The sequence below is a fragment of the Pangasianodon hypophthalmus genome, chromosome 18 (genome assembly GCF_027358585.1).
Source record: "Pangasianodon hypophthalmus isolate fPanHyp1 chromosome 18, fPanHyp1.pri, whole genome shotgun sequence".
NCBI classification, from domain to species: domain Eukaryota; kingdom Metazoa; phylum Chordata; class Actinopteri; order Siluriformes; family Pangasiidae; genus Pangasianodon; species Pangasianodon hypophthalmus.
In genome coordinates, this window is record NC_069727.1 from 18719274 (window position 1) to 18846735 (window position 127462).

At 38.8% G+C, this 127462-nt stretch overlaps 2 protein-coding genes across 5 annotated transcripts; one reads left to right on the plus strand and one right to left on the minus strand.

Annotated features, from left to right (window-relative positions):
* Positions 1-8757: 8757 nt before the first annotated feature.
* tmem178bb (transmembrane protein 178Bb) lies at positions 8758-112543 on the minus strand. 2 transcript variants are annotated; one of them, XM_026922583.3, is made up of 5 exons: positions 112240-112543; positions 111004-111655; positions 56688-56801; positions 15004-15141; positions 8758-13444 (listed from the first exon to the last, which is right to left on the minus strand). In XM_026922583.3, exons 2-5 carry the CDS (start codon positions 111383-111385, stop codon positions 13194-13196), a joined length of 885 nt encoding a protein of 294 aa, XP_026778384.1. In that variant the 5' UTR covers positions 111386-111655; positions 112240-112543; the 3' UTR covers positions 8758-13193. The 2 variants fall into 2 exon arrangements, with proteins under 2 accessions (XP_026778384.1, XP_053097659.1); XM_053241684.1 differs by lacking the exon at positions 112240-112543 and adding an exon at positions 111774-112216.
* Positions 112544-117600: 5057 nt separating this feature from the next.
* Positions 117601-121622, plus strand: mrps33 (mitochondrial ribosomal protein S33). Of its 3 annotated transcripts, XM_053241685.1 has the most exons (4): positions 117601-117781; positions 119475-119542; positions 121006-121226; positions 121306-121622. In XM_053241685.1, the coding sequence occupies exons 2-4, from the start codon at positions 119504-119506 to the stop codon at positions 121409-121411; spliced, it is 366 nt and encodes a 121-aa protein (XP_053097660.1). In that variant the 5' UTR covers positions 117601-117781; positions 119475-119503; the 3' UTR covers positions 121412-121622. The 3 variants fall into 3 exon arrangements, with proteins under 3 accessions (XP_053097660.1, XP_026778515.1, XP_026778514.1); XM_026922714.3 differs by lacking the exon at positions 119475-119542 and having other exon boundaries at positions 117602-117781; positions 121010-121226; XM_026922713.3 differs by lacking the exon at positions 119475-119542 and having other exon boundaries at positions 117605-117781.
* The last annotated feature ends 5840 nt before the right edge of the window (positions 121623-127462 follow it).

Here is a 127462-nt window from a genome sequence, read left to right on the forward strand (position 1 = left end):
ACTCTGAAATCGTCTACTTTTCCACAGGAATCCAGGATGATTCCCCTTTGACCTAATTTACATAAAATTTATATTTGTGAGATTAGAATTTTTAGGATTTGTATTTAGGGTTCTGATTTTTTAAAATCTGAAATCTTTCCCTTATCAAGTCTAAAACAAAGCAATAAATGGGTAAAAATGTATATTTATGAAATACACCACAGAATTTGTTTAAAATTTGATCTATTTTCACATCTCGTGCCTGATCCTACCTTAACCTGATCAGTGTGTATATTATATTTTATGTCTTTTTTTGTCTGATTTTCAGATTTATTAATCAGATTTTCTAAATTATTGTCCTTTTTTTAAATGGAAGTCACGTTTCCTGCTTTTCCTTTTGTGGGATAATGAACCAGAGTGCCTCAGATTTAATTGGAGTAAATTTAAGTATTTAACACTTCCCTAGGAAAGTCCCAGGGCAGAGCAGACTCACTGCAGGTGTACACTAGCAGCTATTAAATTACTGTAATCTCCGCTGCCCCTCATTTCCGCCGCACAACCCACTCCAACCAGTTACTGCCCACACAGACACACTACTGACTAGCTGAATTTCTCAGGTGGAAATAAAGAGAACATGTCATTACAACAGTAGCTCCAAAACTAGCAGTACAACAACAAGCGCCTTCTACAACACCAAAGATTTAACCTTCTATTTGCAACGAACATGTAATGGACTTCTTTAATACTTATAATTAATAAATAATTGATTAATAGAGAAATAGAAAAATGGTAATCAGACACAATTAATGTATACGAGTGACTGAGTAGTTGGAATTATAACCTAAACTGTCTGTTAATCCCCCGTCGAAAAAAATTGAATTGAATTGAAATTGTCATCATGGTGTTTTAGCAGCTACTGTTTTATGTTATTTTTAAATCCAGCAGTAGTAGATTTACGTCAAGGTGTACGTTAAGGGCCCAACCACCCCAAGTCCACTGCTCTACACCAACAGTGTGACTATATAAGATATAAAAACAATTAGGTTTCAAGTTAATAACCTAATTATAATATTTTCAAATGAATTACTAGTCAATGAGTAAAAGTATGTAAATCCAATATATCATACGTAGTATGTGATTTACATAATAATATATACTATGTATGATAAATTGTACGGAAAGCACACTTAGACTATAAAAATCTGTATCTGAGCTTGATGTTTTAACCCAGTAATTAGGTTATTCAATGCATGTACACATACTGTTAATATGGTATCTTTTGTTTTTCTGCATGTGCAAACATAAATGGAGAGTTGCTCCAGATGCAGTTCGATTTATTTATTTATTTATAAGGAAATTTAAAGGAAAAATTCCATCATGAATGATCTTCACATTAATCTTTATAATTTCTAACATCTTTAATGGCCTCCAAGATTTACCTTGTAATGCAATTCTGAGTTGACTTTCTTAGTTTAAACTTCTTTTATCGACATGTTGGTCTGTTTTCACTTTGGCTATTGGTTTCCTACATTACCCACAATGCATTTTGACTACTTTTGTCTAGCTCTCTCACCTCCTCACTCTGCTCAAACAGATCAGATTCCAAAGCACCATCATTGCCATTGTGCTCGTCATCTTGTAGATTGCTAACTGAGTCTCTGCTGTACCTCAGCACAACTGCGTCCTGTAGCTGCAGTGCATTCTGGGACTTTGAGTCCAATGTTTGCTGTCTCCAACGTTCTACCCTGAATTTCTCATTAATATGGCGTTGAACGCTGGAAATTGGTGAGTGAGGAAAGATTCAAGATTCAAAGCGTTTATTGTCATGTGCACAGTGAGGAAACCAAGTTTCCCTGTACAATGAAATTCTTTCTTTAGTAATATAGATTATGTATATAGAAATATAGACTATGTACATCTGTATGTGTGAGTGTGCAATATTGACTTGTGCAAAACAATATTACAGTACATGTAGTAACAGTAATGTGTTCACATGTAGCAGTAACATGAAGTATATCTCTATGTGCAATATTGACTTATGTACAAAACAATAACAATAACAAATACAAAAACAAAAACAGTAGTACAGTAGCCTGTAGCAAATTGAGTGCAACTACACAATAACAATAGCAGCTGTCACATTTAACAGTGTGCAAATCAAAATGAAGTTTCTTAATAAGAATAGCAGCAGTAACATTTACAAATGTGCAAATTGAGCTGTAGCAGTTCAGTCCACCTATTCTATGAGATATGTGAGACTAGTCTGTGTCTACTGGCTACCTATTTAAAAGTCTAATGGCTGAGGGGAAGAAGGAGTTCCTTAGTCTGGAGGTTCTGCATTTCACACTCCTGTACCTCCGTCCTGAGGGTAGGAGTGTGAACAGTCCGTATTGTGGGTGGTTTGGCTCCTTAAGGATGGAGGCAGCTCTCCTGTGGACTCTGCGGTGGTAAATAGTCTGCAGAGAGGGCAGTGGAGTCCTGATGATCTCCTCAGCAGTCCTCACCACTCTCTGCAGATGTTTGCGGTCCCTCACTGTAGTGCTGCCATACCACACAGTGATGCAGCTGGTCAAGACGCTCTCAACAACACAGCTGTAGAAGTTGTTGAGGATCTTAGGTGACATGCCAAACTTCCTCAGCCTCCTTAGGAAGTACAGCCACTGTTGTGCTTTCTTAACCAGCTGGGTGGTGTTGCGTGTCCAGGTGAGGTCCTGGCTGATGTGGACCCCCAAGTATTTAAAGCTGCTCACCCTCTCCACTTCAAGCTCTCGCATAAACAGTGGCTGGTGAGTTCTCCTCTCTTTCTTCATGTCCACTATCATCTCCTTTGTCTTGTCCGTGTTGAGGGTGAGGTTGTTGTCCTCACACCATGTCACAAGACTGGCCTCACACCATGTCACAAGACCTCCCTCCTGTAGGCCGCTTCATCTCCGCCAGTGATCCGTCCTATCACTGCGGTGTCGTCGGCGAACTTCATGATGATGTTGTCCTTGTGGGAGGCGACACAGTCATGTGTGAACAATGTGTAGAGGATGGGACTGAGAACACACCCCTGTGGGGTGCCAATGTTTGTTATGATAAAAATAGCTCTTGCTCTTTTTTTTAGAAACTAACAGCAAAAACTAACCGTTATAACTTAAGTTTCGGATTGCTAAAATTTTTTCTCCTGTTAAATGCCATTGTAACTGTGCCAGCAATGTCCAGCTGTGAAATCAGCGGGGCAAGGAATAATGAAAATACAGCACCAACCAGCAAATTAGCACCAGAATCACTAATATATCACAATATATATCAATAATATGGTTCAGGGTAGAGTTTTTCTTTAACAGTCCAAAGAAAGTCAACATCCCGTCAAATTTGCAACCATAGAACTCTCAAGTCCATTTGCCTGTAAAGTGACTCAAAGTAAACGAAAAATGTAGCAGGAAGTTTGAATTTTATGAAACATCCTTCTTCTTTGCTGGATTTATTAGCAAGTTGCAAAGCAACTGTAGAGATTTCATAATATATTTAGGAAGAAAACTGATTACTGACACTCATATAGACTCACAGTTTTTCCATTATCAGATTACTTAAGTGCACGCTGATCAAATCTTTGCAAAAATCAGATTTCTTTTGTTAGTTGTCAGCTTATTTGTACTCACAGCCCAGTCAGAGCCCTCTGGAGAACTTGATGGCGTGGTGAACTCGTTCATAATGCACAGACACCATGCTGAGAAGACACACACTCCTTCACTTACACGATTACAGGATGATGAAGCACAATTCCTGCCTCTGTGAGAGACATTTGTAGTGGCTACTGAAACTTAGAGTCCATTAAGTCCATTACTCTCAATAAATCTGTAATCCATTTGGTGGATATTGTACCTATAATAAAAAAAATGTTGCATACTGACAAAAACTGCTGAATCATAAAATTTCTCGACTCACGTTACACCTATTCGTGGGGTAGATTTTTTATAATTTGTAATAATATTTTTTTGGGTTTCAAATTAATACTATAATTTAAATATTTTTATATGATTTTTTACAGTCAGGTCCATAATTATTTGGACAGTGACACAGTTTTTGTAATTTTGCCTCTGTACACCACCACAATGGATTTGAATGAATGAAGCAATCAAGATGTGACTGAAGTGTAGATTTTCAGCTTTAATTCGAGGGGTTTAACAAAAATATTGCATTAACCGTTTAGGAATTACAGCCATTTTTTTACAGAGTCCCTCCATTTTCACAGGCTCAAAAGTAATTACATGGACACCAGTTTCCTCGTTATTTCATGATAAATTAAGGAGATAAAAGGTCTGGAGTTGATTCCAAGCGTTGAATTGGCATTTGTTAGCTGCTCATGGGAACTCTCAATATGCAGTCCAAAGAGGTGTTGATGCAGGTGAAGGAGGCCGTCATTAGGCTGAAAAAACAAAACAGACCAATGAGAGATAGCAGAAACTGTAGGAGTGGCCAAATCAACAATCTGGTACATTCTTAAAAAGAAGGAATGCACTGGCGAGCTCAGCAACACCAAAAGGCCTGGGAGACCACAGAAAACAACTAAAGTGGATGATTGCAGAATTCTTTCCTTGGTGAAGAAAAACCCCTTCACAACATCTTGCCAAGCCAGGAACACTCTGGAGGAGGTAGGTGTATCATTGTCAAAGTCCACAATCAAGAGCCACCTTCATGAATGTAAATACAGACGGTTTACCTCAAGATGCAAACTGCTGGTAACATTCAAGAACAGAAAGGCCAGGTTAGACTTTGCTACAAAAAAAAAAAAAAAAAAAAAAAAAGCCTGACCAGTTCTGATAGGACAGCGCTTCACAGTACAGATGGCTAAAGATCCAAAATGAACTGCAAAAGCAACCTAAGAGCTTCTTAAGGCAAAGAAATTAAATGTTCTTAAATATTCAATGACCTCAAACCAATTGAGCTGCTTTTCACTTACTGAAGAAAAAACTGAAGGCAGAAAGACCCACAAACAAGCAGCAACTGAAGGCGGCTGCAGTAAATAAAAATGGCTGTAATTCCTAAACGGTTAATGCAGTATTTTTATTAAACCCCTTGAATTAAAGCTGAAACTTCACACTCACATCTTGATTGCTTCATTTCAAATCCACTGTGGTGGCATACAGAGGTAAAATTACAAAAATTGTGTCACTGTCCAAATACTTATGGACCTGACTGTATTTAATGAAAATATGTGTGTCTATACTGAGACTTTCCTGCCAGGCTCCAATTCACAAATTAGTGTATTTTTTTTAAAGGACATTCTCTTTAGCCAATCAGATGTGAGTTTTCGGTTCAGCCAATCATAATATGCTTTGCTCGATGCTTTGACTCAAGAAACATGACTTTGCGTGTTTGCTGCACAATGTGGCACAGAGAGGACGGTGTTTCTTCATTCCAAGATGGCGGCTGATAACCAGACTTCACATGTAAGTGATGCAGTTTTTTGATAATGAAGCTGTCTATGATGAAATCAAATAAATGATTCTTATCTTCTTATTCTTGTATAGAACTTTGTTCTAAAAAGGCATTCAAAGTTAAATGTTCTTAAGATAGACATGTGAAGTTGAAACATTCCTTATGTATTTTTTTGTCTATTTATAGTAGCATCCAGTGATACACATTCCCACTGTGTTCTCTAATGTGCCATGCAGTATTTCTTTTATTCTTGTCTTAGCATTCGTTACGTTTTGAGTCATAGAGGGTGGGGAAACCAGACACTAGGTTATAAATTTTTCATCCATGTCAATCAGACAGGACTGCACCATCAACCATAACATTAAAACCACTGACAGGTGACGTGAATAACATTAAATATCTCGTTACAATGGCACCTGTCAAGGGGTGGGATACAGCAAGTGAACAGTCAGTTCTCGAAGTTGATGTGTTGGAAGCAGGAAAAATGGGCAAGTGTAAGGATCTGAGTGACTTTAACGAGGGCCAAATTGTGATGGCTAGACGACTGGGTCAGAGCATCTCCAAAACAGCAGGTCTTGTGGGGTGTTCCTGCATATGGGGCTGCGTAGCTGCAGACCGGTCAGAGTGCCCATGCTGACTCCTGTCCACCACTGAAAGCATCTACAATGGGCACGTGCGCATCAGAACTGGACCATGGAGCAATGGAAGAAGGTGGCCTGGTCTGATGAATCACGTTTTCTTTTACATCATGTGGAAGGCCGGGTGCGTGTGTGTCACTTACCTGGGGAAGAGATGGCACCAGGATGCACTATGGGAAGAAGGCAAGCCGGCGGAGGCAGTGTGATGCTCTGGGCAATGTTCTGCTGGGAAAACTTGGGTCCTGGCATTCATGTGGATGTTACATTAACACGTACCACCTACCTAAACATTGTTGTAGACCAGGTACACACCTTCGTGGCAACAGTATTCCCTAATGGCAGTGGCCTCTTTCAGCAGGATAATGTGCCCTGCCTCACTACAATTGTTCAGGAATGGTTTGAAGAACATGGCAAAGACTTCAAGATGTTGACTTGGCCTCCAAATTCCCCAGATCTCAATCTGATTGAGCATCTGTGGGACATGCTGGATAAACAAATCCGATCCATGGAGGCTCCACTTCACGACTTACAGGACTTAAAGGATCTGCTGCTAACGTCTTGGTGCCAGATACCACAGCACACCTTCAGAGGTCTTGTGGAGTCCATGCCTCAATGGGTCAGAGCTGTTTTGGTGGCACAAGGGGGACCTGAATAATATTAGTCAGCTGGTTTTAATGTTATGGCTGATCGATGATTGCAATAGCATACTGATGTCTTTTGTCTGGTTGGTCACTGCTACACTTGAAATTTGCATAAAGTTGAAATCCAGCTCAACTTTTCTACCATACCTCGACTGATGGTCTCACCGCTTGTTATCCCACAGTCCCTCACACATTTTTTCGCTAGTTCCTGTTTAAAATGAATGGGAGTGAAATTTCAGGTGAGGAATTTGCGTGCAGTGTAGCCTAATAAGTTGATGTTTAATTTATACAGTCATTTTTCTTATTTTCAGAAGTTGACATTATGAATCGAACTATTTGTAAACCATTTATTTCCAGACTGTTGGTCCAGACTGTTGTTTAATCTGAAATCCTCTGTGTATTTTGTTTTGTTCCTAATTCAGATGAAGAAGGTTTAGGCCTGACTTTTAAGGAATCAGGAATCACTTTATTTGCCGTATTTGTCTTGGTGGTCCCAGTACACCACATCAGATCAAACACAGTCAATGTACACATACACACACTCATCATACTCATATATCCAGTAGGATGAAAAACTAACAGCTGTATGGTAACTGCACTGTGCAATCTCCATTGACATGAATGCTCCTTAAAACATGATCACTTACTAATTTAAGGCTTCATAATCCAAAATACACCAACGAGTGGCTGATGTAGAAGGATTCTTCAGTTATTCATTCTTGCCGTGGTGGGTTGTCAATAGTATTAACTTAATGGCATGTTTCAAAGCCAAGGAAGCATGTCTGAGTGAAAGAAATAGGTAATGAAATGCAGGGCAATTGCTCAGAGTTGGAAGCTGGCCCTCCGTCACCTTGGCACTCTGGAGCACAAATCAAGAGCTGTCTCTTCATAATCAGCAGCAGCTATTCACAGTCATGCCCTTCTTCTAAAAGCTTTCATGAAGAATTCATTAGCCTACGTTTTTTTTTTCATCTCTTTAAATTAGTGTTTTAGTTATTTTATTCTACAGCTGTGTACTTTGCCATTGAATCAGTTTTCAAGATTCTCCATCCCTCTTCCCTCATTAAAGCACCATGTGATGTTATGTGCTATACGAATCACTCTGTCAAAATTGTATTTTAATGATATATTCTAAACACTACTTTGAACTTTAAAGCTGCTGAATGTAAGCTTTTGGAAGAACTCTCTGGTAGAAAATGTTGTTGCATATAAATTTCTGCTGCTGTTGTTGTATTACATATGTATTATGAGAATAAACTAACTTTACTATGCCCATCAATGTGACTGACTCAGTTAAGAAGTATTAGCTAATTAGCTAGTTCTTATTGTGATTGTTATCCTAAATTTAGCTAACTCGCTAAAATATAAGTTGACCACCACCACACCACTGCATGACCACCACACTTTGAATATAGAGGCTTTCACCAAGGCTTCATTCATCTCTGGAGCTAAAGGTAGGAATAGCTGGCTAAAAACAATGTAGAGAACAAAACGTTTACATCTGGTCTCTAAAAGACAGATCATTGGATGAAATACGCATGTCAGAGGCAATATAACTGAGTCTGAAGTACTAAAATACACAGAAACACACCAAACACAACTAGTTATCCACTTTCCAGGCATTGTTATCTCTTCAGCTAAAGCAATTTTGTGACTGGATAATGACATGAATTCCACAGTGAGGATAACCATCATTCATTATCTTCCCACCAAATTAGAGAGAAATCATTACCTTACCTGTTCAGTAAGACTAAAGCTAGAACTCCATCATGCCTGAGTGGACTATACTGACTCTCTCACTCTCACTCTGCTTCTCTCTTCTGATTGGCTGCCTGACACCATGAAGTTGGACTTCTTTCATGCCTTGCAGTTGGGGTCGACATGATGTGTGACGTATTTGACCTGGTATATAATATATGTATGTTGTTTACGAAATGTCACACCCTGACACAGTGCTAACTGTGAGCTGCTATTACAGGATTGTCAGGGTGACACACAGCAGTTCAGAAACATCGTATTATTATTATAATTACATTTTATATATTTTTCTCTCGACTTAACAAAAAACAAAATTATTAACACATTACATTCGTTGTGGTGTATTAATTTGACATATTATTTAGTTTACAAATAAATTCTATATTTTTTTTGTGCCATGTTTCTGTCTGTCTCCACCCATTCCCCTCAGGGTTCTGGGTTGTGCATTCTGAGATGCTTTTCTGCTCACCACGTTTGCAAAAAGTGTGAGTTTCCATAGCCTTCCTGTCAGCTGTAACCAGTCTGGGCATTCTGCATAATATGCAAAGCATTTACACATATTAAATATATTATTCTATTATTATTATTGTTGTTGTTGTAGTAATGTAGGAGTATAATACTGGGACAAGGCCTAAGCTGACTTCTGGTTCAATATGAACTTCATTTATTTTGAGCTTTTTTTTCTTTCTTTCGTTCTTTCTCCACAGCACATGAGCAATCAGTTTCCAAAAGCTGCCATTGTGCACTTTCCAGTGTGTAAAGGGAAAAGGCCATACAAATAAACACACCAATGACATTTTATTTTATGGTTTTACATTCCACAGTTTTAACATTTCCAGGATTTTTTTTTTCTTAATTTTTTTGTACATTTTTTGGATTTATGCAACAGACACATTACTGATGAAAAAGATTCGATAAGTCCTTAGATTGTAATTGTCTCATAAAAATGAAAGTTGCAGTTTCTGTTATCCTGCTAATATTTTACAACATATGGAGGAAAAATATATTCTCACTCACTCAGAACGTTATACCCACACATCCAAATGCTTGTTCTTTAAACAAAAAGACATAATACGCCCGTTTGGCTGCTTTCATGTAAACACAGACATTAGTTGGATGGAGTGATGACATGATATGTCTAGAAATTCTTTTCCAGTGTTGGATTGATGAACACAGCTTGGATCTGAATGTCCCATAAATGCTGAATGTACCATATGTCTCTTATTAATAAAATAGTTGCTTCAGTGTAGTAGAATCAGAAATATTACAATCTGGGACGTATGTACTGACTATGACTACAACTTTGGGTTGTTGAGATAATGGGTAAAATTGTGAACCATCTTGGCCTGATCTTTGATAAGTTTCTGAAATGTCTACATTTAATTCATTCATTAATTCATCTGAACCCTAAGTCAAGTGTGTCTATACTGGCCTCACGCTTTTTTTTTTTTTTAAAGATGGAAGTCAATGATGTGTGTGAAAAATGAGATTTGTCTGATGTATGATGTTGTAATGTTTGTTTCCTAGCTATGGGAAAGCAGATGTAGTGGTGCTGGCCTGCAGCCTCCGGATAAGAAATGATGGGAAAGAGCTCATCTGCTTTTCACCAGTGAGGAATGGATGCGACCCTGTTTATATCAATGCCTGGTTGCATAATCCTCGCAGACTGAAATAGCCTAAATATTTTTCCTTTTAAGTGTGTCCAGGAACACCATCTTATATAAGACCAGATGGGCTTATACAATTTTCCTTTGAGACCAGATTTCCATACACATCTTTGCAGTTGTGAGTATATAGTAATATAGCAATCAGGGACATGGTTTTCCATCTGGTCCTATAGGTTGAGCTAATGTAATTTCATAGCTAACTGCGTTATCATCTTGCATCCAAACTTCCTTACGCTCCAGACCACAGAGCGCAGATGGACGAAGACCCAAGCTGTTCTTCATATTGTGTTCACCCACATTAGCAGACCTGCCAACCCTTATGCATTTTGTTTAGGTATTTTCACATCAAAGTATACTAGAACAAGAAATCACTCAAAAATATGCCAAAAGACCAGTCTCCCCCCCTCCCCCCATTGATTGACAGTTGCGTAGGTGTATTAGACTCTGATATTAACCCACGCCTGCTGGAAGCCCCTCCTCCTTTCCCTCATCTCACATTAGTAATGTTTTGGCCGGTGTTTTGGTCTCGACTTGATTTTCCTGCTTGAAAGATGTGCTGATGCAGAGCCCCCGCTTTCTGTCAAACTAAACCGAGAATATTTTGAGTTCATTAATGTGAAATAAAATCTATCAATGTACGTTTGGCTTAGCTAACATGTGGATAACAACACGTAACTATATTTATTGGGGATGCACCGACACTTCAGCCACCAAAAACTTTCTGCTGACAAAATGGTCACTTTTTATTTCTAAAGCTAAAAAACTGAAATCATTAATGACCCTCAAACTGATGATCCTGTCAACACACTCAGTACTGTTTGATTTTATGGTCAATACTGGAAGAGTTATATTGGAAGAATAATGACTCATAATTGCACAATCCAGTGTGACCCAGAAGAGGATGGGCTCGTTAGTTCCTCTCAAGCTTTCTTCCCCATGTCATCTCAGGGAGTTTTTCCTTGCTCATTACGGATTCTAAATCTTAATCTACTGTATATCCAGATTTTAGGTTAAAAAAAAAAAGGCTAAATAAATAAAGAAAGAAAGAAAGAAAGAAAGACTGAATTGAGTTTTGGTTTTTGGCATAAATTTTTGACACAAAAAAAGAAGATTAATTAGGCCTACAACAAAATGTCAAATCTACCACTTTACAAATACTTCTAATAGTAATCTTGATTAGAAAGTGATTAAACATGCTGTTTGCTCTCCTGTCAGGCAAAATATTGAGCTGCAGATAAACAGTGACAAATGTTGGATGTGTGGAAATATTTCATGGTTTCTACAAAAGAGATTATACAAGAGATTTGTAAAAGTAATATATTGAAAATATAATTATAGTTTTGTAGTGTTTACATCATTTTTGCTCCCCCTTTCAGTGGGACTACACATTATTCTTCTTCAGGGTTGGCAGGTGTGCATTAGTCCTATACTTACTGACTGAGAGCACATGGCCTAGTGTTTCAGATTGACTGTAGACATGAGAGACTCCACAGCACAGCCTTCCACTATACAATTAAGCCATGCTGAGACTGAAGACACTTTCTCTGAGATGGGAGTGAGCTTTTTAGACACACTTCACCATTTTCTCAGGACATTAATAATTGATATCGAGGGAAATGAAATTGAATGCAAAGCAAGCAGATGAGGGTGAGCATCACAGCTTGATCTGGGATAGAAAGGGCCCAACAGTGTTCAGGCTTTATAGGTCGTGTTAAGCTTGTGCTTTATTTAATGGCTGCTCTCGTCCTCTATTCTGAAGCTCTTTTGGCAAAGGTGCCACAATTTCTCTGTCACTAATGTCTCTTGTAATTAAGAAGCATGCAAACACTGTGTCCTTTTAATGAGCCCATTAAAATGGAGCGTCACAATAACTGGAAGCTAGCTTTAAAGAGGGCTTCTTCCAGTCCAATGGAATAAGTGCCATCTCACAGACAGTTACTGTGATGCTGACTCGTCTTTGTCTCAACGAAATCTGTGCTTTCTTCTTTCCAAACGAGATATGGCATCTTTCCTTTTTAATTCTTTTTTTCTGTTTATCAAAGAACTAACCTACTGTGTTTAAAATTTCTGGCATTTTCATTTTTTTCTGACACTGTTGTTTCTCCCCTCCATTTCTCTACAGAAACTAAACACTCACCCTCCCACACAAACATTTATCAGTAAGAGCAAAATGGAGGACAGATACACACATATACAGTCCCACCCATTCATGGTACATGTCAATTAAAGAAAAAAAATCAAGCAGACAAAAAAAAAAAAAAAAAAGGTGGAGTACCGTGTTAAAAACGTTTAAATGATCCTGTTGGAGGATGGAAGAAATGAAACTCTCCCAAATCTCTCCTCATGGTAATGATTTGTTCTGGAATATTCTTTACAATTTGCAGTATAGCAGTAGAGAGATACTGGCACCAGCAGATGTGTCCCATTCCTCCAAATGTTCTCTTAAAGTACCGATTTCTTGTCTGCAGACTAAAGGGCTTGTGGTTGTGTCCAGTATCCAGTGCTGCTCCAGTTCACTATAACTATATTGGTCTATTTGTATCACAGAATCCATTGCTCCAAAATGTTTCTACTGTCATTTGCACTGTAACCCTCCTTAGATATAGATTGGCACTGTCTCCAGTTCAGTAGCTCTTCAAACACAAAACACATATACTATATTGGGATTTTTTTCAACCCCAAAGCACCAATTTAGCAATAAAGAGACAACTAAGAACAGCTAGAAACTCTTACACACCTTTCAAGTTTCATGCTGCTGTATTTTCACATACTGATGTACAAGTCTCCATTAGTCGCCGTTTCCTGCTGCCCTTCCCAGTGTTGTTACGGGAAAGAGAGATAATCCTGAAAGTTCCTGTGTAGTATCTCCATTTCAGTATCTCAGTAACATACTGGCTTTCATCTATTTTTTTTGTCATGGAACGATCAGGATACTTATTTGCAAGGTCACAAGAAAATGGCGTCTGATTGGTGAGATCAGAAATGACTCGGGAACAAATGTATGGTTTTGATAATCAGTCGTCTTATTGTTTATATGTTTTCCACTCAGCACGTGGCTGCACGGTGGCTTTGTCGGAAGCCTCCGCTTAACACACTGTGCCATTTTCTTGCCGGGATTTGGGGCAGGTGGAGCGTGGGATCGGCTGAACGGAGGGAGCCAGCGTGCAGAAGAAGCCGGCGATGAGCGACAGGCCCAGGCCACCCCAGGCACAGAACATGGACCAGCCGTAACCGTGGCTGATGTCGTCTGGGAGGCCGTACAGGTAGCGCGGATAGCGGGAAAGCTCAAAATTAATTCCCGCTACGCAGGTGCACAACGAGATGATGCAGAAGGTACCTGAAAAAAACGAAAAGAGCAAGTCAACATAAATGAAAATTGATGCCATTCACAATGCAAAGCTCTTGAAAATGCACTGAAATCACACACATTTTAATTTCTTTCATTTGAATGATTCAGGACACCAAAATGTGACACAGAGAGATTGGAAATGACTCAAAATGGATGCATGGTTTCGATAATCAAAATAGTCTCATTAATTATATGATACTTGCTCTCTATATGTACAAATCACTCTAACTATTTACTTGGAACACATTTTGTGTAGGCTGTGACCAAGCGAGTGCTCAGCCCCCTGTAATCTGACCCTCAGTGCAACCTTCTGTTTTTATGACTTAGCATCTTAATTGGCTTTTTAATTGCCTCCTTATTATTCAAGAGCAGGCCACTCCATTAATGCCACCCATTTTAATTGCTTCTTCACTTTGCTCCCCACAGCTCTGGAGCTGCACGTTGCATACAGAAGAGGCCGTGTGACGTGAGGGGAGGCCTCCGTCTTTACCAAAATCAACATCTACATTAAAGCCTTCAGCATGCTTCCTGCAGGGAAGACGTCTGGCTGGCTGTGCCAAACAATATGATGTAACAGGGTGAAAAAAAATCCCTGAAGACTTTGATATGCCAGGTACATTCTTTTATCAAACTGAACTGCACAAAAACAACTACACCGTGCAATGTATTGACAGCAAGTGGTCAGTGCAAATGAAGTGGGATGATTAGACATTTTTTTTTAATGATGGAAAGCTTTACGTTTTATGCTGATGTAAATATGTAACCATTTTTTAAAAACTACTATATTTTGTAAAGGCGGTGTCGCTTTGTTTTAAGCCCTGAGACCAACATCTTAACTTGCCAATCACTGAAAGGTCACTGTGTGCACTTTTACCTAATGAGGTCCACATGGAACAAGGCCTTTAAAAAGTCCTTAATCTGAAGCATGGGTGAAAAAATAGTCACACCATCTAAATTCAATATACAGACGTATGTTGTATAAGCTGCGGATTTTAATTATGTGACAGGCAAAACAACTGTCTTATCTTCAGTCGGTGCAACAAAATTGGTCCTACTATCAACCCTCTGTGTCCTTCAATCAAAACAGTGTTTCAGTGTCTAAATTACTAACACTGTATACCGCTACAGCAGTAATAACTAACTCTCTGCAGTACACTACTTCTGTACAAAAGTGTGAGCCATGCTTTAACACTGTGAACTTAAAAGAAAGTGAAATCGTATGAAATGAAACACGCCCACACCTGTCACCAGTCTCTAACCTGTAATTAAAGCTCTTCAATGGGCAGCAAGCGAAAAAGAATCTGAGGACGTTTAAGTGCTTTTAACAACTTTACTTAGGTGAGACTTTTACAGTGTTTTGTGCACAAAGGTTGTATTTTAATATGCTGAGATTTTTGCCACTATAAATGATTTTCATTGAAAAAAAATGTTTCTGTACATTTTATACATAACATGATTGTCTCATATATACAGTGACTCCTCACAGGTATCCTCTGTCAACTTCTGATGCTCATTGTGTGTGTGCGTGTGTGTGTTATTTGACTCACCGCCCATGAGGAAGAGCAGACCCGCCACATACTGCATGAGGCCTCGGTCCCAGCAGCAGCCGAGCATGCCAATGATCCAGCCGAAAAGGATGATGGCCACAGCCATGCCCATGAAGCCCGCTGTCATCCTGCGCAGGTCTATGTGAGCACACACACACACACACACACACATAACACCAGGTCAGGTCCACTGTAATTCCTAGCTCAAGAGCTCATAACACTGAAGTAAGGATGAGAGTCTGAAAGAAATTGCTTGTGCTGGATTACTGCTGGTCTTATAGTGTTTATTTATGGAGCAGTTGTCTTTCATCCTCAACACAATCATGTATTCGAATCATTTAGACTAAAAGCACTACATTTTGAAACCAAGAAAGCTTCAGTCCAAATAGTAAACTGTAAACACAGATAAGAATGAAAGCTGCAATTATACCTAAACTTGTCTTGTGTAGCTCAAAGAATATTTGTTTACTTTTCAGCAGGATGAATTCCATGCTGATTTTCCTATGCATATATATACATATATCCATATTTCCTGTCCATATATATATATATATATATATATATATATATATATATGTGTGTGTGTGTGTGTGTGTGTGTGTGTGTGTGTGTGTGTGTGTGTGTGTGTGTGTGTGCATGCTCGTACGAATCTGTGTATCTCTACTTTATGTGTGTGTGTGTATGCGTGTATGATAGTGCGCATGTATGTGTGTATCTATACTGTATGCATGTGTTCGTGCATGTGTGTGTGTATGTGCTTGTGTGTGTGTATATCTATACTTTATATGTGTGTATGTGTGTGTATGTGTGATGTGTGTATGTGTGATGTTTGTGCGATGCATGTGTGTGTGTGTGCTTGTGCGATGTGTGTGTGCATGTGTGATTTGCGTATGTGTGTGATGCGTGTGTGTGTGCGTGTTGCGTGTGTGTGTAATGTCTGTGTGTGTGTGATGTGTGTGTGCGTGCATGTGGGTGTGAGGGTGTGTGTGTGATGTGTGTGATGCGTGTGTGCATGTGCTTGTGTGTGTGATGCGTGTGTGTGTGCTTGTGCGTGTGTGTAAATTCTGTGTGTGTGTGATGTGTGTGTGTGCGTGTGATGCGTGTGTGCATGTGCTTGTGTGTGTGTGCTTGTGCGTGTGTAATGTCTGTGTGTGTGATGTGTGTGTGTGCATGCATGTGTGTGTGTGTGTGTGCGCGTGTGATGCGTGTGTGCGTGTGCTTGTGTGTGTGTGATGCGTGTGTGTGTGCTTGTGCGTGTGTGTAATTTCTGTGTGTGTGTGATGTGCGTGTGATGCGTGTGTGTGTGCGTGTTGCGCGTGTGTGTGTGTGTAATGTCTGTGTGTGTGTGATGTGTGTGTGTGTGCGTGCATGTGGGTGTGAGGGTGTGTGTGTGATGCGTGTGATGCGTGTGTGCGTGTGCTTGTGTGTGTGATGCGTGTGTGTGTGCTTGTGCGTGTGTGTAATTTCTGTGTGTGTGTGATGTGCGTGTGATGCGTGTGTGTGCGTGTTGCGCGTGTGTGTGTGTAATGTCTGTGTGTGTGTGATGTGTGTGTGTGTGCGTGCATGTGGGTGTGAGGGTGTGTGTGTGATGCGTGTGATGCGTGTGTGCATGTGCTTGTGTGTGTGTGATGCGTGTGTGTGTGTGCTTGTGCGTGTGTAATGTCTGTATGTGTGTGTGTGTGATGTGTGTGTGCGTGTGTGTGTGAGGGTGTGTAGAGGAGAATAAAAGCACATGCTGTGTATTTATTAGGATCTACTCTGTAAGCTCGAGGCCAGGTCACACAGCTTCAGCGTCTTTGTGCTGTTTTTAATCTCACAGTTGAGTTCTCTCAGTGTGCGTCTCTCAGTGTGCGTCTCTCAGTGTGCGTCTCTCAGTGTGAGTGGCCCAGAAGCCCTGACACAGCAGCCGGACGTGAAAAGGTTATAAGGTTCTCCTCAGAGAAGGACTCGAGATAGTGGACGAAACCAAGCTGGAGACAGAGAGCCATATCTGAACTTAGCAAGACGCCTGTGTTTTGAGATCACAACCAGATGGAAACAGAAATAGCTAAACTTGTTTATATTTCCATGTTATCAGTGTTGCTCCATCACCTCCTAAATGCCAATTTAACCTCTGCTATTATAACTCTACTAAATGTGTTGTGGATTTTCTGGGCTGGAGCCTCAAATACAAGAGTGAGCAATAGCTTTCAGATAACCCCCTATATACTGATAATGACACACAAGAAGCAAGGAATCCAGAGTTTTCTGACTAGAATGCCGTAAAGCAGTGTTCAGGGTGGACGTGATAAAAAATTCTTTCTTGGGGTGTCCCGAGTGGCACAACAGAAAAGCATTCATCCTCTCGATTGTAAGTTCGTACCCTGACGATGCCACAGCCCCTCACGGCCGGGAGTCATTCTCTCTGGGTGGGAGGAATGGCTTCCTCTTTCTGCCCTGTCAATCAGAGCAGCACTAGCAAATTGGGGGTGTGTGTGAGCTCATGTATGCAGACGAGGGGAGACAGCGTTTTCCTCAGAGTGTGTTACGCTGTCCTGTGATGAAGCGTTTTGAAAAGTTGACTTTGAAAAGGAAGCACATGTTAGCTTTCACCTTCCCCGGTTGGTAGCTGTCATATGATAGGGGAGTGTTAGCTAGTGGGTGGCAGTTGGCAAGTGACCAAATTGGAGAGGAAAATTGGGAAAAATCCAAGAAAGAAAGAAAAAACCCAGTAAGTTCTCTTCAGTTGTTGTGTTGCACATGAACAACAATTTCATTGACAGCCCCTGCTGCTTAGGGCACTTAACCTTAATAAAGAAATATTTCTCATGCGAAAGTAAAAAAAAGCCTTGTGTGACTGCTTGGTTTAGATTAAGTAATGGATTATTCCTGCCACTTTTGACCTGTTCAGGGAGATTTAATGTGTTCTCTGACTGGGCACAAACTGGACACCCAGTGCTCTCGAAGAAATTAAACATCAGCCAAGACCACACAGAGAAAGGTGAGCCTGTGTCGAGGTTAAGGATCGTTTCAGACAGATTTTAATGTAAGGTGCACTGGAAGGTTCTGGAACCAAAGCAAAGCATCGAGCAAAAGGAAGTGCCACAGTCAGTAACCAATTTAGACGCGAGTCAAACAGCGTTTAGCCAATCTTCTCCTCCACATCTCAGTGCTGCTAAAACCAGCAGGCACCTGTCTGTCTGTGTGTCTGCACAGCTTTTTTCTTGCCTTTCGTGAAAAGGTGAATTTGAGCACTGACAATAGGTACTCTCCAGGGCATGAATGTGCTGTGCTGCTCTCTTGTGCATGAAAGCAGAGGTGTGTAATTATGTATGCAGAAAGATCCGGCAATTAGGTCTCGTCTGAATATAGAGTGAGTGACAGTGAGGATGAGCTGTCATTACGTGATGCAGGAGCTTGTTTTATCACAGTTCTGATGTTGTTGACGGCGGTATTTAACATAAAAGTTGAAGTTAATGTGAAAATAGACCAATATGTAGATCAAAGAGATGAAAAAAGTCAACTCAAAATTATTACAAAATAAATCTTGGATGCCACTGAAGATTGCATGTAATTTATAAAGGTTAATACGCAGCGCGTTTGCATGGATTGATTAGTTCAGCTCTGGCAAGACTACAGCGACACACCGTGCTCAAGTTATTTTGAACTGTTTCTTTGTATTCACATTTATCTAATATTTTAATACTTATTAACTCTTTCTCTTGAGCTGTTTTTATTAGTTGTTTCTTTCTGTTGGTTTCCCATTGCAGCAGTTTTCCAGCACACTTAACTGCGCACACAGGAGTTCTCTGATTGGACAGGCATTTGGCAGATGGAGCTTCATTGGACACTGGTTCTCACAGAGGTTGCTGTACCTCTGTAGGTTATGCAAATATATTTTAATTGAGAAAATTACTATGATAATTGTAAATGAATGATCAGGAATATCCCAATATTTGTAAATTGTTAATAAGTTTAGGTTGGTTTATGATCATTTTTGTCCAAACTTACATCCAGCCCCACTGCAGTTTACAGCAGAGAGACTATCAGCAGTGCAGGTATATTTCACCAGCTAGAAGCAAAAAGTTATGATCACTGTAACAAAACACTGTATGTGGAAATCGATCATGCATTCATCTTCATTAACCACCGTCCTGCTCAGGGCTGCGGTGGATCTGAAGCCTGTCAGGGGAACACTGGGTGTGAGGCGATAATACCCTCCTGGGTGAGATGCCAAGTCCATACATATGTAACAGGTATGAAATGTAAAATTACACAAAATATTAAAGTTACACCTGATGTTTCTGTCTATTTGTGTTTCCCCTTCAATTCTGTGGTCAATATGCTTCCTGCTTAGCCCCGCCCCTTCCCTTCCTGATTTGTATCTGTATGGTATGTTCTTGCTGAGCTGTGATTAATCTAATTTCATCTTTGCTTTAAAAATCATTTTTATATGTTCATGTTTATATCATGTTATTATTCCCATATATTTGTTTATTCTCTTATTCTTAATTTAAATTGTATTGTGTTCTGTCTGTTGGATGAACTTGAATCACGTGTTTATCTCGTTCCTCTCTCATTATTATATCTCATTATTTTTACAGACATCATATAGTTTTAAAGACTGTTTTTCTTGTTTTCATTTCATCAGAACAAATGGCAAGTCGTCCCAACTACAGATGTTGAGAGTCTCACTATTTATCAAAAAAAAGAAAAAAGAGAAACAATGCAGAGATGAAAGCAGTTACACATTCACATTCACACACATATTCACACCTGGGGCAATTTATTTTAGGATCGAACAATTAACATAAACTAAGTTACAGCTGATTTTATGAAGGTAGAGCTGCAGCTGGTGTTATGAGTGAAACTCGCACTTCTTTAAAGTTGACATATCAGAGTAGTTAGCAACAGAAGCTAATGCAGCACCCAATACAGTAGGTTGGTAATATCAGTGGCTTCACCTCACAGTGAGACCAAATTGATAATGCTCCTGCATCCCGAGAATGCAGAGGCGGTATGAATAAGTAGAGCTTTACTCCTGATCTTAAATCTGCATGCCACTTTTCTGGAAGAGAAAAAAAACAATCTCTGTGGAAAAGCAAGCACTAGCAACTATGGCTAGATCTCCAGATCAACCAGCAGCTAACAGGGACTAAAATAAGAAATAAAATATACAATATGACAGCACAGCTAACGTGTGATGTGAAAATCCATTTGACTGAATCGTTTGTTTCTTTCCCTTTTCTCATGGCAGGAAGAACACTAACAGGTAATACACAGCCACAGAGACCCACGTTCCTGCTGTCAAAAGCCAATTCAGACAGCAGTGTACCTGTGTTTTTGCATGTATGTAGGTGTGTTTACACACAATAGAGGAAAAGTGAAAAAAAAAAAAAACAGCCTGTTTTCTTTTCTTTTTTTCACATTTCCAATGTGTACAGTATAGATTCCTGTCACTGGGGGTCTTTTTATAGCAATGTAATGTGCTATTGGGAGAAAATTGGGCTGCACAATGATATTTTGAGAACACCATTCAGACTGCTTCTGTAATATTATTTAGTTTTTTTCTGACGTAGTTTGACAGTTCTGCCTAGTTTTCCCGCATTAGACCAGTAACTTTTAGCTCCTTGTGGATAACAACCATGTTCGTTTATTTACGCATCAGCTCTTGACAGGCTGAAAGCTGTTGCTCGGTCCTATCTGGCTCGTTAGCCTGCATTGTTCAAGCTCGTGCCACTGTTTTCTTTTAATTATATGCTCTCGAATTTGGCTCTGTAAATGAAAGGCTCTTGGGGAGAAAATGAAAATTTCAGATGTTCAGATAAAATGGCTTAGCCTATATTTTTCTTTTGCTACTACACACAATAGATGCATAATGACATGCATATCAGTTCACATTTCCTAGCTAATTGGAGCCTGTATACACTGTATACTTATACTCTACTCCCCTCAACACAATGGAAGAACATATTTGTAATATCCAGCCCTGGAACGTTTTTCGACCTCGCTCTTTGCCTGAATAAACCTTTGCATAAGGATCCCTATAACTGTCCAAGAGTCCTGCATCACAATATTCACAAGAATAAAAATTACACAAAATTATTCAAATTTCCCACTTAAACAATAATAAAATCTACTCGTCTTTCCTCTAATAAAATCATTTTGTTGAACTTTTTCCTATAAATAACAGTATTTTCTCTCAAAAACAAAAAAGCCATCCTTGAAAATAAATTCTTTGCACATCTCTGTCTATCTTTTGTTTGTCACTTCATCATCCAACAGCATGGGGAAAAGAACTTTTATCACAGAAGTGACAGCTGACATACATAAGACAGTTAATGGATATAAACAACTATCATTCTTTCCAGGGAAGGCTTCACCGATTAATAAGCTGCAGAGGTGTCAATAATTTTTGAAATCAGTGTTTTGCAGACAATTATTAAGAAATCTAAGGAAACATTTTATGTTGGAAAATACTCATAAAGGAATCACTTGTTTGTTTTTGTGTTATTTATTTCACATATTCATGTTTGTTCAGTTTGGTTCATTAAAGGGCGTCAATAATTCTAGAGTTGACCGTATGTAAGGCATACATCAACTCCTTGCTGCTTGCTCTCCTGGTGTTGAGAACTGCTGACCATCTTTACGGTTGTGTTTGTTTCTCTTTGCTCCGGTTGCCAGCTCCACCTCCACTGGCTGGGAGGATAATAGAGGTTAATTTCATTACCACATGTCAATCGCCGCTAGTGAGAGAACAGTCACAGCTCCGAATCAAATTACACCCAGCAGGGGAGAAGGTAGTGAAGGGAGCAGTGTTCCTCATGCTGCATTTCCTGATGGAGCGTTGGAACTGTGTGACAGTTTAAAAGTGAAAGGCCATGACGTCGCCCTGAGTCAGGTCTTCTTACAAATTGAAAAAGCAGGATAGAAAAGCATTGCAAAACCCAGACACCTTCTTTAAGGCAAGACAGCAGTTGGGACTTTCAGTCCTGAGGGACGTATCACTCAGAGTACAGTGAGGTAGTATTCATTAGGGAGGAGACAGAGTTAACATTAGGTCTGACGGCTGGATGAGAAATGTGGCTGTCAATCAGAAGCCCAGCTCTTGAGTCCAACTCTTAAGGTTTCTTCCTCGAGTTTTTCTTGGCCACTGTCACCTTTGGCTTGTGCATTAGATAGCTTGATATAGATCTATATTTCTGTAAAGCTGTAGAGCTGTGTTCAGAGTTGGTGACTTACATCAATGACATAAGTTATGTCAATATTTACACACTGACATAACGTTTTTACTTCACACATATTTACTTGTATTCAGAGTCGAGTTATGCACGCGCTTACGCTGACTTTCTTGACCCCTCATTCAGAATACGCAAACCACCTGCATGTAGTTCACAAATCCAAGACTGCCAGATTTTTCGTAAGTAGACGTGTCCAAGATAGAGTTTTACAAAATCATCTAAACCAGCACCTTTTTGCCTTTAAGCCTGAAAAATCATGGGATAAAAAATGCAGACTGAAGAAGGAAGTTTTTTTTCTTTGGTGTCACATATATTATAAAGCAACATAAAAGCAAGAGACATTTCAAAAATGAAAAAATAAAAAAGAGGTATACAATGATATATGAATGAGAAGATGGCAAGCATTGAAAACCATCTCATGAATGAAAAGCTTGGTGACAAATGAACTGATTGGAGTGCTAGCTGGTGTTTTGACAGTTGCTATGGTGACATTCTGTCCATCACCAGCATCAGGATGGTGAGCAGGAGTGACAGGCTTACTCCTGAGGCAGGTGACTGGTGTGTGCTTTGTCAGATACTGAGGTCACTGAGGTTAACAATACAGCTGAGTGGAGTCTTGTCATGCTTTTGTCTCACAGTCAGATTGGAGGGAAGGCAATTAGCCAGCAACACAAATATTTCCGCCACCCATTTAATTAGTCTAAATTGTGATGATTGCAGCTGTGGAGTGCAGTGATTGCATTTGCTGCTAAGTGCTGTGAGTTATTGTTCACTCTTGTGGAGCCGGATACAGCTTTTTCTAAAGTGATAACACTCTCGCTAGGGAAGAGGTACCAGTATAACCACACTGATGACTGCTGATTCCATACCCTTCCTGCGTATCACATATCACACTCTTTATGAGAGACCCAGTGGATTGGAAGCACAGACAAATGAGCTGCTTTGTGCATCAGGCTTTGATGAATTTTACAAACCCAAAGGTCGTACTGACCTGCCAGAGAGGACCTGAGAAACAATCCATATCATCCTAATCCATATCTGTTTTTCACTTACAGTACCTCATCATATTCATCATCAATGTTCAAAAAAGTTCTCAAGACTCCTATTCACATTTCATACAGTTTTTATCTTTTAACTGCAACAAAACCTTATAATTATAAAGGTATATCCTGTCTTTTTAGCAAAATAAAATTAAATTAAATAAAATAAATGTACAATAATATATTGCTTAAAAGTATAAAAAGTATAGTTGAAAAGTTGTAGCTGCCTTGAGCTTATTTTGGGTCAAAATTTTGTGGCTCAATATCTTAAATTCACAAAAGTATCAAGGAGAACTTATTCACTTCCAAGGTCTTGATAAGATGCTTAATGAAATGATCAAAATCCCACTACTCAGTATTACCTAGAAGAGGATAGGTTTCCTTCTGAGTCTGGAAACTCTGAAGGTTTCTTCTTTCTTTTCTCTCAGAGAGTTTTTCCTTGGCACTTTCACCTCTGGCTTGCTCAGTATGGACTTAAATCTACATCTGTATTTCTGTAAAACTGCTTTGGAACAAATACAGCTAAAAGTGTTACATAATTAAAATCAAAATGAATTGAATATTGTGGAGAATATAGAAGTGTTCAAATAGACATAAGAACCACACCACTAAATGACTAAAAAATAATCTGCTATGGATGTTTCTATATATTTTCAGTACTCCTGCCCTCTGTGCACTATTCCATCATCTTCATTCTCCACATAATAGAGGAGAAATTGGATGGGGCGGATTAATAACCATTTTTAATCAAGTGTCATGGTTGAGCAGTTTAATGGAGTCGTGCATGGCTGGGTAAGTGCTGATAGGAATAGTATGAGTGGAGAAAGGTGCTGGTGCTGAGACTCTATCACTCAAACTGGCTGCAGCCTCTACACATTACATCATCAGCGTGTCAATTTGAATGACCTGGCAGCCAAACCGTTCGAAAAAGCAATCCACCTTTTTCAATCGGTCAAGAGAGTGGAGGTATTATTTCAGTAAGTGCTTTTTAACTTATATTCTGCAAATTAGTAATAAAACTTTGCAAATACCTAGCCAGTTTTTTTACTTTACTTTGCAATCTGGCCAGGCATACAACAAAAACTATAGCCCTGTTGCCCTGTTTCCATCTTATCTGGATGAGCCTCTCTGATAAATTTCTTGGCAGTGGACTGGCACTCAGCAGTGTCAAGTCACTGACTGAAACACGGCAATAGCTGCCAGAAGTTAATCACGTCATCTGCCATTCATCTGCCATCACAACAAGCACCATGGCAGGGGACAGATCGGCCGAGGTGGTCACTATTGGCCGTGACAGATCCATGACTTTGTTTATTCTGATCTCTTAGACTGGGTCTCAGAGTGAGGTAGTAGGCCACCCGGAGTAAAACCCTCGCAATGTGAGAACGATTTTCTGTCGCTGTGCTTTAAGGCAAGGCAATCGTGATCAACGCCAATCATTCTGTCATTCTGCAATAGCACTGGGCAGTTGAGGTTGCTGCCGTGGCATCCTGACACGTGTGGGATTACGGGAGCTGCGAGTTTATGCGCTGCTGTCAGCTAGCTTGGTGCTTGAGTGCTCAGGCACAGCAGTGGATTTGCATAGTGAGAGGCGGGCTAAGCTGAGAGAGATTTAGAGGGAGTGCGACGGAAAGCAAAGAAGAAAAAGCTGAGAAAAGTCATGAGAGGAGAAGAGAGCTTGCTAATAACTGCATGGAATCTGCCAATGAGGAAGTGGAGGCTTAAGAAGGAATAAGCCTAAACACATGGCAATGCATCAAGGGTCACGGTAGCCACAGAGAAACAACAGATAGTTTCAAATCTGCATCATGCTTTCTTTTCTCTCCGTATGGGCTCTCTGCATGAAGGATGCGATACACAGCCTTGTTTCTGCTTATTAGTAACATTGTTTATTTCACTAAAAGACTCCTGTATCCTGTATGGTGTATAATGACTCTACCTTTCATTACATTTATATAACACCTGAAGGTAAGGGGTGATTTTCCTTGGGAAATAGTGTGTATGAAGGATACAACAGAGTGGATTTATTAGAAGGTTGAGAAGAGGCACTTTCTATCACTGACTCAGTAAGTGACTGATTGTTGAAAAGCCTATAGACAGGAATCACTTGGTGGCACTAAAACATGGACGAGCAATTCATCAGTAAACTCAAAGGAGGATCTTTTCCCCCAAACTTATTCTGATAAATATTTTACCTGCCCATATTCTCTATTCTACTGGCTGATTTTATCAATAGTCAGCACCAACTGTTTCACATCAATCAATGTTTCAGCCATATACTATGGTGCCTCCCAAAACTCTATGTGATACCTCCTTGATTCCTTGATCCTGTCTCTTTCAGCCCATGACAATGAAAATCGCTTGAAGTCCACCATCTTTAAGGATGCACCAATCAGAGAAATCACGAAGAAAGGAGCTCAGAGGCTTTTAGAGTGAGGATGCACAGGTTTTTCCTTTGTGGAATACAATTATGTTTTATAATAATTAAGAATAATTTAGTGTGTGATCACTGTGGTGTATAGGCAGATCCATTAAACAGTTAATAAACCTGGGCAACACGTCATAATTTTAATAAGAGAATTTGCTTTAAAGTGACTCTTCAGTGAATAAGAACATCTCATTTGCTAAGTATATTTGTTCTTGAGTCCTTCTATCCTTGTTTCCTTTGCACCCTTTCTCCAGAGCTAAGAAGGAAAGCAAATGAGGAGCAATTTAAAGAAATGAAAAGCAGGGTACGTGCTATTTGGCACATCGGCTCTGCTTTTAAAGATGAACTGTATTTCCCAGGATCCTCCACCAAACAGCGAACTACCAAAGAATGACTCGTCACATGACCTGTTACTTTACACTTGTTCGCTGAACTTTACCAAGCTCGTACTATTGAATGCACTCTATTCTGATTTTAACCCTATTTGTTTGCATTGCATAGTCTAGCCTGTTCGATGATCACCCTAACCCTAACCATTCGATGATCACCCTAACCTGCTGTATGGACCTATTTTAGTGTAATCTGTTCAGTGGTGAGTTAATTTACCCTATACTAGGGCTGTCAGAATATGAATTCAAATGTGAAAAAAAATCACATTCAAATGTTTAGTTTCAGCAGACACTGGAGACACGAAGTGTGTTGCATGCAGAAAAAATATGACATAATGTCAAGCCTTATCTATTCCAGAAATGATGTGTCTGTATAAAAATCTCATTTCCTTAATCTGACCCAAAAATGTGTACAAACATCCTCGACGGATGACACTATCCGCCCATCCTAAATGAATATTGATTTTGCTTCATCAGCATGGCCTTCAGATACAATGATAAATCAAGTAAGTTGTCTTTCTAAATTGATCAGGTTGGAAACACACTTCTAAAGGAATAATATCACTATAGATTGTTTGCACAGATAACAGTTCCACCTAAGACACAAAAATGCAAGACTCTAGAGCTCCAGAATGGGACTTGACATGGACTAATTCATCAACTCATCAACAACCTGACGTAAACTCATAAATAACTCAAGTCTGCCGTAGCCTAAGACAGGGAAAATGTAACTAAATATCAGTGTCAAGAAAACATTACTGTATGATAAAATTGTGATATTTCCTTTTTGTTTTTTAATTTGCCTAAGACGCTACTCCTGATGTTTGCGTTTTCTCTGACTATAAAATTATAAGACTTGTTTATATTTAAATACATTATAAGTATATTTAAATACAAGTATAAGTAGAGTACCCTGTTTAAATGTCCACTATTTTGCTGTAAGCTCATACAACTGTAGCTGAAAGTGACTTCTAAATGAAATAATTAACTTCTTGTAGGCAATTTATTTACATATTAGCGCATTACTAGCTGCTGTAGATATGCAGATGACTTCTTGGACTACCAGAAAAAAGAACTAAGCTTGGTTAGTCTTGCTTTGTGCAAGGAGTTATGATATAAACCGATGATGAGTCTCATGAGAAAGAAAAGTTCCTTTATTACCCCACTGGAGACAAAAAAATTCCTAAAAGGCTGAGACTTTTCAACTTCACCACATCAGTTCAGTCTGACAGTGTGAACAAGTCTCTAAATGATGCTTAAGCACTGCCAAGATGCATCACTAGCAACTAGCAGTAATGTTAGTGCCATTCCCAGAACAGCAGATTTCTGTCATTAAGGCTTATGGCAGTGTGAGAACACACCCACGCTGTGTAACTGAAGTAATAGAGCAGTGGAGCCTCAGTCCTACAGTGTATTTGGTTGTGGTATTGAAGACTGACTCAACAGACAGGCCCTGTGGCTGCTTCAGGGCAAGCTGATGAAAGAGAAACACTTTGAAAGAGTGAGACAGTGGCTCTTTTACAGCCCGTCCCACATCCTTCACAGTTTAGCGTGGGCCTTGGCCTTTGTGTCTACACACTGGGCGTCTGGTTGAAAGCATTGAGTGTTTGGGTATTGCTGCCCATCTGTCAGGTGGCTCATGTCTTTACTAGGCTCCTTTCAGAACAGCTTAGTAAACACACCTGTGACATGTGAATGTAGTTTACTGATAATGCATGACATGGATGAATTCCTGCTTTAATTTGTCAAAGATCTCCATAGGTGCATTCCAAATCGCATACTTAAGCACTATTCTACACCATTTTGTAGTATAAATAGTGTGAGTAGTGTGTTCAAACTGAAATTCCAACAAGAAGAAGTGCACTTCAAGTACCTGGATGATGCACTTGTTCAACCATGCTGTGTGATTTATTTTTCAACATTTTAAAAATTCACTGTATGTGTGTTTCATTGTTTCAGTGTTCCATTTGAGACAATGCTACCCTTCTAAAATTCATACACTCCTGTAGATGGTAGAGTACATAGTGCATAGTGCGTAGTGTAAGTGCACAGTGTATAAGTACGTCATTTGTGACACAACTAATGTGACGTACAGTATATGAGGATATTTTTACAGCTTCTTACTGAGCACTTGTTTCACACTCAAAGGACTGTGTATGTACTCCTGCTGCCTGATGTGATGCCGCTGCCTGATCCTGACACACTTCTACTGCTGTGGCTCCTCTCACCTTCCCGCCTGATTCATCCTGATGCTCTACTTCTGCTTGGAGCTTTCTGCACTTGTGACTCATTTTCTGCTACTGTGGATGGTCCCACATGGATATCCTTAATATTTGCTCTTCTCAAAAACAGTTTATGCCCAAGACTCACTCTTGCTTCAGCGAGTAATGTCATCTGGATACTGTTGACATGTACCTAAAAACTGCTGCTATAGTTATAAAACTGTCTTGTGCTCAACCCAACATGCTTATTCACAATATTCTCATCCTTTCAACACACTTCATACTGTTTGACTTTATAGTGTACTGTTGTAGAGGAGTAATGACTTATGATCTCTGTGTCACTCTCTCACAGAAGAGGATGGGTTTACTTTTGGGCCTGGGTCCTTTCATGGTTTGTTCCTCATGTTTTCCTTACCTCTGGCTTGCTCATTTAGCAATCTAAATCTGCTTTGTGACAATATCTACTGTTAAACGCACTAGACAAATAAAATTGATTTGAACTGAATTGAAGCCTCTAGGTTCTGCCAGTGCTCTGCCACAGTCAATACATTTGATTAAACGGAGCTCCCACTTTCAGGAGGCTTCCCTCGCCATATTCAATTACTGTTTCCTTCCTCTTCCATTAATCCAGCTCACCCTGCCTTTGTAGAGATCTTCCACTCTCCTTTCTGCAGATGATCAGGCTTCAGATGACCAGCCATGCCTGCTGCCATCTCAGGGAAAGTAATTATGCCCTGTCCTTGTCCTCGTTTCCTAACTTAAGTTTTGACATGTCTTAAGTTCAGATAAACAGATACGGACAGATAAACAATGCTAGCCATTTGAACACAAAGTGCCTTGTGGTGTGCTGATAAATGCACAGTGAAGATCCCACAGCAGCTTTTGACAAAATGAATCATCACATTCTGCACTTGCACTGTGCCTCTATCACTATCTCATGCATGGCTCATTTTTAGTGTACATCTTATCTTTCTCATAGCTCCCACATTGGAAAACATAAATCTTCTTCTGTCCTTGTCCCTCAGGTCCCCTTCTTTTCACCATATTATATATATATATATATATATATATATGAACCAATCAGCCATAACATTAAAACCTCTGACAGGTGAAGTGAATAACATTGATTATCTTGTTACAGTGGCACCTGTCAAGGGGTGGGATATATTAGTCTGCAAGTGAACAATCAGTACTCAAATTTGATGTTTTGGAAGCAGGAAAAATGGGCAAGCGTAAGGATCTGAGCGACTTTGACAAGGGCCAAACTGTGATGGTTAGATGACTGGGTCACAGCATCTCCAAAATCTCACTGGTCTTGTGGGGTGTTCCCGGTATGCAGTGGTTAGTACCTACCAAAAGTGGTCCAAGGAAGGACAACCGGTGAACCGGCGACAGGGTTATGGGCTCCCAAGGCTCACTGATGCGTGTGGGGAGTGAAGGCTAGCCTGTCCGGTCCGATCCCACAGAAGAGCTACTGTAGCACAAACTGCTGATAAAGTTAATGCTGGCTCTGATAGAAAAGTGTCAGAACACACAGTGCATCTCAGCTTGCTGCATATGGGGCTGCGTAGCTGCAGACCGGTCAGAGAGCCCATGCTGACTCCTGTCCACTGCCGAAAGCTCCTACACTGGGCACGTGAGCATCAGAACTGGACCCTGGAGCAATGGAAGAAGGTGGCCTGGTCTGATGAATCAGGGGTGCATGTGTGTCATTTACAAGATTGAATCCAGCAAAAATTGAGAGAAAATGTCAAGTTCTTTCTGAAAAATTGACTGTATTGACTATTGACCAGGTTTCCTGTGTCCATATTTTCTGGTTTGTTCTTTTCTTTAAACTTTATAGTTTTCATGAATAAAAGTGCACACATAATTAGAGCCACTGGCTAACTGAGCCAAAGCAATGCTTCACTTGCTGGCCTAAACAATTCCATTAAGGCACAGGTTCCCAACCCTGGTCCTGGCCATTTTTTTCTTTGCTCTAAAACACCCACTTCAACTAATATGTGCAGGACAAGGGGTACTCCAAGATCAGGGTTGGGAATCTGTGCCTTAAGGCATTGGTTATTTAATGGTAGTTTAGGTTTGCTCAAGAGGTAACATATGGGAGTGAGGGGAGTGAAGAGAGACTTGCTATTTGCTGACACTATGCCTCGTATCTTCTCTCTCCCTCTCTCTCTCACTCTCTCTCTCTAATCCACCTGAAGCCAAGCAGTCACTCTAAGAAGATAAAGAAATTGCTCCTAGCAACAAAGCAAAGCCAAAGAAACACCAAAAGTGCTTATGCTTATACAGTCTTCAATACAGCAAAAAACAGTCTCTGGGTTTTTCAAAAGGCTGAACATCTTTTAAAAACTGTGATGGATGAATATGCTAAAATAATTATGCATGGTTTAAGTAACTATTAATGTTCATTACAGCAAAAAAAAAAAGCTAAATTATTTTAGAAATAACTAAACTTAAACTGATTTTTTAAAATATTTTTTTTTAACGAAGTTTATTTCCTGACAGTGGCTGCATTTTGCTCTTAAATAAGTAGCAGGACTAAAAGTATCAGGGTTGTTTTTTTTTTGGCATTAGTTATTAGCAAACACTCAAACTATTGTTAACTAGCATCCATGCTAATTGCATTTTTAATTGAATAATTTACTTTCAGGCTATAATTTGTGTAAATGGGTTGCACTTTGAAAGTGACCTTGTCAGTCAATATCACAATATCACAGAAAATAAAAAAAGAAAATGAGAGAAAATAATTTTATGCTTAACATGATCTTCAGGAAACATCTGATGATAGTGAACTAAATTGTACATTTTTCATAATCAATAATAGATGACTTATAGAAAAGGATGTTTTAAGCATGATATGTTAAACAGATTCACATAGTAATGCAAAATAATATGATTTTAAAGTATTTTAATGATTATATTTCAATGTAAACGTAGCTATACTGGACTAGGACAGGCAAAAATGCTGTTTTCTAAATGCTCTAGAGGTTTTATTAATGCTTTTAATTATTTATCTGAAATATGCACATAGGTATTGGTACCTGTGTTTAAAATATGTCTAGCTGTTACTACGAAGAGTGTCAGGGCCTTTCACAAAATGGCAGCGCTATTCACTGCTAAAGCAGAGAGACACTCTGGGGTACATTCAGAGGGCAGAAGAAATCTCCACTTGTCACATGTCACAACAGCGAGAACAGACATTAGCCGAGCTGGTGTGAACGCTGTACTGCTCGCAGCCATTCTGCAGTTCTCTCTTCTGTAACTCATCAACCCTGCTGCTTTATCCTTCCAGCAACAGACAGAGCATCTTTACTGAGACAATTTTACAGCTTTCTGTTGTAGTTAAGGATAATAACTGAGACAGGAATACTGATCCTAATTCAGCATATGAGGTCTCTTTCACTGGAGGCTCACAGTGTATATGATGCACAGCACAATCAGGTTAGGTAGTGCAGACATAAAAAGAGCCTGAAGGAAAAAGTTGGGGAAAGTTTTTGCATTACCCTAGCAGGTTCAGCACCATGGTTAATAGTGCATCAGCGTAAAAGAAAACAAGCTACGGTATGTTTCACAGTGTGTCTACGTTCTCTGAAGTGAGGGAGAGAAATGGAGATGACCTTGGGTGAAACAGACTGTCCTTCGGCCACATGTACTGAGGAGATAAGGATATACTGCTGATGCTCACCTCTTCTGCAAACAATGGCCACGAGCACTGACAGAGTGAGTCACAGATGCACAGGCCATTTACATCATGGAGAGGGAGGAGGATGATGAATCTGCAAGGATTTTGCAAGAGCGGCTGCACGTACACACCCTGAAGGTTCTCGCTGAATGACTTTGTTCAGTCTCTCGGCAGGAAGCTGGTTCTTATCTTAGACTCCCTGCTGTGGTTCTGTGCCTTTGACAGCATCTATCAGAACATTCCCCAATGTTTATGTTCCTTGTCATTTTGGTTATCATTTTGTGTGTGGGTTTTTTGCACTCTGCAAATGAGTGATTCTTCTAGAATTTATCTGTGTGAAGATACTCTGTAAGCCAATAGCTGAAAGCACAAACCGTAAAGCCGTCTGTGTCAGGAAACATAATGTTACAGCATTTTTACTGTTACAAAGCACTGACACTGGAGACTCCTTCCAAAAATGCTGAATAATTGTCTTCTCACAAAAAACTTTTTAAAATTTTGCTTCTGTTTCTTTGGTTTGTTCAAACCCGGAGGCTTCCCTTTAAGAGAAGCCTTTTAAGCTAATTCTCTATAGTGCTTTTCTAATTTGTTCTAGGGATTATCTCGACTAAACATAACTAAAACTAATCTGTTTTATATTTCAGCTATTTTATTTTGTGTAAAAGTAGTTAAAGTTAGTTTAGTCTAGCTGTAGAGTTTAATGTGATTTACTTTTTAAATCCAGTATCCTCTGTAATGACAACGCTGTATAGTCAATATTTTGCTTAGATAATATTCTTGTGTGATTGATAGATTTATAAGCAAAACCTGGCCAGAGTTAAACCATTTTTGAGGCACGTCATTTCCATTATCCTATTTATCTTACTAGGCTGATTCTTTAATCCTATAGATGACATGTTGATAGCCAGCTCCCCAGAGGTAATGTACCTGCTCTGTACTCAATGAGGTGAGCATACATCCTGGTTTTGGGTCCAGGTCATCTCTTTATTTTGTTCTGTTATGTGACTGAAATGATTAGATGAAAATCCTACACAGCTTTAGCAGCAAAAAAAAGAAAAAAAAATCAAGGGCACACAACCATTCACCTCAACCTTTAGTCTAATATAAAGGCTTATATTTAGAGGTCTAAATCAAGCAGCCATTAACTCTAATCCAAAGATGGCTTCCTATGCACTAGACTAGCAAAGCAATGATAGTGGTATAATATCCAGAGGAAAGGGCCAGTGGTATCTGTTTTGACAAAAGTGGTCAGTTCTGGCGTGTTGATCCTACTGATATGCTCAAAGGGCACGTAAGCCATGTGGATGGAAACACGCTTAGACAGACACCTGACCTTTACACGTCTACTGCCATCCACTGGATCACAATCTTCTCACAGCGGGATTCAGACGAAACAGACGAAAACACCACAGCTTGTGCTTGTATTTTATCCCCTGCAGTGTGACTGTACATACAGCAAATCAAGCTGTTTTCTTTATCAAGGCATAATAAGCTGTAGCTCTGTTTTAATTGGTCCTTTTTGAAAAGACATTTGCGGTGTCTTTTTGAGAACGAAGGGTAAACAATTTAATGAAAGTCGATTTGTTTCCATAAAAAATATGATGGGTCTTCTCTCCTCTTCAACTATTTGTTTAGGGCACTTGAGATATTACATTCTGGTCTTATGCTAATCAGGAAATTTGTGTTTTGGTAATGTGAACATCTATGCCTTCTAATCCTTCCGTATTGTAGCTCACACAACGCGTTTATTTATCAATCTGTTGATACTGAATCATGCCTGTAGCTCCACTATCTACACAATGATGTCAGGAGAGCTTAGTGACCCTTCAGTGTAAATTATGAGCACTTCATGAGCTTTGAGAGAAAGTGGATTTTTAATAAGGACCAGTAAAGATGGTCCACTTTTCTCCTGAATTACATACAGTAATCTGACAGATGCTATTTCTTGGGCTGAACTTTAACTTTACTATATTTACTTTATGCCTCCATATCAGTGTCTGTTGCCAGTCCTTCACTTGCAGCTCGTATTAAGTAGTAAATATGAGTTCCACAAAAGTGCAGTGCTCTGTATGACCTTTACCTGTCAGCATCAGACAAAACAGACATGACTTTCCACAAGGCTAAAGAGCCTTGCTATTTCCTATATAAAAGCTCTTTCATGATGAGTGTGGATAGGGCTATTTGATTAGCAAAATTATGACAGAATCTACTCTTTAAAGTCCCGATTACATTCTTAGTATTATTTACAACTTCTGTGTTGAATTTAATATTGAATAGATAAAGTGGCCAGTGCATGAGAAAGACCTTAGAAATGTAGAGAAAGGATGGAAGGTGGGAGGGAGGGAAGGAAGGAAGAAAGGAAGGAAGAAAGAGAAATAAAGACAGTGAAAAAGTGAATGCAAGAATAGCAGAAAGACATAGGAAATAAAGGAAAAAGGGTGAGGGAGGAAAAAACAGAATGATAAAGAGAAGGGAGAGCAAGACAGAGAATAAGAGAAAAACCCAATACACAAAGAAAATGAAAAAAAAAGGAAAAGACAAGAGATAATCGAGATCAGCAGAGAGAAAAGAAGAAATAAAAGAAAGAGGAAAAGAAAGAAAGTAAAAAGAGAAAGAGAGGAGAAAATAAGGAGTAAGAAGTAGTGAGTGAGATATGTGGGGTCCTACAGTGTGTTCCTGTTCTCTGCGTGTGTGTGTGTGTGTGTGTGTGTTTAAACAAGGCTCCTGAATGGATGTCTCTACATCACAAAAATGTTTTGGCAGTTAGAATACAAATTCATGAACATTTTTTATTGCAAACAGGAAGTGTCTCAAAATGTACACTTAAATCTTTGATCTTGGCATTATAGAAAAACATGACTCGATGAATTCCGGCCTCTGAAAGTCACGTCTGCTTGGTCAAGGCCACTTTTATAAGCACAAACTCCACACACATCAGTCACATAATTGTCAAATCAGTCAACAATCCTGTTCTCAATCACCAGCAAGCTTTAAATATAAACCACAAAGCTCGGTTCATTGCCAAGTCTCGCTCCTAGTTACTACTAGTGACATGTTTGATTGTGTCCATGCTGTTCTGGTTTAGACTCTTGTTTGTTTAGTTTGTTGGGTTTAGCCTAGTTTATCTGCCTGTTGTCCACCCAAACCATGTGGACCCTTTGGATTTGTCTGCTAATAAAACCCTGCACTTGCATCCAAAATCCAACACCAAATACTTCCTGAACAGGACAGCTTCTCCATGAATCAGAATTGGGTATATGCTTTTCTCAGTTACCTCTCGTACCCCAGTCACAAATTGAGGTGGCTTCTTTCCTGTTCACTAAGCCGGTTAGTGCCTGAGGGGCCATAATGGAAACTTGTAGCGTGTTTTAAGTATTTTATATGCAAAAGAATTTTTTTTAAATCCATGTTGGCAGGGCCTTTTAATGTCACTGTTTTCTGAGAGAAAATTCTCTGTACAATAGATTGGAAATAACCTCCTGGACCTCTCTTTGGGTGGACATCATGTATCACCAAGCTATAGAGACTACAGTTGTTCATGTGGAACATACACAGATTTTGAACAATGTGTAAGCCCTCCTTATTAATATTCATGGAGCATGTGTATGCCTTGATTATACAGAGTGCGTGTCACGATGTAGGTTTCCGAATTTTAATCAGCATTAATGTCAGATTAAGTGTAGTCTTGAGGAGGCTTCTCAGTGTACATGTTACACCAATGTCAGTAAACAGAAGAATATTACAGAACAGTATGATTTTGTGGTGTGAAATTCTATGTGGCAGCCAGGCCGCGTGCTGTAAAACTACTTTCTCCTCTTTAAAGTCCAAATTAGTTTGGGATTTTGTCAACAGTGGACAGGCTCTGCAATGTGACTAACTAGATTACTGCTGCACTTTTGGGAAGGGGAAGGGAGTAGCTCTGAAAATGGTGGCAGTGCAGCTGGAGGAAGTGTTTGGTTCACTGAGCTTTAGTTGATAATAGCACCACAAGGGAATCCACTCTGAGTGCTCTAAATATATATATATATATATATATATATATATATATATATATATATATATATATATATATATATATATATATATATATATATATATATATATGTACAACAGGAGTGGACAAATCAGTAGTCCAGGTACTCAGGACAAGCAGATTTTGTATCTAGGCTATTAGTTTTTTTATTCATAGTCACTCAGTAGACAAGTAGGATCCATCTATCCATTCTCTGTGCCGTTTATCCTACACATGGGGAGCCTGGAGTCTATCCCAGGGGACTTGGGGCACAAGGCAGGGGACACCCTGGACGGGGTGCCAACCCATCGCAGGGCAGAATCACACACTCATTCACACACTACTGACAATTTAGAGATGCCAATCAACCTACAACGCATGTCTTTGGACTGGGGGAGGAAACCGGAGTACCCGGAGGAAACCCCCTAAGCACACAGAGAACATGCAAACTCCATACACACAGGGCAGAGGTGGGAATCAAACCCTCAACCCTGGAGGTGCGAGGCAACAGTGCTAACCACTAAGCCTCTGTGCCAACAAGTAGGACCAACAACCCACTACATCCTACTCGCAAAACAAATTTTTCTTTTAGTATCTATGTTTAGCTGTTATGTGCATCATGGTGGTGTGGCAAACCTCAATGCTATAACTACTGTACAGCACTAGTTCCCAAATCCCTTCCTGCTGCATTACACACATACAGGCACAATCTGGCTGATGGAATGATTTATAAATATGGTAGTCATTACTTAGGAACCATCATACTGATCTCATTCATATCATTAGCGCTGTATGCTACCATATGCATGACATGTATTTGCGTTGACCTTCCTGTGTTAGTTACACAAGACCATAGTGCAAGACCATCTTAGGACACATACGGAAACTATGTGTTTTAATAAAAAGATTGTGTTTCTCTACATCTAACACCAAAATTCAACCCATTAACATGATTTGAAAGATGTTTAGAATTTCCTGAAGGTTACACAAGACTCAGTCAGCCACAAGAAAATGGAATAGTTTAACCACATACATTTTATACAACAGATCACATTCTGTACAGAAGTCATATTTTTCAGTGTGCCCACTTGTACATCTGGTCCTTAGACTAAGAGCATCTCATGTGCTGCGTCCCAGTTCACCTACTATCCGTCCTAATTAGTATTAGTGTGTCCCAAATCGTAGTATGTTGAAATGAGTACCCCAAAGGTACCCTGATGGTCTACTGTCTCCGGTAGATTTTCGAAGTGTGGATCCGTGGACACTTTTTCAACTAATATTGCCCACAATTCCTTGTGCAAGGAGTTGTCCTTTGTTTGCTTCACCAAATACAACCTGAAAACATGGCGGATGAGTGTAACATCAGTGATGCATCTTCAGTATTTAAATGTAAAAGAACTTAAATATTAAGCACTAAACCAACGTTCTCTTCCGTTACATGACGTGTTAGTATGTCCCAGTACTTGTATAATCTTTTGCTACACACTCAAAGGTATGTACTTTTTCTTTACAAAAACTGTACATATTTTTAATTCATAGTATAAGTAGGCGAATTGGGACACAGCAATGGTCCTGTGTACAGTAGCAGTACTGTTTGTATACCTTCAGAGCAGCACCAGTGTTTGGATGCTGAGCTAACACATGGCACACATCCAACCTTCATCTAATATTCATGCAGTTTCAAGCAGCAGCATACACTACATACTCACACACATACACAACAAAAATGTCCAGCCCTGTCCATCCCCGGGAGATAACATCTGTAGCTCTCTGAGCAGACAACAGGATGATGTTACTGCTGCCATGTTTGAGATTCCAAGTGACCATTGTGCAATAGCTGAATCTCAAATACATTAATGCATTCCTCTAGCTCTAAAACGTGGAGCTCTACTTCCCGATGTAAATCTAATCCAGTCCAAATAGGGCTATAGAGAACATCCTTGCTTTTAAATCCTCGGAAACACCTAGGAAGATGCATCATCAGATTCTCTTTTACAGCTTAAATTACAATCATCACTGCAATGGCTTCAGGCAGGGATAAGTGGGATCAGTCTGATCATGTGGCCTGTTTCCAGATCATCTGGCAAGAGATCAGTTATAATAGAGTTATCCTCAACATTACGTCTATGTGATTGCATGTATGCTTTCACCTGCTATCAGTCCCTGCCAAGCTGGAAGAGTTATTAATAGTAATTACTTATTTAGTTGTCATACCCATGAAGGAGTTACTTATTCATACTAATAACCAACATATGCATTTAGCTATGTATAAAGAATGTTACTCTAGGGTAGAGATTTGCTATTAAGCTGGACAAAAGAGGACACATTTACAGAAGATGACCTGGAGTTTCCAAGGCCCTGATCTCTAGAGGGCTTTGTATTGACTGGATGCTAGAACAAGTGAGTCACTGTCATAGATGTAGCTTGAGGTGGAACTGTAGCTGAGTTCATCATTGTCCACCCAAGACAGTCTAAGTGAAGGCGGGAATAGAGACAGAGAGAGAAGCTGTTTTTGTAAAGGAAAAAGCCTAAGTGCTGTAGAAAAGAGATTATCCATAAGGACAAATATAGCACTGCATCCGACGGATTAACAAAAGCCATTATGTTCAAAATGTCTCACAGTGCTAGCATGCTTATTCAGAGAGGCGTCCAACCTTCTTGCAAATGAATACTTTCTGTTATGTTTTGCCAGCACATTTTCAATACCCAATATTACTATGTTTGTATAATTAGTGTTTCCATTAAACAAGGACAATTTTGGTGAGATGATGTCTCATCAATGTATTTCTCAAGATCTGACTGTTAGAGCCTCAGCATAGAATCTGTATGGAACTCTTGCAAGGGTAAAGCAGGACATGGTGAGTGATTATGCATAGCTCTGATACGGTTCCAACAACATAATGAAGACTGCAAAGCTGTCACTGGCCTGGGCCAGGCATTGATTATGTCTACAGAACCATGTCCCTGAAAACATGAATCTGAAATGTCTCGCTGATTGTTTGGTGATGTCGTCCATAAAGAATGGGTCATGTCTACGCCTGGCAAAACACATCAGCACAAAGTCCCAGCTTATTATTTGAATTATATTATTCAACCTTAAGACGTATTACACCACAGCACTGTTGAATACTTGATTCTGCTTGTTCATCTCGAAGAGTAGCTCCAATTAATTAATGCACTCATTCTAATATGTGATCATTTCTATAATAAAGCCTCAGATAAACTGACTAAAACACTGCGATTGTTGATGTAGTGAAGTTTTATGTGAAGAGATGTTTATTTGGCATTTTTGGAAAATGTCTTTAGCAGCAGTGCTTTGTAACAGTCAGAGGTAAATCTGTTTCTTTACATTTTTAGACCCAGGAAAGTCTTTAGGACAGAGGGCTTTGTGCTTTTTTGGTTACTCTGTAACATGAAAAGCTACATTTTTGTCTTATTAACTACACAAGAAAGAAAAAAAGAGAGGGTAGTGAGTAAATGACAATTTATAGCTGCTACAACTTAAATAATAACACTAACAAACCTGTTCTGCAAACATTTCACAAAATTAAATGTAACTATAAACAAGGAAGAAACTATGACATGTACTATAATTGTAATCAATGGCAAACTGCTGTGGTATAAGAGGAATAAAACACTTTGGAATGTGGTAATATCGCAAAATAATCAACACTGTGGTGATAACAGATCATACCACCATGTTGCTGATTATCATTCTACAACAGCAACATCCCACCAGGTTTTATTCATTAATTATTCAGTAACTACTACGAATCATTCAGTAACTACAGTGAAACTAACTGGAAACTTGTGCAGTTACAAGAGTAAAGAATATAAGTATGGCCTCACCGACAGATCTCACGAGTTTAAGGGCTTAAATGAAATTGACTGATTCTTCTCCAACCTGCTAAGAAAAAAATTCAATTTTATAGACTTACTATATTATTCACTGTGACCTGTTGTGTCTAAAAGCCCAATTAAAGATTCTTCGTAAAAGGTATATTGGGAGGAAAGCCTACCATCAGATAAATAATTATCCTGGATTTACAAGCGCATCCTAAGTCCAATCCATTGATTTTTTTTTGTAATTGGCTGCTAACTTAGAGCTGTTTAATTTTAAGGTAGGGCATGCAGCTCGAGGAGTGGACTTACCCTTCACTGAAAAAATTAGTGGATGAGTCATTAGAACGTTTGTCATTAAGCTGCCCCCACTCAAGAGCTTAATGAACTCAGAAAGCCACGGGCCACAGTCGAGCAATTCAGCTAATCCACACGAGTCTCTGTGGATGTGACAAAGCCTCTGTCCTCACTGCTGTGGGAATGAAGGTGATAAAATCTGGCACACAATTAACACTCTCCCTTGCTGTTATGCACGTTTCTTGAAAGCCCATAAGAAATACATTTGCTCCTGTGAAATCCCTTATTTACAAATCACCACTTATGTTAGCTCTCTCTGTTACTACCAATTGCAAGGTGCACAGATATGTCTTAACACCACTCCACATTAGTTCTTATGAGGTACTTGAGAGTATGTTCATTTTTAAAGAACATTACATTAGTCTACATTAAGTTTCAATCACAAGAGGTGCTCATTACTCTTAAGTAAGCTGGCAGTAGACTTGCAGTGTGTCCTTGCTTTTTTCTATCATGCTTCCTACCACTGGTCTTCATGGTGACTTCCTGGCTTAAATCAATCTGAAGATACACTAGAGCGCAACAGAGTTCAGAGTTGGTGAGTCAGCACACATTTGGGAGGCTACTGAATAAAAACAGGCCAGTGCTTAAGCCCTGAGGCATGCTGCAAAAAGCTGCCCTTATGATATGTCTCAGAAATGCTGAAGGATTCCAAAAACGTAAGTTACAATCTAGGGGTGATGTAATTTGAAATTTTCATTGTATGAAAATTGCACAAAAATATCACTATCTTGGTATCAATTGTCCATTTAAAAGCACATAAGCTAGTGGTAAAAATGATTAACTTCAGTAGCTGTCAGGGTCACGGTGGATCTAAAGCCTATCCTTGGAACTCTGGGCACAAAGTGGGAGAATTGACCCTGGATGGACCACTAGTTCATCGCAGGGCACCATGCTCATTTTTAGACAGTGAGAGGAAACTGTAGAACTTATGCAAACACAGGGAGAACATGAGAAACTCCATGCTCAGGATCAAACTCAGGACCCTGGAGCTGTGAGGCCTATAGATATGAGCAGGACAAACAAAGGTATGAGAACCACCAACAGGTAATTTTTCTCTTGGTTCATAAATAATGGTGTAACTCACAAGATAGGTGTTAGTGTGCCATCCGGGTCATGGCACCAAGTTGTTAGAAATTCAGCAGTAATGAGTCAGGAACCAGGAGATTGGTGAGATCTTCAGACACTGATTTTTACTGTGTGCTTAAAGAATTTTCAGATCAGTTTTTAACAAGAGAATCATAAGTTCAGAAAGGTTTCACCAGCTCAGATCTACAGACTGAAAAGACCTCGTATAAGTGGGTGAAAAGGAGGCGGGAGAGAAGAGATAAAAAGGAGCGAGGCCTAATGCCGCCTCTGTCTAGAAGTGCTCTCACCTCTGACCTTGGTTTATTCACAATGTATCAAAACACAAGAAATGAAAAACACAGCATCTTCAGAAATAGCATAGGTATAACCATACATAATATGAACTATAATTTGTACAAAGGTTTAGATCCTAATAAACCTATACCATAAATGTGTTTGATAGAAGATAGGTGCAGAACCTAAGTCTCCTTTAACCTAGAGATCGAAAGTCAGAGAGAAAATCAATAGAAAGTCAGAGATAAACATAAACATAAATGAATGTAACCTTAACCAATAATCATAGAACAGAGCAAATAATCAAAAGCAAAATGATTTAATCAAATATTTCTTTCAAGGTTATACTGAGGTCAGCATGAGTCAAAAAGAAAACAAAATTCAGTGAACACACCATTTGTCATGAAAAGTCTGTTTTTAATGACTTTTTTCATGCTGGTGTATACAGCTGAGCCTTGGTGATGAGTCTCCAGGGTCACCAGTCACCACAACTAAAAAGGATTCTGGCTAAACTGAAATACTCCACATGTATGTGTGTAATGGGGCTTATTGATTCAGGACTATTAGCCTTGTCTGGCTGTTAATTTGGACTTTTTCCCTTCCTCTGGATAATTAGGCGTGATTTGTGATGTTCTGACTTCACTTGAATAGAAAGCTGGCGAAAAAGTATTTAAAAAGTAAATTAACTAACTCAAATTTAAACAGACATTTACATGCAACATACAGTATACTAGAACTGCTATTTCCAAAAACATTCACACAATTTAGTTAAGTCAGAAAATCTGAATAAGTGATTTTATTGTTCCATTTAGATGTTATACATAATTATATCACCACTGAAGAGTGAAATGAAACGTATGATAATTCTCCTTCAACGTTAGTGGAGGAAACATCTTCAAATGTGTATATAATAAATAAAACACAAATACTCAGAAATATTAATTCAATAGTGGAGCACTTGTATTACATTACTTTCAGATTTGTGTAGCATTCAACGATTTACAGTTTGAAGGTTTTGTCCTCAGCTACCATTGTGTATATTAAGTGTATTGTGGATGAGTGTGATTATCCTACAGCTGAAAAAAACGCCTGCAGCTGAAAGTGTATGAACAATCAGCAAATAATGTTTAGGAATTGAATTGAAGTGATTAGTATCTGTGCACTCAGCATATAAAACTTTGGTATGTTATAGTCTTTCTGAAAAGAGTTTTTTTTTTTTTTTTGCCAAGATTGCTTCATGGTTGCATAATGATGAAAACCCATTTTATAGACAATATTACCATTTATTTTCTTTCTGCAAAAAGATGATCTAGCAGATTGATAACTACTGCAAATGAGGAATATAAATTATAGTGTTACACCACAGCTCTGATAAATACTTTGGTTCTGACTGGTCTGAAGGTGTTGATTAATTTTTAATTACTTGTTAATTAAACAGCAGCTTTGACATTAGTTCCAGCTACAAGGATTACATCAATGTGCTAGTTCTAAAACATTAACGTTTCTATAGGAACGACTCATTAACAGGGACTTGTGTGATGGAATACTCTACATACATGGATTAAAAAGCATGTGTGTAATTGTTGATATGGTTTTCTTGTTGAAGAGACATTTATTTAGCACTTTGAGTCTCCAGTGTCTGCACTTTGTAATAGTCAGAAGTCAAGCTGTGTCTTTAAGTTTTCTGCCGTAGGAAAGTCTTCAGGACAGAGGACATTGTGCTTTGTGGTTTCTTGGTGTCTTGGTGACAAACTGAACTCTTTATTCTGCAGATGTTTCACAAAATTTAATGTTAAACTATAAATGGATTTTAAAAAATGACGTCATTTTTAATTACTAAAAAATTGTCATTGTTGGCAAAAAACACTTCAGGATGTGCTACTTATATGTGGGTATATTCTCCTATAACACCATGCTGTCATGCTTTATTCCTTACTTATTAAACTGCAGAATAAATCCACAGGCATTAAAGCATTTACCTATTTACTTTGTTTGGACTGCATTTTTATTTTAGGCATCGCTGCACCTTACAGTCACATGCAATAACTAGACTTCCAGCGTAATGACTGAAGCGTCAAGTGTTCAGTTACAAAAGGAAACTCCATATACTGACAATCAATACAGCATTTTCTCTAATGGCTCAAGGCTCTCCACTGAAACACAGTTAGAAATACTGGCATTTGTCGGTCTCAGGCTGTGTGCTAATGCGTATAATCAACTTCTTCTTCTTCTTTTTGAGGCTGAGAAACAGGAGTTGAAGAGCCTGGAGGCAGGAAATCTCAAGATTCCCCTCCTGGTTGTCATGACTCAGCCTTCAGAAAGGTTAAGGATATCACACAGAAGACATAGCACAACGATCTTGCAGCTGTTTCTTGGAAATATCATACAAAATAATTTTTCATCACCTCTCCCTTCCCTCATTCCCTCTATCCTGCAGCTGCAATTATGTTAGGCCCAGATGTCTTTTGAGACCACTTTCTATTTTCATTACTTACTAATGCATAACACTTGTGGAAAAGGCTTGTCTAAGGGAAATGAAATCAAGTCGAAGCAGGGAGCTATGGCTGAAATGTGGCATAGTACAAATGAATAGTTTCAGTGAGGATGAATTTGCACTTCTGCACTGATATAGAGATAGATATAGAGTGATACTAATACTATAATACTGAGATCTGTTTCAGTGTTGAATAAATTGCTTTATCATACCTTAACAGTAGCTGATTATACCAGTGACAGTTAATTACTCTCAACATGCTATTTCCTCTGAGTATCACAATCTGGGGTAAAGAGACTAAATTACAGCCTGGAATGTTGTCATTACAGATGGGCGTACTCCATTACAATGCTGAGTAATCAGCTAGTAATAGGGCACAAAGATAACAGCAATGAATGTGTCTGCGGCTTTTTATGGAAGATACAATTTTTTATGGAATATACAAGTGCACTCTCAAGTTTAGATACTGATATTCAGTTATATCACAGTGTAATCTGTTAAATCTGATCAGAAGGTTTTGATTAATTTTAATAATAGCAGTTCTGACAGTAGTTCTGGCTACAAGGCAAATCACAGTTTTGTATTAATGTTCTAATATGTTATCATTTCTATAGTAACAGTTGATTCACAGTGACTTGAATGGTGGATGCACGACGTAATCTAAGCCTAATAATAAACAGATGAAAAATGTGCTGTTATTTAAGAAAGAAAAATGTATAAGACTTCATATGGTGAAGTTTTTTGTACAGAGATGTTTATTAATCATTTATGGAAGGAGTCTCCAGTGTCAGTGCTTTGTAAAAGTCAGTAAGTTTTTTGACACAGGTAAGTCTTCAGGACAGAGGATTTTACGCTTTCAGGTGTCTCTTGTAACATGATGACATGATTATTAACTTCAAGAGAGAAAAAAGGAGAGAGGCTGATTAGGGGATGACTGTTTATAGCTGCTTTAACATAATAAGCTATTTTAACAGGAACTAACTCGTCTCATTAACTGTAATCATTTGCTGATAAAGTATGACATACAAAAATGTACTTGTTGGGGGTGGTATAGGCTTCACACCAAATTGTTGTCATGTCGTCAATGTTATTTCCTATAACAGCACGTACAATTATTCCTGATTTATGCTGGAGATCAGGTGGGGTCATACTGCACCTACATTTCAATGACTAAGCATCAGTTTGACCTTATGTGTGTTGGTCCCTCAGTGTGATTAATCGTCCCTTAATGTGGCTCCTGGTGTGCTACTGATGGTGGCTTTAACTCCTTCCTGGGAGACTGCTTACAGTCATAAAACAAAGTTTTATAGAATACAGGTTCTGTCACAACACTCCTCAGACCATCTGTCTATGACAGGTATATCACTGATTGACCAATTCCAAGAATAGCTCATTGAAATGAAAATGAATGAATTTTCATGCCAAGTTAAGAATTTTTGGCATCTGGGTAATATTGCTGCTTCACAGCACCAGGGTCCAGGTGGGTTCCCTGGCATATACGCACCCTGGAGTACTTAGAGGAAACACAAACGGGCACGGGGAAAACATGCAAAGCTCTGCACTGACAGTGACTAGAACACACGATCGAATCCTGGACCCTGGAGCTGTGAGGCAGCAATGCTACCTTCTGTGCTGATGATAGTCCTAATGAAGTTTATAGATCACTGCTCAATGACATGTAAAGGTCTATACGGTTGTCAGTCGTCCAGTTCAATAAACTGTCCTGGTCAGTAATCGATGTGAATAATAGTGGATACGGGTTGAACTCTTTTTACCAGAGGCCAAAAAATGGAATTTCTGCCTGTTTTTGCGTTGTCCGTGTTCAGCATTGAATTTATTTGTGCCTCCACAGTAGTGGTTAATGATCATATGACAGTAGAGACTCAGGGCTATAAGAATTTACAGTTTTTCATAAGTATTTCTTTTTTACCTAGCTTACTAGGTTTAAATGTTGGAATTTTATTGTGGCAGTTCTATACGGTGTTTAACTATCAAAAAAGCTTTAGTTGTCCTGTCAAACATTCAGGTTTGATATGCTTTTTGAGGTTGCTTTTTAACAGATTCAAATGCATTCAATCTAAAAAAAAAGTTCTACTTACTAAACAAAATATTCTACATTAGAAAAATACATTTTTTTATCTTAAAAGGCAATTCCTCATGCCAAATTAATCTCTAATTAAGCTGAAATAAAGTTTGCTTGGCATCTCATATTTTGGTTAAAGAACACAAATTTAATGTCTAAACTGCTGATAAGCAGTAGCAATAATTATAAGGCTATAAGCAATAATCTTATTCCATTTGTGACTCTTTGTGTTGCCTGTGAATGTATGCTAGCCTGTTCATTGTGTTGGTGGTTATATATGGAAAATATATGTTAAGCATTATAAGACACTGGGAAAGCAAAACTTTACTTTTTCACTGACTGGTCATGAAGAATTTATTCATTTGTACGAGGCCGTAGATTAACGATGTAGGAGACAGAAAATAATCCTGTTTGGGCTCAGTCTTATACCTGGGATTTTATTTCTAGCTCATATAATCTCTTACATGGTCTTTTTAAATGTACGCTGCATCAACCCTTAAATATAATAAGCTCTCAATCCTCAACTTTTAGAATTAATAAGCAAATTCCTCCACTCAGACTGCACTGGCATGATGCACACAGATGTCTAGTTTTCATAGACACCACATACTGAAATTGTTACACACTTTGTGGTACATTGAATACAGTTGCCTTCATGTACAATACCACTACTAAACAAGCCACAAAAACTGCTATATGGCTTACTGTCCTTTGAAGATCCATGTTTGGACGGTTTATATTTCCATTATTACTGTACTGCTGTGTGTTTGTTTAGCCCTGTATGGCCCATTCCTCTAACCCCCATCTCAGTTTTGGTATAGCTATGTGACTTTAGTTCTGCTCACATCTCTAAATCTTTTTAGTAGGTGAAAGTCATTACGTAACTAAAATAAAGTGGTCCTTCTTTCTTCTCTTTGGGTGCAATCATTTAACTTGGCACCTAATTTGGGAGCTGTAGATAAATTTTGTATAACCAGAAGTCAAATATGTCCTGTTTATAAACCACACTGAAGCACACAGTAGCAGGAAACTTGCTAATAGTATAAACACTTCGTTGCAAAACTGGTAGGCAGTAAGTGGAATGAAGACACTGGAGGCAGGCTTCAGAGAGAAGTTTTTAAATTTCTTTTTCTTGAGTGATTTTCAGGTCTTCTACTGACCCACTCAATCAGTACTGACCAAAAAAAAGCACATAAAATGATCAGAAGTCATTATCAGCTTTTCTATGGCATTGGCCATCTTTTGTGGGTCAAAAGATCCACACTGCAACACAAACAGGCCTATAAATACATGTAATTATTAACCACCCACAGGTGTGACCAGTCACTTATTACCCGCTCATTCTCCGCTACACTTCCTCCCACAACCGGGCTTGATGAAGCAAATATTTTTGCATTTTTAAGACAGCATCTGGTAAGTTTTAGGTCTTTTTTACAGACACGGGGCCATTTGTCCAAAGGAATTGGTACATTTGGTGAGGTATGAAAGCTGTTTTCAAGCCTCGGAGCGGTCCAGAGAACTGATACTTGGTCCTCTTGAAAACTGCGGTCTGACATTCACTTCAAGTGACCAGTGGTTCAGTTTGCATCAGATATGGAAGCTGTCCGCTGTCAGTGCTGCATGTAAGATGATTGGTCCAACTTGTCTCATTACTTCCTGTTACAAGTTTCATTATTACAGGGAAAGGGATGTTATGATCAGCAGAGGAGATGGAATTCCTTATTGATATAAAAAAACAGACTTTCAGAGGACTAGAGCACTGTAATTAGCTCACCGTTTTGGCGCAATTGTTTGCATTGAGAACATGAAATTTATATGGAACTGGCTCTTTGTTTGCATGAATTCCTGCATCCAAAAAGCGCTGCTCTTCACTACTTAAATGTTAGTACTAAAGGAAAATAATAACAAAGCAGCAAATCTAATGCCTGCCTTTTGCAAATCTGCATGCACAAAAGTGACGAATTGTGCAATCAATTCATGGTTGGGAAGGAATTCTATATGAATGCAAACCGGCAAATATGATCTCCCCAAAATGAGCCCAGAATTGGACACCAAAATGAATTCAAGTGGGAAAATGGCATATGTTTTAAGAGACTGGGCACTCATGCAAATATTCTCACTCTTGTTTTTGGAGTATGATGTGAGAATCCTAAATTGACATAGTAATGACCTTCATCAATTGTCTCTGGTGTATACTGCAAAATGGGAAATTTAGGCATTAGAATGTTAAATCCATTCAAATGTTCAAATCTATAAATCATAATTGACTAGTATACAAGTTGACAACTGACATTGTAATGTTCTTGTGATCAGGATGCTGAGATGTGAGGAATTTAACTTTCAGGGGAATAATTAGTTTACACTGACAGCTTTAAACATTATGCCTAGTTGTTCGCCGTCATATTATTGACAGCTTGTTTTGTGCACTTCCTTTGATTTTGGAAAATCCTTAAACAGCAATATTTAGGCCTCTTCCCTCAGAGACCAAGAGAAAAAGAGGAAAAAATCCCCAGCATTAATTGGGTTCCAATGAATTTATACCAGCTTTGTGCAAACAAAAGACATAGGCATGTGCATGCATAAAGATAGAATTTATTCTAACGTTTTGCTTTTATATTTGGCTGTAATAGAAAAAGCGGCTTTATTTGCGACTTTATCAGCACTGAACCTGCTTCTAGTAGTTTGACAGACAGCTACAAATGAGTTCTGTGTACATGTCGAAGACTTTGAAGTTTGCCTGATGCCACTCGAGAGTCTGTAGAAATGTATTGTGGGAATAGTTCAAATAAGCCATCGGGCAATTTCACGCTCTTCATGAAAGTCGAGTTTGAGCCTGTCACCCAAATAAGAACAAGAACAGTTCAGAAGTGACCAGACTTTGTGTAAGACAATGCCACATATTCTGGCTGAGGCTTCTGTGGGCCTTTTTGTAAACAATTGTATATGCTCTAATGCCGCTCTGTCAATCTTGAGTTCTCGGTCTCTCTCTTTTCTCTTCATCCTTGATTTCTAACTTAGAGAGCTTCTCAACCTTGTGTCTTTTTTACCTACACTTTTTGAACCCCTCACCCTCTGGGTCATTGATTTTGCACTCAGAAGTGTGGCACTCTCTAAAAAAGTGGTAACTTTTGTTTATTTGGTCTTTATTTTTTCCATTCAGGTTCTGCCGTCACATGACAGCTCATCCGTCATGGCAGTATCGTCTGTTTGGATGAAGAACGGCATGTCAGCATTGCTGGTAATAAGGACATTAAACATCTCAGCTTAATGCTAGCTTTACTCCGAGACTGACCTTCCACTGTGAGGGTCGAAGTATGCATCTCTATTCTCTAACTGAGGGTTCTATAAAACACATTTTAGACAATTGAACAATCTGATCACTCTCTCAGACTTCACAGGTTTTGTGATAGGAACCAGGGGTCAAAATATGACCAATGCAAAATAATAGTATTTTTTTATGTGTGCTAGCAGTGACTACATGTTTGATACATAATATACATGATTCATCAACTTTAGTTGTCTTCCATGGTCTTCCAGGCCTTTTGGTGTTTCTGAGCTTGCCACTGTATTCCTTCTTTTTAAGAATGTACCAGATTGTTGATTTGGCCTCTCCTACAGTTTCTGTTATCTCTCTGATAGGTCTGTTTTGTTTTTTCAGCCTAATGACGGCCTCCTTCACCTGCATCAACACCTCTTTGGACCGCATATTGAGAGTTCCCATGAACAGCTAACAAATGCCAATTCAACACTCAATCAACTCCAGACCTTTTATCTCCTTAATTTGTCATGAAATAAGGAGGAAACAGGCCACACCTGGGCAAGAAACTGCTTATCAGTCAATTGTCCCATTACTTTTGAGCCTGTGAAAATGGAGGGACACTGTAAAGAAAAATGGCTGTAATTCCTAAACGGTTAATGCAATATTTTTGTTAAACCTCTTGAATTAAAGCTGAAAGTCTACGCTTCAATCACATTGTGACTGCTTCATTTCAAATCCATTGTAGCAGTGTACAGAAGCAAAAACACCAAAATTGTGTCACCGTCCAAATACTTATGGACCTGACTGTATATACAGTATGACATCAAATCCTCTCACGTTCAGTGAATCAGTGTATGAGTCATGGCCATGATTCAATCCTCTCACATACAGCGGATCAGATGAATCAGTGAGTTCAATGAGTCCTGTTTGGCCTATTCAGTCAGAACAGAAGATTTCCAGTGTTTTCTAAACATGAACATACAAGCATATTAATAAAAACACAAATATCAACAATTTGCTATTTTTACATTACTCAAGCTGTATTTTCTGCATTAGATCGCTACATGATGAGGTTCGACATTTGGGCCAAAAATGCAACTGAACAAATAACTCAAGTTAAAAGACACAGACAATTCTTGTTATAATTTGTGTGAATGAATGTGCATGAAAAGCTTAAGGATAGGGCTTGGGGTGCGGTTAACATTTGGACCTTTTCTTACAGCTACATTTGAAATTGAACATAATCCAACATTGCATCTGTTTGCTCAAATTCAAAGATTTCCCATGAGATGAGGTTGAAGCTAATTGTGTTCATCAGAGGAGCAAAAAAGACTATGGTCTACAGGCTGAAAGAAATGAACAAATAAGGAATTATAAATCAAACACAAAATATCTCAATACATACAAACCTAAATTATCTAGCATTAATTCAGTTCACTTACTCGGCTGATATCAGGCTAAGAGGTCCCTGTGGGTCTTCCCTTCCAATTAATTTTAGGCAGATGGTAATAAGTTTCCAAAACTAAAACGTTAGTGTGGAAATGAAAATCTCTTTTGTTTGCTATACACAGTACAGTCAAGTAAAAGTAAGTTGCTGTATTGACACCACAGATTTTCACCTGGCATGATCTCTTATGCTCCTGATCTCACTCATTCTTTGTGCTGAAATTCTTTGACTGTATGTATGTTGGTTCAGCTATTCAGCTATATAATTCAGCTATGGGCCATTTTGGAAATAAACGACCTCCTCAAAGTCTTCCTACCTCAACATTTTTACAGTAGGTAGGTTAAATGTAAATGGATGCAAACTGTAAATGCATAGTAAGAGTAGGCTACTGCTCATTGACAGCAGTTGAAAAAACTCCAACGAATGGAGCTTCACTGCTAACAGTTTCTTCAGTCCGCATCTTCTATCCTGTAGTTGTTTTTGGAATTAAATTCCTGTATCTGACACCGTTATTCGAGAAAAATCTGGCAACCTGAGAAGGAGGGAACTGCACATAAGTAGTATGTATATTCTGAATAGGATGCCCAGAAAATTGGCTTAAGCCACTTGTGTACCCCGAGTTTGAATACCAGTAACTTTCCGTAACTGTTCCGCATAAATATTGACATAACTTTTGGACTTAAGTCACCAACTCTGAATATGGCCCACTTTATGTTAAAAAAAAAGTTATGTTAAAAAAAAGACTGCTCGTGCAGATTTTGATTCGTAAGATATGATCAAAAGAGACCTTGAAAATGATCTAAGAGGTTTTGTGATATCCAATTAACTTCTCTAATTCCCTTGTACTTACATGTATAAAAACTAATAATGCATCAACCTCTGTTCATTCATGTTTAGTAGTCACAACTGTGATAAATGCTTTTATTTATTAGAGATAAATGAAGTTAATCAGTTGAATTTAATTAACAGTTGGGTGAGGTGGCCTATTTCTATTGAAGTGGGGTGAAATAAATAGTACACATCCACAAAACTGGGTTGTATGAAATGGGACACACCAGAGGTTTGACATTAAAACAATTCTGGATCAACATGGATTTAAACTATTAATTTTGAATTTCACAACCTCTGTTCTGCTGCTTTATTCAATTCTGGCACTGGAGCATTCATTTCTGACCATGAAAATAGAACTGAGCTGCACTTGGCTGTTTTGTCTTGGTACAGGTTTAATCTGAAGAGAGACTAAAAAAAAAAATCCCTATTCCCTAATAGGTATGAGTGGCTGCACAAGTGCTGAGGTGACCAAAATCTATACTGCATGGAACGACCCTGAACATGATACACTCATTCAGTCAGACTCTGCCAAGCACGAAATGAGAACGAGAAGAGAAAATCATGCCAATTGAGGATGAGCGCTCCTGGCTCTACTTAGGTAAAAATTATACAATATGCTGGCGTAAGCAAAGACTTGTATAAAATTGCCTCCCTAGAAGGCATGATCTCTATTTAATTTGAAAAAGCATATTAATGTAAGTTTTGCAAATTTGCTAACATTAACTGGCTATATTTAACTACGCTAGCCTGTTTTCTTTGCTAATGACTAGCATCAACTCCAGTAGCAGCAAGGCAAATTCTAGCTAATGGTAAATATTGGTTATTTACATGATATTTCACTTCTGATTAATACATTAGAAGACTATATAGCATTAATCATGCATATGACCAGCAAATGTAGAGATTGCAGGATGTTTTGAGGCAAAAAAAGCATAACTGCTTTAAAACAAAAATAATCTAACAGTTAAACACATTTACTTTTTACTCTCAATAATTGAGTACATTTAAAAGTAGCATTTTTTTTAGACTGGATACCTTCACTTGTAAACGAGTAATTTTTTTTGACACATTATGTATTGTTTCACATAAGTATAATTTCTCAGTACTTTTACCGCCATACCACTCGAAAAATAGTGCAGTGAGTATGAAATGTTTTTTGAATGTGGGAACGGCAGCTTTAAGAGGGTTAGAGAAAGAGCTGCTACAGGCTCTGAGGTTAAAGGAGGCTACAGGCTCTGTCACCGGATAGAGGCTGATCTTCGTGGCTCACTGGAGTGTAACTGTCTGACAGTTTGAGGCCTTGCGTTATCGTGCCCATCCGCTGTCTCCGTTATTCCTGCCGCCAGGTTGCTCCCAACCACAAGTTTACTCTATAAGAGGATTTCTGACATACCAGTGGACTGGTTTCTCCAAGAAGACTTAAATGTACTTTTACTCCGTAATCATTTTTTAAGTGATGACCCAAGGTGGGGCTAAAAATGCTGACTTATTCAGAGGAGAACCTGGGTCCTGTTCTTTGTATGTGGATTATTAAGATTGCTGTATTGTATTGATAATGAATTAACATTATTCCGGATTTTTCCATTCTTCGATGCTGTAGTAGGACAAGTCTGTAAGCTCAACTTTGATTAGGTGACACATTTTTAAATTTATATATGTTTATTTAGTAATATATTGATTTGTTACACAGTGGACATGTATATTTTGATTCGTTTATGATCTTATTTAAGAAAATGGGATGTAATTTAAGGGATAAACTGAGCAAGCAGGTTAAGTGGGCGGTATTCATAAGTCTCTGCTTTGGATAGAGATAATATCTGAGATTTATATGATATATGTGCCTTCTGCCCTTCCCAGGTAAACTACAGTCAGGTCCATAAATATTGGGACAGTGACACAGTTTTGGTAATTTTGCCTCTGTACACCACCACAGTGGATTAATTGCATTAACCGTTTAGGAATTACAGCCATTTTTTTCACAGGCTCAAAAGTAATGGGACAAACTAATATAATCATAAATATTAGGATTATTTTTATTACTTGGAGGTAAATCCTTTGCAGTCAATGACTACCTGAAGTCTGGACCCCATGGACATCACCAAATGCTAAGTTTCCTCCCTTGAGATGATTTGCCAGGTCTTTACTGCAGCCATCTTCAGTTGCTGCTTGTTTGTGGGTCGTTCTGCCTTCAGATTTGTCTTCAGTAAGTAAAAAGCAGCTCAGTTGGGTTGAGGTCAGGTGACTGACTCGGCCATTTAAGAACATTTAATTTCCAAGCTCTTGGGCTGCTTTCACAGTATGTTTTGGGTTGTTATCCATCTGTACTGTGAAGCGCTGTCCTATCAGTTTTTGCAGCATTTGACTGAATCTGAGCAGAAAGTAGCTCTGTACACTTCAGAATTCATCCTGCTACTTCTATCAACAGTCACATTATCAATAAACCCCAGTGACCCAGTTCCATTGGCAGCCAAACATGCCCATGCCATAACACTGCCTCCACATGTTTGACGGATGATGTGGTATGCTTTGGATCATGAGCCCTTCCTTTCCTTCTCCATACTTTTCTCTTCCCATCATTCTGGTACAAGTTAATCTTGCATCAGAACTGGTCAGGCTTTTTTTAGAGGTTTTTTAGCAAAGTCTAATCTGGCCTTTGTGTTCTTGAGTGTTACCAGCAGTTTGCATCTTGAGGTAAACCGTCTGTATTTACATTCATGAAGGTGGCTTTTGATTGTAGACTTTGACAATGATAGGCCTACCTCCTCCAGAGTGTTCCTGGCTTGGCTAGATGTTGTGAAGGGGTTGTTCTTCAATAAGAAAAGAATTCTGCAATCATCCACTTTAGTTGTTTTCTGTGGTCTCACAGGCCTTTTGGTGTTGCTGAGCTCGCCAGTGCATTCCTTCTTTTTAAGAATGTACCAAGTTGTTGATTTGGCCTCTCCTACAGTTTCTGCTATCTCTCTGATAGGTCTGTTTTGGTTTTTCAACACTTGGAATCAGCTCCAGACCTTTTATCCCCTTAATTTGTCATGATATAAGGAGGAAACAGGCCACAGCTGGCCATGAAACTGCTTATCAGTCAATTGTCCCTTTACTTTTGAGCCTGTGAAAATGGAGGAACTCTGTAAAAAATGGCTGTAATTCCTAAACAGTTAATGCAATATTTTTGTTAAACCCCTTGAATTAAAGCTGAAAGTCTACACTTCAGTCACATCTTGACTGCTTCATTTCAAATCCACTGTGGTGGTGTACAGAGGCAAAATTACCAAAACTGTGTCACTGTCCCAATATTTATGGACCTGACTGTATATCTTTCACACAATATATATATATATATATATATATATATATATATATATATATATATATATATATATATATATATATATATATATATATATATATTATACCTATATTATCAGCCTTACCTATCAGCCATAACATTAAAACCACCTGCCTAATATTGTGTAGGTCCCACCAGGTGCCACCAAAACAGCTCTGACCCTTTGAGGCATGGACTCCACAAGACCTCTGAAGGTGTGTGTGGTATCTGGCATCAAGACATTAACAGCAGATCAGTTAAGTCCTGTAAGTTGTGAGGTGGGGCCTCCATGGATCAGACATCCCACAGATGCTGGATCGGATTGAGATCTGGGGAATTCGGAGGCCAAGTCAACACCTTGAATTCTTTGTCATGTTCCTCAAACCATTCCTGAAATATGTTTGCAGTGTGGCAGGGTGCATTATCCTGCTGAAAGAGGTCACTGCCATTAGGGAATACCGTTGCCATGAAGGGGTGTACTTGGTCTACAACAATGTTTAGGTAGCTGGTACGTGTCAAAGTAACATCCACATGAATGCCAGGACCCAAGGTTTCCCATCAGAACATTTCCCAGAGCATCACACTGCCTCCGCCAGCTTTTCAGCAGTTTGTTCTACAGTGGCTTTTCTGTGGGATCAGACCAGACGGACTAGCCTTCACTCCCCACATGCATCAGTGAGCCTTGGGAGCCCATGACCCTGTCTCCAGTTCACCGGTTGTCCTTCCTTGAACCTCTTTTGGTAGGTACTCACCACTGCATACCGGGAACACCCCACAAGACCTGCTGTTTTGGAGATGCTGTGATCCAGTCGTTTGGCCGTTGTCAAAGTCACTCAGATCCTTACGCTTGCCCAATTTTCCTGCTTCCAACACATCAACTTCAAGAACTGACTGTTTACTTGCTGCCTAATATATCCCACCCCTTGACAGGTGCCATTGTAATGAGATAATCAATGTTATTCACTCCACCTATCAGTGGTTTTAATGTTATGGCTGATCGATATATATAAGTATATACTTTAGAGATAGCATAAATCTTTATAGCTGTCATTTAATTACTGATGTCCATAGGCAGTTCTGGAGATGATTTATGACAGAAGAGGGTTTGTTGCTGTTTTAATCTGCGGAAACTTTTAATAGCTGTATGGGCTTTTGCTGCAGGGGGAAAAAATGGGTTAGTAAGGCATATTTGGGACTTGAGACTTGTGTCCTATTTAGAAGGAACAACAAATGGCTGTTTCTTGGTTGGGTTGGATCTACTGGGAACTCACTACCAGACTATATTCAACTACACAGTGGTTCTCTCAGCTCCTTACCTATTTTTTTGGATGTTACCTATTCAACAAGCAGGGCAGAGATGACATAATTTAATGGATAAACTGAGAATTGGTGGTTGTATGTTAGTTTCAGTCTAAATACAAGCTTTAGCCTTGTTTCACCTAATACCCGAGCCTTCTTTGAAAAACAAAACTGTCTGTACATGGTTTTGTACAGGGCTTTAAATATTTAGGATGTGTAATCAGCCAGAGTGATTGTGTTGGGTTTCAACAAATCATAAAAAAGCTATAAATGGTGTAGCTTTATATCTCCCCATAATCGTAAAGCATTCATTACTTTTCCTCTAAGGTTTCTCATGAACATTTTCAGGCTTTAGAATTACATATTACACTCGACTGTAATATAAATGAATACTCACGCAAGGAGTGCCACTCATCTTGCCGGATGGTCTTGGTGATGTTGTAGGACAGATTCTTGGGTATCGTGGCTGAGGAGTAGTGGTACTTGATATAGGAGCATCGTGCAATGGAACCTAGTACCAAAAAGAGAGGAAGTTTTGAGACCACCTGAGAGCCAACCACACTGGACAGGTTAAATTCAGTTTAAATAAGAGAGTCACTATCGGGTATATTCCCACAGTAAATGTTACCACAAGACCATTAAACTATAGAGCTAAAGAGTTAGAGAAAAACAATTTTCCTTTAGTAAAGCCAGTGATTATAAACTCACAGAAATAAACTTACACTTTAAGTGTAAGCCACTGTTTTGACAAGTGCTTCTGCCGTGGCTTTGGGTTTCATCATACTGGGCCACATTCAGAGTTCAGTGACATGTGTCATGCATAGTGAGGAGTTAATACCAAATTGTGCACGTTGGTTTTCTGACCTCAGATGTAATTACAGGCTATTCAGACCCCTGCGTGAGAAGTGTGCGGTGGAGTTTGGTCACTTTACAGTCCATTAAAACTTTTTTTTTCAGAGGACATTGGATTAGATGATATTTTAATTAGTGACATTGGTTATCTTTAATTAATTAAATTAAAGTGAGCTGTGAGCATAGCAGATGAGTGCTTGGTCACTTTAACCTTCAAACTGTCAGCACATTTTCTTTACAGGAGAGCACATCGAATTAACAAAACTACTGGCACTATTTTATTCATTCAACTCACAATAGTGAATTAAAAGCATGATAAATAATCCTAGATCCCACACATTTCATGACCTAGTTTAGCATCTTATGATTTCATTAAGTTGGGGGGAATGAGTAACTGATGGCATGCAATAAAAAAAGAAAAATAATAGGATGGGCTAAATTAAACTAAATGTGTTAAAGGATGCGTTAAATTAAACCAAATTTTGCAGAAATTCATATGATAACTGCAACTAGGACTAGCAATACTGGCAATATACTAGACTAGTTTATTTCACTGCTTACCATCTTCTCATTCATATATCATCATATTAGTCTCTATGTTTTTCATTTTTAAATTGACTCTTGCTTTTATGCAACATCATATTGATGTAAATTTTGGACTTAAGTGATCAACTCTGAATGCGGCCCACTGTGTTTTTCCAAAATGCAAACAACAGCCTCTTTCTTGCTTTCTTTCTGCTCTCAGAAGCTTAATACCAGAACTCAAAAGTTCTGCATGCATCCACTAATTTTCTCTTCTTTTTAGGACAAAGTAAGGCAATTGCATATTTGATATATCATCATCATCGCATGGCTGATTCTTAGCGTCTCTACCTCAAGACGTGGCTTAATTTCAGCCTCAGACTTCTAAGCGACTGTAAACTCAATCATGTAACTGCCTGTGATTTGGAGACAGACAGACGGAGAGAAAGATATTGCTTCAAGGCTAAAGTGATTTCATTTTAGAGCAGCACCTTTGAGGCGTCTGCTGCTTGTATAGAACTGCAACTGCATACCCTGTGCTTACTGGGCACCACACACACACACACACACACACACACCACATATTGTTTTGTCTTTATGAGGATGTGAGGACCTTTCACTGTCATAACGATTACTCTCTAGCTAATTTATTCAGTGCTACACTTCTAAAGCTAACAGTAGCCTCAGTAACCAAAGGAAATATTTTGGCTGATTTTTTTAAATAAAAGCTGTTAAAACACTGTGTTTTGTATTTCTGATGACGAACAGATGATTGCGAGGACATCTGACACTATCCTGTAATTGCAATGAAATTTAGCCCTTTTTGTTTCTCACAAAGTGCGCACACACACACACACACACACGTTCGTTTTACTATCCTTGTGAATAAAGTTTGTCTTACCAGAAATCTTTTGGCTCTAAAAGCTGCAATTTTTCTAAAAAAATAAATAAATAAATAAATAAATAAAACTGTTTTCCTCATGGGAACCAGCCAAATGTCCCCACAAGGTCAAAACTGTCAGATATTCCTATCCTTGTTGGGAAATTTGGTCTCCAGCCAAGATCTAAACACTAAACACACACACACACACACACACACACACTAAAGAGAACATGGCTGCTGACAGACATAATTATAATCTACTGAAACCTCACTAGGGTATGTGCCAGGAGTCATTTGCTTCTAAGATATCATTGCCTGTTAATTATAACACTCTGCTGATTGGACACAAGCACTTCCTTCCACCCTGAATAGTGAATTACATGGCCACACATTTGGCCTGTGTTTCATGCCTGTCTTCAAACACTGCTTAAGAGTATGAGGAACAGTGCCAAAATGATTAATTAGTAATTAATGCGCTGGTTTGAAAATGGATATCACATAGCAACAAAAACTATTGCCATTTTTCATATTATGGGTCTTTAGAGGAAAAAATATTTTGAAACTGATAAAATGTTACTGTGCTACATGAACAGGGGACACATTTATAATTGAGAGGTTTGCCATTTTTCAAATTCCATTTACAATTATGCTAATAGCTCCATCATGTTTGCTGGTGAGAGATATGGCTTACACTAATGGGAGCTCTGCAACATCTCATGTTACAGGCAGTGTGTAAGACAGCTCTTTTCTCTTTAAAACATCACCCCATTCACCGCCTGTCCTTGTGGAGCAAAGCTGATCCGGACAGAGTGTAAACCATTCCTACTCCTCACTATATGGATTTCCGGAAGTCTGAGTTGAGCTGGAGAAGAGCCAGAGGAATCTGAGTTAGGACAGTAAAGGCTGAACACCTCGAAGGCAGATCATCAGGGATAGCAGTGTTAGGTCACGACTGCTGACTGGGTTTGTTTTGGACACTTACAAGTGTTTATGTCCTTGTTCCTGCTAAAGGGTCATTAAAGCCCAATTAGGCCAGATTAGATATGTTAGATAAATGTCTGTTGTTCTGGGAGAAACTAAAAGATGCGCAAAAAAAAAAACCAGCCAAAAAAGACTTTAAGAAAGTCCGCACTGCGGAATTCTTGAATTTGATTGATCAGAAGGTGCTGATTCATTTTCTATAATAGCGGCTCTGAAAACAGTGCAGACTATCATCCAAATCCCAGGTTTATATTAATGTGCTCATTTTAATTAGGGGTCTAAGCACCCAAGGTCCTGGAACCCTATTGTTTCTGTTAAGATTTTTCTTCTTAATATTATTATTATTCTGAGTCGCCACTGGAACGAATCGCACACACCAAACAGTAAGTCTTACAGACGTGAAACTTGGTGAACAGGTAGTACTCTGTGTCCGAACGCAGGCAAGCGAAATGGGTCCAATCGACCTGATAGTGGTTTACGTTTTGGGCCATATCTCATGAACCTTGTGTCCTACAAACAAAAAAAAAAAATTTTCACTGATTCCTTGGGTTTTTCCAAACAAAAAAGCTTCATGAATTATTTCACTCAGCCCACTTAGATTTTTTGTTAATTTGTATATGTTAAACCTTCTTCAAATTTGTCCTAGGATTTTTGGCTTACCTTCACAAATTTGGTGTCGAGCTACTCATCAGAGTGTGAATCTTAATAATGATCAAAAACATATGGAGATTTGTAAACAATATGGCCACCACATGCCAATCAAGCTTAAAGAGGTGGAGCCTAATTTATTCAAACAGCTATAACTAATGATTACTTGCATAGATTCACATGAAACTTGAAAAACATGTACCGGGCAAATTTCTGAGATCATATGCAAAGTTTGGGGCGTGGCCATACATAAGGGGTGGGGCTAAGGTCAAATAACTGTTTCCAGGTAGCTGAAACAGTAAGCTGAAATTTGGTACACTGCATCTGTGTGCTAATCTGTAAGTGGTTTTTTGAAGACTTGAGTACTTAAATAACAGGGCCACCATCTCAGGGAGTTTTTCCTTGCCACCGTCGCCCTGCTTGCTCATCAGAGACGGCACACACACACACTTCACTTTACTTTTGTTTGTGTAAAGCTGCTTTGAGACAATGACCTTTGTAAAAAGCGCCATACAAATAAAAATGAATTGAATTGAATTGAATAATCAGCCAATCAGTTTTCAGTAGACATTTGACAGGGGTAACATTAAACTATTGTCATGAAACTTGAATGGTAGTTTCTGGTATGGCCCACTACTATCTGATGCAATCAAAATTGGCCACTTGGGGGGGTACTATTCATGTTTGTACACACAAAAACAAGCATATCCCCTGGACAGTAAGGTGTACAGTGAACTTTTGAAGGATTATTTGTGTACTCAAACTCTAAACAATTGCCTTTGGGACAATTTGGCTCCATCCACTTCAATTTTTATAATTTGCATAATATATAATATATAATAACTTTTACGAACTAGTCCTAGGAACTACACAGCAGACTGGACCAAAGACAATCTCTTCTTTCCATGTAGCTTTTGTTCCAGCAGTGTGTTTGTGCTCAGAGTTTTTAACAACCAAGAAATGGTGTCACATTTCAGTATAACCATTGCAATCCAACAACGTTGTTTTGTACTTGTTTTGGTTCCTGTTCACACTGATCCACAGAAAAGATTTGGCAAATTAGCAGGAGCTCACACTTCAAGCCTTAATGGCTGAGGCTTTTTTCAATCATTATTTTCATGGTTGGGTGTGAGCCATGCTTATTTCTTATCACGAAAGAATATTTTCATCTACATTCTACAGGATTTGTAATTTTTCACACTGATTTAGCATTTTTCACAGCTATTGGGATTGCTCAACCAAATAAGAAAATAATTTGGCACGCTTCCTTCATATTGGATTCTGAAATATACCTCAAAGCCACAACTGGTGAATTAATTATCCTGGAAATTTGGGTATACACCTTCTCTTGCATGCTCTGTATGGTGACTTTTTATTTGCTTCTCCATTTTTAATAAAAGCTCCTATGTAATGTTCATCTGACTCATTATGGATGGAAACAGCTTAGAGGTCACAGGATCATGTTGTACCGTGCCTCAGTAAGTGCATATCAATGAGGATACAGTTACAAAACCTATTGGCTGATTTCTGAGTTTGCTTGTTATCGAATACTACTCACATTACAAGACTGATCAATGCTTGATAGTCATTATCAGCTCTAAGCTCCTCCGGTAAAGGGAAACATTCAAGATTCGAGTGGGGAACGAGCAAACACGTCTGCCTCGGGGGCGCCATGATGCATGGGTCTTTGTTTTAACACGAAATCTATATTAATGCTTTAATGTCACAAAATGTGTAGCTTTGTAAGTGTAATGTGGTTTTTTACACAAACATAACACTGATTTTATGTACATGCTCTCCATTAAAGCATTATCTGAACCCTTGGTACAGCTCAAGTATTTGGTAATGGCTCATAATTAAAAATCCTGACTCTTCTTCGTGGGAATATTATATAATAAGGGGGTTGTATAAAATATAGTAAGAATCATAGAGCAAATGAAATTTAAAAGTGAGGTTTAATCAAAAAGAAATTGTTATTACTGCACAAAGAAATGTAAAGAATATTTTATTTTGCATTTTGTTTGCTTAAAAAAGCATTTCATAGAGCAAATTCAATTTAAATGTGAGGTTTAAATTTTAAAAAATTGTTATTATTGTACAACAAAATTAAAAGAATACATTTTCCATTGTTTTCTTTTTCTTAGTGAGAACATTAAGGGAGTTGTATAAAATATTATAAAAATGTTAGAGCAAATTAAATTTAAACGTCAGGTTAGGATTAAATTTCAGTATTATTACTCCAGTCTTTCAGGCGTTGTATACGTCCTCAACCTCACAGAAATCTTCTTTGGAATATAAAAACACAAAAACTCTTTGAAAAAAGTCACACACAGTACATGTTGGTCTATGTGAGAGTAATGAAAGCCTGAATATCTAATATATCCTGCAATAAATATCTAAATGCATGTCATAACACTGAGATCCTCTTCTAAACTGTCTGTTCTCTAAAATCAGCTTCGACCAGCACCACAAGTCTTTCCATTTAAATATTTATAAAGAACCTTATTTAACCTCTCCATATTGAAACTGTCCCACTGAAAAATAAACACAGTTATCAAGAGAGGTATTTTCTCCTCCTCAAATATTTATACAAGCACAGCTAATTGCGCATTCATTGCCAAAGGCTCGCTGTCAAAGGCACTGGAGGTTAGAGTGACAAAAAATGTGTGTTTTATTCAATGTGCCTCATATTGTTTACTAAAGGGGATTAATGAGAACTGTGGACTTGTTTTGAATGATAATGAGCTGACATTTTGGTTGAAAATGAGTTAGCCACATAAACGTCGCCACTTCTTTGCCTCATTTTCAGTATTTGGAAAAAGAGAGAAATCTTTCTCTCCCAACACACAGATAAATATGGTTTAATAATGTTATATCTGCTACTGTTTTTATCATGCAGGATAAAAACGCAACATAAGCATCTGTGGACAATCAATTTTCATGTTTTATTTACACACTGACAGAAGAGAGCAGATTCGAAGACTCAGGATGGCAAGTCAGAGGAGAAAGAAACTTTCACCTGTAGCTGTTTTACATACAGTGCCTTGCATAGGTATTCACCACCTTTTTCCACATTTATTACAATCTGGAAGTGAAATGGACTTATTTGGGATGATATGTCATGAATCTACACAAAATATTCTATAATACTGAAGTTGTGGGGGTGCTGTATAGTACTATAAAGTATAGTACTTTGCTGTAAATTAAGGTGCAGCAGTTACCATCAGAAGTCCTATAATTAGCGCAAATAAAGTGTCAGGTGATCTCAGCATAAATACATCTGTTTCTGGAAGACTGCAGATTTGGTGAGAGAACATACCTAAACAAACCAAATCATGAAGACCAAAAAACTATCAAAACAAGTCTGGGACAAAGTTCTTTACAAGTCTCAATCACAGTGTGGTGAAGCTTCCTGTGGAGCACCATTAAACCATTATTAAAAAAAATAGTCAGAGGAGCAACCAAGAGGCCAAGGTGGAAAAGATAAAGGGGGTGAATATTTATTCACTGTATGCTCAGGGAGAGTGTTAACAAGCAAGTGTTTAAAACAGGATTAGTTTTGGTCAACTGTACTTACTCATCTTACAATAAGTACATATTCTGCAATATTAAAAGCAAAGATCAGTTGTAGATAATGTCAATAAATATTACCAACCTATTACCTGTAGCTACTGCTACATGCAGTGTGCTAAATAAACCCAACCTTCCAGTGCAACAGGGACTGAGTTTATTACAGTTTGTCACAAGTTTCACAGAAATTTGTACTGTCTGTTCTAAATTGTTTTAATATGACTATATTGTTAAACATTTTAGGGTAAAATATATTGTTTAGGAACAACATTAGATTGTAAATACCTTGCATTTTATATATATATATATATATAAGAATTTTGAAATAGTAAATTTGAAGACAAAATTGTTCCAGATCTTCACCCAGACAGAACCTTTTAATACTAAGGTCACAGAATCACAAATCTGACAGCTATGCATAAACTGCTTAAAAAATACAAATGGTGCTTGATTTTTTTGCAGTATTGATTGCCACATTAACCCCTTAACCCCCTCTGCCCTGGTTTTTCTCAAGGGATCATACATAGCCTTAGCAAACCATTATCGAATGTAACACAAAGTAACAAAATTGAAGAATAGGGTGAAACTGGCAGACCACTTCACTGACTATAACTAAACGATGAAACAAAATGTATATACAGGGGGGTCCAAAAGTCTGGGAGCGCTAGTGAAGATGCTTCTAGTTTGCATTCTTTTCTAATTTAATACAGCAATCTTCATTAGTAATTAAATTATTGACAACAGCTTGAAAAGTGAAAAGTAGAATCTTTGAAATATTTACATGAATTTCAGAGTTTCTTAGTATTTGGTTCGTCCCCTTTTTGCTTTAATGACAGCGTGCACTCGAGCTGGCATGGACTCCACAAATTTGTGCAAAACCTTATGATCCATTTTAGAGCAAATCCATCCGAGTGTCATCTGATCACACGCTTCAATAGAAGAGATTAGACATGAGGAAAATCTGATCTTTTGTACAAAGCAGTTAACCTGGTCTATCACACATTTAAATAGGGACCTAGACATGGTGCAGAATTTCCTTGTTTTAAATATTTCAAAATTCTAAAACCTTCTGTTTATTTCGAATTTTAAACGAAAAAAAAAATCTCAGATATAAAAAAAATATTTCCCAAAAATATCCCAATATCCAAAATATCCAATGGGATCCAAAAGTCTATTTGGATATATATTCTTCTTTTGTCAAACGCATTCTTAAAGGCAATCTGAAAATATATATATATACTAAGTATGAAAAATTTTGGAAGACATTTTGCTAAAAAGTGTTAATTTCCCTGTATGGAGAATTTTGAGACACTCTGTATATTAAATACTATGAAACTAAGAAGTATTTCTGGGAAGGAGGTACCATATACCAAGTCAGGACCAGCAAATTGGGCTTTATATTCAATCCTGCAGCTGGAAGATATTCTGACCCATGTGCCAATTCTTTATTTTCATTTTTATTCCAATCTCAGATTCAGATTCAACTTTATTGTCGTTGTGCAACAACATGTAGCTCTGTAGTTCAGATTTTTCACTGCACTATTGCTGTCATTTCCCACTGAGTGCTCTGTGCACACACAATACTGAAGGCTGCATTCATTTCGGTGATGTAGTGTATTTGCCATGCAGAGCTACCATGTTAGATGCAGAGCTAACTGGAGGCAGCAGTTGGTATGATGTTTTCCACTTCTCTCACAATCAATCATAAAGCTCTCATTCAGCTCGCTACAGGAGCATTGAATGTATAACCGCTTATTCACAGCAGTGTTCACTTTAAACCATTACTTATAGTCTGTTTCTGCTCTAGATGGTTAGGCTGCTAGTGAATTAGGAGATGAATAGAGAAACTGTATAATTATAACAAAGACTGCTTAAGGCTATTGGATGTAAGATATTTAGGTTTAGAAGTTAGAAACCCTCATTCATAGGAAATCCTGCAGGCTTGTTGCAGAAGAATATGTTGTAATATATTATGCTAGTATAGTGTACTGACATACTATTTAGTACAGTAGCATACAGCCAGTGTAACTGTGACTCACAGGATATGCAGTTCTTCTGCAGTTATCGTGTTCTCCTCTGTATTTCAGAAGAGGTATAAAAATAAAAAACCTTGTAAGAGCAAAATCTTTACCTTTATCTAGCTATTCACTTTATGTTCATCTACCTTTATCAATTTAATTATACTATTTTTTTACCACCTTAAATTATTTTGTTTAGGTTTTTAATGAAAACTAAAATCCTATGCATTCCAGGCTTAAAATTATATTGAACATTTTTCCCGTAGCCAAGTGGCACAGCGGGTAGCGTTGGGTGAAGGTTCAACTTCCAACAGGACAACGATCCTAAGCATTCTGCTAAAGCTATACTGGAGTGGATCAAAACCAAGAACCTGAATGCAACAGCTCAGTAAAAGCCCAAACCTCAGTATCTTTGGCAAAATACTGTCCATCCAATCTGACAGAGCCTGAGTAATTTTGCCAAGAAAAATGAGCAAACATTTCACGATCCAAATATGAAAAGCTGATAAAGACATATCCCAGAAGAATTACAACAGTAATTGTAGTCAGATACTTGGGTCTAATATGCATAATGAACTACAAAACTTCTCGGCTAATCATCTGAGAAGTATATTATTGTAATTCCACATGCTTGCACCTCCAGACTTTCTGGTAAGTGAATGAGTAACACAGGAGTCCCATAATGACTGCCATAAGAATGTCATAAGACTCCAGTAACTAATCAAGGTTATTACATGGTAAGCCTCCACCTTCTGAGCTTCAGCCTAATATAACTGACCGACTGTACTTAACACATGCCTCATGGGCTAATTGCCTCATGGGCTAACGTGCTTCATGGTGGTGGGAGTTCGTTTAATGAAGATGATAAAGACAGAAGAAGACTTCTCAAGTGCATGAGTCAAGTTTGTGCTTAGAGCCACTTTCTTCTGTCACCAGTGTCCATATGGGCATCGTAGATCACTGTCATTGCCTACAGTACAGCACAAGCTGTTACTGCTGAAGCCTTGAGGATGAAGTCATTGATGAATTGGCAGCTTTGTTTGAGGTATTGCTGGAATGCTGGATTTCTAAAGCATACCTCTGATTTGTGCATGTCTGCATCAGTAAAGTGGCCTTTACTGTTTTCTTTAGCTATATAAAAAATATAATATGCATGGCAAAAGCAAAAAATATTAACAGTATAGTATCATTTTCATATGAACACTTCATACTGTGATGAGACCATCTTGTTATATAAGAGGGCCCCTTATTCCTCATATTAAAAGATCTTGTTGTGCTTCTCTATTTTTTTGGAACAAAGTTTTTCTATTTTTACTCATATTGCACAGAAATGGTGCCTAGCAATACTCCTTCAGCATTGAGTGAGGGCAGGCTGAAAAGCTCCCTCTTGCCTTGTTTATTCCTGAGTCCTCCATATCTCGGGCAGAGGCGAGCGCACGTAGCTGGCAGATGGATGCTACGATGCAGTGCATGCTGTGCCCTCATTATTTGGTGACCTAGTTCGCCCCCAAGCCCTAGCTCAGGATTAATGGAGTAAGACGCGCTAGTTCATTGCGTGGGGAAGGATGTCACAACACTCACGGACGCTCTGTCCCAGCTGGTGTGTCTTGTCTAGCTACATTATTACAACATACTGTAACACAAGCCAGAGAAATCACCACCAACACTTCAGTAGGTCAGTGAAGATAATGTGAGATTTGGAGAAAAAAAGAAGTAGCTTGAACATTCTTTGTTATCCTACACTCTTATAAAAATAGGTTTTATCTAGCAACATAAAGGGTGCTTTATTTTCACAAAAACGGTGCAAATAAACCCATGTAGGGATCTAGAACCATTATTCATCCAAAGAACCCTTGAGGAACCATACTTCAGGATGCTATTAATCATTGCTTTGCACAAAGCAGTGTTTGTTTCGTTTGTTCATGCCTGTTATTGTATGTAAAGCAACTAGACAAAAAATGGTTTTGGCTTTGTCATGAGTATTAATATATAAAGTGAATTTCTAAGCTATTGTTGAACCTTCTTGTCCTTCTTGTTTAAAGTATGTGGACACCTGACCATCACACCCTTATGTTGGCCTTCTACAAATTGTTGCCACAAAGTTTGAAGCACACAGTTGTCTAGGATGTCTTTGTAAGCTGTAACATTACGATTTCCCCTTTACTGGAACTAAGGGGCCCAAAACTTTTCCAAGCATAATAATGCCCCAGTGCACAAAGTGAGGTCAATAAAGACCTCTAAGCAATGGCAAGGTTGGAGTGGAAGACCTCGAGTGTCCTGCACAGAGCCCTGACCTCAACTCTACTGAACACCTTTGGGATGAACTAGAAGGCAGACTACACACCAGGCCTTCCCAGAAGAGTGGAGGCTGTTATAACAGCAAAAGGGGGACTAAATCTATAATGGGATGTTTAACAGGCACATATGAGTGTGATTGGTCAGGTGTCCACAAACATTTGGCCATACAGTGTAAAAAAAAACTATATATAATATACAGTAAATAGCTCGAACAGGCTTTATTTTGTGTGGCCAGGATACTGATCTTCTCTAGTCTAAAAGTGTTTAGTGTACAATTTAATGTGAATTAGATTAGACTAACTTTGAAATATTTGTGTCCTGGCATTTGGTGAAAATCATCCAATCAGGATTAAATGCCTGTGTCCTGAGGCTTGACTGTGACTTGACACTTGTCAGCACTTCTGACGTTTCAGTATATTTTGAAATACAGCAATAGGTCTACAGTTTCCAATACCAAGTGGTCTGTCTGTCTTTTTCAAGTGACAATTATTGGCTGTCTGAAGGACATTCAGATACTGCTCACATCCACACATTGGTTCCTCTACTATCCTGCCTTTTATATCTAATGTTATGATGAAAATATCCTAGATATATTACTTTTACATGTGAATTAATGGAGAATGGTACCAGAATGCTTTGTAATGTATTTGACAGGTTTTAAGAAGGGTAGCTTGTAATGTAATTTCTGTAATTTGTTTTTAAAACATATGCTGTAATATTTAAATTGACGCAAACGACCAAGTGTTGTGAGAACCAATATATTTTGGTTTAATTCTAGTATTCTGGATAATAGATTGCTTACCTCTGTAGCTGGAGAATCTGGGAGAAATAATACATTATGGCACACCAGCCTACTGACTACTGGAGCCAGCAACATGCCCTGACCTTCACTTACAGTCTTGCTTAATATGTTCCTTTGACCATCACTGTGACACCAACAATATACAGCCTAAACTACAGATTCAATAAAAAGCACCTGGCAATCTGACAAGATAACATTTCCTTAGAAAAATACCCTCTGTAGTAACTGGGAAAATCCCTCACATAGTGAAATCTTCTACTACAGACTTTCCTGAACTGAAAATTTTTTCTCTTTTGCATATATCGCAAACACAAGTAAGGCTATAGTATTTTACTGTCTGATTATTCCTGAAAGTGAAAAGGGAGATATATTCGGATATCTGGACAGCTCATATCTGATTACACCTAACCTGATTAGGCTTATATGCCTTTCAGTACAGCGCATAGCTATCGTACAATGTGATCTTCATCGTGTGAGGAAATCACACAAGGTTTCAAACATCTTTACTCACTGTGTTTGTTAAAATGGCTTTTTACTCAAGATAGCATAGATTCCCCAGGAACATAGCACTGTTTTGGCTAAATATATTTATGGTTTCAAAAATGTACCATTAACATAAATTTTATTGATGCCATGTAGCAACACCGCCTTCTGCTTGTAACGTACTTTCCTATTTCTAGTCCAAAGAACTCTAGATTATTACTAGGAAAGACAAATATCTTACATATACCTTATGCATATATATTGATTATCTTGTTACAATGGCATAAGGATCTGAGCATCTTTGACAAGAGCCAAATTGTGATGGCTAGACGACTGGGTCAGAGTATCTCGAAAACGGCAGGTCTTGTGGGGTGTTGCTGCATATGGGGCTGCGTAGCTGCAGACCGGTCAGAGAGCCCATGCTGACCTCTGTCCACCGCCGAAAGCTCCTACAATGGGCACGTGGGCATCGGAACTGGACTATGGAGCAATGGAAGAAGGTGGCCTGGTCTGATGGCTGGGTGCGTGTTCATCACTTACCTGGGGAAGATATGGCACCAGGATGCACTATGGGATGAAGGCAAGCTGACAGAGGCAGTGTGATGCTCTGGGCAATGTTCTGCTGGGAAACCTTGGGTTCTGGCATTCATGTGGATGTTACTTTGACACGGACCACCTACCTAAACATTGTTGCAGATCAGGTACACACCTTTATGGCAATGGTATTCCCTAATGGCAGTGATCTCTTTCAGCAGGATAATGCACCCTGCAACACTGCAAACATTGTTCAGGAATGGTTTGAGGAACAAAGAGTTAAAGGTGTTGACTTGGCCTCCAAACTCCCCAGATCTCAATCTGATCCAGCATCTGTGGGACGTGCTGGACAAACAAATCTGATCCATGGAAGCTCCAACTCACAACTTACAGGACTAACGTCTTGATGCCAGATACCATAGCACACTTCCTCCAGGTCTTGTGGAGTCCATGCCTCGACAGGTCAGAGCTGTTTTGGTGGCACGAGGGGGACCTACACAATATGAGGCAGGTGGTTTTAATGTCATGGCTGATCGATGTATATAAACAGTGATGCCTTGAATCCCATCACCCTAACAAGAACCCCTTTAAGAATGTAAGAGAGCCCCAGCAATGATAACTGCATCAGTTAGCATGTGGTCTTTATCTTCTTGCAGCTGTGCTCCAGCTTCAGGAAGGGGGTATTTTAAAGGAGGCAATTTAAAAAGGACATCAATTAATAAGAAGACTTTCCACTGTGGGTGGCATTAAGCTTCATCTGCCATCTTCAGCACTCAGGATAATGACTCACTGTGATCTAGTTTCATAATTGAGTTTCATAATTGTACTCCAATTTATCTTTTTTCAATTTAGGCCATTTCAAATTAAAATACAACATTTCATATTTAAGTTGTTAGGAGTCATGCCCAAGTCACTCATTCAGTTATTGCATATTGAGAAAGGAGGAAGTTCTAATAGTCACATTATCATTATCTCTAGTGAGCTACAAAAAAGCCATCACTTAGTGCCAGTTCTAGACAACCAACAATAGATTAAAGTCAACCTAAATTAACTACGTAAGGAATAAATCACAAGGGGATGTGCTGTTATAGGAAAATAATCAAGAACAAGGTGGAGCAGGGTATCTCTTACCACCACAATGTAACGTAATGTTGAGGAACATCCATGAAACAAGTTAGTTCCTGTTATCACTTATTATAACAGCTATAAACAGCCGTTCCCTCACCGGCTTCTATTTGGTTCTCATGTTAATCATGTACACAAAGCACGTAATCCGCTGTCCTAAATACTTTCCCATGTCAGAAAACTTTAACTTATAGCATTATCTATGATTGTTACAAAACGCTGACACTGGAAACGCCTTCCACAAATGCTAAATAATCATCTCCTTAGAGAAAAATTCATCATATACCAACAATTATGCACTATACAAATACCTGTGCAAGTTGTTACTCTAGAATTGATAATGGATTAGAATGAGCACATTGATATAGACCTGAGATTTGCTTTGCAGCCAGATCTACTCTCAGAGCAGCTGTTATAGAAAAATAACAGCTTTTTTGTTTTTCTATAAATTTGTTATTAGTCTTTTATTAGTAACTGAAAAAGAAACATGTGGGGAAAAAATGTAATAACAATTTAAAATCTCATGTTGAGGTAAAGCCCAGAGGCCATATATTATGCTATGCTTTATTGCATGTCAAATCCAATACATCCTTGTTTCCCATTTCTCACATCCACTGCTTCTTCTGAGGACAGACGAATCAGACGCTCTTTCTCACTTTAAAGCTGTTTTACTTAATGACAACTAGTTGTATAGCTTGTGCATCGTTTTTCACGCACCATAACGCATCTTCATATCCACAAAATGGTGTGATTAAAATAATTTAATAATTTAGCACAAATAATTTACAGCACTTAAAACATTATTGCATGTGTACATTAAATGTCGATGTTCTCTTCTGTTTTTCTTTTGGCCATTCACAATATTTTTCTGAGGTCATGGTAAGATAGCTTTGTATTTTAGGAATGCTAGTTCAAAATACTACACAATATATTTATGCACAGCTACTTAGCAAGACACTTGTTAATGTAGATGTAGTTTTCACACAATATCATATGGAGTATTCAAACAGCTAATATCACTATCACCACACCAATGACACCTATCACCTAGGGGTAACTCTTATTTATAAACATTATTTAAGTCAATTTCCTTTTTGACAGTGATACATTTTACAACATCTACTTAACAAAACACTGGCTATCCTGCACTCCCTCGTTATCACTTTCTCTGTCACATATTTTTAGCCTCCTCAAATTAAGGCTACATGGCACATCTAATAAGATAGCTTGGTTGTACCAAAACAACTTTAATCATACAGGGATGGACTGGACAGCCAGGCTAGAACAATCTTGTTTCCACCCACTCTGTAAAAGCATAGGGCTTTCTTCGAGGGCTCTTTCAGAAGGAGTCAATTTATGTCAATAGCTGAGAAGCTAAAATGTGCTAAAATGATAAACATGACTGTCAATGCTCACCCGTTAAAAACTACAAATAAGTAACACTGATTGAAATGCAAAAATGTATCGATCAGGATAAGCCCGGGACAGAAATGTCAATAACATGCATCGAACAGCAACGCACCAAATGTATATCGTGATTAAGGATTGAAACATAATTGAAACAACACCTAAAGACAGGGTGGTGTGATGTGGCCCAACACGACTCAGAGTTACTGTTAGCTCCCCAAACTTGTTTATTTTGCTATAAAAATGTTTTAGCAGCAGTCATTCCTTGACCAATCTCTTTTTTTTCTCTATCGTGATGTTAAATAGTGTCAAAATGCAGCTTTTCATGTTGCTGAAAAAACAGAGAGCCCTCTGTACAGGAAACTTTCCCAACATATAACATATAGTTATACCTCTGATTGTTATAAAATGCTGACACTGGAGACTCCTTCCAAAAATGCTAAATAAACATCTCACTATATTAATCATTTTTTAACCCATTCATGTGAAACGCCTGTGTGAATAAGGTGTTACTATAGAAACACCAGCGTATTAGAAAGAGTGCATTAATTAGCGTTAGTCACTATGTTAATGTTACATGGTACGTTAATGCTGTTCATGCTGTGTTCATGTTAATGATTTTAGATAATGTCAGTTAAGGAAACCTTCATGTAAAGCATTACCATTGCACAGGCACATAAACCTCGCAGCCTGGACGTTTTCCTACATTTCCATGACCTGATATTTGTTTACAGTTTTAATCTTTTAAACTCTTCTAAATTTTGATATCTGAATTTAAGGTGAATTTAGGTACAACCCTACTGTATTTAAATAGTTAAAATTTCCAAAATGGTTCCAATATTATTTCCAATAATATGAAATTATTTTTACAAGCATGAACTCAGGTTCAGGATCTGATGATTCTGATTTTATCCCCTATCTATATTTGCTTAAGATTGATGATTAATGTGAATGGCATTAAATCTACACTTTTTTCCAAAGAAATCTCAGCTGGTCAGCTGATTTTTAGACTAATATACAAAGAAAGGAAGAGAAAGAAAGGGCATCATTACGTTCTACAGTAGAGATATGATCTATAAATGCTGAGCTTGCTATCATTATCATCAGATGATAATGACCCTGTTCCACAGCTCAGCAATCATATTATCAGCCATATTATCCATATCATTGGCGCTTAAGTGGACTTTTAAAGGTTCTGACATTCAGTGATATTCAAAAAAGTACATGCCATTAGAAACTTTCATCCCTTTTTTAGCAGCTTTTTTTTTTGTAAAGAAAAAAAAAAAGGACAAATTTATTTCGGTTTCCGTCTCTATGCAGAAATCTCTATCCTGATGGAGTGTCAGATGCAAAATCAAAATGTCGGTTGATTCCGAGTCTCAGTTCAGTCTTCAGAGCTTTGGTGTTTAAGAGACTGGTTTCTGTGGTACAGACTGATGCTACGGCTGTCAGCTTTTTCTGATATGGTGCTTTAGCATTTCAGCTAAAACTCCCTGAAAAATCCCCAAGATGATTGTCCATATATCATTCCACTGGGAGCAGGCTCGTATCTGTAGCAAAGTAGATAAAGAGGGATCACAGGAAGTGAAAACTAAATGTGCTTTCATCTCAGCAGGTTGTAATATCCTCAAAAACTACAGGACCAGCTTCTCATGCAGTCCAAATGAAATGAGCATACCCAAGGAGACTGACTTTCCTGCTTTTTGCAAGGAAATGCTAAGCTTTGCCTTTAGGCAGAAACAAACTTTTCTATTACCAGCCTCCAGTTCTATCAAGAAACTGTGTGTGTGTGTGTGTGTGTGTGTGGATGATTCACCTGCCATAGATTTATTGATTGTATTCAATCATACAGTCCTACTCAGGGATCAGCCACAAGTTAGTATTAATTGTATAGTTAAATGTATATATTTACAGTATATAGTACTGTTCAGAAGGCTTGTGCATATGTCAAACGTCTGTAAAGTGAAGATTATACAAAGCCACTGAAGTGCCATTTCTTTTTTAATAAGGTGTGGCGATGAATTCATATATTAAAGCCATGATTTAAGTTTCTTGAAATCTGTTTCATGGCAATCATTTAAGTTCTTGTAACTAGTGTATTTTCAGATTAGTAAGACAGAGAAATCCATTGAATTAGACCATTGTGGCAACAGGAACCTAAGCATGGTGATAATATTACTTCAATTTTGAAAGATAAAGACATACTGGGGTCACTGCCATTAGCCCAGATAACTTTAAGTTAATTCTTCAAGTTAATAGGCATGTTCTCCCGACAAATAATTAAATAGAGACCATATACTATGTATGATGTTCCTGCAACATATTAATCTTAGGCTCTCAGACTTAACTGACACAGTTCATGGCTAGAATTTTGGTATCTCGTGGCCACAACATTATAATTTGTGGCTACGATACACTTAATTTGTGGTCTCGAAATATTAACTCACGGCCTCATGAACTGTGTCACATGCACAGTCACCGGACTTTCAAAAAAACTGACCCACATTCATCGCAGTGCTGATCATCTATATCACCATGGGGTCCAAAAGTCTGAGAGCACTAGTGAAAATGCTTCTATTTTCCATTCTTTTCTAATTTAATACAACAATTTTCTTTACAAATTATATTATTGACAATAACTTGAAAAGTTGTGAAAAGTGAAAAGTAGAATCTTTGAAACATTTACATGAATTTCAGAGTTTCTTAGTATTTGGTTCGTCCCCTTTTTGCTTTAATGACAGCGTGCACTCGAGCTAGCATGGACTCCACAAATTTGTGCAAAACCTTATGATGCATTTTAGAGCAAATCCATCCGAGTGTCGTCTGATCACACGCTTCAATAGAAGAGATTAGACATGAGGAAAATCTGACCTTTTGTATAAAGCAGTGAACCTGCTCAATATCACACATTTGCTTACATTTAAATAGAGACCTAGAAATAGTGAAGCTTCTTGAATATTAAATATTCAAGATATTGAACATTTACTTTCTTTGTTTTAAATAATTTAAACTTCTCAAACTTTCTGTTTTTTCCAATTTTAAATTAAAAAAATTCCAGATTTTCAATGTGGTCTCAGACTTTTGGACCCCACTACACACCCACTCCGCATTTAAACGCTGAATGCTTTGTATATTTGTGAAGCCTTGCTCTGTGTCATGTTCTGTGACATTACTGAGCCTCTCCTTTGTGTGTTATTCATGTATGGTTGTTGATCCTGTTTCAGTTTGTACTCCTGTTTTTTTGATACTGCACAAAATGGAGCAAACCTGTAGGGTATGTCTCATCTCTTTTATGGTGGCATGGTGGTGCAGCTGGTTTCACCTGTTCTCTGTGTCTTTGCATGAGCTTTCTCTGACATGTCAGTAGGGGGACTGGCTACTCTTAATTGCTGCTAGTTGTGAATGAGTGTGTGCACAATGCCCCAGCATCCCATCCAGTGTTCCTGGGATGAATAAATTTCTCCTTTGCTCAATCCTTTACTTGTTCTATAGTTATCGACTGTTAATGTTGTTGGTTGTTTCTGCTCTTGGATTTACCTGTCTGCAAATCAACATGGTTAATGTTGGTAAGCATTTCTCTTTTTTTCAACTAAAGGTTTGGAAATCTAAAATTTGCTTCTTTTTTCTTCCTACATCTAAGAAAAGAACTGCATGGTGTGCTGGACTTTTTTCCACAGTACTATATATAAACAGAATTTAAAGTCTGTTGTTGGTGCAGCTCAGCTTTAACCTCAACACAAGATCAACTGCTTCATAAATGACACATGAATCAGTGTAGCTGCGCATCGAAGATGCCTTATGCTGTTCTACCTTTACCAACACTGGAGGAATAAAGCTAGTGTTATTTACGCATACTGGAAGTCTTCCAGCTCCGACTGAGAAGATGAGATGATGAATGAGATGGACCTATTCCATTTTGCACTGATATAGAAGTCATGAAGGAATTAAAGATACAGACAGATGGTGTATGTGAGAAGGAGTTCTGAATGCTTAAACCTGGAAGCCACTCTTGTACTTCAATCCTATACTATAAATGATGTTCAGAAAATCCTATTACTTTATTCTAAAAAGGGGCATGTTCAAGAAAAGAAAATATAACATAATGCTGATATATCAATACACAGCGAGTTATAGTTGTGGCACGTAGCTGTATAAAGACAAAAGCAAGCCTGGGTTTTTCACAAGCCTGAGGCTTCCCTTCCCTTGCGTGACTTAAAATCTCTCCTCCATTTCATTGGTAATTTTGGAGAAATTGCGACTGTGCTGAATCTCTCAGCAGTATCAGTTCCACTCCAGGCCTTAGAGTTGGTAAAGATTAATGACTTACACAGAAAGTAAGAGAGATGCACAAAGTCAACTGATTACTCACCATTAAAGATAGAAAAGAGGAAGCTACAGGCAAAACACTAATGTCACGAAACATAGTTTTGATGTTAAATCTTCAAATGATACTTCACATATGAAACATTCACTGTTAAATTCCCTGAAGGCTCATCGACATCTCCTTCAGCTACAGGTACTTGTTCCATCTGTTTCATTAATTAGGTTTCCTACGTTGTTAAGGAGACAAACTCATTAAGGAAATCAGGTAGCATTGAGTCGTGTTGAAACAAATATGTCTGCAGACACTGTGCCATTTGATAGAACCAGAACCAGCGTGCAGAAGAATTGATCTGAGAAGATGATCCTGGTTCAATGCTCTGTGTTGTCTGTTTTATGGTCGATGAAGAATGCTATTCATTTCATGAAATAATCCACTACTGGATGCCAATCCTGTCCCAATCAATGCTGATCCCACTGATTTTCACTACACTTCATAATAATCTGCAAAATTATTTCAGAACCTTTGGCAACATCTACACCAAAAAACAAAAATCAGTTATATGTTCTATTCAAACGGGGGAAGATTTCCAGACTTTCTATGTCTGGTAAGTAATGATGCTGGAGGACGTATGTAGTAATTATGATCGATTCGCACAGGATAAGTGATCTGTGTGTTCATCGCAGAGAAAGGAGGGTCTTCATGAAGCCCATCACATTCAAAATTCCATGCGTACTACATATACCTCATTTTAATACCAACTGTTTGTTTTGTCCTTTATTATAAGTGCTTGTGGTAGCGCACATGGCTGCTGAAGCTGTGGTTGATCATTTGTAGGTCACATGACTATAACTTGTGTATAGGCTGTAAGAATTCAATATCTTACCTAAACCCCCCAGAATCTTCACTTCTTAGATCCAGTACTTGGGTAAAGTCTACAGCGTTTGCACAGAATAGTGTGAAAAACAAAAACATCCAATGAGCGACACCTCTCTTGAGAGAGGCCAGAGGAGAATGGCCAAACTGGTTTGAGCTGACAGGAAGCCTATATTAATTCAAAGAACCACTCTTTACACCCGGGGTGAGCAGAAAAGCATCTCAGAACACGCTGAATCTTGAGGTGGATGAGTTACAACAGAATGAGCAGAAGAGTACATCAGGTTCCACTCCTGTCAGCCAAGAGCAGGAATCTGAGGCGATAGTGGACACAGGCTAACCAAAAACTGTACACATAAATGATAAAAAAAAAAAAACAGGCAATGTTTTTTGTCAGCGAGTGTGTGACAAGGAGGAGGGAGGGGCCAGGTTGTGAGGACGCACGCCTGGCACTGAGTTGGCTAATCAGTGGGAGAGAGGGATAAAGGAGCAGCTGGACAGGGGGAGAGAGAGATGCATGCATGTTTTGTGTTTGTGGTTTAGGTTATGTTTATGTTGATTATGATTAAACGTTCACTCGGTTCCCACCTCCTCTTTGTCCATCTCTGATGTTTGATACATTGGTGCCGAAACCCGGGAAGGAGGAGGGACGCGCTGTCGTAGAGCCCTCGCCCCAGCTCACTGCAACACAGAACACTCGTCTGTGAAGAATTCCCCGCAGGTGTGTATTCCTTACCACTCACCTTCTCTGACTCCGCCCTCCAATCACAAACCGGCCCCCGCTTCCATAGAGTGTATGTTACTTTGTGTTATTTTATAGAAGGTAAAATATGGTATAATCTTTCCAGTACATAAATGTTACTGACATGACGTATTCGGACGAGACTAAAGTCCCAGAGATACTCCCGTAACAATTACTTAACCCCACCTCCATATGAAAACTAATCCTGCCTGAACAGGGCTTGATATCCATTGAGTTTGTGAAAAGTGCTCAGTTTGCTCAGTCCAAACCTTCAGTGCTTCAGATGATGTTATTCTCTGATGGCCTTTTATGAAGTGGGTCAAATTGTTGGTGTGACTCACACATGAGTGGATGCAGAGATTTGGAGAGGCAGTGGCATGAAGTCAAGTTCTGTCAGAATGTGTTGTCATGACATGCCGTGTTTGCCTCTCGGCTCGCAGGCAGGGCCATGTCCTCCTCCATGCACACTAATGTATTCCAAACAATATGGGCCATCTTTCACAGCCTACCACACACACACACACACACACACACACACACACACACACTCTCACACACCACACCATCCGTGTTCTCTCATGCAGAAATACTATCGGCACTCGGACACTGCTGCAGGGCTGAAAGATGGATGGGGGAACAGGACGTGAGAGGCATGCTGTTTTTCTTTCCTGTAGGTTTTGTCTCACAAGAAGGTAGTGATGCAAAAGCTATCCAATTGTATCCAAGGTATCCAAGTCTCAAGTAGAAATTTTTGTTATTAAAATATTTTTAAAAAGGTTTGTATGTAATTTCGTATTAAAATTCATGTTATAAACAATGTAGGCACAAAATTACAGCTTTACCAGATATATAAGGCTATAATGATGCAGGATATAATCATACTGTTCTTGCAGCTTGAGATGGTCATTACCATGGTAACCTTAACTAACCTACGTCAGGGGCGCTAATACTTATGCATAGATTTGAGGGCGTGTGGTGTGACTCATGTTTAGAGAGGAGTTAATCACATCTAGAATACATACATATCCTAATGAGTTCATGTGTGATAGATTTTGGTTGTTGCATTTGGCTGAAATAATTTTTTCAAATATATAATTTTAAACAATTTTGGATTAAATTCATATTTGCCTATAGGTTCTTTCTGCATTTAGTGAACTAAATGTTAAAGTTGACAGACATTTAACCCAGTGTCTTACATAAGTATTCACCCCCTTGCACCTTCCCACTTTGTGATCTTAATAAGTCACACTCATTCTATTATAATAATTATTTTTATTTGCAAGAACAAATGTAATTATTTGTACAGAGACCAAACCTTTTACATTGTTAATTTCTTACCAACCAACCGAGAACAAACTGCCTTAGAATAAACAAATTAAAAACTTCTAATCATTTAGGCAAAAAAACAACAACAAAAAAAAAAGATAGATAGATAGATAGATAGATAGATAGATAGATAAATACAACAGTTAAGTATATCAGAGCTCAATGAGGTCATTTCACTGCTGAACATCATGAGTCTTACACTTATACATATGCGAGAATAAAATAAATAGATATTTATTTATTTATGTGGAAATAATAAAACCTGCCTGCGAGCCAATAAGGATGCAAAGGCATTGAGTCAAGTTCAATTCATCACTTGGAACACCAAATATACCAATTTCAGCACACGGCTTCTGTTGTACATCGCAAACTTTAGAGAGTGTGTCGAATACAGTGGACCAATAAACAATCAATTTAAAAGAAAAGATAAATCTACGCCACCTGATCGAATGCTTTTCCACGTCTAATGACACTACGGGGTGTCCTGAGATGAGGGAGTGTAAAGGACATTCAGTAGACGAACATTAGAGAATAAGCGCCGAACTTTTATGAACCAGGTCTGATTGGATGAGATAATATTAACTCAGGGACGCTCTAATCAGATAGCCAGTATTTTTGCTAGAATTTTGACGTCAGCATTTAACAGAGAAATTGGTCGATATGAGCTAGCTTAGCTTTGTTGCCTCCTTATCGGGTTTCAGTAAAAGTGCAATCAGAGCTTCAGGAAGACTTTGGCAGGGTGCCTTGAGATAGAGAGTGTTCAAACATATTGAGTAAAAGAGGGGATAATTTGGCAGAAAACTTCTTATAGAATTCAATCGGGAATCCATCCAGCCCTGGGGCCTTACCACTCTGCATCGCTGAGATAGCATTAGAGATTTCTTGAAGTTGATCTAAATTCTTCTTTTGTTCTGAGGAAATAGTAGGGACCTTTATTTCATCAAAAATCTCTATCAGCAAAGACTGATCTTCAGGTGATTCTGATTTATAAAGATTAAAAAGGTTATTTAAAAGGTTATTAATTGTAAGGGAATTAACAGATAGCTCCCCAGATTCATCTTCAATTTGGGAAATATGTTGTGCTGCAGATGTGGATTTAAGTTGATGGGCTAGGAGTCGGCCGGCCTTTCCCCCCATGCTCACAGAAAAATCCTCGTGACCGAAGAATAAGCCGCTCTGTATGAGATGTTGAAATTAAGTTGTATTGGGTCTGAAGAGCAATCCTTTCTTTATAAAGTTGATATGATGTCCCCCAATCACTACTTTGTGTCTCCCAAAGGAGAGAGCAGGAAACCTGATCAGTTGAGTTAGAGTTTAAAAAAATTGTCACTGGAAATAGATAGAAATTGGCACAATGATTCATCTGGCAGCCATGTGGAATCTGCTATGTACAATAACTGAATATTCTGCCCCTTTTATTGAGGAGAGGAGATTTTTATCTATGTAAAAGTAATCAATTCTTGAATAACAATAGTGTACATGTGGGAAAAAAAAGGAAAATAACTTGATGTGGGGGTTAAAATCACCAGGAGTCTACAACCCAGTCTGGCTCATTAAGGCTGACATTTCAGTTGCCATTTTAGAAGGAACCTGTGACTTAGGATCAGAGCGGTCTGAAATTGGGTCTATTACACAGTTAAGATCCCTAAAATCAAATCATGTGAATTCAAATTGGGTAGAACTGAAATCAGCCTGCTCACAAAACTCCCATCGTCCCAGTTGGGGACATAAACATTCACTAGAAAGACCTGGGTGTGACAGAGTTTTCCCGAAAAACATAACATAATGACCCTGAGAGTCAGCAATGATATTGGAAAGTGAAAACTGAACGCTTTTTTGTATTTTTATAGCCGCTCCTCTTGCCTTGGAATTAAACTCAAAATGTAAAATATGTCCCACCCATGGTTTCTGTAATCTAAGGTGATCTGAATTGATTAAATGTGTATCATGGAGGAAGACTATGTCAGATTTAAGATGCTTAAGATGAGAAAAGATCTTAGACCTCTTTATAGGACCGTTCAAACCTTTAACATTCGAGGATGTAAATCTAATGGATGGCTTTCCCATCATCCCTCCCCACATGAAACATCCATCACAGTTTGCTGTGAGAGAATAAAAATTGCACCTGTGACTCAAAGTAGATACCCAACTAAATTTCACAGCATCACTGACATCAACCAAAATCCAATCAAAACAAATAAAATAACCCTTAAAAATAAAACAAAATGCAGAAGGGAAACATAACACAAGAGGCAGTAAGCCAACCCAAGAACATTAAAACACACTTTTCTATGTTTTCCTCCCCAACTGAGGCAAGCTGCAGGACTCCTCTAACGCTATTCCTCTCCCAGTAACTCTTCACTGCTTAAACTCTGTTACTGAGCTCCCAGCAACTTAAACTTTCACTTAAATTCCACAGAGATGTTATGTTTAGATATAAACTGTAATCAAACACAAAACAAAAGAGTCAGTGGGCCGCTTGTAGGCTGTCCACGGGCATGCTGATGTTAGCAAATACCCTCCCAGGCTGAGAAGTGGAAATATGCGGAACATGTATAATCCGAAGATTTGCTCTGAATGAGTGATTTTCCAGATCGTCTAAGCGATCTAGCAGTGCTGCGTTAGCCGCTTTTAACTCAGCTATGTCTGCCTTCGCTTTAATAAGAGCCGCAAAGTTTTCTCCAGCCGTAATTTCCACAGTTTTAAGGCGCTTCCCAAACACATGCACTGGTTCTTGAAAAGTTTCTTAGACAAGGCACAAGGGAAGACTTAATTAACGCACTCATATCTTCATTAAGATGTTTTTGTTGTCTTTCCAGCTCTGTATTCAACATGCTCAGGGAGAATTCCACATTGGTGGCTGAGGCTGCTGCCATTTTAGCTGCCTTGCTACTTATCATAGCTTTCTTTCGAATGTTGATCAGTTTTTGTTTTTGTGTGAGGCATTACCTCAGTTCCTGAGAAAATATGAATACTGTGTATCTCAAAAGTGTATCTGACCAGTTATAAATGACAGTTACTGCAGATTAAAGTAATTTAATTTAAATTTAACAGGCAACTCACACACACTGTCTGCTACCTACATTGCCCAAACCAGAAGCCGTCACACATTCTTAACCCAGACAGAACCTTATTTGGAAAAGTTCAAGGGGGTGAATACTTATGTACTGTATTGAGGAATAATAGTGTTCTCTAAACTATTCCCAAAATATTTACAAAACCACAAAGAGGCCATTGCAGGAACCTTGTATTCAACAATCGCCTCAGACGGTCCCCGCTACTCTACAGCCACAGAGAGACAACTATCTACTCCCAATCGCATACTCGAGTGCACTTAATACAGTCCTGCATCCAATGTGGCGAGTGATTTCACACTCAAACACACACTCACACTTATACACCGACTCCAACTGAGACCTGTCAACCCACAGAGAGTCCTAATTGACTGATTAGCTTGCAAATGTTTTGCAGCACTAGACCTGGGACGAGACACTCAATCAAATGCCATGTTGGATTGTAGATGCAGGAGGGTGCCAGAGTTTGGGCTTGTCTCTCGGGAGGATCTGTCTATTATGCTTCTCATTTACACACATGAAACTGTTGTAGCTCTCTGTGATATTCCTCCTACTCGTGATCTGGTGAGAAGTACTCTCAGATCATTCCCTACCTTAATATATATGTTAGCTGATCCAGCATGATGATGGCCTTTTTTCAACACAAAAAGTGCAGGTGATGATTCAAGAGCTGGTGCCTAATGATAAACCTCTTCTCGCATTGCCACAGCCAAAGACATGGTACTTGGGCGGCAAGATTGGTCCAAAATCAAAACACTGCTGGTTTCAAGTCAAGAACTGGTGAGGTCAGGAGCTTGGGGTGGCAACACAAGTTAATTATATGACTGCCATAATAATAAGGCATGAACAGTGTGGATAGTATTCGAGATATAAGGCAATATCAGTCTTTTTTTAGCCAAACATAAGGGTACACATGCAAATCTGACACAAGTAATGTGATCATCCCACAGTTAATCAGCACACAGAGCTTCTCATCCGGTTTGTTTTCATGTAAAGTTTTTCCCTCAAACTTAAAACTCACATTAATTATTCTACCTTTGAGAGGTTCCCATCTACATAATACATATGGGTTGAAGTCCACAGTAACATTCACATGAAAACTGAAACTTAATTTGATAAATAAAACCCTAAAGTAGGTCACAATCTATTTTTCAGCCTAAAATCATTGGTTGCTCAGTTGGTAAAGCTTTGGCCTAGCGCTCTGAGGACTGTGAGTTCAAATCCAAAGCACACTCAGTTTGCCGCAGTTGGATCCTTGAGCAAGACACTTCACCCACATCTGCTCAGTTGTATCCTGTCTTAACTCTAAGTCGTTTTGGATGAAAACATCAGCCAAATGAATCAATGCAAATGTGAAATCTGGTTTCTACACAAATAGGCCATTTTGTTACAGGAAAGCTGGAGCTGTTTGAGAATCTTTTTCCTTTTACTTTCAAAAGAAATTTTCCGGTGCCTGTGGGATCCCCAAGGCAATAATTCCTCTGTGTTTATCTCCTAATATCTCTGTGTCTTGCAATCACTGTTCAGGCAATTGAGCTGAATGTACAAATGATATGAGAAGTATTTTGCCTTCCTCAGATGTCTCTTTCTAATGTTGCTCTTGCTGGATCTTAACGGCATGCCACGCTTTGCTAAAACACACCTCATCCTTATGTAAGAGATGTCAGGTTACCATCTGCAGTGATGGTTCTCTAAAAATTATAGTGCCTCCCATCTCGCCTTTAAGGGAAGGAATAACTTCACTGAAGCTCTAGAAGTGATAAAACAAGATTTTTGTCACTATCACGGTAGGTAGTGACCTTAAATTAGCTGCTAATAAAATACATAAACAGGAATAAAGCACAATGAAGCATGCTGTTATAGGAATTATAGGAAAATAATCAGCAGTGGGATGGTGTGAATTACTGATACCACCCTAAAGTTGATTATTTTCTTATAACACGACCCGACATGTTTTATCCTTATACCAACATAACTCATCAATAATTACATTTTTTTTATTTAATAAAAAAAAATCATATGTTTTAGTCAATTATGGTTAAGTTTGACGTTGTGGAACATCTGTGAAACAAGCTAGTTGCCGTTTTGCAGCTATAAACAATCATTCCTTTGCTTTTTCTTTCTAATAAAAAACACAGCTGAGAAACTCCATTATCCTGAAGACTTTCCCATGGTGGAAACCTCAAAGGTACTGACTGATATAAAGAACTGACACTGGAGACTCCTTCCACAGAAAGCTTCACCATTTTTATACAATTATACAGTTTTTCTATGTTAAATATCATGCTTCTTAATCTGTTTATTATTGGAGTTAGATTACATGGAGTGTAGCCCATACAAGCCCCTGTGAATTAGCAGTGACTATAGAAGCAACATATTAAAATGAGTGCATTAATGTAAACCTGTGATTTGCCTTGCAGGAGGCACTACTGTCAGAACTGTGCATTTAGAAACAATTCATCAACACCTCCTGACCAAGCAGAATCAAGAATTCAGCAGCATTGTGGTATAAAAGTCAATAAATTACACGACAAGTTGTTCAGCAGCATGTAATACAGGCATTGGTACTGGCATCAAATTATTTGTAGGCTTTATTTGTAAGCTTATTACTCTGGGTGACATCAGAGGAGTTTATTACCCCTGGCAGGACCACTTGTGGTTGATAAGCCTGGAAGTTATTTATTAACGCTTCAGTCAATGAAACTGATATATCCACAAAGCCAGTGGGCTTCTCTGTCCATTCTGCAACTTAAGGAAAACAGAACAGAAAAATTGCAGGCTCTGAATATTGCATGGCCAGGGGGTCGAAGCAAGCAGTAGAGCTATGCATTAATAAAACTCTTTCAGACTGGCGCGTACCTCTTGTCTGCCTGAGTGAATTATACTTTTAGCATTCTACAGATGTAGCAAAGTTCATTTCAGGACCTGCTAACACTAACATGTTCTTTACCACTCATGCAGTGGTTACTGGCTCACGTAAGATTCTCTAGAAGGACAAATGAATGCCAATACTCAATCCAACACTTTAACATAAACACACACTGTACTTTAACCCTCATGTTCGGCCGCTGGTCAGCATGCCGCATTATGTGTTCTAAGTATCTGCGTCTCAGAACTCTTTATTGTCTGCAACAAGAAAATTGGGCCACAAATTGTACAGTATAAACCCAGCTTAAGGCAGGACCCCCTGAAGAACCCTTTAGGGTACTAAAAGGAACCTATTTTCTGATATGCTAGTGTACAGAAAAAAAACAGAGAAAAATCTGTGGGAAAATGAGTGTAATGTAGCATACTGAAGAAATTTTAAATGCTCTAGTTTGCTTCAAATGTAGTGCCAATTCTTAAACATTTTCTCTCATCTCATTCCAGGACTTTGCTTAATAATGTAAGAAATCGCTCACCTTAAAAAATGTACTGGCACATGACAGTAGAGTGGCTGAGATAAGAGCAATAGGATCTGGAGGTAAGAAAAATTCATCTCTGGATTTTTTTTTTTTTGTGCTAGAAAATGAAATTGCTTTCCAGATTTTGCATTTTTATGAATGGAATTCTCTTAGTGGTCCAGGTGATGTGGAAGATTGGAAGATTTAAGGCTATTTTTTCTCCCTTGTGCTGTTTTAGCCTTTCGCTCCGCACCTGGCTTCAGGTGTTGGTATTCTCTCGGCGTCTGGAAGTCCCTGGTGATTACGTGTGCTGTGATATGTTCATGTTTTGCCCCTTTGCCCCCACATTTCCTTGCTTTTGTATCTCGGCCCTTCCGGGGAAGAAAACGTGGGCTGGAACAGCAAACAGGCAATGAGGCAATTGTAAATACAGACACTGGGTAGGCGGGCGCCGTAGTGGGTGCCATCTTTGACTGCAGTCTGGCGAGAGACTGCTTCTTTACTTTGCATCACCTCACAGATGGGTGAGGTTACTACAAAACTGTCAGCCCATTTGTAAACCAAAACCAGAATTAGCATCTCATTAAAGAGAGCCGTGGGCGCACTAGATGTCCTTCTCTGCTGTAATGGTCAGTACGACTCCTTATGCTAATGCTACAGAGATACAGAAGCTCCTTAGATGTGTTTAGCTGCAAGTTTGAACATGTCAGGTCTAAGATAGTAACACTTTTTGCACCCTAGGGATGGATTAGTTTATCTCATTTCAAACTGGGCTTTCACCTAGGTCTGTTAATGAAGATGCCCACAATGGGCAAAGTGCATTTTGCTGGTAATTATATATGCCTGCTAGATCCATTCACATACATTTTACAGACATATTCCCAATGCTACTGGCACTTTTTAATTTGAGAAGATGCAACACTTGCAAATTTCTAGCAATTCACATGCTTTACGTTGTATAAAATGTAGATATCTGACTTCTGACTGCTCCCTGGTTCTTATGAAAACAGTGTTGCCACACTAAACTGAATAATCACTTTACACTCCTAGAGAAAATGGTTAAAGATACATTGCTTAAACTTTTTGTTCTTTAGGAAACCCACATTGGTTCTTCTGTGACATCCCTCTGAAGAACCTTTCCTGGCACCTCTATTTTTAAGAATTTAGTGTCATATAGGTAAGGAATAAAAGCCTTGGGGTGTGCTGTGTGGTATAAATAATCAATGACATTGACTTTCCAATAACAGCACATCCTAAAGTGTTTTATTCCTCTTACACCACAGCAATTTGCCAATGATTACACTTTTTTATTTATTAAAGAAACCAAAGTCATCTGTCATGAAGACTTTCCTGTAATGGAAAAGAGCTCTGACTTTTATAAAGCCTTAGATTACATGGCATCATACAAGTCCCAGTGAAATATTTCATAAATATAAATTTGTTAAATGGAAATAATTGCTTTCATTTCTCTCTGTTTGTGTTGCAGTTTTAGCATTTTGTATCCTGTAGCACATTTAACACTCTCCTATGCTTCATCTAGCCCTTTATGCCACATTAATACACCTGCTGCTAGAAGCAGGAATTTAATCCCAGAGCCTTTGTTGTGTTATATAAGACTAGTGAGACTCCCTCTACCTCATCACACTAGGCTGAGCTTAATGAAGCCTGGACCTGGAGACACTGCACTTCTTAATGATTGCAGGAGGCTGAAGTACTTTTTCATTTAAATCCAAAGCAGGAGTTGAGCTGTGGGTGGCCAGGTTGTTTTCTGTGTTTAGGTCAGGTGGTGAATGGATCCATCTTTGTTGTCTTGTACATAATAGCTGGCCTGAATATCTGGTACCTCCTCAGTTAACAGATTATCTGTCATCCATCGATACAGCTGAAATTTGGAAAACAGTCAAAAAGGATGAAAAATTTGATCTTGGCCAAATTGTCTGTCTGTCTGTCTGTCTGTAACATACTTTGACAACTCAACTTCAAGGAACCATAAATATATTTCACCAAAAGGATGCGGAAACATTTTTATTTACTTTTCAATCTTGCCTACACTATCTTCCTGTAGAGATCACACTGGGAAAATGCAGTGGTAAAAACAGCCAGTCTGCCTAAAGATGTCTAAAACCTTGCGAGCTCAGTGTGATTTCCTCCCACAGTGAATGTCAGACTTTAATCAAGTTGTTGAATAGTTACATGCCATAACGGAATGGACATAAGCCTCATCAATTCATTTTGTAATCACATCCCACCTGTCAAACAATCAGTGATGCTCCTGCACAGCAGCAGAAATTTTTAAATGCCTTTTTCTCCCTTTTCACTTTTTGGGGCAATTTAAAATGCTCTACTGCACATAGAACTATACATAGTCGAAAATGTCAGTTTCACTGTATGAAGGGTTTTCCCAGGCTACCACACATTTTAGGTTAGTATTTTCTATAAAGTTGCAGTTCTACAAACTTTTGGTCCCAAAATGTTTATTCTGTTAAGCTTTCTGAGTTTTCAAAAAATGTTGCTTTAACTTTAACATTCATTCTTTTATTCATCATCAGTAAGCTCTGTATCCAGGTCAGGGTGGCAGTGGCCTCTCCCGGGAGCACATGGCGTGAGGCAGGATCCTGGGCTTAACAGCTCCATAATATTTATTTGTGTAATCCGAAAACATGGCATGTGCATCATTATAATAACAAACCATTCTTACAGGAGGATTTTTTCCCAATGTGGCAAGAAAATAATTTCTGGAATGTTACAAATCAGTTTTCGTAGATCTAGTCAAATGCTCTAATGACGTTCTGTGTTAGCTGGGTGTGAATGTAACTGTGGTGTTATCGTGGTGCTTTGACCTTTGAGCGGGTGTAGGTCAGCCCATCACTGAATTTGCATGTCCAATAGAAATCCTATTTGTAATAGGCCTTATTAGGAAATAGAGAAACAGAGACTTTATTATTTTCACCTACAACATAGACATTATGGTAGGCTTCAATTGGGCATCTAATACAGAGGATGAAATGTGTTCACACATTGCTCTAACAAGAGTTTTATTATTATTCACAGAGCTGTGAAATATTGTTTTAAAAAAGGATCCAGTACATATTTCAATATCTCAATTACTTCTGGAACAATTATAATTATGTGAATATGCTACAGTATGGGTTTTCTGCTAATTTGAAATTCCCTTATGTATGACAATATTTTCCATAACGTTTTATTCTGAATTTGTGAGACCTCCAAATTGTTCATACAGATTCCTATGGTGGCAAAAGGAAATACACCAACAACACATTTCAACAGGGTTAACATGTTAGCTCTAATGTATTCAAGACACAGCATACAAATCGAACATAAATCTCGATCTTTTAACAATATGGTTTCCTTTTACTTCTACATTAGCATCTTTGCAGAGAGTACACAGTAATTCAGAGGGCAGGTTAGTAACCTGCAGACTGATGAATGTGAACATTGAACAGCATTGCCAATTACACAGATGGCCTTCTAGCCTGGGGAACAGGAGCTGCAAAGAAATCAATGGTCTGCCACAACTGGGAGGTGCTTCAAAAATTTTCCAATCTTTCATGTCCTACCTTCACAGAGCTGCAGATAACTGTATTCCCTCCGGATCCTCTTAGGCGGTGATTCTCCCACCTGTAATCGCTTTTATAACCTGGCATTAGCAGGTATGATATGGAGGTTCTTGTCGAGCTGAAAAGCTGAAGTGCTGACAGATCAAATGTCATAGCACTAAACTTCTGTCTGCATTTGTTCAAATGTTGCAGGACTCTTAATGAGTGGTTGTAAGTATCTGATAGATTAGATGTGAGAATATAATCTCTGATTGCTGAAAATTATGAGCATGGCATTAGCATTTATTTGGAAATCTATTGTACAAGGAAAGCAGAAAAGTTGCTGCTTGCCTACAGTCTCTGAACAAGGCTTTTTTTTAGTGTTTTCAGAAGTGCATTTGATGGAATCAAAACAAGCAATCAGGCTTAATGAGCTGAGTGCTGGCTGGTCATTTTATAGTGCTGTAACTCAGACAGTTATTGCCAAGTGGATGAAAATGCATGCTCTACATTTGATTGGATACTTATGACTCACTTTCTGCTGTGATGGATACCCTAAAGACAACCCTAAAAAACAAGACACACCTTTGCTTCAGTACATAGTCTCATCCAGTACTTTAGATTTGTACCTAAGAACTGCTGCTGTAATCATAAAGACTGTCCTGTACTCATCCCAGGTCACTTATTCACAATATGCTCATACTCCACATCCTTTCAACACATTGAGTACTGTTCTACACATGTTTTTACTCTTCTACACCTGTAACCTGTAATGATTTATAATCCCACTCTCAGGTGTCATCCAGAAGGGAGTGAGTTCCCTTTTGAGTCTGGGTCCCCTCAGGGTCTCTTCTTCATATCATCTCAAGGAGTTTTTTCTCTGGCTTGCTCATTAGGGATCTAAATCTACAGCTGGATTTCTATAAAGCTTCTTTATGACAATAAATAAATAAATGCAATTTATAAATCTCCATGAAGCCTCAGTCTTGTGCTCTGACTTTCCAGTGCATGAAAGTTCACATTTGTATAAGAAGGTTTTGGACTAACAGATTACACTGCTTCAGGGTCTGACTGTGTCAGAAATGTGAAAAATGATGCCTTCTAAGGCTATATTTGGAGGCAGGAAGGCATCGTCATTTCCTAATTGAATGTGTACAATGTTTACAAGATAACATGCCCTCAGATGGCAGCATGGATGTATCCTGTCCTACATATCCCATAATCCAGTGCATCAGTCAGCCTCTAGAGAAAAAATGTGGTGCAACAAACAATTCAGTTGTAGCTACTAAATGTGAATCAGGCAGTTGATACATCATCACAGGAGGAACCTTATTGCCATCCTAAAGCAAAGAATTACCCAATATAGACCGAGTCCCAGAGGCTCGCGGATGTGAGAGAACACAGCCAGTTACATCAGCCAGTCAGTTATGCTTACTCTTAAAATAAAGTGTAGTTTTATTGTGTTTGTAAGGAAGTGTCATTGTGTATTCGTTTTATTAATTGGAATTAAAAGGCCTTATCTGATTGGATATCGCAGCAGCACGTCTAATCACACCACATGATAATGTATTCATCACACAGTTTTACAATTATGCTGCATTAACCCGGCCGATTATCACAAAAATAACTCTGCTACACACATCCATGCTGCAGAGTGTAACTTTTTGTGTGTTATTTTTGCACTTTCTTTATGATCATGAATATAGGCGCTGAAGTGGACAACATTAGGCAGTACATCGAGGCTGTATGCAGGTGTGTGTGTGCATGTGTGAGATGAGGAGAGAGCTGTCGCCATAGTACAGGTAGCCCAGGGAAAAGGCAATTATCCAGAGGGTTTCCTGCTGATGAACTGAAGATACATCCAGACAGATTGTTATCTGCCCTACCTTCATTATCATACTAGCAGAGTGCGAGTGTGAGATTGAGGACCACTTCCCTCTCACAGTACATCACTCTCTTCTTCTCTTTTCCCACTCAAGTGTCTCGCTTTATCTCTCATGGACTCTCTCTCTCGCTCTCTCTGTCTACCATATATCCTTATATCCTTGTGTTCACATCCTTTCTTGCCTGATCGGGCATTTTTCTGATTAAGCTTGATTTAGAGCTTCCACAACAGAGGTCAGAGTGGAATGGCATTAGAACAAAGAGCTATCACAAACGTGCTTTCATAGCTCCACTCTAGAATGAGACATTAATGATGGATAGAGACGGACAAATGGCTGTTGATTTATGAGAATCAATAGAGAAGGTAGAGCTTCTAAGGAGCAGAGCATAGCAACAATGTCCAGTAATACTTCAGTAAGATGGATGTTTTTTTGCTAGTGTTTTGACTTGACACAATCTCTAGGAAAAGACAAAAGATATTACAGCTAAAACTGGCAGGATTATTCATTTATTCATTCATCTTCAGTATCCGTTTTTTCCTGGTCAGGGTCATGGTGAATATGGAGCCTGTCTCAGAAACAGTAGATGTGACTTGGAAATACACCTTGGATGGGATACCATTCCATGTATTCACACATTCACACCCTCACCTAGGGACAATTTAGCATAGCCAGTCCACCTACTGACATGTTTTTGAGAGGTGGGAGGAAACCTGAGAACCCATGGGAAACCCATGTGAACACAGAGAGAACATGCAAACCTCCTCAGGGCACGAGCTCAGGACTGAACCAGGGATCCTGGAGCTGTGAGACAGTAATGCTACAAACACTGTCAAGCTCCAAGTTACACAAATAAATTAGCATATTAATTGTTATCTCATTTTTTTATACTTTACATAAAATGCCATGTTTGGTAAAAGGCAGAGAATCATAAATCAAACCTCTGTTTTCAAATTATATCTGCACTGTGAAACTGATGAGAAAAAAGTGTACATCACATTACATATGCATAATAAAGCAAAACCCTGGAATAAATCAACCGAAGTGCTTGAGCAGAAGAGATAATATTTTACAATTGGAGACAGAGTAAAAACAGCTCTGAATATCCAACTATATAGGATATGTGAGCACATATTTCTACCAAATGTTTTTCTTGCTGATGATTCTGAGTTACCAAAAAAGCACTGAGTTACAATGCTTAATTGGAAATGTAGTTGGTTAAGTAATGATTTAGACTATGCATAATGCATCCAGGTTACCCTTTGTCATCTCTCCTGAGTGTGCCTTTAAGGTTGAGTCTTTCAACAACAACAAAAAAAAAAAGGTCAGTAGTACTTTTTCTGTATTGCTATTTCATGCCGTTTCCTAACTGGCTTTAAGCTCAGGTACCTTAGTTTTACCTTTTATACTGGTTTGTATGTATGCAGTTATGTTGCTTGCATTCATCGCTTGCAGCCCATCGACCATGCACTAAAAAGAAGAAGTACAATTATGGATGTGTAATTATATAAAATGAGCTTCCCTACTTTAGTGACTGTCCTGCACTCAACATGGCTCTCCAGCCCACACCACAGCTGCTGGTTATACGAGCTGAGAGAGCAGCCTCACCACCAACAGCGCATAAAGTCAGACTGAGTTGTGCTTGCATTAGCTGATGTTCCTAACAGCCAATCACTGATCACTATTGTTCCCAACAACCAATCACTGATCACTATTGTTCCCAACAGCCAATCACTGATCACTATTGTTCCTAACAACCAACCACTGATCACTATTGTTCCTAACAACCAACCACTGATCACTATTGTTCCTAACAACCAACCACTGATCACTATTGTTCCCAACAACCAACCACTGATCACTATTGTTCCCAACAACCAATCACTGATCACTATTGTTCCTAACAACCAACCACTGATCACTATTGTTCCTAACAACCAACCACTGATCACTATTGTTCCCAACAACCAATCACTGATCACTATTCTTCCCAACAACCAATCACTGATCACTATTGTTCCCAACAACCAATCACTGATCACTATTCTTCCCAACAGCCAATCACTGATCACTATTGTTCCCAACAGCCAATCACTGATCACTATTGTTCCCAACAACCAATCACTGATCACTATTCTTCCCAACAACCAATCACTGATCACTATTGTTCCCAACAACCAATCACTGATCATCATTGTTCCATTGTTCCCAATGATAAATTACTGTTGCTGTAATGAACAGTTACACCATCTGTAATCCGTGTAATTTGAAATCTTCCTTCTTCATCTAAGACATTTTGATATGCAAATGATCACGATGATATGATATGCAAATTAGTCTGTGATATCATCTGGTGACTTTTTGAGCATGCTTTAACTACTTTAGAGTCAGCAACACTGGTTATGAAAAATCTTTGTAGATTTTTATGCTGTGAAATAAGCCCAGTGCATGAACATTGCATTTATACAATCAAATCTTTGTGCAAATCAGCGATTGGTTAAAAAAGGCATACATTTATATATGCATACTATATTTGGTTGATTATTGGCTTCTTTTTATTTTCTGATCTGCAGTGATTGGGTAAGGCTACAGTTAATCCTACGTTACTTTTATAGGCAAAATTAGAGACACACCTCTGTATAGAAATAACAGCAATCCTTAAGTATTCAAGCAGCAGGTCTGACTCATAAACGTGGTTGTGAATTAAGTCAGATTTGGATTGGGTGGGTGGTGTAGGATCCGGGCTAGGTTTATGAATTATATATTTTAAGTAGGAATGAGGCAGTGGTGGAAATACTTAAAGTAGATTTCAGTAGGCTTTGGAATGTGTTTTTCTATTAGTGCCAATTTATTCGAGTAAGAATACATTTCATCTTTGTTTGCACCCAAAATAATGGCAGTTTAAATGAAAAATAATAGCAACATTACTTCCTAACAGCTAGCTAATCCTTTTTATTATGTCAACTGTGGAGTATTAGCTTAGTATCATCAGTTTGTTCTATTTTTTGACAGTACTGTGACATATGGCAAGCACAACCTGCATAAGTGTTCTGTGTCTAGCCTGAGTCTTCTCTCTCTCTAACTCTCTCTCTCGCTCTCTCTCTCGCTCGCTCTCTCTCGCTCTCTCCTGAAAGGATGAGGCATGAGGCAATACTTCTAAAGCCACACAGAACCTTGCACTGACTTTCCATCTACAGCACTACAGTTTTAGAAAAAAAAAAGTTCTGGCCTTGGTCAGTTCCTCTGGGGAAACGATAAAGGTTTTATGTAGAATAATCATTATGTAGAATAATAATGTGGCCCAAACTGCTGTACAGTGAATGTAAATAGATAAACAGTGTGTGGGAGAGAAAAAAGAGCATAAATTTAAAGAGACACAAAACGCAAAAAAAAAAAAAAAAATCAACAAAATATGATATATATATATAAAAAATAAATACAAGTGTTATTAAAAGGCAAAGCTAACTGAATACACCTTCAGCTGCTTTCTAAAACTATTTATATTAATTACCTGTGAAATTTTAATAAGTGATGTTCTAAATATTGTAACATAGCACAAGCTGTTTCATTTGTCTTTGTACTTCATCTTTGAGATGTTCAATAAGCCAGTGCTTGATTATCTTAAAGCCTGATATCGAGTATATCCTGTCTGAGATGAAGGCTCTATACTATTAAAAGCTTTACCAGTAAAAGAGTCCTATAATAAAATTGAAATAAAACAGACAGCCCGTGCTGTCAGGCTGTCAGGCTGTGGTATTCTGAATGTCTTTTTTTTTGTATTACAAAAAAAAACCCAATGCATTACAATAGAAATACATCCACACATCAGCTTCTATTTTGCTTAGATGAACTTATGATTATTATTATATTTAAATGTTAGTAACATGTCAAAAATTAAACCAAGATTCCTAATTTCATTTTTTTGTTTGTAGAGCCACGTGTCCTCTGAGTGAGGTTCCCATTCATTACCATTCAGCCTCCCAATGACAAAAAAACATTAAATGTTTCTACATTAAAAAAATACCATAAAGAGCAATAAACAGTAATAAATGAAATAAAGTAAATATTTAGTGTGATGACCCTTTGCTTTAAAAAAGTAGTAGTCTCAGGTACAAGCCTCTTGCAGAACCAGCTACAGTTCTTCTGGAGACTTTGTACTGTACTGTGTATGCTGTATATGTTTAAATATATAGACAGCAGTTTTCGTTGTGACAAATTTCTCAAATTATATACCTATCTATATTAGTCTGGATCTCTGCTATATTTTGCTTACAGCCACAAGCTGGGACTCAAGAACAATCGGTATGTTTAGATTTGCATTTTCCAATGAGACATTCGAAATGAAAAAAACCTGCCACTCAAAAACCAAGTCCAAAAATCTCCAAAAATCTGCAGCCAAAAAAATCGTTCTCAAATCCTCACAGATGTTTTAAAAGATGCTCTGATCGTCTGTTCTTCAAAGACTTTATTTGCTTATTTCTCAGTGAAATCTGTAGTCAGACAAATACAGTATATCTGACCTTCAAATGATGAGAAAGTCTCTCTGGTAGACTCATGGTAAAGAATGCTTATGTACTCAGTCCATTACATTAACTTTTCCATTTTAGTGTTGATTATATATGCCATGAATCTGCACAAAAAACCCATAATGATGAAATGTGGGGGAAACTCAGTATAGTTTGCAAAATTATTTACAAATTTAAAAAAGCTCTGAATCACGCCGAAACCCCAAATTAGTTCTGGTGCAACCAGTTGTCATCAGTAGCCATCTAAATAGTGGAATGGCATTGATCTGTGTGGCATTAAAGTAACCTCAATATAAATACATCTGTTCCTGGAGGACCCCTGATTTTGAGAGATACCTAAATAATACCTAAATAAATAACATCATGAGATCAAGGTGCTATCAAAACAAGTCTGGGACAAAGTTCTAGTAAAGTATCAATTACGGATTGGTTATAAAATATCCTTAACTTGGAGCACCATTAAATCATGATTAAAATGGAAGGAATATGACACAACTATGATTGTGCCTAGAGGAGGCCATCTATGAAAAGTCACTGACTGAGCATTAGGCAGAGAAGCAACAAGAAGGTCAAGGTTAACTCTCAATGTGATGCTACCATCAGCATGCTTCACTGTGTGGACTGGTGTTCTCAGGGTGATGAGATGTTCCACAAAATGAAATGACTCCTTGTGCCAAGGCCAAAATATTAATTTTGGTCTCATCAGATCAGAGGTTTCCTGGGTCTCCAACATGACTTTTAGCAAACTCCAAATGGAATTTCATATGGCTCGCCATTCATCCTTAAAGCCCAGCTTTCATAGCCATTAATACTACTACAACAACAACAACTAATAATAATAATAATAATAACAATAATAATAATAATAATTTATGTAAGTCGCTCTGGATAAATGTCTGTCAAATGACATAAATTCCTTACATCACCAGGGCAGAATCAGCAGTAGAATTGTTTTATTCAACTCAGGGGTATCACCTCAGGTCCAATCAGAGAAACTGGGAGAAAGAGGCAGGATATATTAAATGGACCAAAAAAACTGTAATAGAATTATTCAAACAATGTTCCAGTATAAATTCCTACATGTCCAGTATTCATTTCTATATAATATCCTACATGCAGCAGCAGCAGCAATGGCTGTGTGTTTGACGTTATTTGAGAGGAAATTTGTGACAGCATTACAGTACATTGCACTGCAACTCCAACTGTTCTCACCCATTCTGGATGAGCCAGTTTTCTTACCCACACATACCAGCTGGTACGCCAGTATCCAGAACACAGGAACAGCACACAATCAAATTGCCAACATCCATTAATGCTACTACTACTACAACAGCTAAAAAAAATTTATGATAATAATAATAATAATAATAATAATAATAATAATAATAATAATGATTTATGTAGCACCTTAGTACACATCTCTCGGATAGCTATAGCATCTGTTGCATTTTGAACTCGTGATCCTCCGGCAACAAATAATCTAAATATTAAATATTCTTTAATACAAGTTGATGTAAGAACTATAATATAAACAGCAGATGGTAAAAATCTCCTGTGACTGCATCTCCATTTCAGGCTTTACAATCTTATGCTTTAAGGATTCCTCCAGAAAGACAAGCCAAATTACCATTTAGGTCTCTGTATATATCATTTTTTTGATAGACTCGACGTATATCCTCTACTTTGACTCCGGCTGCCACAGAACATAATGCAATGACATTAAATGGAGTCCATGTGAAAGTGTTGTCCAAGTTTCCTTTATTAAAATTGTTGGTGCACTGGCGCACAGAATATGTTTAGCTGGAGCATCCTGTCACCTTATTCACCTCGATCATGGATAGTCTGCCCCCCAGTGCAGCGATCTTCTGCCTCATACAGTGGCAGAGCTGTGAGTGAGGACATTCTTCCTCAAACTGATGCTCCTCATAGAAAGGGGACGCTGAAGTGTCTTTAGGTTACAGGTTCATTAAAAGCGCACCTTGCTAACAACAACATATATATGCACCTATACCCAGTTAGTGTGTAAAAAATGCTAGTACAAAACAAATATGACTCAGAATGACAAACTGCGCAGTGCTTGAATCCAGACCAAATGGAATATCATGAAAAATTTAACAATGATTCCAGGAAACAGCTTGCACAGCATTTCCTGTCTCTAATTTCTGGCAAACAGAACTAATATTTAATGGAGGATATTTTTTCTTCTTGATGATCTTTAGCAATGCTGTGACAGCACTAACAGAGTGTGACGGTCTTCTGCCTATTTCAGGGACCATCCCAATTAAATGTCGAGAAAAAGATGTCATTCAAATGTCAAAGCCATTTCAGATCCTCCTGTTGTTCACACAAGCAGGGCTTCTAAATTAAATGCACATACATGGACCTTAAATATGACTAGGACTTAGTTGTGTGTGTGCATGTGTGTGTGTGAGAGAGTGAGAGAGATTGTTGATTATGTGTATTAACTGATGTGTGTGAGGTAAGAACAATTGACGGCTTGCTTCAATGTTTTCAAAAGCAGTTGAAGGACCTATGATCTCGTAAGCAGGTGTAAACACTCTCAGTGTCCAGTAAGAAACAAGGTAGTGCCAATTAATGCCTATAAAATTCTTTCTAATTCCAGTTAACGCTTTGTCTTTTTAGATTCCCATCAGATTGAATCTTCAGCTTGTCTCTGTCTTTCTCTCAACCTCTCTGTGTCTTTGGCTCTCACTTTCTTCTTTCTCTCCCCTTTCCCATATTTTCATGGCAATTTGGGGGGGGTTAGAGCAGAAATAACATCTGTCAAGCAGTGTCTTCATGTTACCATGACAACAGAGGCAGAGGAATGATTACAGATTTTCCTCCTGTTCTGGATGAATGACGTCTTTCACCTTCTTGCAAGGGTCTGACTTCAGTCCAGTGAAGAGCAAGAAATATCTATATCCATTGGTCACTCCATTAAGTTCTACCCAACAAACAATCTGCAGACTAGACTTTTATCATTGAGTCCTCACTGCACTGATGCATGAAATACTAGCTATAAATTCCATTTTGTCACTTGGGAGGTACCACAAAGGACAGGGCTGTTTCTGAACCTTTGGGAGCCCTAAGCAAAATCCAATTTTTTCCCCTACAATCCCCCTACAATCCCCCCACACCCCAGTCATACCTCTTCAGCTGCACATCACAAGGGGACACATTGTGACAGTTCGAACAATAGTACCGATCATATACATGTATAAAGTGTGTTTACTATATGTATTTATATACAAAAGTCAGCACAGTGGTGCAACAGGTAGAACTGCAGTCTCACAGCACCAGAGTCCCTGGTTCGATCTTGAGCTTAGATTACTGCCTGTGTGGAGTTTCACACAGTCGCTCCGTGTCCACACGGGTTTGCCAGTATGTGGACTGGCTCAGATAAACTGCCCCATGAGTATGTGAATGTTTGTATGGTGCCCTTCAGTGGAGTGGTGTCACATCCAGGGTATGTGCCCAACTTATGTTCCTGGGAAAGCTCAGAATCCACTGTCTGAAAAATGAATGAATATCGCATATACATACAGTGTGTATATATATGTAAAACAGGGGTGTGATGCAATGCCACTCTCTGTATCTGTGTAGTGCTCCAAATACCTATATCTGCATCTCTATTCAGATTTAAACCCAGAGTGGGCGTGGCATACACTGGAAAGTGGATTTTTAAAAAATTAAATATACACCTTACCAATATGCCCCAAAAACATATTATATTATTAGAAACATATTAGAAATAACCTAGCATTGTCAGCATGGTCTGTGAATTCTGTCTCTGATAGTTCTTCAATCTCACCTATATCATTCGAGTTCATAATTGGTCTGCGGGACTGTTTTATTAATCCTGCTCTCGCGGGTATTATTTTCATTTGTACCTGCCCACAATATTTCTTTATGAATTTAGTTGGCTCGATTTTTCAAAATATAAACAAATCAATAGCCTAATTGAAAACACTGTAACCCTGACAAGGAAGTTACTAAGGATGAATGAATGAAAGCTGTAACTGCATGTTACTGAACATGATCTTCGTATCTGACTGCTTGCTCGTGCTTGAATGAAAGTAAATCTCCTGTTCCCACATCTTTTATGTTGCGTCACACAGAATCCTAGTACCTTAAATATGTTTCAATGTAACATACATTCACTTTCTCAATACCCTAAACAAGACATATATGATGCAACTGACGAGTAAAGTTTAGTCTAGTACCTTTATTTCTAATACTGAAGACATTTTCTGCCCCATCACAGCTCTAATGTTTTTTAATTCACCAGATCTTCTCTTTGAAACAGACTTTCCCTCATTAAATATGTTGTTTATCAAGGAGAAATTGTTCACTAAGCTAAACTACCCTATACTCCATCATATATTCTCTAGGGTAAAAAGTTTAAGCAGCTGTACAACTCCTGTGTTGGGTATAATTCTTGCTTTGTAGGCAGCCTGAAAGCTCCCCATTCAGTCAGGCAGCTGCAGAGAACGTGATTCTCATTAAAAAGCCTGCTCTCCTCTCTACACGGCCCTTAACAAGTGCTTCCTCTTTTTCCTGCTCTGAATAGGAAGCTGATTGGTGTCACCTCCCTGTCGGCTTGGCCCTGGCAAAGTCCAGCCATTCTGATGAACCACTGATCAAAGGAGAAGGGAAAGAGGAGTTGAGGAAGAGGATGGGGAGGGAGGAACCCACCTGGAAGAGGGACAGGTCATACATCAGAGATCAGAGCTGGTCCACGTCCAAGCTAGGAGCTCAATCAGGTCTATTGAGCCTTGTTCAAGGCTGCAGGAAGCGCAAACGGGGTGAGGGGTAAGGATGAAAGTTTCTCTGTGTGAGTACACCTTTAAAAACCAATCTGAATCTACACTGAAACTCTTTCAGCACAATGAAGTTATTAGGCAACTGGCCACATAACAGCAATAAGATGGCAGCACAGATGGTTATTTCTGATTTCTGCTCTCAGACAATAGGCCTCATTTATTAAACTGGATACAAACAAATTTATTTGTAAATTGTTTGCAGGAGCATTTTCACAAGAAATGCATGTATAATGCATAAAAATCCAGTTAGTTCAGAAAAAACATTTGCATTCTGTGAAAGCCCTTGAGTTTGTATACATTTACATATAAGGAGACTCACTAATGAGAACCTCAACTGATCGACTTCAAAATCATATAATTGCTGCAAGTTACTGCATTTTTATATGCATTTCATTTATTTCAATTGCTTGCACACACACACACACACACAAATTTAATGAAAATCAGGTGAAACTCATTTCATATTAATAACTTGAAAGAAAGCAATCCAAGCATATTAGGACAAATCAGACTAGCCATTCAGTTAAAACAAAAGAAATGGCACCATATAACAGGAGGAAGAGTTAGTGCGTGTGTATGGTAGCTGACGTGCTGCAGTGGCTGAGCTGCATTATTCTGCCCTTAGGAGGCATCGTTTCACCATTTAGTTGCCATTTTGTCATTTTAAGCTCTGTAAGCTTTGCCTTTTATGGAGTGTTGTGGCCGTCACTAAATTAATCAGCTTGGTATTTTACAGGTGATTGGCATTCATCAATGTACGCACATGAGTACGAAGAAAATTAATGTTACAAAAGTCTCTATAAGTCTTGTAAGAATTTTTTATTTGGTCTGGGCTATGAAAACATTTACAAAATTTTACTAGAAGATTGATAAGCATGGCCCAGTGTCTCCTTCTTAATGGCACATGAGTGAAATGATTCACGTCAGACCACAGCAAATCGACACCTTCAATCAAACAAAACTCATATGATTTCTTTCATTCTAAACTTAATGTAAATGATCGAAATCTTCTCTTTGCAACCGTTCCTGTCCAGTCGTGTTCCAGTTTATCCCCAGTGCCAGGGATGAGCTCCTTTTGCTATGTTGTTCTTTCTTACATCTATCTGTTCTTGCCTCGCACATTGTTTTTTAATCTCACTATATTATCGCTTGGTGATCTAATGGCTTGAACTCTTTACATTCTGATAACTAAAATGCTTGGTAATACATCACAATGGAAATGTTATACATAAAGATGAGAAGCACTGATGATTGATGCCACTGACAAAAGGTTATGATGGTCCAGTGCTGGCTTTTTCAGTGTTATTACTGTCCTAAGGAGCAAACAGGAAGGAGACGTATGAATCCAGATTTACAGTGACATTTGAAAAAGCTCAGAAAGCTTTTCTGGTCTCATTTTACCTCTGTGGACACATTTCTTCTCTCTCTCCACTTCTTCCTATAATTGCAAAAGTGAGCTGTCCACTTTAACAAATGCGTATCCGGCAGTTCCACAGGTACACATGTGCATTAGTATTTACTGCATTCAGTATCCCCACTCAATCCTCATCCGATATTTGCTGTCCAAGCGACTCCCGCACCTCAAGATGCAGAATTAACCATGCATGGCTGGCTTTGAGGTTTAATCTACAGCAGGTTTCAACAGTTAGGAAGGAAGTAAGCTCAGAACAACTCCAGGTCATGAAACATTGATGGCCATTCACTGGCTTTTGGCCATGTGAAATAACAACATTTAGCACTACTGCCCCAGCCTACGCAGTTCTCTGGGAATCGGATTTACTGATAGCACTGCTTGCTTATGCAATAAGAGCTTGATATGTACTTGGAATAGTTTGCCAATAACAGAAGATAGTTGGAATGTGTTAGTAGTGTAGCACAGGTTTTCGTTTTCTTCAGATGCTCCTAAAAGATTAAGTAATGCAAGTAAAGCATCCCTGCTTCCTGCTTTGTACACAAATTGTAACAGGAGCTTTGCAGCTGGCAAATGTGGGTGGATAGTATTAAAGGAACATGAGCCTCGAATGGATCTTTGAGAGTGACACACACACAAACACACACACACACACACTCTGGTACCATTTGCAAATAACATACAAACATGCCCAGTCATGTATAATTCCAGTCCCTGTATCTTTCCAATTATTTCCTTGTATCCTTCCATGCAGGACACAGGACAACTGCACAAGTCTCAGTGGTGCTGTCATCTTTAAATGTGTCCATTTGCACATTCGGCTTAATTACGAGTGGTGTAAGGGCACATTTTTGCCTCTTCATTTTTGCCACATTTTTGTCTTTGGCAATTTTTTTCCAACAGTTTTTATTCGTTTATTTTACCATAGTGCTGCTGAATTCTCGATTGTTCAGAACAGCCCCTCAGACTGTAGTTTCAGCTGCAAGGCAAATCACAGGTTTATATTAATGCGCTGTTCTAATACTTAATAATTATCATATCTATAGTAAGAACTAATGGACTTGTGTGGTGGATGTTTCAAATAAATGGATTACAAAATGTGTATAATTGTTGATATGGTGAAATTTTCTGTGAGGAGATATTTATTTAGCATTTTTGAAGGAGTCTCCAGTGTCAGTGCTTTGTAACCGTCAAAGGTAAGGCTTTTTCCCACCAGGGGAAAGTCTTCACGATGGAGGGCTTTGTGGTTTCTCTGTAATTTGGCAAGGTGCATTCTGTTACCTCAAGAGAGTACCTCAAGAGAGAAACAAATATGAATAAAAAAGTATTATGTGTCATTCTTTAAGAAATAAAAAAGTAAATGTTGTAAAAGGTATAAAACAGTTTGAAAAGTGCTGTTATTGGAAAAAAAATCAACTTTGGAGTGGAAATAGTAGCTCTGCTTCATCTCGAGATGGATCATACCACCCTGTTGGTGATTATTTTCATATAAAAGCATGCTTAAAATTCTTTACAAAGCCCAAAGTCTGAAACACTAATGCTGACAGAGTGACATTCCACTGTAATCACACAAGCATGCAATTCTTTTTTTAAGGGAGTTTTATTGAAGCGCATGTTTACGAACAGAACCAGCATGGAAACAACTTCTTATTCTGACAACACGTGTAGATGAAGACAACATGGATCAGGGAGGAAAAAACAAGGTTAAGTGTCAATGACAAAACACTTGAATAAGCAAACTCACGGCACGTGCCTTTGTGAGGAAGAGTAGCATCCTCACCAAGGTACTCTGTAATAATGATGGAAAGATTTGAAACATTCTGCAAGCTGTGGCTTGGGTTGACAGTGTCACAAGTTGCTGCAAAAACATAATTCAACAGTGTGGTGATTAATCTATTTCTATGTCTAGCTATTTCAATAAAAATAGATTAAATACCAGGGAAAAAGCATTGATACAAAATTCCTTCTTTTGGGTTATGATTTAAAAAGACCCAGCAATACAGAAATATGGGGAAGATCAGATGAATGAGGTCGAATTCTGTGTAGTGACACAACTGTTACTGATAGACTGAGTGAATCTACAGTCTGGGCTAGAAAGAAATCAGTCCCAGCCTCGCTTCTTCATCCAATTCTGCGTATTTTTCTTAGAGCCATTGGTGATGCTGTTGCTTTTGGTTCCACAAAAATTCTAAATAAATCCAAAGTCTTCTTTAAGACCAGCAAATAATCTGATGTGGCCAAAATGAAACCCTGAAAAATGAAACCCTACATTGATGTTAGGGTTATAAATGATAAATGATAAATCTAAATGATATAAATGATTTTTATATTTTAATGGCGGCAATGGCTTCGCCCTGCTAGCCCATTTATACCAGCCACCCATTCTCACAAGGAATATTATTTCCACTATAAGAGTTCCTAATGGTATTTTCCAAAGGAAATTGCTTGTACTCTGGAGAGGCAAGTAGTACAGTTCTATCTGATTAATGTCATCACCTATGTCTCATTAGAGCTTCGGTGACAAACAAAAAGGCCAGAGCATCCTCCTTTCACAGTGTCGAATTTAGACACCCAGTAGACAGGAATATCCCCATGGAGCTGGAGGGTAATCCTATCCTCATCTCATCTAATTACTACCCCCACCTCCTTCTCTCTGTCTCTCTCTCATTAGGTTAGAGGACAGGCGATGTGGTTTAGGTACGGGCCAAGCGTCTCTCACTGGCTCTTCGACTCAGTGATTGCACTCTAAGGCCTAAACATCTTCATCATTTCCTGATGGGTTTCCTGTAGAGAGCTGAGGAACAGATGGTGGATGATGAAAAAGGATTCACTTTCCTTGAGTGATCTCTCTCTCTCTCTTCTCTTTTTTATACTGTTTGCTTTACCTGTAATCTCCTGATGCCTCTGTCTCATGAATCATTTCCCTTTACTTTTTCTTCTTTTCCCCAATTCTCCACCAATATCTCCTAATCTTGAGGTTGTATACCTAGAGTAACTTAAGGTTAACAAAGGTCTTAAAGCAGATTTTGGATTTATTTTGGGATATTACAAGTAGATAAACTAAGCACACATTGACTTATCAAATTTGTCCACATTGTCCACAAATTGCACAAAAGGACAGATGACAGAGTGACAGAGACATATATATATATATATATATATATATATATATATATATATATATATATATATATATATATATATATATATATATATATATGTGTGTGTGTGTGTGTGTGTGTGTGGGTGTGTGTGTGGATATGTATATATAAAACTCCAGTTTTCTGAACATGAACCATCACGGCTTCTGTATCAGATCCTCTGTTGCAGTCAGTCACATGAATTTATGCAACTTATTTAGCTGAAGGCAGTTCATCAAGAACAATTTTTCAGACTTACATAGATTTACCCTCTTTGGTCTAATTAGTGATGACATGGCTTGTTAAAAAAATTAAAGCAAAAGTCTTTGACAAAAACAGAATGTTTAATGATGTTTGGACAGAGAAGTACGTGTGTATTCTCTCAATATCAAATTTAACACAGTCTCATCTGGGGCTCACGTGGAGCGCAACAGAAAAGCGTTCGCCCTATCGCGTGCTTGAATTCCAGCAATCAAGAGAGCAAAATTGGCGGTGCTCTGGATGGGAGGGATGGCATTACATGTTCCCATATCAGTCACATTCACACTAATTTATACCAATTTATTGTGGGCGTCATGTATGCAGAAGAGGGCTATTTCTTCCGAGTCTTCACCTGTCTCAGAGGAAGAACGTGCTATCTAGGTTGGTAGCTATCTTGGAGAGAGGTAGCTAGTGATGGAAGAAAATGACATAAAAATTCAAAAAACAAAAAACAGATTTCACATTTGTTCAGAGTCTGTGGAACTAGTCAAAAACAGGGAAGCGTCACTACAAAACATAATTTATAGCCTTAACATAATCTTATTTATAACCATTTACTGTCTTATTTATAGCTATTTACAGTCTTATAATAACTGTAAGGATTAAAACAGCTAGCTGTTGCCACCATTCAGTCATGTTAATTGCTTATCCAGACCCTTTATGCATTTATGTAGCTGGACCTTCACATATTTTTAGTTGAACACCCCTGCTATAGTCCATGTTCTTTAATATGTTCTTAACAATTCCTTAAAATTCATAGCAAAATCTTGCTTCCACAAGGGACAAGATCAAGAACCACAGAAGAGATTTAGTAAGAGATTTTTAAGGCTGTTAGACCATGTTTTATCTTATTTCCTAGACACCTACATCTGCTTCTTCAAACAATTACATCTGCCTTTTAATCTACCAATTTTAGGAATGAATACAAAGTAATAGTTAATGTCCTATCCTTGTACAGTGAAAAAAAACAAACCTCATTTTCAAGCACTCTCCTTTTCCCTTTCACCCCCTTCCTCTTTCTCTCGCTCTTATTCTCTCTCATGGGAATCTAATGTGTTTGTAAGAACAAAATGAATTTCCTCTGGGACTAAAAAGTGGAGGAGGGGTGACAAAGTCAGCAGATTTCATGCAAAGATATGCTGTGGGTCAGGATAATAATGAAGAATAGAATTCAGCCATTGACCCACTCACACACACACACACACATTTTAAATAGTCATCCATTTTCAAATGGCAAATCTGACAGAAATTTAACTCTCTAACACACAATCACAAGACAGTGAATGGTCACTCCATACTGTGCTTTTCAATCGACACACACTGTACTATGACCATATCTAGGATGGTTTCTGAATCACACTGCCAAAGTGGCCTTGTGAGAAAGACAACAAGCCTTTGCTGATCAGACAAAACACTGAAAGCTTGTGCTGCACACAGGTTTGTAACATTCACAACTCACAAAGACGCCTCTTCATCAAATACTGAGTTACATAAGAGGGCACATACGCGCTTGTAAAAGCTTGCATGTGCATGTTGCACAGAGGCCATTTTGTGCTGTCACATGCAGATTCACCTTGGCAGAGAGAGCTGGAAGCTTTAAGGCTCCTTACAACTCCAGCCTGAAAGACATTAAAAAATGTTTATGCTGAAATATTTATGATGTGTTTAGTGAGGCTGGCTCTAATTTGTTGCTTGGTGTTGTACTTTTATTACTTCAACAAGAAGACAGAGGTTGTGCCGCGCTGACATCGCAGGAGGACACAGTGAAGTTTAATAGGAGAAAAATGTCAAAGATCTTACACACAAGTGATAACCATCATGTTTCTTTGTTACCTCCTAAATACAAAAGAGCAAGAGCTTCTGTTCTCACTCACCATTTTCCAGTGACATTCAGTACCATGTTAATGAAAAATCCAATGTAGAAACAGTTGAGACGTTGGTGCAAGCGTTGGACTCAAAGTTGCAGAACGCGACACAGCTATATGACAGCTGCCCTGAGTTTCAACAGAGACTCGGCTAGGTATTGATCTACGAGATGACAAGCGTGATGGCACTGATGGCAGTATTAGTGTGAAAATTGTTTGAAAAAGTTTTGGAAGTTGATCTGTTTGAGCAGAGTGTGCACATAATGAGGTGAGGCAGCAGGACAGACTAAAAGACTAAAGCTCTGCTGCATCACTCCCTTTATGTAGAGATGAAGCAAGGGCCAGTCGAATGGCATTGTGGGTGATGTAGGACACCATTAACCAATGTGAAAATAGACAAACACGTCAATTATTAAAAAAGAATTTAAACTAAGAATTCAACTCAGAATTTCATTACAAAATAAATCTCAGACATCATTAAAGATCATGTGTTGATTATAAAGGTTAATTGCAAGTAGGTCAGGGATTTTTCGTTTAATATCAGCAGACAAATAACAAATTAGCCATCTCTCATCTCCAGGATATAAAGATGGTTGTCTCATCTTATCTGTTATATTTTCTCTGTTTTGCAGAGTCAAAAAATGGGTTTGGCTCACTGTAAGTGCTGTCCTCATTATTGTTCAAGAGTCAGTGGCTTTTTACATAAACCATCTAAAGTAAAGCTTTTCCCTTCACGAAAAAGCCCTTACAGGAAAAAATACTGTGTTTGAGTTGTCTCTACATATTAGCAGAAATTAAATTAGCCCACATGCTGAACATCACCAATTATATTCAGCATCACTGATCGAACATAACTCATTTACCTAAACCCAAATGCAATGGCAGTGATTCGTTTCTGATATATTCACTGCCACTTAAAGGTTTCCCTTTCCTAAGGAAAGCTTTTATGCAACATAATAATTTCATTTCCCTTGGTGAGGGAAACCCAATGGCTGAAAAAGTGTCTCAGAGAAAATCAAATTTACACAAATTTACATCTGATGCTGTCCATCAGCTACGTCAAGGATGGTGTACAAATGTAGTTATTTTTTCTTGTTCAAAAAAAAAACCTTTGATATTTAGTAAAACAACATTGGCAAAGTAAACAATTTTATACAATAGCTAAATATGTCAGTGATTAGGGGTTAAAAATGGCTGCCATTACATCATCATACATCCTGCTTTTTCAAAGACCACACAGTGTAATAAAATTACCTAACAACTGGACGAATATGAGGCAAGGGTTTCATGATTTCAGCATTCTAATGAGACTAACTGGTGGGCATAAGATTACCTGATAGCTGTAATAGCCTCATACAGTGGATATAAAAGTCTACACACCCCTGATAAAATTGCAGGTTTTTGTGAAGTAAAAAAAAATGAAACCAAGATAAATCATGACAGATATTTTCCCACATTTAATGTGATGTAGCAACCAACAAAATTCACGTGAAAAAGTAAACAGAAACATTTTACGGGGAAAAAAACATACAATAACCTGGCTGCACAAGTGTGCACACTCCTTAACTTTATTAAAGCACCTTTTTGCTTGTAACACAGCACTCAGTGTTTTTGGGCAAGAGTCTACCAACTTGGCACTTCTTGATTTTTCTATTTTTTACAACTCTTCCTTGCAGAAATGCTCCAGATCTGTCGAATTGTGAGGTGGATCTGCTGTGCACAGCCCTCTTCAAGTCAATCCAGAGACTGTTGATAGGATTTTTAGATCTGGGCTCTGAGTGGGCCAGTCCAAAATGCTTATTTTCTTCTTCAGAAGCCATTCCTTTTGTGGACTTGGATTTGTGCTTTGGGTTGTTATCGTGCTGGAAGGTGAAATTTTTCTTCATCTTCAGCTGTCTAACAGAGGCATTGCAGGTTTTGTACCAAAATAGCTTGATATTTGGAGTTACACATGATTCCCTCTATCTTGACTAGAGCCCCAGTTCCTTCTGAAGAGAAGCAGCCCCACAGAATGATGCTGCCACCACCATGCTTCAGCATGGGTATGGTGTTCTTTGGGTGATGAGCTGTCTTGTTTTGCACCAAACATCTTTTAGAATTACACCCCAAAAGTTCTACCTTGGACTCATCAGACCATAACACACATGGTTTGGGGTGATTTAGTTGAGCTTGGATGTTTTTTGTGAGAAAGAGCTTCTGTCTAGCCGCCTACCCCACAGCCCAGACATGTGAAGAATATGAGAGATTCTAATCAGTACTTGTCAGATATTCCTGCAGCTCCATTAATGTTGCTGTAGGTCTCTTGGCCGCCTCCCTGGTAAGCTCTTGTCTTGTCCTTTTATACATTTTGGAGGAACGTCCTGTTCTTGGTGATGTCACTGTGATGCTGCATTTTCTCCACTCGTTGATGATGGCCTTCACAGTGTTCCATGGTACATCTAATGCTTTTGAAATTCTTTTATACCCCTCTACTTATCTATATCTTTCCACAGTGGGACCCTGTACAGGCTTTGTAAGCTCTTTGTGGACTATGGCTTCATCAGTCAAATGAAACCAAGAAGGTGTGAAGAAAATCGTACAGAAACAGCTGGTCTTTATTTGGGGTTAATCAGAATAATTTCATTGATGACAGCTGTATGATAATTACTTTTGAACATGAGATTGAATGTGATTGATTCATTCTGAACACAGACACATCCCCAATTATGAAAGGGTGTGCACACTTATGCAACCAGGTTGTTGTAGGTTTTCTCTTTTATTCATAAAACCTTGTTTGTTTTTCATTTGAATTTTGTTGGGTGGTGTATCACATTAAAGGTGGAAAAAATCTGACTTCATTTATCATGGTTTCATTTTTTTACATCACAAAACCCTGTAAATTTAATTAGGGCCGTGTACAACTTTTTAAAATAAAAATAAAGAATCATAAATTGGGAACTAAGATAGGTGGTCAGTTTCCCTTATTGTGAAATTGTTATAAAGTGACGTGCAGTATTTTGTGCAGGATTGTTTAGGCTGCGTTTGAATGACGCGTTGCAGCGAAAACAGCAACAGAAACGCACACATCTGGAGGGACCACATCTGGAGCTCGTCACAAGAATGGATCAGAGCGCACAAAACATATAGCGACTGAACCATGGATTCGTGCATAATGCAGCCTTGTGAGAAAGCAGAGCTGATTAACAGGTGACAGACTGCGCCCTTGGTGATGTGCAGGATAAAGGCAGTAAAACTTCAGTGTTTGCATGGGATTTTGCATGTAAAACTGAAACACTCACTGGCACGTGATGCTTACACAACCGACAGGTCAGTGTTCACTGGTGCGCGACAACATTTTCCCCAGAAAGCAGTAATAATCCCAGCCCTTGTGTTTAGCTCTCACACACATCAAGCCCTTACCTTTGCGAATGAGGTCCTCGATGTCCTGGTCGAACCCGAGGCGGTGGCATTTGCTCCACAGGCCCATGTTGGTGGAGTTGTACTGGCGGCTGCACTCGTCAGCGGCGCTCATGGCGAAAAGCTGCCGTCGGTTGCGCGTCACGAGCAGCTTGCCTTCCCAGCGGTCGAGGCGCGAGCGGCTGGCGCGCAGCGGCAGGCTGTTGTTGGGGATGTAGATGAAACCCGGGTCCTTGCGGCGGCTCGAGAAGCTTCGGCACCGCTCGCGATAGCGCCTGGCGTCCGTCTCGTACCAGTGGTCGGAGCACACGGCCACGGCCAGCATGCCTAGCGCGCACAGGGACAGAGAGAGACCGGCGTAGAGCAGCAGCTTGCCGGCGGCCATGCTCCTCTCAGCTTCGTCGCGCGCTCTCTCAGCCGCCTTCAGCACCACGAACAGCTTCGGTTGGCGTGCGCGCGCGAATCCCCGTGCTCAGCTGTGTGCATCACCTCGCGACACACAAGGCAACGCAATCAGACCTCGAGAAACGCCGGGACGTGAGAAATATCCGTCCGTGCACCGGAATTCGCTTTTATGTTTATCTTGTATGGAAGAAAAGACGCCTATAACCGGACCATCCGTAAACGGGGTGGTGGGGGAGGGGACATCCAGTACCTTTAAAAAAAAAAAAAACAATTATAATACAACTGTAAACCATGCACGAGAACCTTCCATGCACTATTCCAACCCATAGGCGACAACAAAGCAAACAAACAACGTGATGTAGCCTGACCTATATCCCATTTATCATTTCATTCATTTCCTTCTTTATCATTTCATTCTAAATGATGCTGCACTAAATAAAGAGGAGCATAATCGCGATGGCCAGAGAGGATGCCAAACAAGGTCCAGAGCGAATGAATGAAATGCTGATGTGTGTATCCAGCACAAGCCTTCGCCTTCTCTCAGACATCGCATCCACTCAACAGTAAGAGCAAACAGGGTCCGAGCTGGAGGCACTTCATTTCTCACCTTTTGCTCGTGCAGTCTATAAAGCTGAACTAGTACAGTGAGGAATTCTGCAGAAATTCATTGCAATTCTGTAAATAGCCCGAACAGATTTGCATTCATGGAATCTTAACTGAACGAAAGGCTGTAGGAATAGTAAAAGTATTCCTGAGCACAGAGCAGTGCTGCTGTCCACACAAAGCATCCACAGGCCTTCATTTCTTATTAATCACTCAGTCGCTCCTACTCACCGTCAGATAATAATGATGCTGAAGCTGTACAGTCCTAAATCCAGGCCATGGAGCTAAATCCCTCTCGGTCTGTGGCCACTTCTGGACGGAACATAGCCTATATTCTTCACCTGTTATCCAAAGCCACCTGGAGAAAGTGCGAGAAATAAGGATGCCAGTATTTACTTGGATGGTGCAGATTCGGTTAATGTGGCCTCAGCGTTCTCGGTGCGCGTCTCTGTCTCCAAATCCAGCGGTGATGTCATGCTGCCAGCCGGAGACGCTCATTGTTTATTAAAGCACCTTCTTAAAGGCGCAGCGCCACCTGCAGAGGCTTGAGTCAGCGATATGACGTCATGCGGGAGAACTTCCCGTCTCTGCGACTTGGAAGTGGTCACATGGCATTATAATGAACAACCCCGTAGTCTTACTGCACTCCTGCTTGTCATTAGGTTCTAGCGGAAACATCTTGTAGCAGCTAAGAGTGAAAACAGCTTACTTTCATAAATAAGGCCAGGAACCTCAAAGCTTATTAAAAAAAAACTTTACTCAGCTTTACTCATAAGAACAAAAGTCAGTGGTGCCTTCTCCATATGTATCAGCAGTGACCACTGTTTACAATCGCGGTGAGCAGAAAAGCATCTGGAATCTTCCCGGTTGGCGTGCGCGTGTGAATCCCCGTGCTCAACACAATCTGACCTTGAGAAATGCCAGGACGTGATAAATATCCACCTGTGCAATTCGCTTTTTTGTTTATCTCGTATGGAGGAAAAGAAGGCTATAACCAGACCATCTGTAAACAGGGTGATGGTGAAGGAGACCAGATCCAGTACCTTTGACAAGAACCTTCCATGCACTATTCCAGCCCACAGGCGACACCAAAGCAAACAAATAACAAAGTCAGTGGTGGCTTCTCCATGTTTATCAGCTGTGTAACAAATGTTCATCTTCATGAAGTCAGCTATTCTACCTCTATCTGTTCTCTGTATCTTTATCTATTCACAAATCTCTTAACTAATTAAAAAAAGTTTCTACTTGACAGATACAGTATAAGCCGATGTTCCATTGATTTGCTCACCTTTCCAGATGCTCCATAAAGTTGTTATAGCACCATGTGGTCCCTATGCAGAACTGCAACAAGCACTAATAGAGCTCCACTGGGGCGGGAATCATGCTGCCCCATGCTTACTGTCTATAAATGTTTTCAGTGGAGGACAGTTATAGAGAGGGTTGCCAAATTGGTCTAATTTAAAAATATTCCATGACCACAAAGATCTTACTTTATAGCAATTAACTGAAATCAAATCTAATTTCCACAAACAAATGCAAAGTATAGGTGCAGAGAGCAAATCTGTGATGTATAAAACCATTCTTGCGTGGATTGGGAGAGGGAAAGAGAGATTATGGAGTACATAATGTCAGTGCATCAGAAAAGTGTGTGCACCACAGTGACCTTGTTTCCCACGCAATGGCTGAGAAAAAGAATTTTTGGGATAGTTTCAGGTTTTTTGAGAAGAAGTTGAGCTGGAGATTTTGCTGAAACCTGGCAAACTCACCTGCTGTGTTGAACACAGTTAAACAAAGGTACATCTGAAAGCCCTGGAAACGAGCTTCTAGTCCGTATATCGGATCCTGGACACATGAATCCATCTTGCCAGCTTTTTTTTCTTTAACATCATAGCCATTTTGTTGTTGATGTGATATCAGTAAGCTTAAGACCAGAGATACCAGAGCTCAAAAGACAAACTGAGTCACAAGTCAGAATGCTTGAGAAGATTTCAGAAACATCCAGTGAGAGATTGTTTTTATTTATTTAATTTTATATTTTCAGTGCAGCATTTGCCATATCCATCAGTAACACCACGAGGCAATAAACGTAGTTGTTTCATGCTTGGCTGGCTTTGTCCAATGTACAGCCAGTTTATTGGAACATATGTTTATTGGAAAGTGTGATATGATAGAGCTAAACCGATCCATTGGCCTAATGTGTCTGTTATAGAAACCATTGTACTGTCCACAGGGTACGTTACTGAATATTTTATGAGAGTAGTAGCCATCTGTCAGATACTGAAATAGTGAGTCAGTGAACCAACAGAGTGGATGTTTTTAGATAAGGTCCTTCTTTATCCTACAAGCCTGTAGCATGTTCTCTTCATATCGTCATAACTGAAAACAATTAAACTATGATCTTTTGTAATTGTGCCACTGGCCACTTTAATAGGAACACCTGCAAACCTGCTCATTTGTGCAATTATCCAGTCAGCCAATCATGTGGCAGCATCACAATGCATAACATACTCATGTAGGTCAAGAGCTCCAGTTAATGATCACATCAAACATCAGAATGGATGAGAAATGTGATCTCAGTGACATTGACTGTGGCATTGTGTCTACCTCTGAAACTGCTGCTCTCCTGGTCTTATTTCAATCTTCAACTGTCCAGTTTCAGTAACCTTCAGTAGCCTCAGATTCCTGTTCTTGGCTGACAGGAGTCGAACCTGACGTGGTCTTCTGCATTTGTAGCCCGTCCACCTCAAAGTTCAACCTGTTGTGCATTCTGAGATACTTTTCTGCTCACCATGATTGTAAAGAGTGGTTATTTGAGTTAGCATAGACTTCCTGTCATCTTGTACCAGCTTGAGAATTCTCCCGTGATCAATAACTGAAGCTCTTGACCTGTATCTGCATGATTTCATGCTCTGCGGTGCTGTCACATGATTGGCTGATTGGATAATTGCATGAATAACCAGGGGTACAGGTGTTCCTATGCTGCTGAGTTGCTTACTTAAAATGATTTAATCTAATTTCACATCTGATTTGAAATGTGAGGACAGTCATATCTCCAGCATTTTAAGCAATCTTGACATTGCTAAAACTGACTAATTTTCTTTAGCCTTTTATTTTGGTTATATTAACACTATTGGTTAACAGTAGAGGCTGGGTTTTTACAGGTGTAGAAGCCTCAGGGTGGACAGTAGTGTGAGTGAGGGCTGGAAGGTCGAGACTGAAACACAAAAGAATGCAGAAATTATTCATTATTCTATTAACCTTTAAATAACTTTTGCAAAATGTAGCTCCATAATTATTTAGATTACATACAGTTACTAAACATTAATTCTGAGTTGAACTTCTTTCAAATTCTATTTTCACATTAGTTAACAGTTTGCTACACTATCCACAATGCCATGTTGTCTTGTAGACCGCTAACTAGCCGAGCTGATTCTCTGCTGTAACTCTGATTCTAGTGCAACTGTCTTACAGGTGCTTTGCCTTCTGGGATTTTGAGTATGATGTTTGTTATGTCCACCATGTTGGATTTGTCATTAGTATGATGTTGAACATTGCTGGAAAATGGTGAGTGAGAAAAGAAGCTCTTGCTCTTTTGGTTTAAGGAGCTAACAGCAAAATGTTTAAAACCAGTGAAATGTTTGCTCCTATTAACACATCACAACAATTCCAGTATAAACATATTTAATGTGTTTCATGGTGGACTTTTCCTTTAAACAAAAATCCCACCAGTGAATAAAGGCCCATGTGCAGTGTTGATTAGTGACTTGCTGGATGTAATTAAACTCTTTTGGCTAAATGAATGTTGTCATGTATTTGTCCTCTCACAGAACAAGGAGCCAACTGAAGCTGATTTTAAAGCAGTGTTTATTTACTGCTTATATTCTCTCTTTGCTGTTTCACCTCCAGGAGATTCGGAGAAAAAAACTTCTGCATCAGAATGACACAGCATCTACTGTGTCTGGAAAAAATAAAATCCGTTTCTTTTTTCCCCACAGCACTTGGCAAAGCAGTCATAGATTTAATGTGGCATTATAATAATCTCTGCCCTGAGGGTCCAGATAAAAGTAGGTCTAATAGCTTTCCCTGCTCATATTTCCACACTTTAAAACTGAATTTTAACTATGCAACTGTAATTTTCTCTACGATGGTATAAATGGCATCTTGACAGCTGAATTTTAATGATTTTTTTTCTCTGTAGAACTTTAGGATGCCAGACAATGTAATCAGAAAATGCAGTAGATACAACCAGAGCAATTTGTCTTGCGCTGTGTGAAAGTGCCTTATCTTGAACGCAGGCTTTTTTTTTTTTTCATTTTGTTGTCCCCAGAATTGTGTTAATAGATACATTCACTGTGAGAGAAGGAAAAACGTGATGCTCATACCAATGCGGAGAGCCATCTATCAAAATATTTATATAATGCCAATCTTGTTCCCATGAACAGATCCCCATCTAGTGGACAAATCCATGCATGGCAAGTGGGTCATATCAGCACTCAGTATCAGGCATTCAGAGTCAAGCCCTGAAGCTGGCACACCTGCTGGATAAAACAAATAAGATAAAGACTTGACTTATCTAGCAACAAGATCTTTAGTATGTTAGGTTTCACAGATCATCCAGTAACAAAAATGTGTCAAATAGTGCATGCTTAATAATATAATATAATATAATATTAATAGAGGAAAAAAGAAGATAATTGTATCTGCTCAGTAATTTGTAGTTGCTTTTCTAAATGTGATATAACTTTTATAACTTATATTACAACAACATGTATGTTTACTCACTTAATATATATGTGTATTTTTTTTCTGGTTACTTTGCTTTGTATTTCTGAATGCTGTCATGTTGCAGGATGGACTCACATTACATTTTAAACTTCTTGCAGTTCTCATTGTGTGAAGGAAGGAAGGATACAGTGTATCTTAAAAAAATAGTGAATATTGTGATATTGCAACTAATAAGAACAAATAATATTTTTCCTCCCTGGCACCTGTGTGAGGAAAGATGTTTCGACAGAACATGCTAATATTAAAGTTTGGTGTGTTAATATTTGATAGTTTTTTTTTCACTGAGGGAAAAGCCATGTTAGCTGTTTTTCAAAGCGGAACCATTTTAAAGCCTGTTTGGTGAGTTCAACACGGAGCCAATACAAAGACGCGCACTATGTGTCTTGGTATCGTTGCTACATGTTTGAAAACTAGACACATTTAGCACTAATGTGAGAGCTAGGACATTAATACGACACAAACACGCTAATTTTCAGCTTGATGTTCAGGAAACATCCACAAAGTTGTTTAAATTCACCCAAAACACCGACACTGTTTATTTTTGACAAGATGTTGGCGGAAGCTGAAAGTAGCTCATCTTTTTATATTACGATTTGATATCGTTGACCCAAAACGTCATACTTAGAAATATAGTCGCAAACATTTTAAATAGCTGATAATTATCAGCATTAGTTATGTATAAGTCATATAAAATTAAAATGACACATTATTAAAAAGCTAAAGATGCGGAAGTGACAAGCGCCTCGTAAACAGTAGAAGGTGCTCTTGACCAATCAGATGCCGTCGCTAGCGCATGCGCAGTTTACACAATCCCCTTTCACACGGGAGATGCTTATAGCCTAGCATTACGTTAAAGGTTAGCTCCTTAGCACGTAGTAAGTTTGTTTAAGCGAATGTAGTCACACAGTGCTATGTCTCCATTATAAACTTTTATCATCCGTTGTTTGGATTTTATCTCGGAGTAAGCTGTTCCGGGGTTTATTGAACGGTAAGCCAAGTGTCGCGTGAATGACCCTCAGACCTTGTGTCAGCTCTTAACGGTTAAATCCTGAATGGCTCCGGATTGGACACATAGTGCGCGAGGCGCAGCGCAGTAGCCGTTCATTTATGCCCTAAGTAGGGCGCTAGTGTAGGGAGTGAAGGGGTGTTTGGAATTCAGCCTATATCATGATAGAATCCTGCGGATGAGAATTGGCCCTTTGCTGAGCTTGTGGTTAGATATTATCATGGTTTTATAGATTTCCTTACATCAGTTTTATTTAATTTATACTGCTTTTACTGTTTGTAATATTTTTTTTAAAAGTTGAGACTATTTAAATTATGAAAAACGCTATAAAAATCAAGTGGACTTTCCTCTGCCATGTTAAGCTTAAAGTGGCCCTGAAATCAGTGCTGTGTTTCAGAGCTTTCTGTCTTTCTCCCTGAGTGTTATGGCACTAATATGACAGCATATTACCAAATACTCACACATGTTGCAGTTTCGGAGATACTCTTGTTTTAATTTTACAGTTCATCACATGATGACTCATCCTGTACCAGTCTTGTGTTTGTCCAATGACATGCTTTCTATTTATAAATCCCGCCCCCAGGGGTGTGTCTTGTGCTACACGCTGCGTTCACGCCGTGTCGGAATTACCACATTACATAATTACAACATTAAATCACACTTTTATGCTATTGCTAAATATTGAAAAACACAGAAAGCGCATCAGGTAACGGTAACGTTGTTTATTAATAACGCACAATAAAGAGCATACCTTCAGATTTAATGACACAAACACAGCGTAATCTGACTAATCATTAGACAAAACCACAGTACAACAAGTAACAGTGTGCAAGTCTTTTGTTTATTTTCAGATTAATCTTGCATTATTAAGACATTAATAATAGACGATTATACGAATTATTACACAGAAATATTAAGAGATAACTACTAAACTACTTTTACTGCTGAAGCCGCTGCCATTTTGAGTGTTTCTGCATGACGCTGCAGCGGGAGTCGGAGCTCTCAGAAAATTCCTAGTTTACAAGTTGTAATTGCGAGTTCTACGAGGACGTGAAAGCTTTTTACAAGTCTAATTCTTGTAATTATGGTAATTATGACATGGCATGAATGCAGCTACAGTAGCAGCTCGTTAGTAGCAAAAAAAAGGTCCATCTGGGCTTCTTTATCAGTAAAAAAAAAAAAAAGTAATATCATTTTGCATTTGAAACCAAACGCTTACATACATCTAGACTAAAGATATTCTCTCTCAGTTTTCACAACTCCACAAATTTCCATTGCTTTGGTAAGTTAAATAAATCTCTCTCTAATCAACTGTTTTAAAATGACCTCTGATGTGAACAAACTAAAGGTTTTAATTAGCTTACCAAAGCAATGTAAAGATTCCAGCAATTGACTTTTAGAAGCTTCTGATTGGATAATTGTCATAATTAAGAGTGCCTCTTGTGGCTGTAGAAGGTCTTTAGAGCTTTCTTTAGAGCAAAGTCCTCAGAAAAAAGGTGAATATCCACAAGCCCAGTTCCTCCTTAGGAGCATTTTACAAACATCTGGAGTTACCATAAGCATCTGTATGAACAATTGCATGCAAATATAAAAATCTTGGGACCACACAGAGACTGCATTGTTCAGGAACGAGGCACAAACTAACTCCCACTGATGAACATACTTTGTTCTGAAGGGATCAACTGAACCCCAAGACAACAACAAATGGAACAGGTCAAGGAGTTGGAGGCATCAGGTACCGAAGTATGTAAATCCACCATTAAGAGTCCTACATCAACATGGCCTGAAAAGCTGTCGTGCAGGGAAGCCCCTACTCCAAGACTGGCATAAAAACGCCAGACTGAAGTTTGCATGTGATCACTAAACCTTTGAAAGGGTGTTCTCTAGTCAGATGAAACAAAAATTTAACTGTTTGGGCGTAATATGCAGCGATATGCATGGAGGAAACAGGAAAAACACCATCCCAACTGTGAAGCATGGGGGTGGCAGCATCATGCTGTGGCAGTGTTTCACTGGAGAAGAGACTGGCACATTTCAGAAAATAGATAGCATAATGAGGAAGGAGGGTTTTCTAGAAATGCTGAAGCAGAACCTCAAGACAACAACCAGAAAGTTAAAACTTGTTCACAACTGGGTTTTCCAGCAGGACAGTGATCCTAAGCATACCCCCAAAGTTGTAATAAAATGGCTTAAGTGAAAGTATTGGAGTGAAAATCACAAAGCCCTGACCCGAATCCCGTAGGAAACTTGTGGACTGAACAGAAAAAGTGTGTCTGAGTGACTGAGTTAATCCTGACTGAGTTACACCAGTTCTGTCAGGAGGAAAGAGCAAAAAAGTATTGTGAGAACCTTGTGCAAGGCTACTCCAAGTGTTTTATTCAAGTTCAAGCATGTAAAAGGCAATGTCACCTAATACAAACAAAGTGTATGTAAACTTTTGAACCACTGAGAATCTGATATAGTTAATAAAAACTGAAATAAATCTCTCTTAGCTATTATTTTGAAATTATCTCTAAAATAAAGTAGAAACCCTAACTGACTTAACACAAGAAATATATGATAACATGAAATGTGTGCAGAGTTTGAATGTCTTTAGCTTAGGTGGATGTAAACCTTTGTCCTCAACTGTTTACACTATTCAGATGTGTCTGATGCCTCCTGGTAATGACTCTGCGTCTCTCTGTCTCCACTGGCACCACTGACAGTCGACCTCGTTTAAAACACGTATAGCATGTTTAACTCCAAAAAGACAGAATCTAAGATATTGTCCTTGTTCTAGTCAACAGGTGAGGGTGAAGGCAGCAGGGAGAAATTGTCCATGTTGAAAACAGCCTCTCGCTAGACTATTCACTTTTCTCCATGTTTAGCTAGCTTACTAAGGTACTGTCAAGTGTGTTCAGATTCAGAGTGTGTGTAGTGTAATCTCAGGTGCTATTGGCTGTTGTGTAAATCAGCTGTTTCAACTGTGACTCTGACTTCCTGTTTTTAAATGGAAATAGGTAAACATGCAGAAACAAATCATGACTTTTAAGCCATTTTATGGAAACTTGACGAGTAATAACAGCACAAAGAATGACAGGAGTGTCCATCAGTTTGTCTCTTCAGTGATGATCTTTTAAGAGAGCTCTTTTATGCATTTTGTTTTTAAGCTTGAAATGACCCTAACTGTAAGTGTGCAAAACTAACACAACATGTCTTCCTTTTAGATAGTCATGGCGAATTTGTCCAATTATGCCGTACGCATGGCTCGCCTCAGCGCCCGCATCTTTGGTGACGTGGTGCGGCCTACAGACTCCAAATCCATGAAAGTGGTGCAGCTGTTCAAAGAGCCTCCTATGGCACAGAAGAAAGAGGTGTATGACTGGTACCCTCAGCACAAGATCTACTATTCCCTGACCCAGAAACTCCGGTACATGGGCCTCTTCAGGTAGGTTGTGTTCTCTAAACACCCTTCGCTGGTGTATGTGACAGTGCATTCATATGCACATGCTTTTTATCGCCTGCAGAGATGAGCACCAGGACTTCAAGGAAGAGATGCGGCGTCTCAGGAAGCTGCGCGGAAAAGGAAAGCCCAAAAAAGGAGAAGGAAAGAGAGCCATGAAGAAAAAGTAGGCAAGAAGATGCTGCATTTAAGGGCCACTTTTTCAGGAGTCTTGAATTCCTGCATATCTCAGAGGACGTTCATGTGTTTGGATGCAGTGACTGTCCCATTCTGCTGCTACAGAGAATGCAGAGATGTGAATCCTCGGCCGACAGTGGAGAAAATTCACGTCTTGAGTGTTACTCATTTTTTTCTGGATTAAAATATTCACTTTGATATAAATCAGTCTTGAATGGTTCATTACATCCATTTCCTCAGTTTCACTCACATTTATTACAGCAATGCCGAAGTTGTGTCAGTTACAGGTTGCCAGGTTGAGTATATTCCCTCTCACAAATTGGCTATTTTTAGTATTGTTATTAAAAGATATGGTCTAAATATTTGTTCATCTTTAGTAAGCGCTTCCTTGTCAGGGTTGCAGTGGATCTTGTAAGAAAAAAAAATGATGAGGACGTCAAAGATCTCAATGAAGAATAACTTTATTGCAGCGTAGCAGTGACAAAGTACATGAAGCACTTTGGGTTCATTGGATTCAACGTGAACCTCGAATAATATCAGCTCAGGCGTTTTGTACTACTTTTCAAACCAGTTTTTCCCCACAAGTAATGTAAATGAAGTCTCGCTCTAAATGTAAATTAAGGTTAACAGCTGAAGTGATCACTTTGCATTCTAACATTATTGATGTAGTTACAGGTGTAACCACCCATGTAGTGGGGTGATACGATTGTCTAGACAGTCTCTAGTCTTTCTGAATGATAATTACGGTCATGTACCCCTGTGGTCAGGGCTGGTTCTTGATGTCCCACTGTTGCTCCGATGCTATAATTGATTGAATGTCACTTCAGGTGGTATTATCCACATATTGCTGAGACCAAGATGAATTGTTCCTGTGATAATTAAGCCTTTTGGGGGGATGAGCTTGTTCTAACACCTACTTCAGAGTGAAATCTGCTTAGAGGCAGTCTGTAATTTCTTACAGCCCCCCATTAGATGCTCTTGGCCCAAAAGAAGCATCACATCCACTCCCTTTGCACAGGTTACAGCTCCCTTATTGACCAGGTGCCCAGTGCAAAACCTTCTGCACACTGGTTACCACTCCATCCAGTTAGGCAAAACTTATCATAGAGTTTCTCTTCTAATTTGATACTATATAAAATATTTTCTTGGGTTTGGAAGTGAGGCATTCAAGAACCAACACAACCAGTGGCAATGTCCTAAGGTGATCATTGAGTTATCTGCAATTTGGCATCTTATCACAGAACACGTACAGCATAACATAATGCATTGGCAAACAATACAAATGCAAACAGCAGTTTTGAAGATTACATCCCAAATTAAACCCGATTAGACAATAGCTAAGTCTCTGTCATGCATTTGTTTTGTCAAACCATGTCCTTCTCTTCAAGACCTTGTTGTGCTTTAACAACTTTCTTTCCTTTGCATCAATGAAATTAGCATATTGTGTAGTTTTAGTAACTCAAAATCAGATTCTGGGATATTTTCCACAAAACCTAGCTGTTCGTCTGGATTGAATGAGATCGTCTCTTGGGTAATATTTACATACAGAAAATAATTTCCTATAGACCATGTTGCTCTCATACAAAATGAGGTAGCATTGATCAGGGAAAGTGTCTGGCTACCATTGACAAGGATGGAGAAGTGATCCAGGGTTGTAGTGATACATGTTTTCTTGTCTAAAACTATTACCCTAGTGAAATTATTGTGGATATGATTTAGGTTGATTTCACAAGTAGCACAGTCTGTCTGGGGTGCGCCACACAATGGTTGCTTTCCCAGAGTGTCACACTCACAGATGAAACCAAATGGGGTTTTGTCACAGCACTCTGTGTCTATGCCTCACCATTCTCCTCATGATAACTGTGTGACAAACCTGGGTAGGTCCTTCCTTTCCTTAAGCACATTCTCCTGCAATTTTCCTAGATTGTCCACTCTTAAAATCTTTTCAAACCCTTGTTCTTTCTGAAAAACTGGTAATGAAATGGTCAAAACCATAGCATACATCTGTCTCATAAAACCCCCAAATCTGTCAAAGTAACTCCCAACAAGCCCATGAAGTGTCTTTAGGGTTGTTAATCACAGTCTCATTCCACCACCTCAAGATCTAGATTCGTGGAATTTTGTTCCCCCCTCGAGGGAGGAAAGACAGATGTATACCTTCCATTATAGGGCCATAATCCAAAGGGCTGTACAGCCCAGCTGGAATAGGTTTTGATGAAATCCTAGCCATTTGTAGTCTGTAACTGTATGGTATGGGTAATTTATGCTTATCCTGAGGTTATCTGAAGTGGAGTTAAAGCAGTCTTTCAGTCCAAACCATGTAATGATAACCTCTGTGAAGAGTTAGCTGTACCTTTCCAGCTCATACTTCCTTTAAAATGCATGAAATTTCTTGGTATTTAATTGAGGCAAACTGCAAAATATACTTCTTTTTGCATAATGTTGATGGCCTTCTTGTTTGATGAGTGATGACAGGCCAGATGTGATGGTGTAAACATCCTGTACAGTCTCCTTGCCTTCCCAGAATCCCTCTTGTAGATAAGCATCTGTTTGCGAAACCTCACCCCCACTAGGGCCTTAAGCTTGAGTTCATTCTTGCGGCGTTCTTGTGCACTAATCCAATTAGATATTCCCAGACCCATCCTGGCAGCTCCAAGTACGCTCTCCATAAACCCCAATAACTTCTGCCTGAAGGGGGTTTCTTTGGGATGATTTACATGCAGATCTTCTTTGTGGATGAGCTGGTTGCTACAGCACCGTGAGACCTCAGGAATGCTGTCGTTAAGAGGTCCTTATTCATTCTTGTCATGCTCTCTCCCCAGCACTATTCATCCATGTCTGGAGACCCACTCTAGCGTCAGATTCACTAGGACTGGGACATGGATCCTTTGGATGCTGTTGATTAGCACTACAGGATAGGGTCTTATCACCACACCTGATGGAGGAGCTGGTTGTTGCTCCGGGCACTCTTGCATCTTTACTTCTGTCACAAGGGTTGTTAGCATAATCCATCTCCACATCTTTATTTCTTTTGGTTAGAGGACACTAAAAAAACACAGACAGAAAGAACTACTGTCTGTTTTTAGTCTTGTGATCTTATAAACTGAGTCTTCACATTTGTCAATCACTATATGGTCTTACCCAGTTAGCAGACCACGGACCCTTGTGGTGTTAATTCTTTACCATGACTTCATCACCAAGCTCAAATTTATGATGGTGATCATAATACATCATGTTGCATTTCAAACTGAGCCTGATTTGCTGAGCGGCTTGATGATACATGGCAGGCAAAGAGTTACACAGTAATGTCAGACAGTGAAACTAACAAAGAGTGCAGCAGCAACAGAAAATAATGCAATAATACTATGATTAGACGGTGGACAGAACATCAGACAATAGACAGTGCAATGCTACTACATTTAGACAGTAGACAGGACATTAGACTATACTGTGAAGATGTGTGATGTTCATGCATTCAGTGTGCAGAATTTTTTGAGGTTGGGTGGGAGCTGCAATGGTCTGGAGTGGTTAAGTATCTGGATAGTGTCCAGAAAGAAACTATGGCAGTGGTGTGTAGTGCGGGAGGTGGCGGACCTGTAGCCCCACTAGAGTGGGAGTTTGACAAAGAAGTGGTTGCCTGGATGTTTGGGGTCAGCAGCAATTTTCCCAGATCTTCTCTTTGCTCTGATGGTGTACAGGTCCCTCATTTTGGTGAGTTCACAGCCAGTGATGATCACAGACAAGTGGACCATTCACTGCAGTCTGGTCTTGGAGATAGAAGAGGCAAAGGGAAACCAGACTGTGATGAAGGTGGTGAGCAAACCCTCTATGATGGCTGAGTAGAATCGTTTCAGGATGGGTTGAGATACTGGGCTTCCTGAGCAGGGGATGGAAGAACAGTCTTTGCTGTGCTTTCTTCAGGGTGGTGATTATGTTGTTGACCCATTTCAGTGAGTTGGTGATGCTGGTCACCAAGAATCTGAAAGACTCAACCTTGAACACAGCTAAGCCAGTGCTTGTCAGGGGCTTGTGGGTGGAGGGATGCTTGCGGAAGTCAACCGGCATTTCAACCATCTTGGCACCATTACGTTCACAGCTGTTATGGACACACCATGCCTTCACTTCTGTAGGTATTGTTTGAAAGGAGACCCACAACAGTTGTGTCAGCTACATATACAGTACCTTACATGTAGTTTTTGGTGCTTAAAATCCTGACTTGATACTAGGAACTTACTCAAAGCATTTACATTTTTAAATCTTTGCATATATAAGAAATAGACTCCTGTCTTTATATAAACTTTGAACAACTGATCTCAGACCTGCGATTTGAGCCTCATAATGCTGCCCTGAATTTTAAGGTTGATCTATAAAAATTTTGGGGTTTGTGCACTTGACAAAGCTCTGACAGTTGGGTCAAACACAATGCCATCAGATGACACCTCTAAACAGACAGTGTATGACAAATCTACAGGGCCAAAAAGTAACAATTATTTGTCAGCAATACTCCTGAATGGCAACTAGCACCAGTGCCAGGCCCCTCTTCATCACTGTTATTTGACACGTCCCCCCTTGTGAATGCTTTCCTCTAATTGTTTTGCTGCATTCTGACAATGGACATGGCATATCTCTGTAAAGTTGGAAGATGTGACTCTTGGCCTCCTGAGTCAACCAATGGGACTTTTCCACTGATTTCCATGGTGGTGATGAGCGATGTGATGTCTGCTGGGAAAATCACAGTTGCATTAAGGACATCAGGTAGCACCCCTGCACTCCTTCACTCCTATATGAACATGACAATCTGACAGAAAGAAGTAACACTCACACTGAAATACAGTACGACAAAGTAAATATCCGCACTGAGGTTTGAAAACCAAAAATATGGAGTGGGAAAATTACAGTTACGTAAAAAAAAAAAAAAAAAAAAAGATACATACTGTCAAAATATTACCTTGCAGCTTTATGGAAATGTTGATTGTTAAAAGCACTATACAAATAAAATTTTATTCAAAATGTATCCACTTACACCCTCTGTTACACCCTCTGCACTGTAATTAAGCAGATAACATCACATCACTGACCCAACCTGGTTTCTCACTCTTGTTAAATCAGGAATAAAACATTTGGGCTGGGTGCTAATAGGAAAATAATCATGGAGACCACCCTGAAACTGCTATTTTCCAATAACTACATGTCATAAAATGTTGTGTTCCTCTTATAGCACAGCAAGATTTTTTATTTATTAAAGAACAACACGTCATTTTATTTTGAGGGAAATCTGCGAAAACAAGTTGCTTCCTGATACTTGATATAACAGCTATAAACAGTTGTTTCCTCACCAGCCTCTCTTCTTGAATTAATAAGACAAAAAAATGCAGTTTGTCCTGTTACTGAGAACCCAGCAAGCCCTCTGTCCTGAAGTGTTTCCTGTGTCAGAAAACTTAACTGAACAGCTTTACCCTGACTCCTACAAACACTGACAGTGGAGTCTTTCCAAATATATTAAATAAACATTTCCTCACATAAAAATTCACCATGTAACACATTACACACATTTTAAAATGTGTTTAGTCGGTGCGTCTGCCATATAAGTCCCTGTGTACATTGTTACTGTAGAAATGATGACATATTAGAATAAGTGCCTTAATATAAACCTCACAGCTGGAACGAAGTCAGCTCTCCCTGACTCACTTTCACTAACCATTTTTATCCTGGTCAGGGTCACGGTGGATCTGGAGCCTATCCTGGGAACACTGGGCATGAGGCAAGAATACAGCCTGGATGGGACACCAGTCTATCTTAGAGCACCAGGAACACACACATTCACAAATACAGGAACCTTACCTTGGCTACCCCACCTACTGGCATGTTGCTGGGAGGTGGGAGGAAACCCTTGTGGACAGGAACATGTGAAACCCAAGCACAGGACTGAACCCCAGCCGTGAGATGGCAGCACTGGCCGTGGTGCCACAAGCCATGCTGTAACACGAATTTAATCAACACCTTCTGGCCAACCAGATTAGAGAATTCAACAGTGCCCCACTTCG

Excerpts from the sequence above, each read along its gene's own strand:
- tmem178bb (XM_026922583.3), bottom strand. The coding sequence starts at position 111,385 with ATGGCCGCCGGCAAGCTGCTGCTCTACGCCGGTCTCTCTCTGTCCCTG. Across the intron at positions 56,802-111,003 it reads CGAGGACCTCATTCGCAAAG|GTTCCATTGCACGATGCTCC; the intron begins GTAAGGGCTTGA and ends TTTTGGTACTAG. Across the intron at positions 13,445-15,003 it reads TCTGCTCTTCCTCATGGGCG|GTACCTTCTGCATCATCTCG; the intron begins GTGAGTCAAATA and ends CGTTTTTTTCAG.
- mrps33 (XM_053241685.1), top strand. The coding sequence starts at position 119,504 with ATGGAACAGGTCAAGGAGTTGGAGGCATCAGGTACCGAA. Across the intron at positions 119,543-121,005 it reads TGGAGGCATCAGGTACCGAA|ATAGTCATGGCGAATTTGTC; the intron begins GTATGTAAATCC and ends TCTTCCTTTTAG. Across the intron at positions 121,227-121,305 it reads CGGTACATGGGCCTCTTCAG|AGATGAGCACCAGGACTTCA; the intron begins GTAGGTTGTGTT and ends TATCGCCTGCAG.